Consider the following 126,279-nt stretch of genomic DNA (forward strand, 5'->3'; position numbering starts at 1 on the left):
TTCTTAGTTTTTTTATATATGTTCGTAATTTTTTAAATTCATTCGTTAGTTAAAACAATTTTAAGAAATATGAAAATTTACAGTTCAATAAAAAAAAGTGCACGGCTTGTAATTCTAAATGCAGTGATTTGGATTTTTTTTTCACATTTTTTTTAAATGTTTTAAAAGATTAAGATCATTGCACATAATTTTAAAAGAAATTTAGATTTCGAAAAGCTAAATACACATTTTAAAAAAATCTCTTACATATGATAAATTAGAATATAAATTCATCGAAATATTGCAAAGTAATATATATGTTGAATTATTTATTCATGAATAAGAGTAAGAACTGTCTCGAGGTCTAGTATGCTCAAATGAAATTAGGCCTTCGAGGTCTATTATCAATTTTGATAACGATAGTAATAAAAATAGTTTAATTCTACTATTTTTAAACTTATGAGTGTTCTTAGAGGCAAAATCCAACTTTCTTAAACTGCAGGACACATATCTGGCAACAAACATAGTTGATGATTTTATTCTCCATAGCTATTGATTTGTTCAATAATTATTATTTTAGTTGCAACTTTTTTCAAAACAGATAAACATTTTTAATTGCTGAGCGAAGATTCTTACAACTTGATGACTAAATTTTAATAATAAATAAATAGAAAATTTTAAATCAAATTATCCATATATATTAGCTATGTATTTCAGTCAGATAATTCTTTAAAGAAAAAATAATCCACAAAGTCGTTAAATATCTTACACGCTTAATTTTTAGATTGATCATCGAAGTATAATCAATGAAAGAATATTTATACGCATAAAAATTTATATCAAACCTACACCTTATAATAAAAACTAATTATTAATTAACGTGTAATACTTAATAATAAAATTTAGATATAGCTAGTTAAATATTAAAATTATCGATTAAAATTGGGTGTAGCTTTGAGTTATTGTTGGAGATTCTTTTGAGGGTTAGTCAAATATGTACTTTCCGAATCTGTTTATTTAACTCACCAAGGAAAATCATGCCACCGAAGAATCGAATCCGTGTGATTTGTATTTTCGTTTTTTTACTAATCCGTGTTAACTTGTTAATAATTTTCCGTGTCAACTAGTAATTAGATTCATGATTCCCTGTACCTAAAAAAATGTTAATGATTCCAATTTCCACACGCGATTTAATGCCCCAAGCGAAGAGCTCCTGGTCAATTAAATATTTTTTTATCTTTAAAATCCCAAATTTCATAAAAGTCTAAAATATATTATCGATAATGTTGAGAATCATAAAAGATAAAAAGTTAAACTTGAGAAGATCATTTATATTAAAATAAATTAAATTTAAGACACATTAATCTCTCAAGAGAAGAAAGCATTATTTTTAAAACAAGAGGAAGAATACTGTAATTTAAATATCTCTGGAAAGTGAATATGATCATGTATTGTTTTTTAACACTTAAGTGTAATAAACAGTGAGAAATATACATCTATGGCGTAAAATGATCATGCTACTGTCAAATTAAAAAGTTCGTAGATAGCTCCCTCAAAAAAGATAAAAAAAAAAGAAGAAGATGTGGACAGCAAAATATTAATAAAATTTATGAATGTGACCTTATCCTCTTAACTCTTAAGCTACATGGTAGCACCTTTTAACTTGGGGAATATATGTTTTGTTAGTTATAATCTTCAAACTTTTCACAAAGTAGATGCTATGCATAACTAGCATTTACCAATAGATATTACTTGTTCACACTACTGTTCTTAAACGAAAAGGTTAATATTATTAGAAAATATGGGAGTTGATTATAATAAACGCTTTAAACTAGGTATCAATGATCAATCTCACGAACCTGCATGTAAAAATGGAAGAATATTAGAAATAGAAAACGTTATCATCGCTTTATTGTAAGGAAAAGAATATCGACAGCTTATATAGTGTATTAATTAACACGTTATTCCAAATAATTTATATTTCATTTGACTAATTAACTAATATTAGTAATTTATAACATTTTTTAGATACTGTCAAAATTGCGTTGAGTTCATAGTTTTTTTTTTTCTTAAAATTTTAATTAAATGTTGCTTATAATATTATACTTTTAAATTTGGAATCTAACATTTGTATTATTTTTTTATTTTTAATAAAACATTTTTTAAGTGCCGATAATTTAAATTTAATAAAACGACGTAACACTATAATTGCTTGAGAATATATTAATAAATTTGTTTGCACAACCAATCTTATCTTCTATTTTGTATGCAAGAATTTTAGGAAGAGAACACGATGCATTCATTTTAAGAGATAAAAAGTTACTCAAATTATTTATAATTAATACTTACGTTTATTTGACTTCAAAAATACTTAAATATTTAAATATCTAATGCGTCAAATTTAATATTTTATTTTATTTCTCTCAACTAATTCTTTAAGATCAACTTATCATTTATTTTTTAAATAAATAAAAATAGGAAAAATTTATATTTTAAAATTTTATATTTTTATTTTATTATCTTTAATATGTAATTTTGAGTTCAAGTTTTTTTAAACAAAATTCACAATAATATTGTTGTATTCAGAGATGTTTGTAAATTAAATTAAAAAAATATCTTTTAATATTTTTTTCTCTGACCGAACACATTCACAATAAAACGAACCTCAATTGCTGTGCTGCCATATAAAAGTTCAGCATATCATAATCTTACGTTTTTTTAATATTTGATTAAATGCACGTAATAAAAAATTACATATAAATTTTTTTTATTAAATACATAATCTATTATAAATTTTAATATATTAATAATATTAAATATTATTATTTTTAAGATATATTAAAAAGATATTAGTTCTCAATATAAGAAATATTTTATAAGTAACGTTTTTTTAGGTGTTTTTAATATCATTTTTATTATAATAATCCATTAAATATAAACATTTTAATATAATAAAATTTTAATTAAAATATTTAAAAAAAATTAAACTTAAATTTTATTTTTATTGTAATTAAATTTTATTAATTAACTCATGTGAGCTATGCTTAAGAATAGAAATAAGTTAAGTATTCTGATAATGACTTATGACTTATTTTTTTAAAAGTTTAAACTGACTCAATTTATTAAGTAAAAATTTTAATAAGACTTTTAAAAATTTTAATTAATTAAATGATAAACCTTTATTTTAGTTTCTAAGATAGGTAACATAATAAAAGTTGATCTTAAATTTTGAATTTTAAAAATTTAATACTTAAAATTAACAATTATCAATCACATTAGTTTTTATCATTAAGAGACGTTAAAATTAAATAACAAAGTTGATGATTTATCATGTTAAATGATACACATCAGTTCGTTCTATACATTTTAAAAAAATTTTAAAAATTATTATTTTGATTCCTGACTTTTAACATTTTAAAGTAATAAAGTCTCTTTTCATCTCCTGTTTTACTTTTTTTAGTATATCTTTTTCCTTTCTTTGGCCACTGTTGCAATAGACAATGAAACTAGCATGACCATAATGATAACTCTACTATTAGTTTTAATAAAAAAGGGATTAATATGACCATAATAAATAAATAGTTTTTTCATTTGCAACTCTAAAGAAAACCTGGTTAATAGTTTAACTAATAACTACAAAACCTCAAAAATCTACAACATCAATGTATTCATTGTCATTATAGTGATGGTTGAAAGAAAAAAGAAGACATTATGGATGAAGGCGACAAAGAAAAACCTTATTACTTAAAAATGATAGAAGTTGGGGATAAAAATATATTATCTTTTAAAAAATTCTAAAACAACATTATTTTGTGTTAAAAATAAGCTGTCACATGTTATTTAATGTGATAAATTATCATTTTGTTACTCAATTTTAACCTTTTTTAATAATAATGACTAATATAATTGACGATTATAAATTTTAAGGACTAAAATTTTAAATATAAAAGACTAATATGAATGATATTGCATATTTTATAGACTAAAGTAAAAGTTTATGCATAATTAAATAAATTAAACTTGAATTTAAGAAAAAACTTAACAAATTTGATAAAATAACTTATTTAAAATTTATAAAATTATAATAATATATTAAATAATTATATAAATTATAATATAATATAATATTATATTAAATAAATTAAATTTAAAATTTAAAATTTTAATCATTTTTCTTTCAAAATAGAAAATGTGGTTTGAGAGAATCTTTCGTATTTATGTTATTTGATCTGTTTTGTGTGTGTAATACTAATCAACATTTATGTTTATTATATATATAATGATTTATCTATTTAAATTAAATATATAATTTAAAAATAATAAACTTACTAAAAATTAATAACAAATAATAAATTAAATTCAGATTTAAAAATTATTAAATAGTTTAGATGTACTTAAAATACCTGTGCAGTTTACCAAAGTTAAGAGTTAAGAGTAACGTCAAAGTTTAATTATTTTATGGATCATAGGCCACGAGTTGAATGGAGCTGCTCGTAACCATCCCAGATCACATATTGAAATTCCATTTTCGGTTTTTTCTTCTAAAAAATCTCACTATTTTTAAATACACATATATATATATATAAAAGAAATTGGGTGAATGTTTAATTCAATTTATTATAAAAAAATCACTTTCTGAAAATTGTTTCTAATATTTTTTTAAAAATCAAACAACCATTAAAAAGGAGTAATTCTAAACATGCACTGAGACATAAAAAAAAAGGGAACAATGGTTCGGGTCTATTTTTAACATCCTCTTAGAGAATGTGGCAGTTGTATAAATGAAGACTTGGGTGGAGGGTCCATGCCACGTTTCTTACGAGCTTACTTCTTATTGATATTAGAAACATTTTTTTTAATATTATTTTTTAGTATATTTTGACTTATCAGTTAAATTTATTAAAATTTATATAAGGTTTACTATTTTATTTTAAATTTAATATATTTTTATGTTTTTAATAAATTTTAAACAATGATTAAGAGAATGTTAAAGAAAAGTTTCTCACTCTCTTCCATTCTTTGTATGCTAACTTAAAATATGATTAGTTTTCTAAAGCTAACAAGGACCGTTACTTTATTACCATCCAATGAATCTGCTCCAAATTAAATAAATATAAAGTTCCATTGTAATTATTCAAAGTGCGACACACCATTTACATGCATAGCATTTGGGTTCATGCAATAAATCAACTGCGTCACGATCATAATCTTTAGCCAATGTTTGCAATCCTTAAATTTAAATATTTTTTTTTTATATCTGTAATAAAAATTAATAAACAATATCATATCTGTTTTATTTGAATAATTTTAAATATTTTATTTTTACAAGTTTTTAATAATTGAAAAAAATATTAAATATAATATATATTTTTAAGATAATAAATATTTTTATTTAATATTTTTTATAAAATATATACAAATATTAAAAAGATAAGTAAGAAAAACATAACAAAATTTGTGAATTTATTTACCTAAACTCGTAAAATTAGATTTAAGCAGATCGTATAATTCATTAGATCCCTGAAATTAATTTTATACTACTAAAATATGCATATATAAATATCTACCGAGTAAGAGTTTGTATATTCAAATTATTACTCACTTAATAAAAAAAATAAAAGTATATTTTTAATAGTTTCGGACACTCACATTGCATTATATCCTACCAGAGGTGGGAAAAGAGTTATCCTCCCTTTGGATTAACTCGTTGGCACATTTTGAACTAAAATTGTTCAAATTTAATTTAAACCAATAAAAGTAGTACTCAAAATAATCAAAGTTTGATTTTTGTACTTAATTTGTATCGAATTAAATTAAAGTTAAAATTTAACGATTTCAGATTACCCAATTGAGAGGTTTATTTTGTCAGCCGTATTTTAATTCTTATACATCTTTTTACATTAATCATTGTTAAGCATAAAAATGGGAGGAAAAGCGTCGTTGATTTGATATATATTTTTTTCTCTTCAAATAATAATAAACGTAAAGGGATTTCGTTGTATGAATTTAAGTTTGGGAATAATGATAATAATAAAAAGTTGAATGAGACAACTTGTATTATCTTGTCCACTTTTATTTGAGTCACCAATGGGACCATATGGGAATGTTTGTGAACCTATGTAAATCACATTTGTCTGCGAGATCAAATTAAGCATTTGCTTTTTTTGAAAAAGGTATTTCCTTGTTTATTTTAAAAACAATGGATTGAAGTGGTGTTTCTTTTTTATACGAGGAGAAGTTGACGGTCATAAATTAGTCACATTTTTTAAAATTTTCGTAAAATGGTACTAAAAATGCAAGTGATTATTATAATAGTTTGACTTTGAAAAATGGTGGAACAAGTAATTTAACCTAAACTTGGTGGGATGCCTCAAAGAACAATCTTGAATGCATAGTGAGAGTCTTATGGGCATAATGCATTTTGACATTTTGATCAATAAGCACTCAAGAAACTCCTTCTCTCTATGATTAATGTAAATTGGCAATAATTAAATTATGGGGTAGAGGACAGACCAATAGCACTGGGGTACTTCAACTGTGAGGGAAATTTTAGTGGCATTGGTTGGGGAAGGCCAAAACTTCCACCCCTTCACTAATGCCTTGGGCACAATTACATGCTAAGTGGAGTTTAATCAAGTAAACTCTTCCCATTAATTATTAGTACACCACTATTAGTTATACTATAATTGCCAATTGCTGCAATTATTTTCTATTAAGATATGAAATGACTTTTGCCCCATCTTAAGGGCTATGCCTTTTTATTTATTTAATACATAATTACATATGATTTTATTTTGACTTTATTTAATTTAAATGAATAAATAGCTTGGCAAGGCAATAAACAGGAAAAGTAGCATCAACCTTATCATATAATTCTCTTAAGCTGATCTGTAGATTCCATTGAGATTAGGGATCAGATCCCTCCATTAATCAAAGATTAGCGATTGGATCATTTGGTAACAATTGCTAAGAATATAGCTAATTTTGTCCTCATGACTTGACCTGACCTAAGTGATTCTATTCCCTATAATTAAATTTGAAATTTTCGCATAAAGCTAGTATCTTGAGGGAATCTTCTCTATTCTTCACCATTAATTTGGATTGGGTTTTGAAATAGACCCTTTCTCGCTGTGTATGTGTGTGTGTGAGAGAGAGAGGGTTGACCTGATTTTGCTGTTTCCACAATGCTTGCCTTTAGTTAGGGACATAAATACAGTTTTGGTGGGGCAAGTGATTTGAATGCACACCCCATGTGTAGACCAATTCGGTTTGTGTTTCTTTGCTTCCTCAAACCGTACACATGACACATGATGAAGCACCATTCTTAGGAGGTCTGGTCACTTTTTTAGTTAATCGCTTTCTTCTTGACATTGGTTTATTTTATTATTATATACTTTTTTTTGGTAATTGAGGTTTGGTTTATCTGGCTTTTAGTGCATTTAATGTCGGAATTCATGTTAAAACATGTGAAGACAATCATGGGCAATTGGGTTAATATGAGCATTGTTCCCATACTCCATGGGTGGGTGGGTTAGCACCATCGCTTCCTAATTTAAATTATTAATTTATGGGACCCATTTCTTTCTTTTCACTTCCTCTTCACATTTTATTATATTTTTCAGCTGAAAGGCAAGGATTTTCAACTTTGAATATTGTCGTCTTTTGAGCAAGAATGTAGAGATTTTCCTTTGAATAAGACTTGAAACGTTTTTGACTTTACCACAGAATTTGATGCTTAAGCGTGCCTTTGCTTTTCAAATCCACATTTTCTATTTTTTTAACGTCAAAGTTAGGGAACAAAACTACTTGTCTCTTGCGAATAACATATTTCTACATTTAAACTTAAATCATTAATTTCCTGTAATTCAAAATTTACTTCGTAAATACAAGTAACTACAAATAATTAATATTTTATGATAATTTAATTTCTTCAGCCGTGTTAAATATAAACACGATCATGGATAGGAAACTTCGTCCATTCATGAAAAAACCGTAAATTCTTCCCAGCCACAGATCTTTAAATTCCACGTATTTCTAATATTTTCTAACACAAATTATTAATACTACTATAAAAACCGTGTGATTTTTAAAATTGTCTTTTTTAAAAAGAAATCCATTTAATTTGCATAGGTAAAATACAGAAAAAAGAAAAAAGTTGGACGATTTTATTTATGAATAATCGAAACCATCGATCAGTTAATTTTTTTCTTACATATTAAATGAAATTAAATTTAAAGAGGACGCTTGATCGGTTATTTTTTAAATTCTCACTAAAAAATTCATGATAAATAGCACAGACGAATAAAAAATTGAATTGAAACTGAGTTTTATGTATTAAAAGTGGAAACAATAATATTGATGTACAACATTTAGTCATAAGTTTTTCATGAACGTGCAATAAATTACAAAATTTAATGTTTGTGTCTATTAAAAATGAAGACGGTGTCTATTTAAACATACAATTTTTTATATATTATAATTTTTTATTAAAAATTACCAGAATCAACATATTAATAATATTAAATATTATAAATTTTGATAAATATTTATTATTTATCAATTTTTTTTATTGTATACCTTGCATACATATTAAAAAAAATTGTTAAATATATTATTATCTATTTGTACAAGAAGACGAAAGAGTTCAAATTATAATGAATAAGCATGTTAATTTGATATATGTTGCTTTTATTCATGATAGTTTTATCTTATTTTAGATAGCTATGTAGTTTGATAACTATATATTATCTATTTTAGCTCTTTATAATGTTGTTTGGGTTCATGTAAAGTATATATGAGCAAATATTTTTTATGAAACATCCGGGCCACCGAACCCTAGTCCAAAGGACCTCGGCCCAAAAGCCCAATTATCTTATACGTGCCCCTATCATATCTCAATATATTAGGGACTCAGAGTGTTCAGAACAACGAAAAATAAACCAAACAGAGTTAGGATTTATTTGTTTATGTTTTGATTTTTATTTTTAAAAAAATATATTTTAAAATAAATTTAAAAAGATATTTTTAAGAAGAAAACGAAAATAAAACTTATGTTGATAAATAAATTTTATTTTATTTACTTAAAAAAACTATTTTTAAAAACAGAAAACATACAAGTTCTTAGTACCTATTGGTGGGGCAGAATTGAATTTGCAATAATTTTTCTATTAAAAGAAAATCGAATTAGACATTTCTAATAGAAACAGGCTATGTTTCTATACTGCTCCTTTTATGTAAATAAATGAACATATCAAGTACCGTTGGTTTTAAAAGTGCACATTAACTGAGATGAAATACAAGAATTGGCATCTCAATGGCTGGTAATAGAAACCAGAATCCTTAATCTGATTTTACTTGGACATTTTTTAATTCCAAACACGCTTCAGAATCTTCAACAGAATGAGATATAGACAAGCCCAAAGATGCATTGATTTTCTTCATATTCATTGATTTATCTTTATTTTCTCATAAGAGTCATCAACCACAAGAAGCATCCTTCATAGGAGATTGGCTCCATATCATCCAACTTGTTTCAATTTATAAGGTTATCAATCAAAATATGCTACATCAATACTTTGTCCTCGTAAACAAATAGTCCCAAGAATTTAGGTAATCAGCATTTCAGTAGCAAGCAACAAGAAAAACAATAAAACATAGGTTTGTTAAACATTTTAATTCCATACTGTCACAATAGAAAATACTACAAGAATGGTCAGCTAGTAAAAACAGAATAATAAAAGAAATCTGTTTTGTGTCAACCCCAAAAGTCTTTTTTTGTTCAACAAAGTCCTATTATTAAGTGGGCTACTCATAAATTGGGCCATATATAGGGCTGTGTAGGACTAGTTCATGGACTTTGACAACTGTACTACTTATGGTATAACTATTCATTATCTTGTTTTGACTAAATTCAATGACACAGAATAATTTATTTCATCCAATGAGATAAATGTAAAAAAAGAGAAGATAAGATTATAGTTGTATCGATTTTTTAACTTGTGCAACTACATAGCATATAAGGATATTTATAGTACATTTTTATTAAAAATTATAATGTTTAGTAGTATAAGTGTAGTTAATTACATTGAATTTTACTATTTTTATTATAAAATTACTACATATATCAATAAATTTAATTACATTAAATGGGATGTATATATATCTTCGAGCACATATTTTTTTAAATCGTTGTTGTATTTATCGTGATATCATGTATCTTTTGTGGTATCACTGGCCAGGGGGTCATGAACTACCAGGCCACAAGGAAAACCAGTGTTTCCTTATACATCCCATTGTGCTCATAACAAACAATTTCAATCCCCAACATCATAATCTTTGTCGAATCTCTGCGTCATAAACGAGACCCAACAAGACAATATCACCTTTTCAGCTTCCTTTAATAACCTATTCACCCATCTCAACATGCACAGCCAAAACGGTGTTCCAAGAAACATAAGACTTTGAGATGTTCGCACAAAACATGATATCAATAAGCCATCTTCAGAGCAGGATTGTGTATGTTGGTTAAATTGTGCAAATAACATCGTGAAAAAAAATTAACACTCTTTTTATTTATAATACATGTTTTCTTAATTATTTAACCAGTAATAATATTATATAATATTTTTATGAACTCTACAACTTGTATAGTTTTACAACGTATAAAAAACTTTATATTAATAATAAATCAAAATCTGAAACTCCTCTCATAGCATCTGAATCTTTTATAATTTCAGCAATAACTGCAACCTATAATTCACTTTTACTTAAACAAATTTTGATTTGCTTAAGCGAAATACAAAAAATAGTAATTTTTCACTTAAACTAATAAATTCGTTTAAACAAAAATAAAAAAAATTGTTTAAGCAAAAAAGAAGTACAAGGACAAGGAGGAACGGTGGAGAAAAGGAAGGAGGAGAGCATGAAAGGGTTAAAAGAGGAAGGGGAGGAAGGCTAAATGAGGGTAAAAGGGAGATGTGTGGGGGAGAGGAAGAGGAGGGGCTGCATGGGGGGAGAGGGGGAGGAGGGCTTCATGGAATGGATTCAATGGAAGTGAGGAAAAGGAGATAGGGAAGTGGTGGGAGGAAAAAGGAAAGGGGAAGAGGAAGGAGAACAAAGATGGGCCGAAAGAGAAGAGAGAAAGATGGGCTGAGAGAGAGGAGCAGGACAATTTCGTTTTTGCTTGCAGCCCAAATTGCAGAGAATCTATTTCCACCTCTCACAAGACTTTCACATCTGTCACTAGGACTTCTTTTTCTATCTTCCTTCACATGACTCCTCTTTGATTTGAGGTTGCTTTTCTTTAGAAGGTCCTCCATTTATAATGGTGGTGAATCGTTTCTAAACTTGACCAAGGAAATGGGTTTGCAAGGTAATATAGTACACGGGGAAAGTTTTTAAGTTTGTCCAGAAAAACTTCTAATATTTATTTGAGATTGTAACATTTTATGGAAACGTTTGTGACCATAGATAAGAGGTGCCAAATTACATAAATCATGTGACTTCAGTTGTTTTCTCTTTGCAGTGTGTTCCCATTATCACTCCATGTTTTCCCGACAAAAATAATAGTTTGATATAAAATTTGCTTTAACATGCAAGTTTACTCAAAATTGATCGCAAATATCCATTACAATTTGCTCACTGGCATGCTGAACAAGTGAAACTGCAGTAAAAATGGGAATCCGGGAGCATGAAAAAATTTACATTAAAATCCCAACAGATCAAATGGCACTTCAATCACATTGTTAAAATATTGGAGATGGGACTAAAAGAAAATCCAGTTCATCGTAGCATATGATCGATGCACCGGTAAAAATGGATGATGATAATAGTCGTTGAAACCTATTTGTTGTAATGCAAGAAGCACTCTCAGCTAGCTCATAAATGTTGCAGAACACGGGACCCGGCCAATAACACCCTTTCGTATTCCAGCACAAGATCCTGAGAAGTAGGATGAAATACCTTGTTAGACAGATAACTTGTCTGACTCATTAATCTTGATCAACCAAGAAGCATAATGAAATATAACTCAGGTGCACACAGCACCAGAAACAAATTTCCTGTTATTCTAATATCAACATAATATTCCTGACACTAAAAGCAATCTCGTACGCATTATAGAGAACAAAGAACGACTTAAATACTAAACACATTCGGCGTGTTTGCATGTTAAGTAGCAAAATACAGCTACCTCAGCGATTAAGCAGTCAGCCAAACATAATAATTCCATACTTAATTGGCATTACAGAGAGTGCAGGACTGCTTAAGCCTCTAATAATAAGTTCCAGATTCCAATATTTCTTTCTGGCATCTATCAAAATCTTTCTGCTGAGTATTTTGTTAAATCTCCACTCAAGTAGCAAAATTTTAGAACTGCTAGATGAATGCCCACATAAACTGCAACATGGCAATGAGCGTTCCCCCCAGCCAAGAGAAAGAAGAGGAGGATAAAAGTCTAAGAACAATGATTTTTCCTCCCTTGGAACATAGCTTTCAGAGTTACATACATAGCTCCCATTCTATAAAATGGTGCAAGTAAAGATGTCTCACAACACAGCATAACAAATATGATGACGATAAAATGAAATGTTGTATGACCGGCCCTCCCATGCTTGTTGCTACCAATGAAAAATTATATAAATTACAACAGTAGCAAAGAAGAACAACTCCACCCTGCTAAAAAGGGTCAACAGTATATAAAGCTAGACTCGCATCTAGCCCAAAAGAGCTCAGATAAAAACAGAATAAAAACAAATATAACGGCTGCAACAAGTAGTTTGGCAATATTATTTGTCTCAAAATATATGTGTGTGTGAATGAAGGAAAAGTCAATGACACAAACACAGTAAAAGCACAAACAAAAAAGGAGAGTAACTAGAGCACCAACTTACTCAAACTATTGAGAGATTATAAGTGCTGCAAAGCTGAAGCAATGCTGCTTGATTCGCAGGATCAACGTTTTCACTGATAACCTTAGGGTACCTCCCAGGAGATAGTGCAGAAAGTCGGGACAATGAAGCAACAAAAAACTCCTTGGGATCTCTTATATCTTTAAGTGGATCTTCCTCCTTCTTTCCAGCATTATAGAGACGAACAAAGGTGGTAGTGTAACCCACATTCTCTGTTATATCTGGCATGTCAGGTTCCTCCTCAACCCTATCTTGTTCTGGCCGGGAAAGAAGTGTTACAATACTGTCCACCATCTTACCCCAGGATACAGAAGCTGCAGGATCCAGAAGAACTGGCGACTCACAGATGAGTCTGGTTGAAGCAACTGCAGCCAATTTCAGCTCTATATCTCCAACAATCAGCTTAAGATTAGGAATCCAGAACTGATTCAGAATCACAATAAATATATCAGGCTGGACATTGTTCATAGTATCAACAACATTTGAAGAACCGTGTTTAATGAGAAAGAGTGACATAAATATCAAAAGAGACTTGATGAGCTTTACTGTTCGCCTTTTCTGGAGTTCTCTAAAAAGAGCAGCCCAAATATGAGAGATATAAGGTTTAATGGCATCATAGTTAAGACTTTCAATGACAGTGTTCAGCACATAAAATCCTTGTTCGGATGAACTTGAAGATTGAATTAGTGTGTCAAATATGCCAAGCACTTTGGTCAGTCTATCCCCTTGGCTAATCTCATTTGGTGCCTTTTGAAGGAAGGCCTGGAGTAGACGCACAAGGGCAGGAACATTTGGGGCTCTTTTCCATGATTCGGGTGACAGTAGAATCTCAAATATCTGCATGTAGATTGGTGGGATAGGTGGTCTGTTTAACTCAACGAGCTGAGCAAGCAACTGAAATGTGTATGGGAAAAACTCAGTTACATCATTGGACAATATTATTTCAAGCCTAGGAAAGAGGCTTGCTTCAAAAACAGATACAAGTGATGAGTCCCTCTCACAAGCCCGCTTCACAAGAATGGCTACTGACTCAAAGAGATAGTGATTGAAGATGGGATTTTTTGGATTTTTGCAAACTTCAGCAAGAAGAGAGGCCAACCCCTCAATGCAAACACGAGCAACATCAACAGATATTTCTGCAACACCAAGAACCCTCATAATACATTTCATTACATATTGATTCTCTTCAGACTCTGGGAGCTTCAAGGCACTGAAAAGATTGTTCATCAACACTGGGAAAATTGGATTGATATCAGCCGAAGTATAACGTGCTATACCCCCCGCATCCCTTACCAACAACAGTTTTTCAATGCAGCTTGCCGCATAGGAATGAACAACGTTAGACTCTGCAGCAAGGAAACGAACCAAATCTTGGAAAAACTTCAAAGCTAAATGCTTCGATATTTGAGTCCGGAACATAGTAAAAAATTTGAGTGCACCTGCCTTAAGCATAGGATACCCGTTCACATCTGAACTTTGCAGCTCAGGGACAATCACAGACTCAAAAAAACTTTGAACATCAACGAGTTCCGTGGAGACATAACTAGCTCCAGCCTTCTTGGTTGCAAGAGAGACTACCAAATATATAGCACAATCCTTGTCCTTCCAATTTGCCGCTGGGTTTGCAGCAAACGAACTCAACAAACTTTGTATCTGTGCAGAAACAATGTTTTTGACAGCTTCTCCATAATGCGTCGCAATACCCTTGAGTAGCTCACAAGCAATCCTCCTCCTAGTATCAAGATCACTCCCTTCAATATCCCTCCTTATAAACTCAATATAATTCATCTCAAACAATTCCTCATCGTCTTCCCTCAACCTCACATTAGGGATCACAATGCACTGGCAAATCTGCGGTATAACCCCATCACTAGCAAACAATGTATGGTGAACACTAGTGCTAACCGTGGTCAAAAACTTGATCGCCGTGATAGCAAGCCGATCACGGCTAGATGACTGGGACACATTTCCTAGCAAAGTCCAAACAGCAAGTGCAAAATCATTCAAGAAGCCCTGAAACTCCTCCTCATTCTTCTCCATGTAAAGATTAATATTCTCACAAACCGCAGCCCTAAGCTCATCCACGAGAGCAATACCATCGGCACCACTACTCTCGAGAGCAGGGTAACTAGTAGTGAGATATTTTCGAAACTCAGTCATCCACTCTTTCATGTGATCCTCAAAAAACTCAGGAAGCTCCTGAAAGTTCAACGAGAAAAATATCCTACAGCATAGCCTCTGCGACTCGAAGAGTGGCCGCAGGTTCGCGGTGCCAGCATCGATCAACGACGCGGTTTTGAGGAAAATCTCAAGCAAAGGAGCGGCAAAATTGTCGAGACAGTACTTCAAATCAAGCAATAAATCATTGGTTTTGTACTGAAACCTAAACTTCTTGAAAATTGAGTTAGCGGTGCCAAGAATACCGTTAATGGAAGCGTAATCGGAGGCCTGAGAGGCCTTCTGGAGGCTGGCGACGAGCTCGGGGAGCAAAGAGGGCCACGATTTGGGGAAATCGTGATTGCCAATTAGGGCTAGGGCTTCGCTGAGCTGTGCTTGGATTTTGGGAGTGGCGGAGAGCATGAGAGGGACGATTAGGGTTTTGATCTGCTCCTTCTCGGGCTCCGTGATGGGGGCGTCGTCGGAGGCCCACCGCAGACGGAGGTGGTTCTTGAAGTTGACGGCGGCAGCTTGGCGGATCTGGTCGTCGATGGAGGGCTCGGCGACGAGGCGGAGGACGGCGAGGGCGAAGTTGGGGCGGTCGGCGGCTTCGGCTAAGGAGGATTCGGCGCGGCGGCGTGGCTCCGGCGCCGGTGAGAGGGTGTGTAGGAAGCATTCGGAGAGGAATTGGAGGGTCTGAGGGTTCCACTCCATTGTTGCTAGGGTTTATGAGTTGAGATTTTGGGCTTTGAAAGATGAATGAGATGAATCAATAAATAACAAAAATTTAAAAAGAGTGAGAGTGAATTTGACTGTGCGCGGCTTCGATATAAAGAAAATGGAGGGATTTGCAAGTTTAACTGTTTGTCTTGAATTGCTTCAAAAAAATTTTTATATTAATCATTTAAAAAGTGTTAAACCCTCAAACAATATATTGTAAGTATTTTTTAAAAGAATATGAACCTAACAAGATTTTTGTCCTCATCATTTGAATCTCAAGTCTGGATTGGTAAATCTTCAACTCATCTAACTTCAATTTGACCCACTCTCTTTCTGTTAATCTTCTTTTTTGTTTTCAAAAGAGTAATATTCTTTTATTTCTTTTATATTTTAATTTGTTTTTTCCAATAATTTGTTCATTCCAATAATTATAATTTGATCATATAACACAAATATTGCCAATAAATTAATCCACCAACCTCATCTGATTCAAGGGTTTTGTTCCTGTTATTATCATTTGAAATACTGATCGTTATAAATTTGTTTTTTTTATTTTTTGCTATTAAATTTGTCTTTCAAAAATTACCGACTGACTGAGAATATTTGCAAGGACAAACTTCAGTAACTCATGTAAATAATGAAGTATGTAAAAAGGGAGAAAAATAATTTAACTTGTCTTATTTTACCTTTTTTCAACTTAACCTCTATATGATAACTTTTTTAATAGATTAATACATGACAAGTCATTGTCATAAGTTTATTTTATCATATTAACTCATCAAATAATGTATTCAAATAGGATAAAATATTTTATTTTATTTTGTTTTGTTCTACAAAAAAATCAGTCTTTAAGATACTAATTATGAAAATAAAAATATTTCTTAAATTTGTTCTCACATATTCCTTACAAGAGATGGTTTTACTTAATACGTAGTCACTATATGAACATATTTGCATTATATTACTACCATTTTTATCATTTCTTAAGACATTTATGTTAGTTTTTTTTTGTTTTTCCTTAACCAAGTGATTCATGTTAGTTTTTTTTTTGGCAGTCATTATGTTGGCTTTTTGTCAACCATTATGATAGGCTGAAGCTGGGTATGGCAATCTCAGATTAGGGCCTGAAAATAATAAGAGGTTTGGATTTGATCAGGCCCAAGTAAGACAACGAATAGGAAGAGAGGGCCCATTGGGCCTTGTTTTAAAGCGACTAGAATCCTGGGAAAGTTTTGGATTTGACAACACTGGTTGATAATGATGTAGCTTCTTCATTCCATAACATGTCTACATTGTATCCATATCGAGCTTCCATTGTGGCAATTAACGAAGTTTTAAGAGCAATAGTAAAGAAAGAACATGATATAATTCCATTTCTCGTTGAGAGGCATACTATATGGTGACAGAGTAAGAAAAAGCCTTCAACATAAACACAAGTATCTTATGCTTTGTTTTTGAGTTATTTTTTAAGAAAAAATGGAAGAAAGAATAATACTTATGTGATAATAATTCTTGTTTAGGCGTCTTTAAATGAGAGAGAAGTTTTATAAACTTTCATAAGCATATACTTTTAAGTTTTCTAAGTTTAGAAGATTTTTTTGTTAACCATTATTTTCCTCCGTTTTCTTTTCTTTTTTTTACTTTTCAAACTTTTTTCTTCTTTCTTTTCTTAAAATCCCAGATAAAGTCCTAATTCTTACTATTCCCATAATATAGATTCAAAAGATTGATTTGGAAATTCCTTGAAAACACAACAATTGAGCATGTCAATAATCGATATTCTCGTCCATTGATTTAATTGACTTAATTTTTTATTATGAGAAAAAACTAAACTATATATATTTTTTAAATAAACAATCTTGTAGACAATGATGGATCTTGAACAAAAATTTTGGAGAAGCCAAATAATTTGTAGATAGGTTTTTTTTAATGTAAGATGGGTTAATGGTAAAACAGCAACAATAGTATATTTGAACAAGAAAAGAAAAAGAGAAAGAAGAAAATATAAATAATGATGTAATTTTTTTAAAATAATGCAAAAGAAAATTTAGAAATTTAGAAATAAAAATTTGTTTATTTACTTTCTTATTCTTAATTAAATTATTATTTTTTTCTCCTTGTTTTCTAGCCTATGAAACAAACAGATGATACAAATATTTGAAAGGTTTTGAAGTGGGCAATCAATCTTTAAAAATGGAAATATTTTATTTTTAAAATTTACAAATGTAGGCTATATCAGCCTTTTAAAGAATTAATGTATCTCGATAAAAATGTATTTCAGACTAAATTTATCAGAGACCAATTTAAGTCTGTGTGTGTAAGCTAACAAAAGTTTGAGAGTATTGTGACTCCCCCTATCTCTATATTGTGGCCATAGAAACTCTATCATCAGAGGTTTTTTTGTCACTTTCCTTAAACATATGATAGTTATCATGAATAGAGTGTTGGAAGAAAAAAGAAGACAATAAATTAAGAAACAAGACAAGACTGGCGTTGGCAAGGGGTCGAGTTCATAAAGTGTTTATTGTGTGCTTGAAAATTATTACTATTATTGTTGTTACAATATCAATGATTTCTCACAAATATCTTATTCAAACTATGATTGGGTACTTAATTGGTTGAGGACTAATCTTATTCCAAGTTACACAATATAAGATTAAATTTATATGAATAGTTTGTGTAAAATTGTAACGTAAAAAAGAGAAGGGATTGGCATGGATGCAAAGCTAATGGAGAAGGAAGTGTGATTAAAAAATGCATATAACCCACAAGGTCCACAGGCCAGCAAAACAACATGAATAAGATAGAAGTGGAATCACATGCCATGTTTAACCCTCAATATGACATCGACCCCCCCTAATTGCTCTCCACAAGAATGTACTCAAATCTAAAGAAGATTCTCACGTGTGGAATTTAGGTGGCCCCATTTTGCGGTGGCAAATTAAGGATTCAAAAGGGTGTACAATAATACCAATCAAAATCACTTAAGCTGTGTTCGTCTTATACACCACCCACTTGTCCTCTCTTGTGTCTCGTTCCAACACTTCCAAAACTACTCTTCACATCTCTGACAATCAAGCCTAGCACACTTCACGTACAAAACCAACATGTTTTTTCAATTTTCCCCCCTTCCCTTGACAAAAATTTTATTCACTTCCATAAACAGTTGAAAATTATCATTTTTTACTACTCTGCTTCATTTGTGTATGTTTCTGTCTCAACTCTACCAAACCACTGTGTTCAGCTTTTTTTCTTTTCTGTTTCTGTCTAAACACATTTCCGGTTTCCGTTTGCTTATGCTTTTACCCTTCTGCTCTGACTTTGCTCTTCAAAGTGGAACTTTTCAAGGAGCTGCACAGCAAGCTACCTTTCCCTTCATTTTCTTTTATCATTAATTTGGATGCATAATTCATGTATATAGAATGTCTGAAAATTATATCATCATATGATATTTCTGCTGTAGAGTTTGTGTAATATATTAGAATATCCAGCGACGGATAGCGAAATTTGAAGTTACTAGGACAACAAACATTGAGGTCAGACAGCAAAAATTAAAATAATTAAGTGACGTGAAATGTCATAATACCAAACATTGGGATAATTTATAAAAGAATTTTATTTTAGTACACCTTCAGTTTAAAATAAAAAATTTCAAACTGTCAGTGAATTAGAATATATAGCATGTATGATTTTTTTATCTTAATTAATACAAAAACTAATGACTCTTGTGTATACATCAATTCGTAATTGGATGACTGTATAAAAATTAATACATTTAAATTAAATTATTTATTTGAAAAAAATAAATAAATTCTTTATATAAATAATACATATATTATTAAAGAAAAATCAAAGACCTTGTAGGATAACTACACACATAAGGCAAAAGATACATTATGAGGATTAATGTTCATATTTTATAAAATAAAATTAAGAGTCTAGAATTATCATAAATAAGGATGAATAGAAGTACCACTGGCATGCCAAGTACATGGAAGTGAGGAGTGAGGACCCCTACTTGGTCAATAATTTGCAATGTGACAGCATTCTATTATTCTTTGAAGGGAAGGAAGAAAACATGCACGAAATTAACAGAGATAAGGCACAGTATATCGATTTTGGACCTTATGCTCAGATATTGGAGTTATCAGTTTAGCACTATTTGAGAAGGCCCGGCCGAAAGGGCGAGAAGACAAATATAAAAGGACTTTGTGATTCTTTTTGTAGACGGAAAACTTGTCGTTGGTGTGTACAAATTAAGGGTTAGAATAGTAATTCTGAAAAATAGCATAAAGTCACCACAACACATGCAATTCCTTTTTGCCACCAGAGCACAAGATTATGCTCTTATCTTTTATACAGAATCAACCACCCCACTTCCTTTTTCTGCCCCTTTCTGAACGATGTTTCTTAATCCAATAGGTTTTAGTATTTGATACCTAAGAGCCTCCTAAGGGTGCTATTCCTTTTTGCAAATTTATGTTATAATGGGTAAAGTGTTTGATATATTAATATTACTGGCAGTGGCAGTGGCAGTGGCAGTGGGGTTTCTTAATAGTTAAAACATCAAGTTAATCTTCATGATGATAGAAGTGTTATCTAATTGGCACCTCTTAAGAACATTAGTGGGGATTTGGTGTTTAATGCAAAGGACGGACTATTTGAAACAATAGTTGAAAATTTAAACGAGTGTATGCTTAGTTTTAAATTTGGAATCATCTATTAAAATCTTTTACATTCATTAAAAATATGATCAAAATATTATTTTTGTGTGTGTATCTTAATGGTTATAGAAGTGTTGACAGAAGTTGGCGTAAGTTTTGCTTCTTTGGAGGTAGCTGTGAATTATTATTTATTGGAGCAGAACACATTAGTGGCAGCTTTGACCTTGAAAGGTACGTAAGTGGGAAAGGGGGTTAAAATGCATTGATTGAGCATAAATATTGACAGGTGCATATTAGAACCTTCACAAATCACAATATTGTGGATGCAGGCTGAATCAAACTTAAAGGACAAGTTACACTGTGGTCCTCCATCCTTATGACCATTTGTTTGCTTCTCCCCAAAGATGTGGATTAATTGGCATTGGCTGCAATGATTTTTTCAGAGAATCTTGGAAGGCCTCCACTGTTTAAGCTTTGTCCCTTTTCTGGCCCGGATTACTCAAGAAAACAACAATTATATTTGTAATCAGAAGCTATAATCAACTATGGTTTGAGTCATTAATAAGATTTTGCTTCTGAGATGCGTATTTAAAAATATAAATTTAACATAAAAATTATAACTAAAAATGTTAGAGTATATTTAGAAGAGAGATAAGGGCAATAGAGCTGATGATGTATTTTTTTAATTTAAAATTAATAGAATTAAATATTATTTATGATGATAGATATATAATTAATATACTAAATTTATATCCATATATTAATTTTGTATTTTATTTTTAAATATATTTATTTATAATAAAAAAAATTGCCTTCCCTTCAATAATCTTTCTTTTTTAAACAATTCCTTAAAAAAATGTAAATCAATAAAAATTTGAGTATAAATTTAAACATGTTACTATCTAGAATAGAATGCTTAAGGATGATTCAAAATACTTCTTAATTATTATAAAATTAGAAATATATTATAATTTTAAAATTATCTGTCTTTAAAAAATAAATTACATTTTTTTTCTTTTAAAGATAATTAATTACATTGTCATTTCTTCTAATTTTCAAAATTACAATAATATCTTAAAATCTAAAAAAAAAAATTATTGTTTAGTTTATTTTAAAGTAAAGAACCTCTTAATAACAGTGAATAACTAGCTATAAATGATTTTTTAGGCTTTTTTCTTCTTTTTTAAATAACTTTAAGTGTTAGAGAATAACAGAGCAAGAGAAAATTATGAACAAAATGCAACATTTAACTTAAAACTTTAAGAGATTAAGTTATAAGTATTTTTTTATTTATATTTTACTTAATTTGCTCAATTTTATTTAATGTAATATTTTTTATATTTATTCTTGATATTTAGTGCATCCTTGGATTGTCGAAATAGAGTACTTCGACATAGGACATTTCAAATAATGGTTAAAGGTGGCTCTTACTAGTGTGCAAGCTTAAAAAATAGGTGTTATTGTAAGAAATACTTTGATACTCAAATTTAAAAAAAAAAAAAAAAACAAAATCTTAAGATTAGAGTAAGATATGGTAAAATGCATATATAATAATTCATCTGTTATATATTGAGTATTAAGAATTTTATTGTTTTTACACTTCTTAATGTATTAGTTGAATGTGGGTGTGCGTTTTATCGTTGTACGACTATGCTACGTTAATAAAGTTACTAATTGTCAAAATTATCATTGTAATTATACAATTATATTTAATGACAATTGAATAATTTCAAATATGGTATCTACAGATAATAATTTAGACCTAAATAATTGCAATAGTTAACATGTTTAAGAGTATTTTGTTTGTAGGGCTGATGATGACTGTCGTAGTTATTTGACCGTGACTCTATATTTAACCTTGTATCAATACTTAAACAATTTATTACACGTAGTATTCTTCCTCAAACAAAAATCTTTTAGCCACAAATATTTGCAGAGGAAAAAATAAAACCAATGATAACTCAATTGATGTAATAGACGGAAATATCATTTAATATCATCAAAAGTTAATTTTAGATATCCAAATATTAAATTTAAACACTTATTACTACTTTAAAATATTTAAAATCTTTATTTATCTTCGCAAAGTTATCAATTTGATGATAGAGGTTTTAAATTTGTTCTCCATCGTGGTAAGAGTTATAATAAGAGAAATTATTTTTAAGAAGTTTGATTGCATTAAGATAACTAAAATAGAATAACATATATTTTTATTTTAACAGGGAAGAGTATAATTTTCAAAAGAGAGTTAAGATTCTTTTCATTTTTTTCTCTTCAATTTTATTTTGTTATTTTCTTCGTCTAACAAATAGAATTATTACAATACAATTTTATTTTAAAATTATTAACATTTTAAAAAATTTTAATGGCTTCAATATTTTTAGAAAAAGGCCCTAATCCTTCATTATAGATGACTTCAAACAGCTCTAAAAATGGCTTTTATTGCTGTATTTTTCTACTGTTTTGGCTTTTATTGTCATGTTTTAAATGCCTGCAGGGTCATTTTTGCCATTGCATCGTGATTCTACTGCCCTGTCATTGTCTTTGTTTTTTCCTTTGGGTCTTTACTATCTCCAATTAAATAAATTTTGACCTAAATAATTCTTCTTGAAGTTCTTAAATGACTCCGTTAGAAAAACTTAAAAATTAATTTTGTTTTTCATAAAAAAAGAAAGGAGTACCAAACATAGACAAATCTAAGCTACCTTTATTGTTAATAAGCAAGTGACACATTTAATTTTATTTAAAGTAATATTTTAAATTCGTATTTTATATTTAGTTTTTTCATTAAAGAGCTAAATTCATCATATCATAACTATTTTTAATTATAATAAATTTACTCCTTAAAAAATACTTGTAATTTAACTAAAACAAAACTTACACCTTCATAGACCAAAGAAAAATTTACAGTAATTATTTCTCTTTTATTTTTTTTTCTTTTTCTTCGTAACTTCTTTGTCACTCTTCCCTCAAACTTGAACAATACTACATATACATTTTTCACAAAAGTTACTTCACATTAATACAGATGTTGTCATCATGTTATTAAAATAGAATCCGTCTTATTTGTTTAATACGCGCGTATCTTTTATTCAATCACCTATAAAGGTGAGAGTGAACGTGATGTGTAATTAATATCTTTTGCTAGAATTTATATTTTTAACAATTATTATAAGCTTAGGTTCTTAATTGACATAAAAAATAAAAAATAAAAAAATAAAGTAAATTTTTTTTTTTAACAATTAGATAATATGTATAAGTTATACATATTTAATTTATCTTAAATAATGTCTTAAATTCGAATATTATACATAAAAAATTATTTAAAAAAAAACAACTATCACTATGTGTGAATATTGATAACTCAAATATAATTACCTTATGTGTGAAAGATATGTATGATCCAAAACAAAAGCATGTCAAAGATGTTGCGCAATGATATTTAACGCTAAATGACATAAAAAGTTTAAATTATTGGTAAACATCACAAAATTTATTTCAAAGAAAATTAATTAATATTTGAAAAAATTACTAAAATTATTTTAATAAAAATTAATAACTTATTAAACAGAAATAACTATTTTTTAGTCTAGACGAAAGAAATAACTATTTATTAAGTAATAGTCATTCGTGATTTTTTTTCTAACTCTACATATTTTTAATAATTAAATAGGTCTTTAATTGTTATTGTAAATGACCTTTCAATAATAAACAATAATCATTTATAACTTTTTTTTTTTCAACTTACATATCTAATACATAATTTTGTTTACAGCCATTAATCGTTTCTGCGTTATTTGAAAATGGAGAAAAAGTTGAGAAAATAAAATTAATAGTAGAAAAAAAATATAAGACGAAGGAATGCTATTTTAATATTTAGAAGAAGCAAAAAAAAAAAAAAAAATTTGGAATTTCTTCCTTTTGTCTGATTCGGAAGAAGAGTGATATAAAATTTTTAAAATATAAAAAATATTAAATAACATGTATCACAAAAAGAATAATAGTTTATAATAAGAGACACACCCAGACATTCAAAATTTGAATGAAAGTTAATTTCTTTTTAGTCCAAAGTGAAGTAGATCGATCCTGAAGTATCTCTAAATGTAAAAGGTATAAGAGTAGTTTTTATTCACAGTTCAAAATGAAAGTTAATGTGATACTCCTTTGTAAATGAATTTTGTTGATCTTTCTTTATAATGTGAACTTTGTATACGTTCTCGTGATTGAATATTCCTCTTTCCAGGATCGAGACGTTAATATCCCCCCAAAGAAAAAAAATCTTGTCCCATTAATCTTGTGAAGATTGGAGAAAGTCAGAAACCACGTTCACAATATTGTTCTAAAATTCGAAACATGATGGTTGAGTGTTACATTAATCAAGTATCCTTATATTGAATTAAAGACAAACAAAGATATGAAAATAGCGAGTAAAAGGTCAATTTCTTGTCACTTTTTCCCTGAAAATTACAAATAGAAAGTGACGAAAATCCCATCGTTGTTAATTTTCCATGAAAGTTTTAGTTGAGCCATGTTTGTTATGTGAATATTACAGGCCCGACGAAAAAGGGAAAGAGCCTTCAGGTCGTGTGGTTGATTCTTGAACAACGTTATGCCACCAAAGTAGCATAATATCCTTCTTAATAGGTTTAAGTCAGATAATCAACGATAATTGTCAGTAACAATGTTTTATATGTAAGATTCTTCAATAGATCAAACGTAACATCATTGCATTGCAGCACGAAATGACTATAACAAAATAGTTAATGACGTGCAAAATTTGACTTTAGTGGAAGTCATCATTCAGCATTAGATTAGCTATTTCATGGACAGAATATATATGCAACTAGAATTCGATTTTTCTTCTGCTTTTACAAACGGCCTTTGCTTAATTGGGTCTCGACCAACACGAAATTAATAGCACATTGGTTTGTGTTAATATTTTAAGAATTTTTTAATTAAAATATTTTCATAAAAAAGTATTTATATTTTTTTCAAATGTTATAAATATTTTTTAAAAATAAAATTATTTATTTTTTGGAAACTATCTGTATTAAAAAATTACATCTTAATTAAATGTTTGATCATTAATTTTTATATATATAAAGGCTTATTATACAAATTTAACCACAAAATAAGCTATACTTTTGAAATAAGTTTTATAAAATTTTTGAAATTTTTAAATTATTTTCATAAAAATGCTCCCTTTATTCTATATCCTAAGTTTTAATTTTAATTTTTAAAATTTATAAATATTAATTATCTTAAATCCCTAATTTTACAAAAGTTTTATTTTAATCTATGACTTTATAGAAAAAGGTCATTTGCTCAGTTATTATTTTACTTTATTTATATATGTATTGTTATTATTTTTATAAAAATATTAAAATAAATAGTTTAATAAAATTCAGAACTAAAATAAAAAAAATATAAATTTAGATAAAATATCTGAAATTAATAATCTTAAAGATTATGATGAGAATGTACTTTTTTATATATATGTATATATAAATGCACCTAATATTGGGAAAAATCTTATTGGGCCATAGGTTTAAGTATTTTTTATACGTACACTAAGAGTTTTGTCTCCCGATAAATATGAAATGATGATTAATATGATGAAGAATTCAGAGATATGTTGGACATTGTTTGGAGGATTTAGATGTAAGTATAATTAACAAATAAATTTGAGGTGATTAGGTTGAAATAAAAAGTCATAAATTTAAATTTTTATAAATCAGCCAATGACATTAAGAAGCTGATTAATATAGGCACTAATAGAGTCAAAGTAGGCCATGCAATGGGAAAGGAAGAAGAGTTGGCACAACCCTCAAAAGTTTCCTTAAGAATTGTTTTAACGCCTTAAAGTAACCTTTGACTTCTGAAATTGAAATTCCTAAACTTGGTTAATTGAAAACAAATATGTATCAGTGTAATAAAACATGTCTATGAAAAGAAATAAGCAATGGGGTGATTCAACTTTAAAAAACTCTGCCATGTACGAAAAGAATATGGAACTCCCCATTACTGCAAATGAAATGAATTTATACAATTTGCTTGCACGTACGTGAGAGCTGAGAAGAGATTTTCATAGAAATCTGTAAGTGATCAAAAAATTAGATGGATAAACACTATATTATATACTCTTGAACAAGGATTGGTCTGAAAGAGACTTCTTATCTTATCGTACATGGTTACTTCAACAAAATGAGACAAAAGCAATACTTATTATCTCAAGTTCGAAGATAAATAGACTTGTAATCATTTACCCTCTCCGTTATTCTTCTTCACAAAGCTAAATGCACTTTTCCACGAGAATAAAGGAAAGTGAAAGATAAGGAATCCTGGAGTCACCTCCAACTTCTATAAGATAAAAAGAACATGTGGAAATAATTCAAGAGTGGAAGCACCTTATAGTATTTGAGAACACTGAATGAATAAACAACTAAACAAGTTCATTCCAATCCCTCCTTATCTATAATTGTGATTCAACCTAAACCATGTCATCTCTCTTCATTTTTTTAATCAAGAACCCATTTCCTAGTATGTAAAAGAAGGAAAAGGTGGGGAAATTGGTTCTAATATCATTATCATTTATGAATTAATTACAAAAACCCTTTTGTCAAATTAAACGTAGAATCAGCTTCAAAATCCTGAGTGAAAGAGATGGATAACTTAACCCAATATATTCGGTTTAGCTTCCAGAAATCAAAAACCAAAGTTCCAACACTTACTATATGCTGTGGCTTGTTGAATTATACATAAATTATTAACCACAAAGGGATGGAATAAATTAATTATTAATAAGTATATATTAAAACCACACGCACGTCTATACATTCAAATATTAATAGGTTGCGGAGTTAATTAGTAGGAAAAATAATTGGTGAAAATAATATTATTATTACTACAACTACTAATCATAATAGTTATAATTATTATTGTGATGAGAACACAAAAGCAAAGGAGAGCACAAGAGCATTATAAGTTATTATTACACACTATAAACACGCCGTCGTGAAAGGTTGCTGCGGTGGAAGCTCAACCTCCGGCAACACCGTGATGTCGCCGTAGGAAGTCCACCACTTGCTGTTCATGAGCTCCGGCAGCTCTATCTCGCCCCAAAAATCGTCGCCGTCGCCGTCGGAAGCAATGCTGCTCTTCTCCGGCGAGGAAGAGGCGGCGACCTTGACCATCATCATGTGCGCCGCCTTGGCCGCGGCGGCTTGAATATCTCTGGCCGTGCAGGCTGACGGCGGCGGGAGCGGTGGCAAGTGGTGCACCTCGTCGGGAAAGTTGAGCTGCGCCTTGCGGCCTTTGAGGCAGTAGGCGGCGACGTCGTAGGCTTTCGCCGCCATCTCCGGCGCAGGAAAGGAGCCGAGCCATATGCGCGACTTCTTACGCGGCTCCCGAATTTCGGAGACCCATTTACCCCAGCGGCGCTTACGCACGCCGCGGAAGAGGGGGTGGCGCGTGCCGCCGCGTGTAGCTGCGGGCTTATCGGCGGAGCTTGTGGTAGCGGTTGAGTCGTCTTCGGCGGCGCTCTGTGGCTGTTGCTCCATTCAGAATTTTTACATCAGCAACGGCTTTTGTCTCTGCGATTATCTTCTGCTTTTATAAATAAGCATTTACAGGCGAGCGCAGGTGTAATTACTAAAATACCCCTGTAGAGATAGAGAGAGAGAGAAACTAAAGTTACTCATTCTATTTTTCTACGTAAAGGACCAGCATGCAATTAAAGAAGATGATGGCATTGGTCCTTCACATTTACACCATCACAACGCGCAGCACTACCACAAGTTTTTATGCCATATATCAGTGCTTGGGTTATGTTTAAATAATTAATCACAATACTTTTTTATTTTAAATCTTAATATTAATTCTATTTTTAAATCTTTAATATAATAAATGTTTTATGTTGATCTTTGGGAACACTAAAATTCACCGTGGTTAAAAAAATTCCCAGCATGAAATTTTGATTCTCAAATGGACACACTTAAAGATATGATTGTTGCAACCAAATTTGACTGTTGTGTCATTTAATTTTGCTAATGCATCATATATTTTATTGTATAAGAGGCAAGTGAGAATATGAAAGGAGTTAACAATAATTAAACATGAATAATAGTGAGACAAATATATTTAATTTTGACTTTTTATATATGTTTGTATTATAAAAAATAGATTGTTACACCCTTACTTGGTACTGCGTGTGTTAACTTGTCCAATGCCAATTATTATCCAATGATTTGTCTAAAAGTAATTGTAGAATTGTAGAATTGTAAAAATGGTTCGTAATCTTGGCTCAAAATGAAAGCATCAATTTTATCCATAATCATGGCTTAAATATATCCACATTAAGTAACTACTTTTCTCTTTCTTCCTTTTATAGTGAACATAGACTATCAAACCAGCCTTGAAAAACACAACATCAAACTCACGGGTGATAGTTTTGGAGAAGACACCTGAAAAGTTTGAAATAAACACCCAATAACCCATTTAACTTAAACTTGAAGCGACATAACACTTTCCAAAATAAAGTAAGGGTCGATTATTTTAACTTAAACCAAGACACTAGACCAGCAAATTAAATAAATTGAAAACTCACAGCACAATCATGAGTGATGAAATGTGATTTGGAATTGTCACTTTCCTCCGGTCAAACATTGAAATGAAAATTAATTGAAGAAATATAGATGAATAAGGGTGAAAATTGGAAAGGCAAAAACCAAAAGAGAAAGGAACAATCTCCTCCAATGATTTAGACATTTTAACAAGTAGGTTGCGAGTTGTAATGACAAAGAAACGTGAATTTCGAAACTAGGGGAAACAAAATTGGACCCCGGAGTGATAATGAACCAGGGCGTGAGACCCACACCAACAAGCGGCGCGTGGTGAACCCCACAAAATTTATCACCACTGTCTCAAAGGGTGAAGGCCTCAAAGGAAAGAGGTAGTAGACAAATCATGGACAATGGTGGCACGAGAATGACCAAAGTGCCATTTGAGGGAAGCCACTTTTCTTACTTGGTTGCACGAGATTAGGGTGAGTGAGTGTTGTTCCCTTTTTCTGCTTCAATTTATTTTGGGCATTTGGTGGGTGGGGTGGACTTTTTGTTGCCCATGGAGATTGATGGGTTTGATATAGACAAACAAAAACAAAAAAGCCCATGTGTCGTTGTTGTTGCCTAATGTCATCTAGTTGGCCAATTAGCTTTTGAGCATGGGGATACAGAATTTGAAAACGATCGCTATTTTATGGATCCCATTAGCCATCTTATCTCTTTCTATTTATATTTTTCATCCAATGATTATTTTTTATTTTCACACCCACACATTATGCTACCAACACTTCTCCACTGTGCTTTAATTTGGTTATACGTAGCAACAAATAAAGCTTTATTGATTGTATATTCGTTAATTGAAAAGTTTTAAAAGACTAAGCTTATATATTAAGGTTTTTGTTATCATCAGTTTTTAGAGTTTAGTTTAAACATTTATAATATTAAAATGATTATTAGTTGGGCTAAATATAGCAAAAGTCATATTTTAAACACCCAAATTATTTTTCGACACGTACATGTGTTTGATCTTAACAATGTTGGGGTAGATCATAGATAACCAAGAAAATCTGGATCCATGCGTGCAGTACGAACGTTTATTGGGAAAAAGACTTCCGAATTTGTCATATCTAATTTTGGAATTGTGGGCACGCTTTCAACTGTATCTCAGTAATTATAGTGAATCCAAACCAAATTCACCCGAAAAAAATAAAACATATAAATACGATTTTCCTATCTGCTTTTTTAATGATTTAAAAACTGGTGTTTATTAGGGTGCTTATAACTTTTTAAGATTTAAATAACAATTATTTCACATGAAAAGGTATAAAATATTCTTTTAATTTACAAAAACTGCATAAATTACCTTAAAAATTTCCCTACAAAAACTGAAGCCACTGGCTCAGATCGGATATCTTATGTACTTTAATAAAGTAGTGAAAGATAGGATAACGTGCTCAAGAACTGTGTGTGCAGTGTAGTTTGACAAATAACAAGAGTTGTGCGTGTACTTGCCACTGTGTTTTCTATTTATTAAAATTATTCTTTTCATAATTCTGACAGATGCCCAGTACGTAGGAGAGACGTTGTAACCAATTGTTCATTCTTACTTTGCGACAACCTCTTCAATATCAAATAATGATATTCAACTGCACATTTCATTTTCCATCTCAATCTATTACGATTACGTTTTCTTCTAACGTATACAGTCTTTCTTAGCATTGCAAATAAGCTTAACATAAGAAATGGTCTTATTCGTATTTTTAATTAATGTAAAATATTTTAAAGCTTTCTTCTTACATTTAGAATTAGACATCCGTACATAAAGTTTATTAATTTAAATGTTTGCAGATGACCCAATTTTTAAGATTAAGTAAGCTCTTATATCGTATTAAAAATAATAATGTTTAAATGATAAGAGAATAGTTATTATCTAATTTAAATGTTGAGCAACTGGTAAATGATTAATTTTATAAATTTCACGTATCAAGTGTAAATGAGAGAAAGTGTGTTAAGAGGCCATTCATCTATTAGGAAGCTAGCCAGAATATTCTTCATACGGTATAAACAATTTTCTTCTAAATTAAGTTAATATTAAGATAAGCTCGGTGCACAGTTTTGAAAATGGATTAAGCTTAATTTGTTAATATTAAGATAACCCGTATTATTTACAAATACAATCAAAATATTTTTTTCAAAGTTACGACACTTTTTTCTCTTTTAAACTAAGTTTTAAATTCTGAGCTAGATTTTGGAACGAATCGGGTCCTCAGTTGGCATCATTTGAAATATCCACAAGTTGCCTGCAGTTGCCATTTATGTCAGATACTGTGAAAGAAAGGATAAAACTTAAAGAATAAAAATACTCAACGCATGGTCTTAATCATCTATGTTTTGAAGTGAATGGATTCTAGATTGTACGATAAAGAAGATGAAAGAAAATAAGTAACTGCGTGTTTATTATGCATTACACAGTTATAATTTTTTAAAAAATAACGTTAATGGGCAATACACAATTTTAGAGCTTGAGGAACAAAATTTATAAATAAATAAAAATATATTGAAAAGTGTTTTTGCTTTATCTGCTAAGATCAATGTGTGTAATGAATATCAACTTTAATCCTAGTTATGAGATATTTTTATTGAGTTTGAAATCCTACCCGACATGTAAAACCCACTCACATGAAAGTGAGTTTGTCATATTTGAATGACTGGTTTATATAATAAAAAACATGCCTCCACTAAAATGAATCTTTACAAAAGCAAAGTGACAACACAGACTATTATTTGTTGATGAGGGGCGAAACATCTTAGGCTTTATATAGGTGATATTATCTTATCTTTATTCATCACATACAACTATATACACAAAGAAGATGATATAATAGAGTACTAGTGGAAGAGCATAGGGTTCGACTAGGGACAATTTGCTGCTGACTGAAAACAAACCCTCCAAAGAAGTTTTTCTTTTAATGTTAATTAAATAATTCTACATATTTTTCATTTATTTTCTTTAAGTGTTGAGAGATGAATTTAACGAATTCTAGTTCCACATAAGTCCATTCGTCTCAACTTAAACTATTATTTAAATCTAAAAAAATACGTGTTTCTAATTTAGTTGTAATTTAGGGAGATTGTTTCACAATTTTAATGTGAGAATAATAAAAATAAAATGAGTAAGTTTAGATGGACCTAGCTTTATTGATTGATGTGTATATGTTTCATTGTATTCTTTAATATTATCGTTTTCGGGCAATTACTGTCATATTTCTTATGAACCTTGATTTGTATCATTGATTCAATGAAATGAAAATCACATTGGATCCTCCCCCTCCCCAACAAAAAATTCAATTATATTTAAAAGATAGAACGTATGATTATACCCTGGAAATATATATATTATCTACAAATATATGTTTTTAATATTAAATTTCGAATTAGATGCACACAGTGCCAACCCAAAAAAAAAAAGAAGAGAAATAGCCAAGTTTGTGTTAGTTGCCTGTGCCCAAATGATTAACGAAAAGGAGTGGCCCACACCACACCAAGGTCGACGTGAAACATTGTTATTTTGTGATTTGAAAATTTGACAATTCCACACTGCACAGTACTTGTTTGCTTGGGTATTTAAAGAAGAGTTGGTACCAATGTTATTAATACAAGGACTTGTCACTGGTTTCTCATTTCACATTTTATTCAAATGAAGAAAAACAAGGAAGACTCATAACAAACTTTATATAAAAGAGAATGACCATTAAAGAAATTACGTAATTGAAAAAGGGATCTCAACTTATTTTTATATAAAGATAATTTATCTTCAAGTTAGATAGAATTACGGTAAAGTAAAACTCTACTTTCAATTTTTTTATTATCATGTAAAATCAATAAATAATTTATTTTTTTTATAACCTCATTCTTAATAATAAATGTATGTTTAGTAAATAATAAATGAGTGAGATATTAATTCGGCATGATAAATAAAAAAAATATAGTATAATAATAATAAATAATAGTTTTAATAAAAATTAAAATATAAATATTTTTAAAAATATTATGCACAAATCTTAAACGTTAAGAGAAAGGAAAAAACAGAACAAGTAATAAACATGAACCTTACCCCTCAAATAATTGACTATTTTGACTTAGTAAAAAAAATTATTCATAAATGACCCAACAAACACCTACGGCTAGACACAGTGTGGTCCTGTGCCTATATATGGACCTAAAGCTAGCCATAGCATTTGGCAAGTCTCAATAAGCATGGCATAATCATAAGGGTTTTGCTAATTGTACGCTGAAAGTATGGAAAATGGCCTTCAATTCGATGTTTGAAGATCATGTTTTTATCCTCTACTTCTGAAGCGTGTTTCTTCTTTTCAAAAGTACATTTATCATATATATTTTCTTTAAATTTATACATTTTTCATGTAAAAAAATAAGCAATTCATTTGAGCGAGAAGTAATAGCTTAAGTTAATATTTTTTACTCAAATAAATAAATAATAAATTGTGCATTTAAGCAAAATTTGTTTAAGCTAATAGATTCGTTTTGAGAATTGAGAATATTTAATCATTAAAGTGATTTTAGTTTACTTAAATAACTTTAGTCATTTTTTATATTCTAACTTGCTTAAATAATATTATTTGCTTTAAAATTTAAAGCTACTTAAGTGAATCACACTCGCTCAGGCAATTTTATATTGCAGTGCATTAGAGGAGTTTAAAAAATTGAATTGCTTCATTCACATTCCGTATATTAAAAAAAATTCTTCTTTTCTTTCTCCAAGTTTTTGTCATACTTGTTACTTCAATCTAAAAAGTCGACTCCTAAGCCCATCTTCTTAACAATCCTTGCTCTAAATACATTCTCCTTCTTCTCAAATGCATTGGTGCTTTCTTTTACTTTATGAGTTAAAGGTTTATTAAACTACTAAGGCATTGTGATTTAATGGTTAGAGTTGTATGTTTCTTGTGAAACTAGCTAAGCTTTGGGTATTTGATGGTTAGGATTTAGGATTTTAATATATTTGTCTGGACTTAAGTGCATCCTAGTTGTGAATGTAGTGGATTTTTCATTTCTACAATAATTCGTTTAAGTGCACCAAATTCATTTAAGCCAAATACAATGAAGACGTTGATACAAATCTTGACCTTATTTTTATTTGCTAACATTGATTCAACCATTCACATGTTAAATATGTGCATGCCTTGAGCGTACCTCATCTACAATATTATCGAGAGGATAACAGTTGACATTGTAATAATAATTTTGATATTTACCAGTTATAATGTCAAATCTCTCCCTTTCTGCACATAATTTTTTAGATTCCTAAAATTTATCGCTGCTCTTTGTGCTACCCAAAGTGTTTAAGTTAAAAAGGTCCATCAATGTCCAATTCATCAACAATTGTTGCATCAACCAATCGGAGTAGGAACATAAAGCTTCTAAGCCTTCTTCATCAATACTACCGACAACATTGTTGTTTATCCCTAACACAATACCTATGTAGTGTCGCCTAATCCAATATCTGACTCAAATACACCAGCAGATTAATGTTATCACGCTTATACATACATCCACCACCAGCTAACAGCGAACTATTGACTATACACACAACTCAATTAGTCATTCTACCACTTTATCTTACACTAAGAAGATACTTCAACATTTCCTTGACCCACGCTTAAAAAATTTGCAGCATGTCTTGTGACTTAGACACACCACTCTAATCCCAAATGACCCCCACCAATATAAAAAGGAGGCTAAACATGAAGAAGGACAAAGGCAACAACATGCTACTAATGATGCTGATAATGATGATGATGGCCATACTAATCAAAGGGTAATAGAATAAGTTGAAAAGGATTAGGGTAATAAAGAAGACCATGGTATGAAAAGAGATCACATGGAAGAGGATCAAGTTATGTTTTTGGACAATAACCATAATTTTAGTTTTTCCTTGTTTTATTTCTAATTTTTGTTTATAATTAATTTAGTTTCACAATGTATTTTGTTTTAAGAATATCTCATGTAAACAATTTCATTATCGATTTTCTATATAATATATAATATAAATATTTCATTTTTTTAAATTTTATTGTATTTACTCATGTTTTGTATTATTTTCAACTATGTAATTCCCTTCAAAGTTTTACTTTATGTTTGATGATGTAACTTTGTTATATATTTTTTCAAATATATGTTATTTACTTAAGCAGGACAATATTAAAGCACACATAATTCACTTAAGTTATTATTGTCTCACTTAAACTAAATTACTCTCACTTAAGATATTTGTAATATGTTTAAGCGATTCAATGTTTGCTTAAACAAAAAATTCTTCGCTTAAACAAGTTAATATATTTAATTGATGAATTTTTTTTTCAATTTTTACTTAGAATTATTAAGGTTTGTTTAAGTGAGAGATAAAAAATTTACTTAAATAAACCAATTTTTATTTAAAAAAATTAAATGTAGAATTCTCACGTAAATTAAAGAAAATATATATTTAAATCTGAATGATGAACCTTTAAATCAGTAAACTTTTTAGTTATGATTGAATGTTGGAATTGTGATTGAATTGATAATAATAAAATATATTTTTTAATATTATAAAATTAAAATACAAATTAATAAGTATATATGTAAATTCAAATTTTGAATTAAATAATAGACATTGTGGGCTTATAATATAATTCATTATATTAAAAAAAATAATTTAATTGACATAAGAATATATTGATATTATTAAAACATCGTATTATTAATATAATGCATCACACTATTAATATAGATCTAATACAATTATTTTAACTGTTTAGTTTCCATTAGATAAATATTATATCAAAATAAATAATCTTATTGTCTAACCTTTTTTTTTTCCGTTAGTACATGGATTGTTTTTATAGTGCAATCATATATTTTAGAAAACAACTCATCTTATTTTAGTACAATTCAAATTGTTATACAAATAAAGAAATAGTTTAAAATATCATCTTATTATACAAATTAAAAAATTCATATTTTGACCCGTATAATTATAGCCTATATAAGATTAAAAAAAAAAAAAAACCATCAATTTGTCTATTAATTGTTTTTCCACATACTAAGTATATACTTAATACGTTGTGTTTGAATTATTTACGCCCATTCCAAAGGAGTGTTGAATAATGACCGTTCCAAAAATGGACCATTCCCAACTAAGCATTGGTCCTAAAAGATTTTTCGTACGAAATGTTGATGTAAAAACCTAGAGGGCCATTTAATTTATAAATAATTTAATGTTTTTAATTTTAATTATCAAATTGTTATCTTATTTTGATTCTATTTTATGTTTTTAAAGTTTTATACATAAAATAATAATAAAAAGTTGTTTCTAATAGTTTTCATATATATTTAAAAACAGAAAATATAATAAAAATAAAAATCAAATTTAAGTTTCCCTCATTCAAACTAAACCAACCTCCATTACTCCATCTTTATTCAATGGGTAACATTTATTTTAATACAACGTTGTTGGGCTACGCACACACAACATGCATTCAACAGCACATTCTGTGATTCAAATGCTCACAAGTGTATAACTAAAGTCCTTTCATTGGACAGCATCACAATGATACCCTACTAAGTTTACTCTTTTTAACTGTTCATTTTGTACCAAGAATCTAGGGCACAGAATCCAAGAAGGGTCCTTATCTTAAATATTATGTGTTTTTTTTCCCCCCTCTAACATTTGTTTTATCAAATGGAATATTTTCATTTAGTACAAGTTTGTCACACGATGTTAAAAATACACTGTCAACGTTTAAATTCTTAGCTGTCCACGTGAAGATGATTTAGTAATGTGTCAACGCTAAATAAAACCTCTACTATTTTTAACGTGACAACACTATTTTATTATCTATTCTAAAACTTATAGTGAAAATAGAAAGTTTATTTATAAATACATTTTATTATTATCAAATACAATTTGTGATTAATGTTGCAACACAATCTTATCACGTACTCTGTATTCTGTTTAATTAAAGTTTATTCTTATATAAAATTTATATATAAAGATATGATAGGCATAAGAATAACTTTAAACTAATCTAAAAAATATACTTATAAATAAACTAAAATAAAAAATAATAGCAAGAAGAACCTTAAAAGCAAAAACATGAAAAAAATAGTATTACAAGTTTATAAATATGTAATTGTATAAATATGAGTGAACGTTAATTTTATAAACATTTAAATTGAAATTTCAAAATGAGATCCGTAACGAATTGAATAAAAGATTGCATTAATTACTAAATAAGCGCGTGTTCAGTGGATGCTATAAAATTAAACATTTGCGTTAACGTGCTGAATCAACGTGAAATCAAACACATAGTTCGTTTAAAATGGTTTTTTTTTATCAGCGTTTGAAAAGGAATTTAGTCACTGGGAAATAAGACGTGATTGTGCATTGAAAGTTTATTGTTTTTTTTTTCAATGTGCATTGAAAGCTGTGTAAAAATCATTGGATTTGTTAAACAAGCAAGCCCGTAGTCTTTTCGTTTTTGGGCTTGCAAGTCCATAGACGAATGAATCGGAAAGTGTTGTGGAGGTTATGCTATAGCCAATTTTATGGTATGTGAATATGCTCCACCCATTACAATACCACTGAAGCCCATATTGTGGGTATCCTTTTTTGGGTCTAAATGGACAAAACCTTTTAGGAGACCAGCAAAACTACAGGGCTGCCTAATAAGAGCCCAATATCTTTTGGCAAGCCCAAGTCCTAACTCAGAAAATATTGCATAAAAAATACATTGCTAAACACATTCTAGCTCTACACTTAGTTTTTAATAAATTTAGCCAATAATTAAGAATAGAAGAATGCTAACAACATATTTTTTTTATTATTAACTAAAATTTATTAAAATTTAAAAGAGTACAAGAAAAAAACATTAATTTAGAAGTAAAATACAGTACTTATATAATGTTTGTAGTTTTTAAAAAAATTTAACAAAAATGTGTTACAAAGAGTATGTTAGAGAGTGTATTACCAATATTACTCTTAAGAATAAAAATCCATAATCACATTGTGAGTTTAATTCAAAAGACATAAACAAGACCAAACTGAGGGGCGAGTCTGAACACAAGTTGGTGAAAGATTATTGTAATCACACTGACAATAATGGATGTTTCATGCAGCAACGATGCTAATAGCTGAAAAGACGTTGCTTAGAGAACTAAACAAGGATTTTTGCAAGAGATGATAATAAAAAGAATAGTGTTACCCGTGAAGTGTGAACAAGAGTGCAGAATGTTTTAGATTGTATAATCAACTCTCTCTTCTTATCGTAAATTATTAATTAATTGATATTTTTATTCAATTACGTGTTCTCATGCAATGACAGCGACGAACGGAATAATATTCATACATTAGTGTCAATTAGAAATTCAAAATCACAATTATGAAACCGCGTTGATGTTGACTTGTTCACAAAACTACTTCTAAAGTTTCACATTCTAAAGCACAAATTTTTTTGCAGCTTTCACATTATAATTGAAATAAACAGATAAAACAAATGCATCTCTCGATGTTTCCTGTTCTGTAGCATCCCTACACGTCAAAAGCTAGTTTGATGAATTCCGATCAACTCGTTTACTTTAGCATCCATAACTATAACAATTATTTTTAATGCATATCTAATAATATATATATATATATATATATATATATATAATAAAAATATAAGATATCATAAATTTAATATATTGATAACATTAAGTATTATAATTTTTAATAAAAAATATTTATTTGTTTATTATAGTTATCAAAACCTAAATTCTATTGCTTTCTTCATATTTATCTTTTTATTTTTGCTAAATATGTTTTTACTTATTAGTCTAGTTAAAAGTTTAAAATCGTATTAATTACTGTCTTTTCAACAATGTTCTTATTTTTATTTAATTTTTAATTATATACACTTGCCACAAATGAAAGATAAATTAACAATAAGGTCGAATTGAGATATTAACAACAATTGTAATATAAATAACAATACTAATTATATTTATTAATTTAAGTGTTAATTTTTCATGAACAATTATAAAGAAGCAAATAAAGCATCAATTAAAAAAACATTTTATAATAAGAAAACTTTATTTTAAAGCAAGTTGGTTTAAGGAAATTGGATGTCCTTATTCTCCCTCTCTGAAAAGAAATGTATAAGCATCAATAAACAAGTGAGGCCAAAATGGTGTGAAACGAGTAATAAGAGAGAAAAACCACATTAACGTGTGGTGACATGACACTCTCAACAACAAGAGAGGGAATAGTGTCCATGAATACCATAACCCTAATCTTGCATTTCCACACCCCATAGTTGTTGATTAGGCACAGAGCTCCAATCATTTGAAGCCACCATTGTAGCTTCAATCCAGTATCTGAACCTTGGCTTCATTAAACCAATGTTAAAGTGTTTTCAGTATTACTCGTAATATAAAGAGATTTTGTTCTTTTAAAATATTTTTTGTTTGTAGGTTTAATTATAAGACAGGTAATCTTTTTGTTTGATATTAATTGTCATTTAATATTGACATACATATTTTAAAAATTATTAGTTTACTAATTATTATGATAAAAAATTAATTTGAATTAGCCTTATTCATGTTATGATAAAAATTTACTTCTTATTATTTTCTTTAGAATTATTAAAAAAAATTACTTTAGTTTTCGAAGGAATTTGAATTCAATAGTTTAGTCTTTAAGATTTTTAAAATGTCACATTAGTTTATAACTTCTTTTTTTATTATTCATTTTATTTATTAAGCTAAAATTTTATTAAAAAATAATAACAAAAAATTGAATAATCACGTCAAAAGCTCAATTAGTAAAAATGATAATTTTTTGAAAGCGAATGTGACATATTTAATTATCAAATGACATTTAAATTAAAGTTATTTTTATTCAAAATTAATTATATATTTTTTATTTGTCTGAAAGAAGAATTTTAAGTATATATGTAAAATCTTATCTAAATTTATATTTGTAGTTATGTTTGTCAATAAAATATTTAAATATTAAAATTTGATATAATAAATGAAATAAAATCAGATGAAAAATTGTTACAGTTCTAGAAATTTTAATAATAACTAAACGAATCATTCGTTTCTAGATAATGAAATCTTGATATCTTATGGGTATATATACCAAAACAAAGAAGAAAGAAAATCAAAATTATTGGAAATTTTTTTTTTGATGTGACGTGTCATGTAATGAAGAATGATAATAAAAAAAGATGAATAAATAATTCTTTTCCTGTGTCAAAACTATAGACCAACCGGGTCGCAATTTTACTGACTTCATAAGAAACAAATTTAGCATAGTCAATAAAATAATTGTGTTTTAAATACATTGGTATGTATATGATTTTTTATATTAAGAGTGATAAAATTTATTTAATCAATTTTATGCTGTAAAAAAGAGCGAGTTATTCACATTTAATTAAAAAATTATTGATATAGTAATGTTTTATTTTTTATTTTATAAATAAAAATATATTTAGTATCTTTTAATTTTCAAATATTTAATACTTTATATTTAATGATTAAAATAATGGTTATAAATATTCTGTAAAGATTCAAAAATATTTTCTTTTAAAAAAGTGTATTGATAATTTTTTTTACTAAACTACATGTATTTATTTTAAAAAATAATACGATTTAAATTTAAAAAATTACAACATAATTTAAACCTAAATTTGGCAATGCAAAGTATAAATGGGCAAAAAGTATGATTGGGGAGGCATATGACGTTGAAATGCACTTCACGTGCTCTTTCCGCCAAAGTCCAACCTGGTTCACGTGATGATCACGTGCATCTCTCTTCCTTCAGGTGTGTTTTTTTTGGCAGGATCGAGGATGCACCAGAATCCGACACGTGGACTTCTAACGGAAACGTTGAAGGCGTGTGATGTGCGAAAACGTGTTTGTTTCGAACCCCGAAAACGCGTGTCCACGACCCCCCATGTCTTCCCCAGCGTTGCATATACGTTGATTGATGTTTTAGACATTAAAAAAGTTCAAATCTTTATTAAAATTTTTATGATAATTTTTAATATAATTTTAATTCTTTTTATAATTTTTTAAAATATTAATTAGAAAAGGTTTATTTATTAAAAACTTTACTTTGTTCAATTCAAATCTTATTCGCTAGAGCGGCAATAAAACATGCGTTGTATTGCCATTCCCCGTGGAACATTCTACTTTCTTATTGATGGTAACAAATTTAAAAATAAGAATTTTTTTATTAAAATTATAATGTATAACAATATGAATGTATTCAATTTTCTGTTTTTTAACAAAGAAATTATATATAAATTTTTATTATATAATTTTAGACATACTTAAAAAAATATATGCTTAATTTACCTTATTTTAAAGAATTCTTCAAATCGTCGATGCCTTTTACTTTTTTCATTATTTTTTGGTTTTTAGAAATTAGATTTTCTATAGTGAAAAAAATATAAACTACACCCCATACAGTTACAAATCCAACAAAGGGTCAATTTTGAAAACAAAGTTTCATGCTTTATTTAAAATACTTTTTTAAGGGTTTAGATTTATTAAATTAAAAACATAGTGTAGTTTACTTTTTCCTTTCTCCCTATTATAATCCATCGTGAAACAATCCAGATAAATCAGAGTTGGATAATTAACTTTAATTAAGAGTTCTAAAACAACTTTTTTTGGCTTCCACTAACTCTTGACACTGTTGTTGATTGTATAGTAACGCAACTTTTTAAGATACAAATCTGGTGCCATGTTATGAGCAATCTATGTATCACTGTGTGTTAGAATCACTTTTTATATTGTTTGCTTCCACTCCAATTTGTTCCACCATAATGTTGCACTAAGGCTCTGAGGGAGAGAAGTACTTTATCTTTAGCAAATTAATTAAGGCTGAAACCTCAAACAAATCAAAATATGTTTGGTTCCTAGGAATCTTTTTTGTTAACTTTGAACGCCATGATTCCACAAATTAATGATTAAGCGAATTTGATTGTGCTTTCTTCCCCTTTAACTTTCTTGCTGATTAGATAACCTTTGTCGTTGCACCGTACGATAGTAACAAAGCATGTGAAATAAACAGAGGGATGCTCAAAGGATAATGATCCCTTCCACTCAAATTAATTCCAAATACGTTCACGAGTTCTATGGAGAATGTGAATTGGATTCAGTTCATGCGACCAAATGTCAGAAGATATTTACAAAATAAATAAAAATATTGTTGGTTTTAAGTTAAGTATTTTGCAATTTTAAATTAATTGTTTATGCATTTTAATTTTACATGTTTGTGTTAATGAATAGAAAACATTAATTAAAAATCATGATAACATTCCATTGGAAATTACAAGAAAGTGAGTTGGTAACACTTTGTTTAATGGGAAAAATTGTGTTTTTAAAATCAATAATTAAAGATAATTAATGTTGATGTTTAGCAAAAACAAAAAGTATTAATAATTTACCAATACATTAATGAAGTACTGCTCCTATTTTTTTATATTTCTGTTTTTATTAAATAATTTATGTTTATCCACTCATTTTTAACAAATATATTGTCTTTAAAGAACGTGTTGATAAACGGAAATGAATGAAATGATTAATTATTAATATTTGAATCTATTAATTATGAGCAACGTGGTATCTTTTCCACGATACTAGTTAACAATTACTTTAATATTTTATTCGTTTAAAAAATACTTTCACTATATATTCGTTTGAAAATTTAAGATAATACTATATTTTTACCGCTATTATCTTTTAATATATTTTTACCTTTATTCAAATATTTTACATACTTTTCAGAACTAAATAATAATAATATCATATTAGAAAGTTAAAATCAACGTCAATATAAACGATGATATTAATTATATTTTTAATTCCTGTATTATTCTTTTAATAGATAAATAAAAAATAAAAAATATATTAACTATGTTTAATACCTTTGAAATATAAAATTCAATGTATTTTTATTACCAAGTAAGAGGATTAGAAAAAGAAACATGTATGATGATTTATACTTATTTTTTAAAAATTAACTTTGCATGTCAAACTATTGGTGAAGACAAATCTACTTGCAGATCTTGTAGGGGCGTCAAGTCATTTTCCCTGAACAGCAGACAATTTCATAAATTCATTTTTTAAAAAATGGAAATAAAATATAAAAAAGACAAGGAAAATTACGGAAATCGTGTATACAGTTTATTGAAAATTATAAAAATATAAAAGAAAATCTTAATTGAAGATTAAAAAAATTGAGAATCATATTTTTTTTTATAATTTTATTAGTTAATAATTAAGAATGCTTTGATAGGTTGTTGTCTAAAAATTGCAGTCATAGATAGATATGTTTTGATTTAGCAAAACGAAATGTTATTGCTTTAACATGCAGACACGAATTTGGGTGATTTAGAGGTTAAAAACTGTTGAGTCACATGTGAGTTATTGCGTGTCACTATTTAGCACGAGTATCATTAATTTTATATAATTATCCCTTAAACTTGAAGGTTAGCTTGTCTTTATCGTTTATCCATCTACTTATACACTAAGAAATATAAACACCACTTCTTTCCTTCTGCTTCTTTATTTGCACATGCCCATTTAAATATCTTTCCAAATTAAATCTTTGACTTTAAAACTATTTTCTCTTTGCTTTTTTTTTTTTTTATAAAATTACTCAAAAGCATTTCATTAATCATAATCATAAAAATAAGTTTATTAATCTTAACTTTTAATGTTACTTTTAAATGATTAATAATAGTAGTGATAAATTTTTATTGTATCGGATTTCTAAATTATTTTTTTTAAGAGTTTATTATAGTTCTTTTCATAAGATTTCTTATATGTTGTTTTTGGTGTTAATTTTTTTTTTTATAATTATTTGATCAGAGATAGAGTAATTAATTATATAAATAACTGGTATTACTAATTTTAAGAGTAATTTAAAAATATACATCATTATTGATAAATTTAATATCGTTAATGAAGTTAATCATATTTTTAAATTGCTGTAAAATAGTTAACATAATTTTATATTTGAGACAAAATATTATATTATTAAAAAAATATCATGTTCAAAATACAATAAATGTTTTATTTTAATAGATTCTCACTATTGTTAAATTGAATAAAATAATTACACAAAACATAAATGTATTTTTAAATACGTCGATTGTTAAAATTTTTATATCTTTAGTTTACTATAAATTTTACGATAAAGAAACAGTTATTATTATAAACATTTTTAGAATAAATATAAAATTATACTATTTAGATATTTTTTTTTGCTATTACTATTTAGTTATTTTCGTAATTTAAGAAAGACTGAATTTAATAAAACAATTATAAAAACATAAATATATTAAGATATGATTGGTTTTTAATTTTCTAAGATCTTTATTTTATTATAAATTTTATGTTCACAAAACAATTATTCATTTCTCCACTCATTTAATATTATACATAATTTTAAAATAAAATATAATTTATATTATGTAAGTATTATCGTTAATATGATGAATGAATGAATTATTTTTTATAAAAAATAAAAGTAGTAATTAGTAGTTTTTTTAAATTATTATTTTAATGTTTTGGAGGGCTGCAGCAGGAGACTAGTAGATGGGTCATGGATAGGAGCAAACAACCAAAAGCACTACCTCTCAACTTCCAACCAAGTAACCCTGGTTAACTTTTAACCACAGTTAGTTAAAACCATAGTTGGTTCTTTTGCACTTTGCAGTTACAACTTAGAAACAAAGAAAGAAGTTCGGAGTTAGAGAACGTAAGCGGCATTGTTCATTGTTCACACACTTGTCTTTCTTTCTCAAGTTTTTAAGTCCCAACCCTTTTTCGTTCATTCGCTGTTTCCTATATTGGCGCGAGGAAGAAGGAAAACCTTTTTTTTCTTCCTTCGTTTATTATTTTGTGAAATACAAACATGTTTCTCCTCGGAGACACCCTTTTCATTACTTGAACACTCAGTTAGCTCATAATGTTCGTTTCGCCATTGTTGTAGCTTCAGTCACGGTCTGTTGTATACCCTTTTGGTCCCTTTTAGATTTTGTTGATTTTCCGGTTGCAATTCGTGAGATCTGCGGTTGGCGGTGTTGTGTGGGGGCTTCATTTGAGGTTTCTGGATTTGGGTTTTGAAAAAGTTGAGATTTTTTTTACTTCTGGGTTTTGGAGATGAAGGTTGAGGTGGGGTTGGGAGGGTTGTGGAATGAAGATGAGAAAGCGATGGTGGTGGAGGTTCTCGGAAGTAGTGCTTTTGATTACTTGGTTGTGAATTCGGTTTCGAATGAGAATTTGTTAATGGCGTTTGGGAGTGGCGAGAATCTGCAAAACAAGCTTTCGGATCTTGTGGAACGCCCCAACGTGTCTAACTTCAGTTGGAACTATGCGATCTTTTGGCAAATTTCGCAGTCCAAGTATGGTGAATGGGTTTTGGGTTGGGGAGATGGGTGTTGTAGGGAGCCAAGGGAGGGAGAAGAAGGTGGAGGAGTGAGAGGGGTGTTGAACCTTTGTGTTGAGGATGAGAATCAGCAGAGGATGAGGAAGAGGGTGTTGCAGAAGCTGCACACAACGTTTGGGGGTTCTGATGAGGACAATTATGCTTTTGGGTTGGACCGTGTTACGGATACTGAGATGTTCTTTCTTGCTTCCATGTACTTCTCTTTTCCTAGTGGACATGGTGGTCCAGGTAAGTGTTTTGCTTCTGGGAAGCATTTGTGGCTCTCTGATGTCTTGAAATCTACTTCTGATTACTGTGTGCGGTCATTTTTGGCCAAATCTGCTGGAATTCAGACAATTGTTTTGGTCCCTACTGACTTGGGTGTGGTGGAGATGGGTTCTGTGAGAATGGTGGGAGAGAGCTTTGAGTTGTTGCAGGTTGTGAAATCTGTGTTTTCTGCACAGTCATCATTCTCCGCAGTTAAGCCCATTGCACCATTGGATGTGGTGAATGAAAAGAGAGATGAGAATGGTCTTCTTTCTGGTTTGGCAATTGGTGACAATAATAGTAATAGTGAGAGTCATAACGGTAATAGAGTAGAGGGAATTGGAGTTCATAAGATTTTTGGGCAGGATTTGAATTGTATGAATCAATTCAGGGAGAAACTTGCTGTTAGGAAAATGGAGGATAGGTCATGGGGAGGTCATACCAATGGGAATAGTATTAGCTTTCCAAATGGTATACATGGTTCTAGTTTGGGAGGAGGTCGAGTTGCGAGGCAGCCTGGTCCTATTGAAATTTTTACTCCTAGGTCCTCTACAAGCAATGTGCCGGAGCTAGCTAATGGCGGGAGGGTGGGTTTCATGCATGACAAGTATCAGCAGCAACGGCAGGTGCAAATGCAAATTGATTTCTCGGGAGCCATGTCAAGGCCTTCCGTGGGATCGGTCATTGCTGAATCTGAGCTTTCTGATGTTGAGGCCTCGTGCAAGGAGGAGAAACCAAGTGTCGCCGATGACCGGAGGCCAAGGAAGCGGGGAAGAAAGCCGGCTAATGGAAGGGAAGAACCTCTTAATCATGTTGAGGCAGAGAGGCAAAGGCGTGAGAAGCTGAACCAGCGTTTCTATGCTTTACGAGCTGTTGTGCCAAATATCTCTAAGATGGACAAGGCATCACTGTTGGGAGATGCAATTGCTTACATCAATGAGCTTCAAGCAAAGCTCAAGACCATGGAGTCCGAGAGAGAGCAATTTGGAAGCACCTCTAGGGATGGATCAGTATTGGAGGCCAATTCAAGAGCAGAAAATCATCATAATAGAGCTCCTGATGTGGATATTCAAGCTGCACAAGATGGAGTCATTGTAAATGTGAGCTGCCCCATCGATGTTCACCCGGTTTCAAAAGTCATTCAGACATTGAAAGAGGCAGAAATTGGTGTTGTTGAGTCAAAACTCACTGCTGCAAACGATACTGTCTTGCACAACTTCGTCATTAAAACGCAAGGACATGAGTATCTGACAAAGGAGAAGTTGGTCGCTTTAATTTCCAGAGAATCGAACTCCTTACAGCCATTATGATCTGGTGCATAGCATAGCCATGGAAATCACAATTAACAGTTCATAGCCACGATACATAGGGAACAACCTAATATCTACATCATCCTCAAAAGTTTTGTTATACAAAAGAGGATCTAAAAGAAAAGCAGCTGGAATTAGAGAAGTAGAATAATAGCTCCTATTAACCGTGTAGGGCAGCCAATTTATGTTTGTTTATAGTATACACAGTTTATCATAAGTATTATTCCTGCAAAGTCAATTGTTTTGTTTAGCTTAACCAATCTACATAGCTTCATAATCTTTTTTGTTTCTTCCTTTATTCTACTTAGTTATGTGCATAACAGCAAAATGTTAGTTTGTCTACTGCTTTTGTCAATGTCTTGTTTCTAGGGATAAAGATGTCCTCTCCTTTTTTTTAGAATATTATATATTATAGTGTAATTTCAGATTTGTAATCCTTTCTTATATAGGATACTTCGTGTCTTCATTCCTAGCTCAATAATATCTTTTATTTCCTACTAGGAATGCATGTTTCTTGTAAAAGTGTATCAGCTTGTCTAATGAGGAGTTTCCTCTAACAGAAAGGTGACATTCTTATTTTAAATATGTATTTACACACACATACATTGGCAATTTATAGATCTCGGGCACTATTTTTTTCTTTCAGCTTGCGTAAGGGAACGGTTTTTGTTGCATTTCTTGGTTTTGCTTTTCCAGAAGTTAGAAAATGGATAGAAAAAAAGGGCCAGCAAACTTTTGCGTAGTAGATATGGTTTTGTATATGGATTCTGAGGTACTACTTGCACATGAAAAGGGTGAAAAGTGGGTACTGCCCTCAAATTGTAGTCAGTTCCTTTGTTATTTCCTCCTTTCCATAACGAGTTTGAGTTTGAGGTATCTCATGCAAAAAAGAACCTGGGATTGAAAAGTAAACAAAACTGAAAAAGGAGGCTAAACAATACACACGGTCGTAGGCAACAAACATAATAAAATGAAAACTAAAGTCTCATTGCGCAACATTAAATAAATACAAGTACCATTGTGCAAAGTTTACATAAATCATTAAATCAATATATGTATATAATTTTCCGTGGTCCTGCATTGTGTAAGCATCGTGTGACTCGTGTCCCATTTTGATATTTTTTATTATTGTTGAATTGTAAAACGTTCACGTGCTGGGTTATTTTGATCCAATGAGGTTTGCGATGACAAGGATCATGTGGTGCATGTGTTTGCTTATGGAAGAGAATGAAAGTTAGGACTTTGAAAAAAAGAAAAGAAAAGAAAGTGTGTGTATGACTAAAGTTATATGTGACATAAGCTGTCGTTGATGTTAAGAGAAACCCCAACAAGGTCGTGTCAATTTAACATGAAATTCTTGCCACTGATTCCTTGCCTATAGCTACAGTTGAATGATATAGATCGCCCACCAATATTTGTATTTCTTTCTTTTACTGTTTTTTCATTTTTTAGGTCAATATCCATTATTACTAGGTAGAACTTGAACTTGGTGTAATAGTAGCGTCATAGTCTCAAACTGAATACGACTTCTGAAATTCTAAAGCAATAATCATTGTGAAATTATTAGTGCGCGCGCAACATTAAAATTCTAATAATAATAATTTTTCATTAATGTTGTCACAAATGAACTTGAATCCGGAAAGTTTTTTTTTGGATAATTATCTCCAACTTCGGGATGAGGAATTTCTAAAGATAGATGTTCGGAATTAGGAGAGAAAGAAAGAAAAAAATAAACAAAAACTAAAGAAATAAACAAAATGGAAACGACTGTCATGAGAAATTAGTCTGCATTTGGTTTACTGTTAAAAGACATAAGTTATATGAGATAAGTTTTTATTTAAATTATGATTTAAGATTTTTTCCTACGAAAATTTAAACATGCAAATTTTCCTATGATTTGTCGTTGCAAATTTTAGAGGGTGTAATTGTTTCAGCTTTATCTTCGGAAAAACCAAAAAGTAATTATAATATTTTTTGGGGGCATTATAGGGTACAAGCCCTAAAAGGGAAATTGAATTCCATTATAATTGGTCCCAGGAACAAGGGCACGCCCCAAACGTGCTTATCATGTGTGCAAGAACATTGTAAAAACAGACAAAATGGAGTCCATATTAGGTGACGAAAAGCACAACATAGAATGTCATGTTTTGGGTTTTCAGCTTTGGATGCCCAAAACCTTTATCCCCGATCTTTAAACTAGTCCTCAAAAAATTATACAAGATATATTTTAATTCTTAAGATTATAATAATTCGTTCATCTTAATTTCAATTTTTTTTATCATCATTAGCATAAAAAAATCAAAGTAAATATTAATTAATGAAAATTTAAAATCTCAGAAGACTAAAATACTTCTTAATTCATACAATATTAAAGATTAAGGGCTTACATTTTTGTTTCTTTTGCTGAAAATCTTCTATTGAAATCGTAACATCAAGAAGAGATGAAGGTACTTGCCCTTAGGAGGTAGTGAAGTCCATTACAAAGGTGAGATGTGGAGATTGGTTCCTCTTATCCAACACAAGGGTCAAGAATGATTGCTGCCATGTGGTGTGGTGGTCAAGCCACACATGGATATGTGTCTTTTTTTACTATTTTTCTTTTGTTGTTGATTGCAAAAGAAATGGCAAATTGTGGGATCCATGAACAATATCAATCGCCAATTTTCCAAATTTGTATGATTGAAGGAATGAACACTATTTACCCATTGATAGTGATAATTAAGCTTATTCATACATATCACCATTTACTCGTGTCTAGTTAATTAGTTTACACATTTTTCATCCGAAATTTTGACTTGTCTACAGTCCTAATAGCCACCAATTCATTTCTCTTATCCTTTCATTTTTTTTTGTACATATGAAAAAGTTATTTGTAGAAAAAAATCTCATTCACATAAGAGCATTTAATAACGTCCCACTAGACTAGCAACCGACAATTGACAAACTGCATTTTAATTTGGAGTTTTTAAGTTTAAAAATTTAAAAGTAAATATGATGTACAAGGAAAAAGACGATATTTGATTTAACACACATATATCACACACTCAACTCTATGGTTGAAATATATTGTAAGGATTCAAGTCAAACATCTGACAATTGCCTTTTATATATATATATATATATATATATATATTAGTTTATTTTATGGTATATGTTATTTCTGATATGTGCATTTTCTGTTGCTGTTTATAAATAATTTTAAATAATTCTATGTAAAAATTATATGTAAAGCCATTTTTCTGTGATTGTGTTAAAACTAAACTGAAGGCTTTTGTTGGTTCTGAGTCAATGCTAAGATCAAGGTTTTATTTGTTGCCATTCCTTATTTTGTTATATTTTTTTAATTTCAGTTAGAATATTAACAGAATGGATGAAGTGATATTTTCTTTAGGAAAATATTAAATTCAATTCTTAACACCGAATTTAAACAATTAATAATAATAATATTTTATTAAAAAATTAATTGTTTCTGTATCTTTAATATAGTAATTATTTTTTAAAATATAAGTCAATACTTTTAAATGCTTAAAATCAACTCAGATTAATAAAACTGTCGTTTTTTTTATTGTTGTCCCTACACATCACTGTTTCAAATCTAGTGGTGACCCTAGAAATTTTTGTTTTTTGTCCTTTTTCAGATGAACCTAAATGATAATATTAAGAGCTTCAAGAATAAGATGAAGCGGCTTAAAGATAACATTTCCTTAATTCTAAGTCACACATTCCTTAGATACTTAGCAAATCACCTCAGTGAAGCATTTACTATGAGTTACTCTCCCACGTTTTCTTTTTGCAGCTTATCTCATGTACTTTATAGTGAGTCTTGGACTGAAAGTATGAACATGAACACAATACAAGATTATAATTTAACATAAATTTAAAATCACAAGAGAACATGATATTTTTAAAATGGGCATAAGTTATTCTAAATATAATAAACTGCTAAATTCATTGAAACGTCTGCTACTCGTATATATTCTTTTGGTTGAAGGGCAATTCTTTGACTCAGACATTGAATTTGTCATTTGCAGCATTAGCAAAAGGGTGTCAAAGATTAGCAAATCAACATCGTTGTTCTTTCAAATCTTTGACACCCTTTTGCTAATCTGGCTTCAATCTTGCAGCATGCAATATCTCTTGTGTTACTGCATAATCTTTAAATTTTGCAAGTACAATAGTAGTAGTGAGAATCTTTAAACTTGATTATCAAATAGCATACTCTAATTTCTCTAATCTATTTACGAGCTTAGTAAGGAGGAGAGAAACTACACTTTGTAACTAGTGATTAAATAGTGTTTTCCTAGGATTCATTTTTGGCATTGTTTTCTAAATCCATTACCTTTCCTCAGTATTTGGGCTTGGTGGTTACGCTTGCAATTATCTGCAATGCAATACTTATGAAGATGTTAATGCACCCGAGTATGATGCAGAAGGTAAGATAATTGCAATGATGAGTTGCATGGGCTTGGTTGGATCTTCAATTAGAAGGACAATAATGGGTAATTTATTTTTATAGGCCTTGAAGATTTAAGGCAACTAGGCAAGTTATTTAGTTTGGAAGATTGTTGAAGCTCTTTGCTTATATTTATTAAAGCACTCATACTTGATATTTGTCTTGGTTTCAGGCTATGATCCACAAAGAAGGTGGTTTTTCCAAAGGTAAGATTATTCAATAGGGAGTTCCAGTAGAGTTTCTTGATTATGCAATGTACATGATCCATTTGGATTCCCAAAAATTTATGTTTCTCGCAAACAGATATATAAAACATGGAATGAGATAAAGCTACGTGCCCTCCCATGCATAAGTGATTGGGCCTTGTCAAAAGATGATGGGATGATCAAGAAAGGAGGCTTGCTCTATTTAGTTGGTCAGTGCCAAATTAAACTAGACCTTTTCAATGTACTCATTTACATGATTGTTTTTCCTTTCTTAGCCTGCTTTTGATGGCTACTTTTTCAAATTTTGTTTTATTAACTTTGAGGATTAGTTATTATACTGTTTATTTCAATAATCTCATAACATGATGGTTCATTGATCCAATTCATTCGTATATCCAATTACAATCAGTGTAATAATGATAAGCCATTATACTTAACACAAATGTATTTAGAAGTTCTGCAATATTGAAAAATGAAAATGCTTCATGCATTTCCCTAGCATGCTTGTCAATGGATAAGTAATCCAAATGTATTTGGCTCATCTAAAGTTGGAATTAAGTTTATTCTGTCTTCCCCAACATTCCCTTTTTTGATAACTTGAATTATACCATTTACTGTTTTTACTTGCCACAACAATCTCTGTCTATGGAACAGATTTAGAGGTGAAGTTTCCCCTCTATCTGGAGAATTCGATGTACCTCCCTTTTATATTCAAGCAAAGTATAAGGCAAAAAAGCTTTGTTGCAGATATACACAGAGTTGAGGTTATTGGATTGTATAAATGGAAATCTCACAAACCAAGCCTGAAAATTTCGTTGAAACAATAGGTTAGCAACTATCAACACTAAATTTGTGCATTGGTGATTAATCTTTTAAGCATAGATCAAGAGGGACATCTCCAAAGAAGGGTACATAAATAGACATGATAGCCTTAATGATGCTACCAAAAATGTGTAACTTGCTTGCCATGCACCAACATTTGTTGGTATATTAGATTGCTAGTTATGGTGAAAAGAAAAAACTTGGATAATTTGTTTTCGTTTCTCTGCTTAACTCTCGCTGGTTATGTTTCATGGTTTCTTCCTTGCAAATTAAAATTCGAACTCTTCCTATCCCTGCCTATTTGTGAACCATTCATAACTTCAATCCTCAACTCTTTCTCTGAACCGAGAAGAACAAGGAATGGCTTCAATTACAATCACAGATGGAGGATCGATAATATCTTTTAAAATTTGATTCTACTGAGGAAGAATCAATGAGAAAGGTCTTGCACAACAGAACAAATCGCATAAAACGATCCAAAATAATTTAGCAAGATGAGTTATGTAATGTTATTTATTGATTACATAATAATAAACAATATATACCATGGTGTAAATCATGATCTTTTAAAAACATTCATGTAGATTCTATATCACCATAAATTATTTCATGTATATGAAAACAATGTTAGTGGAAAAGAAACCTGGAACAAGTAACGTTGCAGCGCCATTTAGATCAGTTGCATGGCAGATATGTATCATTGTTGAACTTTTGCAACACCTAATCAACAGTTATTTAATTTTTTGAAACTTAATGAAACCAATTAATCTATCAATAGATTATCAACAAATTTAATTCATCTGGTGTATGTACATTTAATTGAGACTTAAAATGATTATATTATTATAACAACTTAGAAAAACTTCTAGGCCTACATACAGAGGGTGACACTCTTCAAATGGGGAAAAAGGATTAGAGGTTACACCAATTGAAAAAAAAGCTACCAATCTAATAACATACATTTTCGTCCTACATTCTGTCCCATCAGAATAAGGCGACATGTGAAGATCACAAAAAACTTGATATGAAAGTCATAATTACGGTTATGTGATGAAATTTCAAATGGTTAACAACACATTTGAATATCCTAACTTATCATTGCTAGCTATTCATAGCCAATGATGAAATTAACCTTGGTTGATGTGTCATTTGGTATTCAAAGGATCAGACTGAGGGCCACAAAAAACTAACGATTATATGAACGTTGTAAGATGAACTCAGTCAGCACAGAAATTTCATGTAACATGAAAGGTTCAAAGCTACTTTAATTCTGATTTTCAGTAAAAGAAAGTGTTGTTTGGCTATTCTTGAAGCCTATGATTATTAGCTAGGAAAGTTGGAAATATCTATTTTCATTCTTTTTTATCTGCATGTGTCATTGTCTTGTTGAGTCTTGTTTTTCCACACCACTTTATAATGTTCTCTCCACTTGATTATTATTCCTCTTATGACTTATCTTTTCCCTTTAGGGTTCTTATACTGCCCCACCGGTTTGGAAAATGTGCTTCAGTGGTGTGCTTTTATTCTGAAATTTGGTGCTTCTACAATGTGAAGTGTGTTTACAAAAGATAAACTGGTTTGTTTAAATCAAAATAGCTCAATCAACTAGGGCAAAACAAAGAACCGTTTGGACACTAAAAGTAAAGTTTGTAAAAACGATTGTTTAATCATTAATTGACTAATAGTGAACTCATCACTCTTACTCAACTATTTAATTTTTTCTGTCGAAGAAACATGCATTTTCTTTTACATGGACATTGACTTTTTGGGATCATAAAAGTAAAAAAGAAAAAAATGTAATCAATATAAAAATTGATTTGCACAAAAGAAACAAGTTATACTCAAATCAAGCTTTATTTTAAAAAGAGAAAACTAAAAACCTCTGCTCTAAACTCCAATCAAGCTTTATTTTATTTAAGTTGTTATGCTATTTTTATAACAAGTTCTATAAAATGTTTTTATAATTTTTTTTCATATAATCATATTATTTATCTTATGTTACATTTATTTTTCTTTCGTTCCCATCTCACTCTTAATAATTAAAAATGTTATAAGAACGTATCGTAAAAATATCATTATTCTTTTGCTTTCTATTCTTTTAAATACTTTATGATGTATTATAGTGCTCAGAACTTGGTCTCCCGTGCTGCAAAGTTGTGAAGTACAATTTATGTCCCTTAAACAGTGAATCATTGTGCCCTGCCAAACAAAAATGTTTTTTTTTTTTTTTTGTGGTATTATTAAAGTGGGATATACATAATATCAATTTTTAAATATTTAAACAATAGATCTGATTCAAGACAAAATGACGATCATGATGATATCTAATAAAAAAAATTATGATGGTTGATCGTTTATGATATTTTTTTCTTATTTTAATGCATCTTTCTACTGAGTACATAGCCAAAATCCGTATAGCTAGTGAGAAACTTTTGACAGCTTGTGCATGTTTTTCAATAAAGATTATGTTTTTCTTTTTAAATTGAATCAAATTAATTTCATATAATTGAAATGCATTTATAAATTAATTTGAATCATATATATTTTATTAAAAAATGTAAAAATTAAAATTTTAACTGTTAAACAAATAAATTTAATATATTTTTAATTAATTTTTTAAATTACATGTAGCTTTTATAAAAGAAAATCTTTGAAGCCGAATAAAATTATTATAGGTTCATTTTTTAAGTATTTAATATATTTATATTTATTTAAACTCAAATTTGACTATAACATGCCCGCGATTTACATATTAATAAAGAAAAATATTCTTTTGTAATAGTTCTGTATTTAAGGTTTAACTCATTGTCCGTTTGTTTCTTCATTTGTAATAAAGATAGATTAGATTTTTTCTTCTTATTTGAAACAAACTACAAATGCATGATGGTTAATGGAATTTGTAAATTAAAAAATATATAAGTTTTGATTTTTTTAAACAAACATGTTTAATATAATATAAGCTCAACATATTTGTCTCTCAAATTGTAATTATTTGTATTTAATTTCTTTAATTTTTTAAATACTCAAATAAAGTCTCCATCCAAAAATTAAGATTTTTATTATATTTATAATCTTATTTTATATTTTTATTTATTTGTATAAATTAATAAAATATATGATTCGTCAAATATTTTTTTATTTATTATTGAAAAAAACTTTAAGGTGGAGAACTTTATTTGAACATTTAAGAAATGAAAGATTAAATGTAAGTTATAAAACTTAAAAGTACACATACATTAAAAATAAAGACAAAAATATATAATTAAATATGTAATATAATTATTAACACATTCATGCTATCAGAATCACTTAAACAAACAAGTGGTAATGTTTGGAAACTTAATTGTTTTTCAATTTGAATCTGATCTAAAGTCAAATACTTGATCTTTACCACCATCACTATGCTTGAATCTGCATCTACCACAAATAAATTACCACCCAAACTCGTTTGAGATTCAGTTGCAACTCTAAACATCAATTGTTGCACAAACATTCTTTCACTACTTGATAATTTTGACATTCTTAACATATTATCAACTTTATTAAATGTCATACATATTATATAATACTAGATAAAACTCTTTAATCCATGTATGTTATCTTATTATCCTTTACTCTTATTATAGTCAAATTTTCACCAACTTACATGTTATAGTATTTCATGCAAAAACAATACTTTATGAAGAGTACTTGAGTACCTTGAGAAACCACACGCAACCCCTTTCAATCTACTCTACTTGGAGCTTAGACCATAACCTAAACAAAAAGCTACAGTTAATAATATTAAAGTAAATGCAAACTCTGCATAAAAGAAATCAAACCTATGCTAATACTGTTGATTTTCTCTTAAGAAATCGATTTCATCCAAATAACACAGACAAAAAAGCCACTTCTCATCCAAAAGATTATTCTCTGACTTCCCAATAAATTTGTGAATATTGCGAACCACCAACTCACGAGTCACATACTTCGAATCATAACATCATTGAAAGAAATCAGCAGCACACGGACAATAAAGCTAGAGAAAATCATCATCGCTGATTTTTCTTTCATTGTTCATATAAATTCAATAATCAAACAACAAAATGAAGCATTCGTCAATTTTGCTCTCTAGTCAAACACCTCATTTTTCGAAACCAAGAATCCAAGTTCATCAACGAGAAGAGGAAACAATGATCACGAGAATCTTCGGCCATGCATTAACTTTTAAGAGTGAAAACGCCCACTTATATGTTTATTATTGTTTAATAATTTTTTGTCTAAATTATTTTTATATTATAATTATATTAATAGTAAAAATATATATAATTAGATTGACAATAGACACTCCTTGAAAACAGATATCTTTTTTTTTTATTGTTATTTGTTTCTAAGATAAGTTTGATGACTAACAATTATAAAGTGAATATATATTTTTCTTTATACATAATAAAAAATGATATATTTATTGATTGATATGTTTATGGAATTACCTTATTTACCAATTATGCAAGAGTGCAAGACTTGTTGATAAACATATATCTTGCTTTAAAGTTGTTGGGTGAGATTCAACTCATTGAAGTATTGTCCCCCTTTAGCAAAATTGTTGCGTGAATGGCATCTTTTCTTTCTCAAGTATATCATTGCTATTTTATTTATTTATTTATATTGTAGTTAGATGGTGCTTGGATTAACTTTATGTGCATCGATCTTTATTAATTTACCACTTTAAGTTAATAAGTCAATCATATTAAAATTTGGAAATTTGCAAACATTTTATCTTGTAACATTTTAAACAATTAGCATAAATAAGATTTAAATTTATAATCGTATATCTTATATATGTATTTTATATTTGTCCATAGCGTTAAACTAATTTCTTGGCATTATCGTGTTAAAATTTGACTCCTCTAAATCAAGAGAGTAAATAACCCAGGCCTGAGGTTGGATAATTTATGAAAAAATAAAGAGTAAAATAATTAATTTATGTACTATATTTAAAAATAATAAAATTTTAAAAACAATAGAACATAAATTAAATTTATTTTATAAAAAAAGTTTGATTTATTTTACTTTCTTATTTTTATTTTTTTTTATAAATACTAGTTATTAAGAAGTTAATTTAAGTTGAACACATACATTGATTCAAAATCACATGTTACGAACTAAGTTCAACATATAGTTACTTGATTTTCAAAAAGTTTTTTGTGCGTGTCTGAAAACATATTTAAAAACTTGTAAATATAAATTTAACACGTAAATTATAATTAATAATATTAAAATAAACATAAATTTACTTGTATCTTAATGTGAAACAAAACACAATATAAATCTAAATCTGATTGTTTCGTTTTAGTGGCAAAATCGTAACCCAAGCTGAGATTTGAAGTGTTTATCTTCCTTTCCTGCACTGCATTACCAGCCTTACATTAATAGGTAAATGTTAAAAAGCATTCACATCGGAGCATGTTTTGAGGATAAAAAGATTATCCAATTGGAAGTAAACTCTGGTCCACTGCATTTACTGAAGCCAGATTGAGTGCGGAAACGAATAAGCAGTTTAACTGAAGATCTAAATAGCATGTATGTATTAAAACCAATTTTCCAAAGTTGTACTAAATAATCATTTCAAATATACTAATCTAAAGACACTGAAAAGTTCTCCACGCCCGTTAAAGCCCATGTATCAAAAGTGCAAGCCAAAGCTTTCACCAACAAAGCATTAAAGCAAAGTAGGTAGGCCAAAGGACACTCTAGTAATCCCAACTCCCAAGTTTCACTTTTTCTTGGTATCAATTTTTGTTCCTTATACTAATAAATTCATAATTTCCTTATAAAATGGAAGCGGAAATTACCAAATGAGAACACTTTTCAGCAACCTCTCCATCTCATTATAAAATTCCCTGCTACACTCCTACAACACTTGTCCCATTTCTCTCTCTCTCTCTGAAATGGAAGGGAAAGTAAAAAATGCATTTTTCTCTTCCTTATTGGCGGTGTTTCTCTGTGTCAACACCGCTTCCGGTGACCCATTTCAGTTCCAAACCCATACTCTAGTCCTCCGTTCCCTCCCCCACACACCACCCACACTCGCTTGGCCCGAATCCGAGACCAAAGGGTCGGAACCGGATTCCTCCACTAACCTTTCCTTTCAACTCCACCACATAGACTCTCTCTCCTTCAACAAAACCCCAGAACAACTCTTCCACCTTAGGCTCCAAAGAGACTCTGCCAGGGTCAAAACCTTCACTTCCATTGTTTCAGCAGCTCTCAACAAAACCCAAGTTCCCGGATCCGGGTCGGGTTTCAGCAGCTCCGTAATTTCGGGTCTCGCACAGGGAAGTGGCGAGTACTTCACGCGCCTGGGCGTGGGCACGCCCCCGAGGTACGTGTACATGGTGCTCGACACAGGAAGCGACGTCATTTGGCTTCAGTGCGCGCCTTGCAAAAAATGCTATTCCCAAACCGACCCGGTTTTCGACCCGTCAAAATCCAAGTCCTTCGCTGGAATCCCCTGCGGGTCCCCCCTCTGCCGCCGGCTGGACTCGCCGGGATGCAACCAGAAGAATGCTTGCCAGTACGAGGTCTCCTACGGCGACGGTTCCTTCACCTCCGGCGACTTCTCCACCGAGACGTTAACGTTCCGACGCACCGCCGTGTCGCGCGTGGCCCTCGGCTGCGGCCACGACAACGAGGGCCTCTTTGTCGGCGCCGCCGGTTTGTTAGGTCTGGGCCGTGGCGGATTTTCTTTTCCTAGCCAAACCGGAAACCGGTTCAACCAGAAATTTTCTTACTGTTTAGTGGACCGAACCGCTTCCGCTAAACCGTCTTCGGTTGTTTTTGGTGACTTGGCCATCTCGCGAACCGCCCGGTTCACCCCTTTACTCAAGAACCCTAAGCTTGACACCTTTTATTACGTTGAGCTACTAGGAATCAGCGTGGGCGGTGCGCCGGTTCGCGGCATTTCGGCTTCGCTTTTTCGGCTCGACCCGACCGGGAATGGCGGCATTATTATCGACTCGGGTACGTCCGTGACTCGGCTAACTCGCCCTGCTTACGTGGCGCTTAGAAATGCTTTTCGGGTTGGGGCGGCACATTTGAAGCGGGCACCCGAATTCTCGCTTTTTGACACGTGCTTTGATCTTTCGGGTCTGACGGAGGTTAAGGTTCCCACGGTGGTGCTGCACTTCCGGGGTGCTGACGTGTCATTGCCCGCGGCCAATTATCTGATTCCGGTGGATACCAGTGGGAGTTTTTGCTTTGCGTTCGCCGGAACGATGAGTGGGTTGTCCATTATTGGGAATATTCAGCAGCAAGGGTTCCGGGTCGTGTATGACTTGGCCGGTTCTCGGGTCGGGTTTGCCCCGCGGGGGTGCGCATGAGTGAGTGAATGTCAGTTAGGGACAAACTCTTTCTCATGTTTTTTACTTAAAAAAAGATTATTGGCTTATTTTAATTTATGTGGAATTAATAGAGATTAGAAAAGGTAGATGAATATGTTAATCTTGATATGCATTATGATTTTACCTAATGAAATGCTTGTATTAGTAGTTCAATACAGGGTGATTTGCTGGTTTAATGTCTCAATATTCTATTACCAGGTTTCTTGTCTCTTGTTTCTTTTAACGTTGTTCTTTTGTGTTGTGTTTTTGTGATAATATCAATCGCTGAATGTTGTTAGACAAAATAGGTTTTCTTATTTTGGTTTTGTTTTGTTGGCTTCGGCAATGCGTCCAAAGATATTTTAATTTCACTTGTACGTGCTTTCTCCGCACATTTGTGTTGTGTTAATCAAGACTCTGATGAGTAAAGTTTCAATAGTTTGATTAGTTACTCAATTGCATGTTTTCTATGCGGTCAAAAGCCAAAGAAAATACTTATTTATGAATTTTAAAAAATAATATGATAAGTTATAATGCTTTTTCAATTCACTTTTCATTAAAATTAGAGGGGAAAAGGTGTGAGATAATTGACAGAATATCTAAGAAAAGAATAAACTAGTGGTGGACGCGTGGATCGCCAATCACGGAGGCCATATTCTCATTACTTTTCATTCCTCAGATTCTAAGATGCACTAGAAGACGATAAAGTGTAAGATAATGACAATCCATTAGGAAACTAATTATTAGAATTATCATAAAATGTGTAATAAATTATAAATTGCTAATATTTTAACTTATTTTTTAGTTAATTGATTACTTTTCTGCATCACCCTTTATTTTCATAGTGCAGTACATCGATGCCATATCTTCAACTCTTTCCTTTAATAAGCTTGCATTGCGCGTTTCATATTTCCTGCATTTTGAATTCTATCAATTTCACGATCCACAACTATGTTCAATAATAAAGTAAAAAAGAAGCGTAATCTCGATTTCCTCTGATAAGGTAAAACATAGGGAAAATATCCTTAATTTTTATCCACCAATTGTGTAAGATTTCTTATAATAGGTGGAATTACGATAATGAATCCTTAATATTAACCAAATGTTCATAATACAAATTTTGATTTAAAAAACATCGATAGCTACCAACTTCTAATTTATAAGTAATACTTTTTAAGCTTTAAATTCAAGTTCAGGACTATTATATGATGTGATGATTTGCATGTAAAATAATATTTTTCTTTTAAGAAATAAGCATTATACGGAGAAATTTAAAATATTAAGATAGCTTGATATTAGTTTAATCCTAAGATTGAGGAGAAAGCTCGTAACTGTGATATGATGTAATGATTTGCATGTAAAGTAACCTTTTTTTTTATTAGAAATAAGCATTATACTGAGAAATTTAAAATATTAAGATGATTCACTCAATTGTTATTTCAAGATAGTTTTACCGAAATAAATATTAAGAATTTTGAAACATGAATCTAATTTTAGAATAAAAAAGAGTGAAAGAATTACAAATTAGAGTGATTTGATTATTTAAAATAAAACTCTCTTAATTATAATTTTTAAATTTGTTGCTAGCTGAAATTTGATATCTCAGTAACACATGCAAAAATAGTTGAAAGTTGGGTGCTAACATTACTACTATTCACAATAAGTCAAAAAAGGAAGCTCCAACGAGGACATGCACAGAAGGCACAGACAAATTGAGAAAATTGTCAACTGGTTAGTAGCAGATAGCTTAGGAAAGAGCAAAGCAATTGTCTCTTTTCCATTTATTGGATTATACTTTTATTTTATTGATTATCAGTGCAGGGAACACTGACTCTGCACCAGTGATACACTTTTCTAAAATCCCAATAACAAACCAAGAACCTGCAATCTAACACCCATCAGTGCAATGAGCTTTTTATTTCTTCTAAAAGTTTCTTAAAGCTACTTCAAATGGTATGGGAATGATTGGTTTATTTTAATTATAAAATTATCACTTTATTTTTATTTTCAGTATTTTTTACAAATATTTAAAAACAAAATATAATTTTTTTAAAAAAAGATAACAATTTTGTATTTAAAAGTTAAAAATAAACAATATTTTTTGAAATCAAACAATCTTAAAGTATCCTTGTTTTTAGGTGCAAGGTCACAGATTTTCAATTTTCATTATTAATGCGTTTACTATTATTGTCATAAAAATAATAATTTCATTTAAGTCTTGGGGAGATATTGCAGCTATTATTATTTTAAAAAATATATAATAATAATAATAATGATTTAAGGTTATAATTGTAAACATCCTGTGATAAAATACCATTACTTGTGTTGCTTATCTATCTGCATGTATAATTATGTACCTAAAGAAGAACCACCCTAGGGATATTGAAATGAAAAATACAAATAGAAATTGTTCATGTTATATGAAAAACACAGAAGCAAGGGTTTAGTTTCGGTATCTTGTTTGATTTTAGAGAATATTTTTGAGATGTGTATATTTAAAAAATGCATCAAAGTAAATGAATTGTGTAAGATGACAATAAGACCATAATTGGTCTTAATACTGTACCCTATGATTATAAAAAAAAAAAAAAAAACCAAACAATTGTCTATGGAAGTTTATATTTAAGTACTTAGGAATAGAAAAATAAAGCTCGAGTTAAAAATATACCAATACACAATTTTCTTCATGATTGGACGTATAGAAAGGACGAAACATTGGTCCAAATATCTTAATTTTGCATCTGATGTTTAAAGAATGAGTGTGCGTGTCCCCGCAAGTTAATCATGCATGTGAAATGAAAGGCTTAACACTTTAATTATGGAGCAAGTTAGACAAAAGTCTCAAATTTGCATTAAAATATGCATTGTATAGAAAAAAAATCAAGTCCAAAAGACCTGTATCTACTCTTTTGTAAAAAATCGCTGTTCTTTCTAATTCAATTCTCATGACACTATGCAAGAGAACAAACAATTAAGCAATATTGCAATGTAATTAAAAACAAATCTCTGGATTTGTGCATGATTGGTACTAAAAAAACTCCAAATTTACTTCAACAAGAAACTCTTTTTCGTACCATATGACCTTGCAATAAATCAAGATATGTAAAATCCTACAGAACACTTCCAATTTTAGTAGAGCAGATTATAATGCAATTTACAGGAACTGTTCTCATCCATAAAGAACTAGTTTAGTGTTATTAAAATATGGGTAAGATATGGTAATTGGGTAGAAAGAATAATTTTTTGTTTGTTTGTAAAATATGGAGAACTGAGATCTGCAATATGCTGAGAATTGAAAATGAATAATCAATCGAAATCAAATTGTTCAAGATAAAAGACAGAACCTGCAAGATGGATTGGTCAGGATAGCTAGGGTAAGAAGCTACTGTCAACAAAATATATTGAGTTTAAAGACAAAAGGAAAATTCAACACAGAATCTATCGGAGTTGAAGTATTCATGAATGTAGATACAGTGTGTTAAAAAAAAACACTTTTAAAAATGTTTAAAACGAACAACTAATAATATTAAAATAAATGTGGAATCGTATGATTATGATTTTAAACATTGATTATGTTGTAGGTTAGTCGATCTTTGATTATCATTTGGTAATGCAATTTTCTTTTATTTTATAATTACTTGTTAAAATAATTTTTGGGGGTCTATTTTGCTAAACATTTACTTGGTTAAGCGGTCAGAAAATTAAAAATAAAATGTTTTATGGCCCAAATTACAAAGTATTCTTACTTTTATTCACATATCATCTAAAATTAGCCGAAATAATCAACATCTCTAGTTTTGAACAGATTTCCCACAGGAGATTTAGTGGAAGAAAAACAAAAAAGGAAATATAGAAACATACAGCTTATTTAAATACTTATTTAATATTTTTAAAATGATGACTTATGTTAAAAAGTTAATGGTAAAATTTATACTAAGAAGCTTATTGAAATAACTTAAAAATAGTTTATGAAAGTTATAATTTTTTTCGTAAAATATTTATAAGCTCTTTTAAAGAGGCTCAATTAGGCTAACTCAATTGAGTATATTAAAATATGAGTTTTGACTCTCTTTTTTGTCAAAAAGTTTTGAACTTTAAATTTTATATTTATTTTTTATTTTACCCATTTGCATTTTTCTTTACATGTTTGGGCTGAATTTGGGTTCCACTTTTATGGGCCTTAAAGAGTAGATGTTTTTTTTTATGTAATACGATGGAATTAAGTTCATATTGGCTGACCCAAATTGGGTCCGGGAACCCATTTTACTGCATCTAATCTCGGTTCTTTGCAAATGACGACATATAGTTGTGTTCTTTTACTAAATTTCTACAAATATAATCCTTAAGACTGATTTTAAATAGGTATAAATAAAAGTTTTTCTAATATTTTTTATCTTAAAAATATATAACTGTGTAGATAATTCATTTTTTATTTTTAGTTTTGGTTGTTTAAAAATCGGTTTTATCACTAGAGGAACTTTTGTTTCTCTACTGGATCTTGGAGCAAGCGAACTTGATGCCATTTTCTATAATTCGAGTGTTGCTGAATTTTTGTTGGGCTTGTTCCTCACTGTTTATTTAACCATGGGTTCTATTAATGCATTTCACTTTGGACACATTTGACCAAAAGAGCGAAAAAAAGGGAAATTAAGCATAAATGAATATTTTTTTTTAACAGCAATCGTAATAGATTACACCAATCCTTTAATGGATTTTTACATTTATCTTTTTTCTGTAAAGTAATTTTTCTTATTTTTATTTTAAAACAAAAAATTAAGAAAAATAAGCATACATGTCATGTTCTTATTTTAACAGAGAATGAGTGCAAACTAAATATTATTATTGTTTTTTTTATTTAATCATATCACATTAATAACAATTTTCAAATAACATGTAATGTAACCATGACATGAATCGTTAACTAATAATAAATGCCACATTTAAATAAAAATTTATAAAAACTAAACCAATAAAAAACCTTCAAAAGACTAAATCACATTAAATAATATTTACATAAACTAAAATTATATCTTATTAAAAAATGCTAATTAATGTTTTAAGAATATTAATTAGAAAATACTAATATACCCTAATTTTTAATAATTTTTTGTTCATTAATTCATTGAAAAATATTTATTTTTCATCGGCTATAGGCGAATCCCACTATGGGTGAAGATGTTATCGTCTTGGGGTTTTAAGCCTCAGCCAATTTACTCCAATCTCATCTAAAAAGGTTTTAGCAAAAAAAAGAAAAAGTTTTAAATTTCTCACGAAACCTTCATTCAATTCAAACATGCCCTCATCACTTTTTTCCATGTAGCTTCTGTACCTTGTTCATCCATGGACACTCTCAACATTTCAACCTCCACCAACTTTCCAATCCCAACCTTCTGCCACCCCAAACTTCTCAACCGAAAATTCCCATCAACACATAACAAACCCAAAACCCCATTTCACAGAAACCCTTTTTCACTCTATCTATCAAGTTCCACCGCCAGAAAGTTTCAAACTTGGGCGCATTTTGGTCGACCCACTAACCGCCGCAACTTCCTGAGGAAGAAGCTCCTCCATGATCACCAGGTACGCCCTAAGGATGACCCTTCTTCTGTTTCCGGTTGTGGGGTGGAAGAGAGTGGTGATGGTGTTAAAGGGGTATCTGTTGTGGACAATTTAGTTGAACTGGAAAAACCAAAATCCAAACATTTGGGTGAGTCTGTTTTGTGGAATAAATTGGAGAATTGGGTCGATCAGTATAAGAAAGATATTGAGTATTGGGGTGTTGGGTCTGGTCCTATATTCACTGTCTATCATGATTCCCTTGGAGGTGTCAAAAGGGTCTCAGTTGATGAAGAAGAGATATTGAGAAGAAGCAGGGTTGGGAGAGATGTAATTGAGGACTTCCCTCACGTGAGAAGTAAAATTCTGGATGCTAAGAACATGGCTAGGGAGATGGAGAATGGGAATAATGTGATTGCAAGGAATAGTTCTGTGGCTAGGTTTGTGGTTCGAGGTGAGTTGGAGGGTGGTTTTGTTAAGGCTGTCCAAGGTTTTGTTTCTCAGCCCAGATTGCTACCAAAGCTTTCGGGGGTTGGCAGAAAAGTGTTGTATTGCTTGGTTGTTCTGTGGGCTGTGAAGAAATTGTTTGCTTTTGGAGATAAGGAGGTCCAGTATTCAGAAATGGAGAAGGAAATGATGAGGAGAAAGGTAAAGGCGAGAAAGGAGAAAGAGATTTTGGTGAAGGGTGCTGTTGAAGTCATTCCTGAACCTTCGGAGACACCAGTGGTAGATGTAAAAAAGCCTAAGTTAGATAAGGAACAACTTAGGAATAATATTCTGAAAGTTAAGGCTTCTGCTGATAAACTTGTTATCAAGGATTCATCCGCTAAAGTGACAACAAGATCCATGGATATGGACTATAAAGTTCAAGAAATAAGAGAAATGGCTAGGCGGGCACGGAAAATTGAGGGGAGAGATCATTCCCCAATTAATAGGGATATGGAAATGGAGGACCGTGTGATTGAGAATTCATCCAATGAGGATGAAGTGGTAAAAAAGGGTAGCGAACAAGATAACAGTTTAAGTAATCATCCAAACGAAGTTGCAAGGAAAAGTATAGATAGTAATCCAATTCTGCAACCAACTTCTGTTGATGTTGCAGAGAACATTGATAATTCAGTACTGTATGAGGTGCTTCCTGCAGATGCACACAATTCGTATGCTTCAGATGTCATAGTTCCTGGTGATATGGAAATAAATAAAGAGGAAACCGAATTTACTGAAAACAAAGTGCATCTGAAGAACAGAGAAAACTACAAACCCTCAGATATTCCCATTAGTGGCTCATCTATGATAAATGAAAGTTCTGTGAAGAAGAAACCAAGGATCATACGATCTGTTAAGGAAGCTAGGGATTATCTTTTGAAAAAACAAGACAAACAGGATCTCGACACAGAATCCAAAACTGAACTCATGAAAGAAAATATTGCTGATTTGAAGTCTTCAAGTGTTATTGATTTGAATAACCAGAAGTACCAGAATTTGGAGGTGGACAAAATAGTGTCTAGAAGTGACACATTAAATGGAATATCAGATTCTAAGCCTGTCATAAATGCTAGTGAAGATTCTAATGAGAAGGACGAGGAACTTAGCCCAACAAAGAATGACTATGTCAAAGATTCTGGTATTGAACCTGGATTGGAAGACCTTCAAAAGTCCCTCTCAACGAAATTAGACTGTGAAGTTAATGCCAATGGTACAGAGACAAGGCTATCTGTAAAGCCAGAAAATTTGCTGGAGAAAAACCTCCACGAAGTTGAGCCCATAGTTGAGCAAATTAGAAGTGATACTCTAAATGAGTCATCAGATTCTAAGCCTGCCACAAATCCTAGTGAAGATTCTAATCAGAAGGATATGGAGTTTGGCCTAACAAAGGATGATGTCTTCGAAGACACTGGTGTTGAATCTAGCATAGGAAATCTTCAAAAGTATGACGCCACTTTAGACCATGAAGTTAATGGCATTGGTAAAGAGACAAGGCTATCTCGAAATCCCGAAAGTTGGCTGGACAAAACCTTCCATGAAGTTGAGCCCATAATTGAGCAAACTAGAAGTGATACATTAAATGAATCATCAGATTCTAAGCCTGCCACAAATCCTAGTGAAGATTCTAATAAGAAGGATATGGAGTTTGGCCTAACAAAGGATGATGTCTTCAAAGACACTGGTGTTGAATCTAGCATAGGAAATCTTCAAAAGTCTGACACCACTTTAGACCATGAAGTTAATGGCATTGGTAAAGAGACAATGCTATCTGGAAAGACAGAAAATTGGTTGGACAAAAACTTCCATGAAGTTGAGCCTCTAATTAAGCAAATTAGAGCAGGATTTAGAAATAACTACATGGCTGCAAAAGAGAGAGTTGATCAACCTTTAGATATACCCACTGAGATGGAATCCTTCGGAGGTATTGAAGATGGTGGAGAACTTGACTGGATGCACGATGATCATCTCAGAGACATTGTCTTTCGAGTCCGCGAGAATGAATTGTCTGGACGGGACCCATTTTATTTGATGAATGCTGGAGATAAAGAAACATTCTTCAGAGGTCTTGAGAAAAAGGTGGAAAAAGAAAATACAAAACTTTCTCACATACACGAATGGCTCCATTCAAATATTGAAAATATTGATTACGGAGCAGGTAGTTATCAATTTCTAAAATTATATGACATAAGAGAATGTGACCAACTTTTAATTTCTTGAAATGATTTTACAACTTCTTTGACTTGTTCCTAGTAGCAAACATTTCTTTTGAATAATTTTAAGTATAATCCTAATAGTTTGTCTTTGATTCTTCTAGATGGCATTAGTATATATGATCCACCAGAGAAAATCATACCACGCTGGAAAGGGCCTCCTGTGGAGAAAATTCCTGAGTCTCTAAATGAATTCCTTGATCAAAGAAAGACAAGTTCCACCAGAAATATGAACCTGGTGAAGAAGGATGAGAGTGGCTTTGCTAAAAAATCAGCTGATTCCTCTTTACAAGGAAAGGTCGATAGTTCTATAGAACGTACTAAGAAGGTGAAAAATCCAAAGACTGTTATTGAAGGAAGTGATGGTTCTGTTAAAGTTGGCAAGAAATCAGGGAAGGAATATTGGCAGCACACAAAGAAATGGTCTCAAGGTTTTTTGGAGTCTTACAATGCAGAGACAGATCCAGAAATTAAGTCCATAATGAAGGATATGGGGAAGGGTTTGGATCGGTGGATCACTGACAAAGAAATAGAGGAAGCAGCTGATCTAATGAACAAACTACCAGATAGGAATAGGAATTTCATGGAAAAGAAACTTAACAAGATTAAAAGAGAGATGGAGTTGTTTGGACAGCAAGCAGTGGTTAGCAAATATCGTGAATATGCAGACGATGAAGAGGAAGATTACTTGTGGTGGTTGGATCTTACACACGTACTGGTATGTGTATATGTATATTTTTCTTAGTATCAACTAATTCACTAAGAAGCATGAAATTAAGGATGAAATATCAGTGTTATGTTCTTGAATGTAACTCTGCTGGATCAAATCTACTTATCCTCTATGATTGGTTTTGATTTGCTTTCTTTTTTCTACCTATTGATACTGAGTTAATTTGTTCATTCTCTGTTAGTGCATTGAATTGTACACAGTTGAAAATGGAGAAGATAAAGTAGGATTATATTCTTTGGAGATGGCCGAAGATCTTGAATTGGAACCTAAGCCATATCATGTGATCGCTTTCCAAGATGCTGGTGACTGCAAAAATCTTTGTTACATCATTCAGGCTCATCTAGAAATGCTTGGAAGTGGTCATGCCTTTGTTGTTGCACGGCCTCCTAAGGTATCTAATCATGTGCTTTGATTGGTTTTTCTGTGTCACTGCAAAACTATTGTGCAATTAATATGCAACCATGCCCTTTGAAAATGAAAACTTCCGCATTCCTCTTCGGGGGTAATTAAATGAATGTTTTCTGAGCTTTTATTGCACGTTATAGGATGCTTTTCGAGAAGCTAAAGCAAATGGATTTGGTGTTACGGTCATCAAGAAAGGTGAACTTCAGCTCAATATAGACCAACCACTAGAAGAAGTGGAGGAACAAATTGCAGAGATTGGCAGCAAAATGTACCACGATATGATGATGAAGGAGCGATCCGTGGATGTAAACTCATTAATGAAGGGTGTATTTGGTTTTAGTGACCGCTCCATCAAGAAGAGGTATTCATTTGCTTTTTAGCTTCATAATTCAGCAGTGGAAATTAGTATGGACTATGCAACGCATAACATACACGTTTAGATTTGTCAGGTTTTCATCATTGTGTATACCATATTGAGTGATTTCATTTGTCTCTTAAGGTTAAAGCGGAAGTTGAAGAAACCCAAAAAGGGATGATGGTTCTCAAACTTTCAACAATATGACACAGTTGAAGACAGTGAAACTTCTCTACCCCAAACATTGAATACGAAGGCTTACATATTTTGTATGAAGCAAGCGACTTGTTTCTAGAACATATATTTCTTACCAGATTTTACTGTACTCACGAGGAGATGGAGACAGCATGTCATCATAAGTCTGCGCAGTTGAAGAAAATGATGTCATGCATGCATGGTGAGCACGTGGTGTCATCCTTTAAACTTTTGTACTTTGTTTTTTCCTACAAATCACAATTTCTTTGTATATAACTGAGAAAGAAGTAGTTATGAACTTATTATATTAGAGCTCCACCTGTAGAAAAAGTAAGAAGTGGGGCTTTTAATTTTTTTATTATTAATCTGTAGGATTTTGCTCCTTTGCTCCATTTCACTAAAATGCTGTTTCTATTGATATGTAAAGAGAAACCTTTTAACAAATTCATTCAAGTTTGACTGCATATCCTTTTTGAAAACCATATGATATACAGTCATGCATTATCTCAAATTAAATTGACTCTCATTTACTAAAATACTTTCATATTCTAACTAATCCCTAGTAAATGAAAAAAAAAATGTTTGTTTTTACTTTTTATGGTATTAATGTATTTATCTTTTAATTAAATGCTTAAGTTGTAAAAAAGGAGTATTAGGAGCATATTTACTGACCTAAAATTAACAAATATCCAAGTCATCGTTGTAACTTTGGCCATAATCTATTGTGAGGGCCAAAATATAACATTCTCCAGAACTGTATATTCGCATTGCATGCATAGAAATTTCGTTGTGTATAGAATGTGGAATTTTATCAGCTAAACGGCCAACCACATGGCGTGAGTAAATTTATTAAGTGCATAGTTATGAAGATTTCGTTTCTCCAAAATCTCATCCTTTCTGGAAGGCAAAGTCAAATTGCCCGGCGCTAGCAATTCCCTCACATCTTATCGGTTGCAGTGTCCCTGCCACGATGCCACCACCAACCTTAGTAGAGCATAATATAAGAAAACCGAAAGTATAAGAATTATTCCTTGGCTCACGTATTACAAAATTTTTGTAAGCAGCTGCATCATAATAAGCACCTCCACAGAAGATAAATGTTTTGGACAGCAATTTTGCACAAAATGGATATTAATTAGTTTTCAGAGCTATTAATGATTTACATATATTTTTTAAAATGCTTAATTTGTAAAATGCTCGTGAAAGTTAAATATTGCTTTGGCGCCACTATGGACTCAATTACTCACAGCATGCAATGCCTGAGCAAACTTCTAGGATTAACAAGAGTGAAAAGCTAAAAGAAAAAGAACAAAAAAACGACTGTTCTCTCTAAATTTGTTTTATCCATACACATGCTTTTCAATTTCTCACGTGCCTCATTTCACTTCAACAAAGTGCAACACGCCTTAGAAATTAAAACATAAAATAGTAAACTACAAGTCAAAAGGTAAAGGATTTGTCTTCCTTTCCTGGATTGAAATGTTAAGAGGTAAAGGGAAAACGTAAGGCATGAATTTGTGAAATGTTGGAAAATACTAAAAGTCAAAGACCTAGGGAGTGTCAATTACCATGAAATAATGAAAAAAACAATCATTTGAGCTATAGATAGATATGTACTAGAACACATGTATACAGATTTATATAACAACTTCAATTAAGAAATGGAACTGGTGATCTCATCAAGGTGCTGGTCCATGATGTCAGAAACAGCATCCAGAAATGTCGCTTCACTTGTGCCAGGAAGAACAGAATCCAGAGCTGCTTTTACAATGCCCTCAATCACAGATTCCTTGTTCAAGGATTCCCTGCACATAAGGCTTCCAATGGCAAAAGGGGTCATGCCTCTCACAACTCCCTTCTTTAGAAGCATGGTTGAGATCTGAAGAGTGCGTGCGCATTCAACTGGCAGATCCCATCCATGAAACTTCAGAAGGGAAATATCTTCATCAGCATCCAGTGACTTTATATAGTGAATGATCTCTGGAGAGTATGGCTGGCGAGCTTGAGGCCAATAAAGCCATTCAAAGGTACAATCTTCAAACTGTTGGAACATCAAAAACCCATCAAATGACCAAAGTTTAAACAAGATCAACGGAAAATATCAGGAGTCTATAAAAAATAGAAACTTCTGAAAAAGCATGTTGTCATTGTCATTAAGGTAGTGATATGCTATGATTGAGATTCCATTATTTCACCCCACCCCAAAAAAACATTCTAAAAAGAGCTCCTGCCAATAAACCTTTTGTAAGTTATAAATGAAATTCAATTAAAAATCACATCAAGAGCTGCAGACTTCTGCAATCTGTACATAAAATAGGGTTTCATTAACTTCAATCTTTAGGATTGAGTTTAAGCATCAATAAATAGAAAGTTTTTATGGAAAAAGAAGACATTTATTATATTAAGTTATAAAAGTATAACAAACACTTCTCTTGTCAATAAAATTTTACTATTATTAATTGTTTATCTTTAATACTAAGTGCTGAGGTTAACATTTTTCATAAAACATCTACCTCCCAAAGCAAGCAGGAGAAAACCAAAGTTTTTACACTTCACATCAATAGAAAAGTAAAGTACCATCACATGCATTAAAAGAAAACACATCATCAACAAAATTATAGAGAACAACTGAACAACAAAAATAAAAAATAAGGTGCTTACACTGGTAGGCAAGCAGTATCCATGATCAATTGGAATCAAAACAGCCTGGCCATTTTCCTCCTCTTTCCCAATCAAAATATTTCCGGCATGCCTATCTGCATTTGCTAGTCTAATGTCCAGCACAGTAATTTTATGCACTTCCTTCACTGGGAAAGCCCCAGGACCCATATCCTCACAACTTCCATTATTCTCCATGAACATTTGCAAGGAGCCAATCTTAGCATTTAAGTCCCCTGGATGATTAAATCCTTTATGCAAGCACTTAACCATAACAGTTGGGGGAACCCCAGCAAAGCCCTTCTCATCACCAAATAATGATCGGCGTCCACTCATTGGATGGTCCAAAATATAAGCTGCAACTTCCCTGAATGCTCCTTGACCAACTCTTGTACCCTTCTTTAAACCTTCACCATCTAATGACAAAGGCAAACCTCTAGGGTTATTCACAGCCATTGGCTCTTCATCAATGGGCTTAAAAACAGATATATACTTTTGCCCTGTTGAATCAAGCATAAAGTAAGCTCCTCCTGTACCCTCTGCAGATCTGATTGGATAATTTCCATTATCTAGCCCTTCATATGTAGAGTTTATCATATCCCAAATCTCTGAAGCTAATTCAATTTTCGGGTTAACAATAACTGGCTCCAAAAGAAGATCTCTATCCAAAGCCTTCCTACGCACAATTGGCTCAAAGGTCCCATACTCCCTTTTCGTATCTTGTTTACCAACATCATATATTCTCCTGTTATTATTTTCACTAACATCATAACTTTTTGTATCATTCAACTCTTTTACCACAACGGACAACTCATCTTGTCCTGTCCTAACTTCAGCATATCTCATTCTAACAAAAAGATGAATCACTGCATCATTATATTTGCTGCAGATATCATCAATAAGCCTCTGATCCTCAAGCTGCTCCCCATTACACACAACTTCCTGCTGTTCAGGATCAGCAAACCGCTTCTCCTTTTTCGCAATCTGTTGCTTAACATATCCAACATCTCTGCATCTTTCCACCTGAAAAGTAAACTCCTTCCCACAAGAAGTCCTCACACTGATAGTCTGAAGATCTGACAGTCTGATTACCAAATGCAAAACATTTCCTTCCGTAACCCCATAGTCCTTCAGTAGAGAATTGCTCCGTGCTAACTCCCGGCCATCACAAACCAACTTTTGTTTGTTTGTCAATGAAGGAAGCCCCTCAGCCCTTTGGATTTTGAGTTTTACCGACTCAATGGTATCGCAGGGAAGAACACGCATCGGAGTCAAAGATCCCGAATAGGATAGATATATGAAAATGAACTCATCATCCAAAGACAAGTGCAGTGGGGTATAGAATCCATTTGGAGACAACAATAGCTCCTTTGGAACAGGACTAAGGGTGGTGACACCAGCAGATGACATTTTCAATGTTGATCAGGAAATGAAAAGGCAACAAAGCTTGAGGCTTTGACTTAAGCCTGAACCCTAACTCCTACTAGCAATTTTCACAACAACACAGCCATAGATTTGTACAATTACAGCTACCTGGGAGTGATGAAACACCAACCCAGATGACTAAACAAGCTCAAAAACGAAACTTGGAACAAAACACGCACAACAAGGAACAATTTTTCGATAGAAATGATGAAAAATTCCAGACCCAAGCCCTAATTTCCCATCATTTCCTCAGTAAGCCCAGAATCAAACCAACCCAGCACCCAAAATATTTCTAATTCGGATCAAATCACAAAAGGGTCAGAATGAATTGCGAAAAAACCCAAAGTAGAAAGCAAATTCTTACCCCGGAAGCAGAAAGTCTGAAGCTTTGGCACCAGTAATAGGAAATAACGAAATGGGGATTTTGTTATTCGAGTCGAAGGAAGAAGAGTTCTGAATTCAACATTCGAAAAACAAGGAAGGTAAAGGTTGTTATTATTGACTCTGACCCAAAAAGAGAAACACAAACGGGAGAGAGAAAATAATGGATTGTGTAGTAAGATAGACGCGCGTAGCCGCCTGTTATAGTATACGTAGCACTACTAGTATACATCTTTGACGAAACAAACGTGGAAACGAGTGTTCATAATGTATACCGTACACCTATACGTAGAGAGAGAGAGAGTGTGCTAATTTTTTTTCGTCTTTTTGTCCTTTTCTTTCGGAAATAAACTGTGATTATTCCCATTAACGTGGAAGAAGCCGTTACGTTACAGAATCGAGTGCGCTCCGTCTCACTACAACCATTGAACAATGTAATGGCTTTTTTAATGTTAGCAATGACAGTGACATCATTTTCACCGTTTGAACTTTTAACATCTTCCGTATATCATGTCGCTTACGCTTTAAAAGGGAAATAAATTTTGTGTCCTTTACATCTCACTGCTCACTTTTATATTTGAAATATTTTTTAAAATGAATGTAACATTATTATATAATAGTGTATAACTAAATAATAATATATACATTTTTTACATTATTATTATATTTAAATTAAATTTTATAAAAAATAAAAAAATTATATATATTAACTTTAAGTTGTTTAAATAATAAAATTATATTTAAACTGGTCGTGACACTAAACATGATGTTTAATGAACAAATGTTTACTAAATATTAAATGAATTTAGTTCATTTTAATCTTTAAATTTAGGTTTAAATATCATAAGGTGGTAAACATTTATTGAAAATAATATATTTATTCTATTAAATTATAGAAGTATAATAAATATTTGTTTTTTAATAAATTATTGTTAGTAAATGTTTAAATTTAACTGTTAAGACTGCAACTAATAATTTTTATATTAAATAATTATGATGCAAAAACTGTGCTTAAGTATACGTAGTTAAGAAATAAATCACATTTAATGATTAATTAATAATGCTAAAGCTTTGATATATTTTCTTATGCATCTTTTTAATAATTTTATTATTATTCTATAAATTAAATATTAAATATAAAATGCATATATTTATTATCTTAAAAACATTAAATATTTCTATTTAATAATTAAAATATTTATAAATATAAAGTAAGAAAATTTAAAATCATTTATAATTTTTTTTTGTTTTTATGGGTAAAAATAATTAAATTAAAAAGTATTATTTTTTATTATATGCTTTTTATACATGATAAAAAAAATTAATATAATTAAGGAAATGAATTCTCTTTCATGTTATAAAGAACATGCACTCTCATTCCAATATCGTGATTCTGTCGTAAAAGGAAATTGTCTTAACTTAATATATTAGTAGAAGAGTGTTAGAATATGTATTTTTCTAACATACTATTTTTAATTATCAAAATTTATTAAAAAATATAAAAGTACTAGAGAATTATTAAACTAAATATAAAAAAACTGAAACTTACCTATTTTATGATTTTAAATAATTTTTATTCAATAATTAAAAATATTAGAAATAAACTTTAAATTTAAAGATTTGAGACAATATATGGTTTTAAAATTTAGTCAAACTGGGAGGGAACTTAATTAATGTATAATGTATTAAGTATCATTGAAAAATATTTTTCTTACCGTAATCTCTTCTTTATTTAAACATTTAACTTCTTCATCATCATTTAACATAACTTCTTTCTATTGTAATTTTTCGTTTTAAGTTTCAGTTGCTATTATTTTCAATTTTACTACTATTGTATTTCTTCTATTTAATTTTATAAATTTATCTTTACACATTAAAATTTGTTCGTCCTTCGAAATATCTACCCCACTCCTATGTATTAAATTATAAATACATTAAACTAGTCTATTATTCTATAAAAATAACATATATTTTATTTTATTTTTAAATATTTTAAATTATTTGTGGACATATGCTTTAAATCTAAATACAAATTTTTAAATTTCACTTATTTATTTGTGATTTAAAATTTTATTTATATTTTAAATCTAAAATACCCGTTTAATATCTAATACTCACCAATACCCTTTAACTTACAGAAAAAAAAATCACGCAACTTGATCGATTTTATAATGCCCGACAAAATAACAAAAAAGGTTTTTTACACTTCATATATAATCGTTAGACATAAAATACAAACATGACAATTTTTTACTCGTTAAATATATAAATTAATAATAAAATAAATTAAACGAATAGCAAGCATGAAAAGAAATTATTTAAAAATACACAGTAATCAATTGAATTTCGTTTGAATTAACAAGCTGTGTTAAAAATTTTATAAACATAAATTTTAAAAAAATTAATAGCAGTAAAATAATCATAAATGCACATATTAAAAGACTGCGGAAGGAAGAAGGGGCAAAACGGTGAATAGGCATATAACAGAAAGTAGCATAGGAATCTTTCAAAACGAACATTTGGAAAGTTTGTTCAACAGTTTCTTCTTCATTTGGCGGTTCAATCATCTTTCTCTCTTACAAGCTCCGAGTTAACTCACTCTTCTCCTACAATGGAGAATCTGATTCAGTTGGTCAACAAATTACAGAGAGCGTGCACTGCTCTCGGCGATCACGGCGAGGAGAGCGCCTTGCCTACTCTCTGGGACGCCCTTCCTTCCATCGCCGTCGTCGGAGGACAGGTCTCTCTCTCTCTCGCTCGATTCGAATAGCTTAAGGATATATATCTCATTCATCATCATCATTATTATTAATCGTAATTATTATTTTTATTTTAATTTACGCGATCGTTCTTCTACTGTGATGTTTTTTATTTAGCATTTTCCGTTTTAGAAATTGAAATTCAGCCTTTCTTAGTTCCTTCCTGTTCAATTAAATTCTGCATTTGTTCGGGCAAATCAATGTTCATTCGTCGTGAAGTGTTTTTATCAATCGTGTCATCTTTTCATGAGTCATCTTTACGTGTTTTTATCAATATGATAATCTCATTGGCAATTTCTAATTTATTATGGAAAATTTTCTAGAACGCAAAAAAAAAAAAAAAAAAAGGGTAAGTAGATAGCTAAGTAGTGATACTGGTGCGATGCCTCTGTTCAAGTGAAACCTCTACCAAGGACTATTTGTATTTGGATTTTGTTAGCAACCGGTTTTTCTATCATTGATTATTTAAGGTACTATAATTTAACTGCATGAATAAGCAGTAGAATGGATTAGTGTCTTAATTAATTGCTAGAGATGAAGGGTTTATAAAGCTTATTTTTCATTCTGTTATTATTTTTTGTGAACGTTTCAATTTTGAAATTGATTCATAAGTTGTAGATTAATTCTTCAATTATTATCATTTAATTCAAACTGATCCAATCGCTTAGGAATTTTCTTCTTTATTGATCAGTTGCTTATTGTATCTTGTGATCCATTAAATGTAACATTGTTAGATTAAAGCCCCTGTACTCTTCTTCGTATATGGCATAGACGGTGCAAAGAAAGAAGATTAAAATCTATGTTTCTTCAAAGATAATAGCTGATTAGTTTTTCTTATTAACTTTGATGTTTCCATTTTTTTTTTCTAGTTCTCAGAAATATACACAGTTTAAATTTATCCGTTATTTTAAAACTTTGCAGAGCTCTGGAAAATCTTCAGTATTAGAGAGTGTTGTGGGAAAGGACTTTTTACCTCGTGGATCTGGTAATTTAGTCTGTTAATAGTGTATATTTAGTCATGTGCACCTTATGATTGTTTTTCTCGCTCTCTCTCCTTGATGATTTTCTGTATAATTGAACCATTATTTTATGCAGGGATTGTCACGCGGCGTCCTCTTGTTTTGCAACTTCATAGGATTGATGAAGGGAGAGAATATGCTGAATTCATGCACCTTCCAAGGAAGAAATTTACTGATTTTGGTATTCTGTTAAATAAAACATTTCACGCACATATAGTAGAAGTTAGCAAGTAGCTTTATCTCGATTTCTTTTAGTTGGTTATGATGATTTGTAGAAGCGTGTTAACTTTATTTTTTTGGGGGGAGGGGGGGGGGGTGGTTTATCAAATTTTGTTTATGAAGACCTCAATAAGTTTGTGTTAACTAGTTATTTTGTTGTTGTTATGACCTTTATGCTGTTGTTTCTCATGTGGGTACATATTTTGTCTGTTCTGTAGCTGCTGTTAGGCAGGAGATCTCTGATGAGACTGATAGAGAAACAGGTCGCTCCAAGGGTATTTCATCCGTTCCCATCCATCTGAGTATCTACTCCCCTCATGGTGAGATATAAATATTAGCAATTAAATATTATTTTATTTATCATCAATATTGTGAGAACGAAGAACATGCATAATGCAATTATTTTAGGTTTGAAATAATCAGTTGATTGTCTGTTTCCTATTGCCATCGCATTGACTATTGCTATATTTATCAATGTTTGTTTGCTTGTAGAATACAAAACACAATAATCATTTTGTTCTACTTTAGCACTTCATGAATGCGCATCAATTTTCTCTTTGTTATTTTTGGACTCAAAAACATGGAGCAATTTGGTTTTTCTCATCAAAGAATTTACATATCGATGACTGTCAGTACCACTCTCTTTTAAAACTGGAGTTGGATATCAATTACTATTGTTTGCTTCCACAATTAGCTATGAGTTACTTTTAAATTGTCAATATTTTGAGAGTATAAAATTATTTTACCTGGTTACATGGAGCTTCTTTTGCGTGATAGGATTCAATTAAGGTATGAGATTTGAATCTCACATTAAGAGTATGAGACACTAAAAAAATAAAGTTTATAAGGCCTAAGACTAACTACAATGACTAACTCCTGTGGTGTGATTATCTCAAGGTTCTTATTAATGAAATTGATAGAAATTGGTTTAGATATATATTGAAGAGAGATTATCTTTATTGATAAAAATTATAGTACAATCTAGGTATTCGAGGGACGACGTCCTCTCCCAATGTCCAAAGACCCCAACCCTCTCACAAATGACAAGATCCCCTCTCTCAACCTCTCTTCTTATTTATAAGCAATCTGCCATAATTCTTCTGTCAGCCAACCGACTAAGAAATATAAAAAACTAACTCTCTACACACTAATTATACCTCTAACTAACTATGTGTTACCTATCAATCTATCATAGTGCTTGTTACTCTTTTTTCTTTATTCAGATTTTATTATTCAGGCACCCATTTCATGCATTGAATTTGTTGACTTGGCAGTTGTCAATCTGACACTGGTTGATCTTCCGGGACTTACTAAAGTCGCTGTTGGTGAGTTTCTAAGATTGACTTTTTGCTAGCCAGTCAAAGTTAAAATTAAATTTCCCAGCACAATTACATTATAAATACTAAGAGTAATGACATAATGTTGCCCGGGATATTGCAGAGGGTCAACCGGATAGCATTGTGCAAGACATTGAGAATATGGTTCGGGCCTTTATTGAAAAGGTAAGTATTCTTATATACAATGAAATTCAATCTATTAACGTGCATGGGTACAGGAAAGATTTTAATGCATATGGGAACATTTATTTGTTATAAGGAAAGAGAATTTAATTGCAATCTTTGAAGGACTGTATTTAAACATCAATTTAATACTCAGAACTCTATATTTAATTTAAGCCATCCATCCAGATGCCGAGCTCCTCTCACTCTAATAATAGATAAATGCTTCTCCATTATTTATTTATTTAGATACGCTTGAGCTCCAGTGGTGCAAGCTAAACTTCCTGAGCATGCTATTGAAAGTAATACTAAAATTTATTACCTATCGCAGCCGAATTGCATCATTTTGGCAATATCTCCTGCCAATCAAGACCTTGCTACCTCAGATGCAATTAAGATTTCCCGCGAAGTTGATCCTAAAGGTAAGATACTCAACAATTTTTTTGTGATAAAGCATTGTTATTGGTAGCAATGTGTTATTTGAAGTTAGCTGTATTAAGTAATTTTAATAAAATAGCTGAAGCTGAATGAGAGTGTGAAAGATGTTGAAAATAAAAACCTAGAAGGTTCATAACATCTACTGTAAATCACAGTATTTAGCTGATTGATTATGTCTCGTGTTCGGCATCTTAGTTCAATAAATTCTAATCTTTGTACAGAACGTCAATTACAAATTTCCTTGACAAAGAATGGTTAGGATTAGAATAGGTAATCAACTTTGTTGAATACCAAATTATCTGAATGAGATTCTATGTAGTTATAGGTTCAGATACATAGCAAGTATTAAAGTTCATGGGTGTATCTTTTTTGTCATGGTTTGGAGCAATAACTTATGATCAGATGCTTAGACTGGTTGATGTCTTTTGAGAGATACAGTAGCTTAGTTTCTTCTTGAAGTTTCTACGGTTGCCTTCTTACTGAGCATCAGATTTTTTAACGTTTTATTCTCACTTTCGTGCCACTTGATTGTCAGTGTCTCAATGTTATTTGACCTTTATATAAGTAGACAGCTCAAAGAACTTATACGAGAAACTGGCAAGATGATTAGATCACCATGTGGCTGAAGATCACTTGTTTATGAAAATTGTTTTAATTTTCAGGGGAAAGGACATTCGGAGTTTTGACAAAGATTGATCTTATGGACAAGGGTACTGATGCAGCTGATGTAAGCATTCTCTTGCCCTTCTCAATACAGAAATGACAGGCTATAGTGCAAGGTTTGCCTCGGGAAAAACTCTTTCCTTCCTGGTGTCCTTTGACCAAGAATTCAGCATGGGAGGAGTAATTTTGTTGTTTCAGAAAACTAAGATTACAGTATAAAATTAGGATTACGATTATGCGGTAGAGAAGTGTCACTTGAGTAATCATCATTTGGTAAAGGCATTGTTTCCTTTATGTTGGATACTTGGATATCTACCCAGTGGAATGGAGGATGGGGATATATCTCGCGCAAATTTAGTGTAACTATTATGTTTTGGTTTATATTTACTTTTACATGTCTCAACACTGGAGATGAAACTTAAGAACCGCCCAAGCAACCGTTTTCTCGAAGTTGAGATTTCCATTTTTCTATTTTACTTTCTTTTTTCTTTCTTAAGCTTTAAATTACTGGAATCAAATTTGTGAAGTTCATAACGTGGCTTCCTTTGTCTCCTGTTCCCTTCTCTAGATCCTTGAAGGGAAAGCATATAAGCTAAATTTCCCGTGGATTGGTGTAGTTAATCGCTCCCAAGCTGATATCAACAAAAATGTTGATATGATCGCTGCTCGGCGTAGAGAGAACGAATATTTTGCTAATACCCCGGAATATAAACATCTTGCTAGCAGAATGGGCTCTGTGCATCTCGGAAAGGTGCTATCTAAGGTATGCTGAATTGTGATCCTATTAGGAGGTAATACTTGAAATTTCTATTGACGCATTGACTCTGAAGGCTCCGGTGTTTGTTTCAAAATTGCTGGGTTATTTTCCTTTTTTTTAATGTGATATACGTTTAAATTTTCAGCATTTGGAAACTGTCATCAAGTCTCGGATCCCAGGCCTACAATCACTCATTAACAAGACTATCATTGAATTGGAGACAGAATTAAACCGTATTGGGAAACCTATTGCTGCTGATACCGGAGTAAGCCACTTCCATCCCACCCCTATCAACATTAGATATTATGGATTTCTAATTTATAATCCCTCAACCCCCGCCCAACACACACACACACACACACCACGCATTCGGATTTACAAGCGCACGAATAATGAATGTTCTTCATCCATTTGCAGGGGAAGTTGTACATGGTAATGGAAATATGTCGAACTTTTGATCAGATATTTAAAGATCATCTTGATGGCATGTATGCCCTTATTTCCATGTTATTTAGTCTATACAGCGCATTACATTACATGTAAATCTATCATATCTGACAATCCAATTTAATCTTGCAAATGATTGAATGTCTACAGACGGCCTGGTGGTGAGAAAATTTACCAAGTATTTGACAATCAATTCCCAGCAGCTCTGAAACGGCTGCACTTTGACAAACATTTATCAATGGACAACGTGCGGAAACTAATAACTGAAGCAGATGGGTATCAACCTCATCTTATCGCTCCTGAGCAAGGATACCGCCGTCTTATTGAATCTTGCTTGGTATCAGTTAGGGGTCCTGCTGAAGCAGCAGTTGATGCGGTATATATTTATATACAAAAATAAAAAATACTTTGCCATCAGTTGCGATTCATAACATGTTCTTTTAAATAAATTAAGAGTATTAATAATGAGAAAATTGTAGCTGACTTCTTTCTTCGTGTGTTTTCGACATGAGTAACCGAAACACCAGATTGACATCGGCATTACTTACCCAAGGAAAATTTGTATTTTATTTCTTTCCTTGCCCTGGAAACGTCCCTGAAATTTTTTAGCCTGGACTACTTTTTTAAGGAGAAGATGAAATCAAATTTGGAAAATTGAGTAGAATTTATTTGTCTTAAGAGTTATGCACCTAATACCTTACTTTTATAATGTTTTCAGGTTCATGGGATTTTGAAGGATTTGATTCAGAAGTCTATGAGTGAGACAATGGCAAGTAGCAGATTGATTATTTTATCTTTTATGTATATAGTTTTCAACAATCAACATGTTAAGCTTAAAGTTGGTATATTTTTTTCTAGTGTCTTAACGGTTGCAGTTTTCTGTCGATTGTAGGAATTAAAGCAGTATCCCACCTTGAAAGTAGAACTCGGAAGTGCAGCAGTCGATTCGTTGGAGAGGATGAGAGAAGAAAGTAAGAAAGCAACTCTGCTGCTGGTAGACATGGAGTGTGGCTATTTGACTGTTGAATTTTTTCGCAAACTTCCCCAGGACGCAGAGAAGGGTGGAAATCCAACGCACTCACTTTTTGACAGATATAATGATGCTTATCTTCGTCGAATTGGTAAGCAACTCAAATGCCTGAGATTTGTTAATTGAACCTTGAATTTTTATTTTTTTTACAAAAACTTTTATTCCCAGGGTCCTAATAATCCATATAACGAAGGGCCTAAAGGAGCCCATTAGCCACATATAGTTGTCTTCAACATATATTACATTAACCCAACACTTGTTCATGAAGTTGGAGGTATTGTTTTCATTTTTCCTTTACTGAGATTCCTAAAATATAAACAGCTACCACTGTCTTGTCCTATGTGAACATGGTATGTGGGAGTCTCAGGCATACCATTCCCAAGTCCGTAGTTTATTGTCAAGTGCGTGAGGCTAAGCGCAGCTTACTTGATCATTTCTTCACAGAATTGGGGAAAAAGGAGGTGAATTTTCCATATTGTTTTCCTCAATGAATGCAATAGGCATCTCTGATGAAAATGAATTAATCTTACTTTTGCATGATCTGCATATGGTTTTTCCAGGGAAAACAACTTGCTTCACTACTGAATGAAGACCCAGCAATCATGCAGCGCCGAACCTCACTTGCAAAGAGGCTAGAGCTATACAGAAGTGCACAAACAGAAATTGAAGCAGTTGCATGGGACAAGTAGAAAGCACCAGTGCTAGTTCTCAGTGTTTGAACTTTTTATGAGGGCCATTTTTTTTCTTCATTATCCGATTCTGTAAACATTGAGAAAGAGTATAATTTTTGACACGGATCGGTGAAGTCATTTTCATCTTTCCATTGATAGACTCATGCTCGTGGGCTTTGTTGTTCTTGCTGATGTAATTCAATTGTATTCATTTGTTTCTATCACTTTAATAAATTTATCATAATTCATATGTACTTAGCAATTGCTAACGCGATACGCGATAAGAATACTGCACCATATGAATATACCACCATTTAACATTTTTTAAAAATAAGGCAACAAAATTAGGGTATATTATGTAAAAAGAATAATATACATTAGAAACTAAAATAGATTGTTCATAGTATAAAATAAAAAAGAATAATGAATATTGAAAAATAATAAGAAGAAGAATTTTGTGGATAATTAAGTAATATGAAAAAAAAAATTAAGAAATGGAGGTGCGGAGAATCGAACTCCGTTCGCATGCGAAGTGAGCGCTCTACAATATGAGCTACACCCCCAATTGATGTTAGTTACCCTTATCCGATGAAACATTTCGACCACCCACCCCTCTTAACTGTAAGAATAATTATTGCCTGGCATTTATATTTTGAGTGTAGGGTGAGTGGAAGAAAGAGAGAGATATAGAAAGAAAAAAAAAAATTATAATTGGTTATGTAATAGAAAGAGAGAGAGAAATAAAATAAAAAAGTAAATATATAAATATATACAAATGTCAATACTAGTCTTTAAGATTGAATCTGTTTTTTTCTCATGATTTTTATTTGTTTTTTAAACTTAAAGCCTAAAAATTAAGATTAACAAAACTCATGAATAAAATAGAAATAATTAAAAAAAAGTTTGTTGAACACCTAAAAGGAGATACCTTTAGATATTCTTTTGTATTTTAAAGGTAATTTTAAAATGCTTGTATATATATATATATATATATATATATATATATATATATATATATATATAAATTATAAAAAGTAATAAAAAGATAAAAAATAATTATATATAATGATATATACAAATTATTCAAACAATGGAACTAAACTATAAATCATATTATTAAGTTAATAGATCAATGTGTATCAAGTATCCTACACCTTAGCGGAAAGTATCTACTAATTGGTTAAGGATTTATCTTTTCCATAGATATTGTGTTTCTTAATTTTCACTTTCTTACGAAGATTGTACTTTGGTGAAAGTAAAATTAGTAGAATTATTAATTCAGGTTACTAAATTGAGATTGAGTCAGTTCGAATCCAGTAGTGAGTTAAGGTAAGTTGGGTTAAAAAAAACTCAAAATAATTCAATAATGATAGTCTAAATTCAACTTTTTACAAGTAACAAGCTTATGCATATATGTATATCATCTAATCATTTTTAACTTTAAGATAAAAGACTTTCAATTTAATGGTAATAAAGTGAAATATAGAACTATAAAAAAAAGGACAAAATTTAGATATTTTTAGTATTGCTTTTAATTTAAAATCAAATTTCTATTTTAATAAAAAATAAATGTATAATGCTATATTGTAAATTATTAAAATAAAATTTCATTTAAAATATTTTAAAAATTGTACCCAAATTTTATCTGGTTGTGTCATGAGTTATAACTGAGAAAGCGAGTCAAAATAAATTAAACGCAATGGAAATTTTTGTTTTTGTCAAAAGCAACGGATAGTTTTTGTTTTTGGTGTTGGAACTAGGAAACCTACGACGGGCCTTGGAAAGTCCAGTCCAGACCCAACTCAGCATAGCCCTTAAATAGATACAAAGGTGACCCTGAATAGAGATTTAAGCAATGGATTGTTTGAAGTCCAACAACAGAAGTTTTTAGGAAATGGATTGGACCCCTCAGGTCACGATAATGAATCAGGCCATGAGACCCCCCCCCCCCCCCCACCATCAACAACTTTTAAGGTTTCTTATTTTCTTACTCTCTTTTTGACAACTGTATAATTTTTAAAATAAAATATCACTCGTTTATGGAATACCATTAACCTTGATGGAGCAATTGTAGTGACAAAGACAGAAAGTAATTATATGATTTAATTTTCTAAAATAAAAAAATAATCAAAATGATAACTATTTTATTATACAGGTAATTTTATAAAAAATTTAACCATTATTTTTTAATTAATAATTATAAATATATTTTATTTTTTGAGAATTCAAATCCTTTACAAACATTTAAAGATGGAGTGCAGTACCCACGGGAGAATTTTGAGGTTGTCTGGTTTCTCGCGAGAATGAAAAGACAGGAACAGTGAAAAAAAGGAGCGAAGGCACATGTTGTGTGTCGTGGTCCAATGTCCATTTTCTCTCTAGAAAGAAGAGCGAGCTTTCCGTACTCCTTTTCATTATTATAATTTAGTGATACGATAGTCAACTTATACTTATAAAAGTAGTAGCACTTATATACGTAGAGGAAGTGTGCTTATAACGAACGTCATAATAATTTAAGCATAACTGTCAATTATTCAGGCGCCGTCCCGCGACTGATGGCTTATTAAGATAAAGAGGGCCCACGTTTTTTTTATTTGACTTGTCAGACATTCTCAGCCTCTCTCACTCCACTCACACTCTCACTCACTTTTCTTTCTTTGTACTAGTTAATAAATAAGAAAGTGTAAAAAAAGTGAGATAGAAAATAAAATAAAATAAAATAAAAAATATTTATAAAAATATTAATAATCTAATAATAATAAAAGAAACATATGTTGACATACAAGAGTATTAAATGGAGGGAGAACAAAATAAAATAAAATAAAATAAAAATATAAAGAATGATGTAATAAAAAAGCAAATAATATAAATATAAGTTATCATCATAATAATATAAAACTAGTAAGTGCGGCATCTAATCACGGTAATAATGTTAGATCTGTAGCATGGGTCGCATTTGTAAAAGATATTATTGATGTTTCAAAATTTTTTTTAAAATTTTTGACTTTGTAATAACACCTATGGGTCATAGTGTTATTTCTTTCCTTTAAGTTCAACTCTATCTCAAGATTCTACATTAATTATTTTAATTATCATTTCCTTCATTGTTGTTACTCAATAATGTTTATCTATTTATTTAGTGATTGATTGATAAATTAGACCAATTTTTATTCACCAATCACTATATATACTAAGTGAAATTAATTATTTAATTTCAGCGTCAAATTCAACTGGCGGGTACATTGGTGATAACGAGAGCAGTGATGACATGCCAATGCCAGAAGGTAAAGGTAGTTTCAGCTGCAACGAGGTTAAATATTTTAATGTGAAAAAAGGTCTAACTCAGCATAGTACTCAAATAGACACAAAAGTGAAATTAAAATTAGGCACACAAAATCGACCCTAAATAGAGATTTAAGCAATGGATTGGTTAAAAGTCCAATATGAGACCCCCCAACAATAACTTTTAAGGATTCTTATTTTCTTATTCTCTTTTTACAACTGTATAAATTTAAAAATTAAAATAAAATATTACTCGTTTATGGAATACCATTAACATTGATGGAGCAATTGTAGTGACAAAGAAATGATTTAATTTTCTAAATAAAATATTATTTTAGAAAATAAAATATTTTTAATATTTTTAAAAAAATTAATTATTAAAATGATAACTATTTTATTATTCATGTAATTTTACAAAAATTTTAACTGTATTATATTCGGTGATACGGTAGTGCACTTATACAATAGCTTATCACCAATGCAATAATAACTTAAGCATAACTGTCCATTATTGAGCTGCTGTCCCCCACATTGATGGCTGGTCCACCATTTTTTTTATTTGATTTGACAGACATTCTCAGCCTCCCTTACTCCACTCACACTCTCTCTCGATCTTGTAACCAACTTTTATGTCGGCAACTGTAATGTTGAGATGATTTCCATTTTTTCAACACACGAGTCATTAGTTTCTTAGATGTTATTCCTTTCCTTTAAGTTCAACTACATATTTTAATTATCTTTCCCTTCATCAGTTGTTACTATCTAGTGATTGATTTATTTTAAAACTAAAAATTACAAATAATATTTTCTAAATTGTTTTTAATAATTTTTTAAACTATTTAAAAAATTCAACATTGGCTTAATTAATAAAACAATTTTTTTAACTTATGCAACATTGCACAAGAAATTATACATAATAAGTTTTATTAAAAGCTACATAAGTTAATATAATTGAAGTTGTTAGGTACCTCTTTTCTCAATGATTCCTAGACAAAGGGAAAGTGACTTTTGATGTGGATGATTTCCACACTCGTCATTTTTAAGCTCGTGTACTTATTATATAACTTGTCGTACTTGTAAAAGGAAAGGGAAAGAATGTTTGATGAATAGCATGTGGTGCCTTCCCCTGTTCTTGCTAGGTTACGTAGTCCAACGCTTTTTAGATTTGATTCGCCACACACTTGGACAAGTCAAGGTCTTTTCTTCCTTTTTGTCTTACATACGAATTCTCTGTATATATACCCCCAAATGAATCGATGCTCTGCACAAAAATCTATCCTCTTTAATTTGCTCTGTTTCAAAGGTGCAATCGAGGATACTCCTAGCACTAGCACTCATGGCTGGAAGTCACCACCCCGGATTGCCTGGTCTAAATGAGCGCAGTCTTCCATTTCGGCTCATTTTGCCTGATCTAAATGAGCCCAGGGTTCCATTCGAGCGCGCTTGGCCTGATCTAAATGACCCCGTTCTTTCTTTTCCATATAAACCCACTTCGCCTGTTCGTAAGGAACCTGCTTTGTCTTTGCCTTATGTGAGTTTACTCCCTCCTCTCGAGGGTATTAATGACGAGAATGAACAAGAATCTGAAGAGAATGAGGTAGGTGAATGACGTGTTGTGTATAATTTAATATGCTTTATATTCCTCTCTTCGATTGCCTCTGTCTCTCTGTCTGTGTATTTAACTAATAGTGTGATTGATTGATTAATTGTTAATGTATGTGTTCGGCATCCATTCACCGCTTACTTACTCAATGAAATTAATTAGTTTCAGCGCCCAATTCCACTGCTGTTTGATGATGAAGAAAGCAGTACTGCTACCACTGCTGCCTCTAGGAAACGTACAAGAGAAAGAGAAGGAGAAGGAGAAGGTGAAGGGGAAGGTAGCTCCAAACACTCAACATGGAAGAAGATGTGTTATTCAGCAAAGAAGGCTGTTAAAAAGTTCGTCAAAGACACATGGAACTAATGTGTGATGATGTATGATTGGATGCACACGGAATAATTAAGCGCACGTTTATGTTTCTGTTTGTTTTTGTTTGCTCTTTAATTAGATGCTTTGGAGGGTCTACTGTGGAGTCTCATGTCGTTCTGTTTTATTACTTAATTTGATGTATTTGACATGATATTGAATATTTGTACCAAATTTGTCATATTATCATTATGTAAAAGACTAGTTTGGATATATCTTTTTTTTATTTTTTTAAAATTCTTCTCTTCTTAAATGGAAGTGAAAAGAGAGCTAGGAAATAAAGTAAAATAATACCCACATAGCAGATGCACCCTGCAAGATACTTTCAAATGAAAAAGCTTACTCCACCTACTTGGCTTTGGTGATGCATAATTAAGTAAAATGATGCTTCCTCTCCTCTATCACTTATCAACTGCTTCAAACCGACACCAATAAAAGTTGTGTTCGCTTTTGCTTCAGCATGAGATGCCCCATTCGTGATTTGTGGGACTCTAATTTTTCCATGGATTTAGAATACCTTTTAAATTTATCAGTAAATACTTTTTTTTATCACAAATTAAAAACTGCATCTTGAGAGAAGCGTGAGAGGATGTGGGATGGTGGGAAAGCATAGGGGATTTTTTTTAATTTCATTTTTTATTTTTAAAAATAGTGATAAAATATAATACATTATAAAATTATTTTTTATCAAGAAAAGTGTTATAATAACAAATATGTTTTAATTATTTCTTTCACTTTCTCTTTTGTTTATTCAAATAAACAAAAAATATATATTTTTGTGAAGTGTCCTAAAAAAAAAATCCTCTCTATCTCTGGATACCATATCTACCAATTATAGAACCTCTACTTACCAACTGCCGACAAAAATAATTATTAAAGTGTCATATCTTCGTTTTCTATTTGCAAAGTTTTGTGAAGGATGTATTCTTTCTTGTTTTTATGATTCCCTTCACAAGACATTTAAAATATGAAATATAAATAAAATGTTACCAACAATTTTACAATTACTAACAGTAGTTGGTTGTTTTGACGTAGACAGATAAAGTAAATTACAGAATTTAATTTTCCAAACAAAAAACTAATTTTGAAAGAATAATACAAATCATGTTTCTTGAATAGAAAATCAATAAATAAAATTATAACTACGTTTAGAATATACTGTACATATACTTATTTTTTTAACAATTTTTAATCGCTATTGTTTTAATTAATAATTATAAATATATTTTCTTTTTTCCTTTGGAGGACATTGAAAGGTGGGGAGTGCAACCCCATGCGGAGAAATTTGAGGTTGTCTGTTTTCTGATAAATATGAAAGACAGATAACAGTAAAAAGGAGATCTAGTTCGTAGGTTTTGTGTCGTTTGCATTATTGCCTTGTGAATCTGTTTGCATAGCTGTCAAGTGAGAAAGGTTATCAGTATTATAAATTTATTGTACTTTTTTATAAATTAGAGAAAATATTAAATTTTTTTGCATTGCTTCTTCCTTTTCTTGTCTTTTTTAAATTACTTCCTCCATGAAATTTTAAAAATAGAACATGAAAATGTGAGGTTTTAATAATTATTGATGTTGGCCGGTAGAGCTTATTTACTGATATGTATCTAGACAAAAGGGACAGCGTTTTAATAATAATTTAATGATAATTGAGGTTGCTTATATACGTTTACGGACTTATAAAAGTAGATGAGGTGCGCATTTAAATAATACTATAATAATTTAACTATGATCATTACTTACTCAGCTGAACGTGGTGCTTCTCGTGACTGATGGCTAGATTAGGTTCGGTGTTCCCACACTTTTTTATTTGATTTGTCAAACACTCTTCCTTTTGCTTCACTCACTTCTTCTCCCTTTTAGTTCATTCATTCCCGCTAAAATGGGTGAAATTTTGGTCAAAAGGTGAAAAAGGAGAGAAAATGAAAGATACAATAAATGATGCTATAGAAAAAAGTGAATATAAAAATATAATTATTTCAATAATAACAAAAACTTATATATTGACATGCACAAGTGTGTTATTGCAACTAAATTTGTTGAATCCCACATGTTTTAAACAGTACCCTTTGACAAGACAATTAGCCAGGCCGAATTAAAGTCGCACATTTATATGCAAATTAATAGTAGCATATAAATGTACTTACATAATCTGAATAATAATAAATAAATATTATAATAATATTCTATAAATATATATATATAAAAAAGTTTTCCGTTTTTTGTAAGAGAATAATATATAATTGAATAGTATATGCCATAATGAGGAAGGCAATTTAAGTATTAAGAATGTTTTCATTTAAGATAATTTTAAAAACAATTTCATTTAAAAAATAAGACTCACAGATGTAAATAATGTAATCATGTTTAACTTTAAGATAAAAATGTTTCATTATGTATATTTTTGGTCGTGAACCTGGTTTTTTCAAGTAGGTTAGTGCAAATTTTCAGAAATGAAATGGACTCTTTACGATAATGAATCAGGCCCACAACTGATCCATTATGAACTTTTAGTCACCGTTGCTTGGGCTTCGTACTTGCTCGTTCTTTGCACAGATGGCACTAGTATTTTTAAGCCTTTTCCTTTGTTACTACTCTTTCAAATGTTAAATTGTTAAAGAGACTTTTAAATTTTATTTTTTAAAAAGGAATAATATTTTCCACAAATTAATATTTAGAAAAATAATAATATTCTAGTGCCTTGTGTTTTTAGTGTTACTTGAATGTTTTTTGTGCTCGGGCCTTATGCTTCAGTGTTTTGTACCATCGACCTAAACAAAGATTATAATATACAGAGATACAATAATGCAGAAAAATAATACAATGACATTATTTGAAATGTTTAAAATAAAAATTAAAATGAACGTGTTTAATAATTTTATTTTTCTTTCATGTAATTCGGAATGCAAGATAGAATTAGTTTATTATTGATTTTTTTTTTTATTACTCCGTTATCTTCTTAAACAGTGAAATGAAATGTTCAATTGATCCATCTCATTACGAAATACCATTCTATTTTGTATCATTTTATTATATTCTATTCAAGTCACACAATATTTGAAAAAGGTTTGTTGAACTTGAATGTCATTACCAACATTATGCAAATATTATATATCACCCAAATCCTAACAGGAAACGTAATTCTAATAAAGTGAAAAAAAAGTTAAAAAATAGAAGAAAAAAAAGAAATATCCTTTATTTAATACAAGTAACTGAAATTAACAGGAAACGTCATCCCGTGCCTCCTAGAAATGGAGGTGCGGGGAATCGAACCCCGTGCCTCTCGCATGCGAAGCGAGCGCTCTACCATATGAGCTACACCCCCAATTGATATTGATTTAGACATACAATATATATAATTATTCGTTTTACTAATTCTCTTATACTGGACCATAATATATACCAATATATTAAAAATTATAAATCCTATGGAAATTTTGTTAAAAAAATATTTTGATTTAATCTAGTTATTTTATTTCGAATAAAAAAAAAAACCATGTTTCCTTGTTAATCTGCATGCATTGAGTTTCGACAAGGCAATGTCGTGACAAAATTTGGTTCCACAAGTACTATAATGTTAAAAAATCACAAAATTTTAGCTGGAATTTTTAGACATTATTTGAAAAAAATCCTTTAAATTTTGAAAAATTGATTATTTCTCCCAAATAAAATAAACCAAACACACATTAACGTGTTGTGATGGATCACAATCAAACGTAATCCTGCTCTGATAAATGTGTTGCATAACGAGAACATGAGGAATGTTCGCAAATTTAGCGCACATAACGCATGTAACAGAAACCCCTTAACGGATTCAACCTCCACGGTTTGACCACGGTTTATGCGTAACCCAATATTACAGCACACACACACCTGAGACCTGACATTTGTTTTCTCATTGCATATAAATATGTTCTGCAACTATAATTAATTTATTAAAAAAAAAAACCAGAATCATATTAAGCAGACGACTACATATCTTTGTTCTCGTTTGCATTCGGTTTAATTATTAGACCCTTGACTTGATTAATTATTTCAGAACTTGGAGTTGTGGAATAAATTTCTGTATTATTTTCTGGGATATTGTTGTGTTGATCATCTTGGTTGGTTTTCATGATGGAATGGTCTTCAAAATATGCTGCAAGGGCTTACCTAGATACCCTTCAACTGGTATTCACTTACGTCATTTTCATTTTATCTATCTGATTTTTTTCTTTTTCATTTCTCTTGATGAAAAATATGAATGCTTTGATGATGAATCAACTGAAGGGTGATTTTACATTCTCTGTATATGTGCTTCACATTTTTTTTCCTTGACAGAATTAAACGCGTTAAACAACCCCTTAATTTTTATGGTATTCCACATTTTTTACATGTTTACTAGCATGTTTGTTCTCTAGTTTTTTTTTTATTATTATTATTCGTTCTTCTCATTGGATAAGGCCTCAGTCTATAATCAATCAGGGTTCATCGATTATTTGTTTCTCTTTGTTATTGTTTACATAAAGTATATTGGAATCAAATTGACGTAGACCAATCCCTGCTTTGTGTTAGAAGTTCCATAAAGCATAAATCAAGTAACACGCGAATAATAAATGTTTGTATTAAAGGTCAACACACCTGCATTAAAGGTTAACACATATTAACAAGGTAAAGTTCCAACTTTGATTGGAGAATAACACTAATAGTATCAATGGTATAGTATCTAAATTTTATCTTTAATACACATTATTCATTTTTTTCTTATCATATATAAAAGGAAAATAATGCAAGGAATAATCCTTGATTTTGAGGAATAGATTGAAAGCAGGATTTGATATTCTCAAATCCTTGCAATCAAGGTGCAATGAACTTCATTGACACCTTCAAATAAGAGCCGTGTGATATTTTACACAATGTCTATATTATAACATTCCCTAATTTGTGGCATGTATTCCAAGTTTTTTTTACAAGTATTATGTTTCATTGTTCTTGACAGTGTAACAATCATAAAAGACAATATGGCACTTGGAGAATTCAAGAGCCAGGAAGAAATGAATTTGTATCAGCATTAGCAGCAGGAATGAAAGCAAAACTCATATTGGAAGTGACATCACGTGTATCCCTATCCACAATTGCCCTAGCAGCTGCTGCTAGATACACTGGAGGCAAGCTTGTGTGTATTCTTCCTGAGACAGTCCTTGATGAATCAAAAGAAGTTATTAACAACTCAGGGCTTGAAGACCAAGTAGAATTTAGAACTGAAGACCCCTCCAAGCTACTTCCCTACTATGAAAACATTGATTTCTTCCTTGTTGATTGCAAAGATGAAAACTATACAAGGTTGCTCAACTTGGTGGATGTAAACCCAACAAGATCTATAGTCGTGGCAAAAAACCTGGGTGGTGATGGTGATAAAAAAGGGCTAGGAGGGTATCTTAGAGTAAAGGACAAGAAATTAGCAGTAAGATCTCTAAAGCTTCCCTTAGGGAAAGGCATGCAAGTTACTAGGATTAGCAATAATGATGACTCTAATGAGAGACATGGGATTAGAGGAGAATACAGCAGGAAATGGAGAAAGAGTTCATGGGTTGTCAAATATGATGAGGAGAGTGGTGAGGAACATATATACAGGGTACCTCAGGTTGATTGGTTCTGGGGTTAACATAGCAGCTTCCAAATATTGCCAGAAGGAAGAAAAAAAAAAAAACTTGTATTTTTGGTGTTATAAGTGCATAACACCTTGTTGATAAATAATATGCTGAGCCTAAGAAGTGCATTAGACTTAGTCAGGAACCATGTAGCTTGTGTCCTGTGTAGTTGAAAAATATGGGATGGCATATTATTTTGTATCTAAACTCAAAATTAATAATCTTTGACATAAAAACCAATGCTTAAATAATGTTAATCTGGGGGAGTGCTTGTGTTGCATTCTAAGATTTAGACATTTACCTTCCAATTGTTTCCTTATATATTTATTCACATGCATTCAAATCCACCAGCAAAATTTTATCTCAGCACTGCACATGTTACTTCCATGCATTAGATTCCCAACCATCTGTGCAATTCTTTTTCCATCAAGTCACCAGCAAAGGCATTTTAAACAATGTCTTGGATATATGCATGCAAATCCCTTGACCCTTTTTGCCATTATTTTCTTTTATAGTTTTTATTGCGTTCTACTTATTCAAAGAAAAAAAAAATCTTAGAAAGCAAGAGGACATTTGTTCACCGTTTGCCTTGAACCCCTCCTTTAAAAAAGGGAATATAATCAGTATCTTGTAGTCTTGTAGCGTTTATGTCTTCTGCAAACAGTTTGCCAACGGTGCATACATTCATAATTCATATTTTAAAAAGCTAAAACGAGAAGGAATAATTGAAGAATTTTGACGGATAACATTATAAATCATTTTATGGACCACGGATCTTGTCCAAATGCAAATAAATCAACACCCGCTTCATAATTTATTTAGTACATGCCAACCCCAATTTAAAATCCAAGCATAAAGTTAATAACAATTTTTTTTTTGGGTTGGTAAGACAAGTTTTATTTATGGCGTGTTAGTCCAGTTCAAGTTGCTACAAATTGTCAAGCAGATCTTGTTCCGTTGGAAGGAAAGTTACTTCAGCCGTATGATCCATTACATCCATTCTTATGATTGAAAGTATGAACACTGGAATGTATAATATTTGAGAATGAATGAATATGGAGATAACAGGAAAAGGTTTCAAAGTAGAGAAATGATGCTTGATGTTGAGTTCTTAAGAATATAAAGGAGTGATGATTACCACTTTGTACCAACCACTATCCCCCACTACAACCACCAAACATAAACCTTCAAACGCAAGAGACTTCTCAGCTGCCTTGGTAGGCACATTTCCTCTCTTATTGGCGAAGTTTGTATCCACCATTGCTCACAGGCTTGGATCTCACTTGATCAAGTCTATGAATGGCAAATATTAGATCTTGGACTCAGTTATGGCCATTTTTTGTCAGGCTGTGTATTCTGAAACTTGTCGTGGATTTCAAAATCTTAACATTGGCGTATGACAGTGGAAGTAGTGGTTTTGCAGCAGGAAATGCTTGCAAGAACACAAATTATCAAAATTTCCTCCCTCCACCGTACCAGAATATATCCCATATGATATGCACGCCTGTATGGCATACATATGAGTTGAGGGTAAGTTCATTTGGTTGTGGTCTTGTGGTTTTTACTTCTACCCATTCAACTATTCTTGTCAATTCTTGATTCTTGAAACTTTTTGACTTTGATCTGGTTTACGTTGACCTCATGATTATTCAAGTTCAGAATTTTTAAAAATCAAAAGCTGTTTCTCAGACAACCAAACCAAATCTAAAATCTAGCTAGAAATTTATCGCTATGTTAAATTTATGAATGCCTGGGATGTCCCTTTAAAATCTAATAGTTTAGTATTGATCTTTTATTGCAGTACATCCAGAATGATGGTACCACAACCATCTTATTATCTGCTCCCTACACTATAGGGTGGGTAGGAATTGGATTTTCTAAAGATGGTATGATGGTTGGTTCCAGTGCAATGGTGGGATGGATTAGTAAACATGGTCATGCAAAAATCAAGCAATTTTACTTAAGGGGTAGGAAGTCATCAGAAGTCATTGTAGACAAAGGTGAACTACCTCTCAATAATGTGCCCGCGGCTGTGGCAACTAATGGGGCTGAAATTCATTTGGCATTTCAGTTACAGATGACAACTCCGCTTGAGAGACAACCAATTCTATTGGCTTTTGGCAGTAAATATCCACAGAACCACCACCTCTCCAAGCATGAAGACAAAACAGCTATTATATTTGATTTTTCTTCAGGTCTAAAATCATTTCTTTATGACTCCAACAGCAGTACAGCAGATATGTCATTTTATAATTATTCTATTATGTTGCACATTTTGACAGCTGTTTGCGATTCCAAAAAGAAGACTTCTCTTCACCTCCTTTTTAGCAAAAATTCGTTTCAGTGAACCACATTTACATTTAGTAGGGTAATATTAATTTAAACAATCACATTTCAACTCAAAATTACCACTTTCTGCAATTTTGAAAATTAGTTTTGTTTGGAGGATCTAAATTTGAATCAGTCCATCTTTTAATCAAACAAAATTTAACATTATTTTGGCTATATTACTCCATGACAAAACATGTGTAGCATCTTGTGACATATAACTTCTCGAGAGTAGAAACATGATCAGCAATACTTCTCACAGGCTCTTCGGGTCCTGTATCCCATGAGTTGATTCAGATAAGGAAGAACCATGGAATAGTGGGTATAATAGGGTGGGGTCTAATCCTCCCCGTGGGGGCAATTGTTGCTAGATACTTCAAGCATAAGGATCCCCTATGGTTCTATCTCCATGCAGCAATTCAATTTGTGGGATTCACATTCGGGATTTGTACAGTCCTTCTTGGATTACAACTCTATTCCAAAATGCATGCCCATATACCAGCTCATAGAGGCATAGGCATCTTTGTCATGGCACTAAGTATTCTTCAGGTTTGTCATGTTCAATCTTCGACCTATCACTTTGTTAAGTACAATTTGAACTGACTTTAAAGCTATGTTCAGATATCGGCATTCTTCTTGAGACCAAACAAGGATTCCAAGATGCGAAAAATTTGGAATTGGTACCACAGTTGGTTTGGAAGGTTGGCACTTTTATTTGCAGCCATTAATATAGTGTTGGGAATGCAAGCTGCGGGGGCAGGAAGTGATTGGAAGATAGGTTATGGATTTCTTGTTGGTACAGTAGTTGTAACAGCTATCGTTCTTGAAGTATTGGCTTATTTGAAAAGATCAGAATCTCTACCTCCTAACTTCCAAGTGGACCCCGTTGGAGAAGCTTCATTTCCAAGTAATCGAGCACTTTCTTTCCTTTATTTTCATTCCCTTGTTTCATTTCATTCATTTAATAAAAAAGCTGCTGAAAAACAAAACATTTTAGTTCTGTCTAAATTATCTCACTACTTCCATGAAGCAGGGGGAATGTGATTGCTGCTAGTTTTGAACTTCCACAAGCATTGTCAAGTGTTCAATTAAACCAGCACATACGAAATCACGTTGCTGGTTCAAGTTCGGGTATGTGCGGTTCATTTGGATTATTTTCGACATGCCGTGATACTATTTCTGGGTGTGCTTTCCTCGGGTACATATAGATGGAAACTTTTATAACCAGCTAGAAGTTTGCCAAGTTGGACAATACTAATGTTTGGCTTTCTCACTCGAACTTAACGAGATTGAACTCTGTTTTCTTTTTTTCTTTATTGGGTTTCTGTTGGTCAAGAATGTAAATGATGATTCCTAGAGTTATTTACAGCTACATTTTGTATTTCGTAGCTTTTGTGGAGAAATATGCATTGAAATTTACGAATCACACTTTGTTACTTTGTTGAGTGACAAAACAGTACATTCACGACCTTCTTCAAGACAAAGAAGTTCCCGTATTGACCGGAACAGAAGTTGCATTACCAGATATATTACAATTTGCTAAAGATTTTCAGTGTAGTTCAGTGAAACCTTCACAACCAATCAATAATTTGATATAAACTTGCGCTCAGTTAGTAAGAACAACTAAAGTCTAGACTCTTGAACCACTTAAAACGATCAACTCTAAAAGAAGTTTAGGTTTAGAGATTGAGAGCAAATATAATCAAAGCAAGCTTATACTAATATTTATTCTATTATTAAAAAAAAATTAGTATACTAAATTTTCTTTTCATTCTTGAAACAATTTAATATTTCAAACGTCTAAATTTTATCGCGAATATAGCAATATGACATGTACATAATGCATATCCATACACACATATATATGTATATATAAATGCTAGCAAAATACACTGTGATTGGTCTATTTTTTAAAAAGTTAAACCATTTGTCTTGTAAATTGATTGTTTAAAAATAACTTTCATTTTTTTAAAAAAAAACCAATTACAAGTTGAAGAGTGTGTTCAAAAGAGTATAAGAGTATGTTGTTAGCATTTCCAATACTTACAATGAAACATCTATACAAACTCAAAAAAGATAAATCACTACATTAGGAAGTTAGTAGTTACCTTGAGATACTGACAAGCACACTAAATTCAATAACAAGGTTTACTTTGGCTTTATCTATTTAAAAAATAATAATGATTTTTATTAATATGTTCCTTCACATGATTTCAGTAGTAACAATTCAATAACCAGTCAACAAACAAAGAACCACTAACTAAACAAAATATTAAGAAAGTATATACAGCTAAACAAAATTAGTTATCAAAGCCATTGACAATGGTGTAACAAAAAAATAATATTAATTAGAAATGATTCTTTAGTCTGAAACTGATTATATCAAAATTGTCTAACTACGTAAAGGACCAAAACTTTCACCTTGAAGGTGCCTCTGAAACCCCAAAACCGACTGCAATGAAGACTGAGCAAGATGATTAGCATGAATGCTGTTCCACAAGCAACTAACATATTAAAGCAAAAGTAGTTGGTTTCAGTGCATTCCAGGCACTTAAAACTCTGCTTTCAGGGAAAGGAACCAATAAAGTAGGCGGGATAATACCTGATGTTAAAGAAAAGCCTCCAATCCATAGAGACAGTCATCTGCAATATTTCAAGAAATTGAAAGTTTTAGCCAGTCTAATCTGATTTGCATGGTCTAAAGGGTTCATCGATTCAAATATATCAAATTCTGTGGATATAAAGATATAGAAGTGGAAGACCTACCAGAAACCTTTCAAAAGACAGTGCAGCTATAAAACTGAAGCTGATACAGCAGAGCAATTAGTAAATGAATTCCAGAAATGTTGAAATTGTCTCTCTTATGTGAAATTATGAGGTCCTTTACTTCTTTATCCTCAATAATTCTTCTATGCTTCATCAGTGACAACAAAGAACTGTGGATTAAGCAGTTGCAGTACAATCTTTATTAGAAGATAAATTGATAGACTTGGTAGCATGACTTCCTCTAACTACACGGTTATAAATAACCTTAAATGACTGAGAGCCATGAGGTCGAGTAAGCAAACTTATTGGCATTCTCAGAGTCTGCTTTCGATTTCTTCTTCCCCGAATCAAAATGCTGAAGGTTTTCTCACCATCCATGTTTGTTTCACTACTGCTAGTGTTGCCAGTTGAACCAATGTTATGATCTGGGTTGCTCCCAGTATTTTCAGTCCCGTGAAAATTTGGAGTGCCATTTTGTTTTACAGTTTCTGAACTAACTCTCACTGCTTCATTTTCACTTCTCTCTGATTCTAAACTTTCTACCTCTTTATTGTAATCCCCAACATTATCAATGTCCTCAGGAAGAACTGAAGCTGAACCTGGACTTTCAGAACCATGAAACAGAACTTGTGACTCTGAAATGGGATCAGGGATTGGTTCAACCATCGGTATTGGAAGAGGAAATTCCACAGGATGACAACCAGGCCAAACAGCACTAGGACCAAACTTAGATATGGTGGGGTTTAAATTACATTGCCATGTGAAATGATTGCCATGAAAGGCACTGCTAGTGACTGGAAAGTTGCTATTTGATACTGATTGAGGTTGAGTATAAGGAGGATAGATAAAAGGCAGTGGCTGTATCATGTTTGGTGTTGGTGGTGGTGATGGATATGCATGGTGAGCAGAGGAGCACATTGGGGTAACAGTGGGTAGCACATTAGCAGGTCCAGGGTGAACATTCATGTTTACTGGCCAGGGGCCAATTGCCGGAACAGCAGCAGGACCAGAAGGAAGAGGCATATTCATGGCAATTGGTGCAGCACGTGCAATGGCAGGTGATGGATTGAATGGGGCTGCAGATGCAGACAATTTCTTATATGGGATGCTCCCAATATTGCTCTGACTTGATGGTGATAAATTGACCCTTAAATCCTCACCACTCTGTGAAATGGTATTTGTACTATCACTAGGTTCTGAACTTCCTGATGAATTACTCACGTCAAATTCTTGTTTGTAAGAATCCTCTGGATTGTCAACTGCATGAATCAATAAGCTTTTATCAACTGCTCCTTGACCCTCGATGTCTCCTGATTGCCCCTCATCAGTCCTAGAATTACCTTGCACAGCATCAATGAAATGAGTTTCCTCATTCCCCTCAATAGCAACTTCAGCACCATCTTGTGAATCATCCACAGAATCTGATAAGGAATCATCATACTTTTCTTTAACCGTATCATTTACCTCTTTCAGGGTTAGATTAACATTTCTATCAGCTTCAATATCTTCCTCTTCATTTTTGCCATCGTTATGTTCACAGCTAACAGGAATCTCACCTTGAGGATTATAGACCTGCAACTTGGAGATTGTCCCTGGAGGAGCCAAGGCCACTTCCTTGTATGAAGGAGATTTTCCAATGCTAACTATAGAATTCTTAGCTGGATTAACATCATTAGGATCAGATTCTGAGAGAGAATTGAATAGCTTGTCACCATTTTCTATTGTCTCATTTGCACAAGTCTTGGAAGTCAAGGGCATGGACTTGACCCTGTATGTAACAGCTTTGACTACTTTCCTTCCAAACTTTGTGCCTTGGGTGATGTTTACATTATGATTATCTGTATAACCCACATGAGATATTGTCCGCTTCTTCAAGAAAAAATACCTACTATTCTGATTAGCACTCCTTGCTAAAGGATATTCTGTACTAACATCCACATTCTTCTGATAACTATAAACTTTGCCAAGTGTTGCCCGTCTCTGCTTCAGTCGCCGGATGTATGAGCCAATTGATCTTGGTCTTTGAACTGGTTGCCATCCATCCTCTCCATCAGCATGTGCTTCAGACAAGATTTCACCATAAATTTGTGGCTTTTCGTCTGAAATCTTTGTCAAAATAGTCTGTTCAGAATCAGGTGCAGAGTTGCTCTCCTGCTCGGAATCTGCATTACCTACTGATTCAGGTATTGGTAGCTCTTCTTCATCTGAAGCATCTTTTCGAATTTCTTTTGATGACTCGTCAGAACTTGTCGTGCCAATGGTTTTATAGGATGTTGCTCTCACCTGCCAATTAATTAACAAATATATATACAATTGTACTACAGAAAATGTGGATGTATGCAAAAGGCAGAACAAGAAGCCAGTTCACACAATTATATAAAGATGTAACAGTTCCAAGGTAAGAAAAATTGCCTCCACTGGGTATATCCATTTATGAAACCTTAGTTACTTCCTTCTCAAAATAAATTGGATTAATTGCCAATGGTAATTATAAATCAGGCAATTTTGTTTTCCCTAAATGTCAAAAGACTGAAACTATGAGTTGAACTTATCAGGATCAGTGAATCAGTAGCATACCTTTGTTATCTGGCTTCTTCTCTTTGATGCTGCATCTCTTCCTTTAGCATCGTGATTAGGATTAATGTAGTCAAGCAGATCTGACACGCTGACAAATTCAACAGAAATATAAGGTTATGATTACAAAAGGTATCCGTAAATGCCACGAATATCACAATCTGTAGATATCAATATTTTTTTAACAGAAAACACACACTCCAATGTTGACAAATCAATATATGAAGCGCACACACATAAAATAAGATTTGTATCTGTTTCAGGCACGACTCTGAGTCACATGCAGATTAGACTATGCTGTTTGCAGTGTCTATATATGTGCAGTGTCCATGTCTAATGTTCTTAGAATTGTCACTTTGAAATTCTAGATGTCCGTGATTGCAGGATAAGTACAGAAAAAGTTCTTTACAAGTAACAAAATTGAGCTGTTTCCACCAGCCATCAGAACACCCAGACCACTGAATCAAAGACAGTCAACAAGAAACTTCAAAGAATGTAACAACCACAACCTTTCATACCAAAATTACATACTACAATTTCTAATATGAAAACTTAACAGAGTTCTTCCATTAAAAGACACCAAACAAAATGTGCATGATGGTAGTAGAACATCCTGATGAAGCAATCAGTCGATAAAATATCATCAGATCCACATTGCTGAGATTAATTTTACAATACCTTAGATGGCCTTTGCTAGCTATTGATGCATCAGGTTTTCGAGTACCATTTCGAGCAGCCTCTTGCTGCTCAAAAGCCTTGGATTCAAAATACTCAAGCCAAGCTGCAGCATCCTGTCGAATTTATCAAAAAAACTGTAGATTATGCAAACAGTTACAATTCTCCATGCATTTTTTAAGAGAAAGAGAAACCAAGACTATTAAGAACACAGAACACCATCACACATAATCATAATGTAAGGTACAAACAATTTAAACACTATTCTACAACATCAAGACTTCAATCTATCAACTATATTACTTTTAATTACAAAGCTGTATTCTGTTATGTTTGTTGTAGCATTATATTCTAAACCAACTAACAACCGTTTTAGGCGCTAGTAATAAACTTCAATATGACAGTATACCTGTGTACGCAGGTCATCAGGGCCAAGTTTTGCTCGCAGAATTTGCAAAGTTGTTTGCTCATGCTGCACACTCAATGGATATGCTTCCATCAATGAGAGCGCTATTGCTATTGCATGATAACTGGCAGCTGTCTGCAGAGAATAAACATCCAAGAACATGCAAGTGTTATAACAGATGAGAAGTTTCATTAAATAAATAATACAAGTTTTAGAAATTTCTTTAAGATCTGAGATATTTTACAAATTCAAATCATTATAATAATTGAAACAAGTACTGAAAATATCAGCCTTTAATATGAAAGGAAAATCAACATTTTCAATCCATCAAACTAACAAATTTTCAAAATTATCTACCATCGAACTTAAATGCTATTTATTAGTTATGCCAAAGGTGTAGCTCACTAATTCATACACTGCTGAGAATTCCAAGTTATGAAACATTTAAAAGAGCATTTAAGTACACCATTTGATATAAAATTCATTCAAAATAAACAAATTGTCATAATTTGTAAAATCAGGAAATAAAATGAATAAGACCTGAATATGATCTGCCCCAAGTAATCTTTGGTTGCACTTTAAAGCTTTGTGAAGATATCTGAGAGCAACATGTACATTTCCCAGACCTTCTTCCATCATAGCCACATTAATGTAAGTAGCAGCAGTGTTTGGATGAGATGAGCCACATGTCAGGTGCAGAAGATATAAAGCACGCTTCACATACCTGATTGCATATTGAATTAATAAAAAGCAAAATCAGAAGAAAAATTGAAATTAACAAATTAATATGCCAAAAATTTAAAACCCATCTATACAACATTTGAGGTGATTGACAAATAAATTTTTCTGTTAAAGAAGAAAAAGTAAACCTACATTATCCTATCAAATACAGCCGAAAGTAAGAATACTAGAATATCCAATCCTCCTCTTTCTTACACTTCATTTTCTCTCTAGATAAATTCTTCATTTTCAAATTAAAAGTTTAAGCAAGTATTATATAAATTCAAAAACCAAACTAAACTTTAAAAACCCACTCAAAAATTTATGCATCATTATATTGTACTAAAGCAAACATACTTAAGAGCCAGCTCTGTGTGTTGAAGCCTGTAATAGAAAACTGCAAGATCCCCATAGCTCTTCATGGTATCAGGATGATCCAGACCTAACTCTCTCTCATTGATATCCAAAGCTTTTTGTTGATAAATTGTAGCCTGTAATTAAAGTAAACGACTTAATGAATTAAAATCCAATCCTGGAACTTTAATAAGACAAAAGTAGTAGACTATATATTTTTGGCAAAGGTGCATATAAACGATGGCTGAAATATATAATTAAAATGTCAATTGACCATAGGGCTGACTAAAAATCTAATATTTAATGAATCCATCACATCTTGGGCGAAGTCCATATAAAAAAATTCTCCAAATGTTTGCTTTGGACTTCACTCTTCCTCAACTTTTAATTGGATTATCTTCCATTTGATAAAATGTAAACACTTGAGAATATGGAAATTTTTTATTGATGAACATAATGGATAGATTGAAGTGCTTATTGGTTACGGAAGAAACAATGGTCACCAATACCAAAACATTGAGACAAATAGGACCTGATTGAAGTCTCCAGTATGATATAAAACTACAGCAAGGAGGCTGTATGCTCCTGCCGTCATCCGATGGTAGGGACCACATACTGCTACCAGCTTAGCAAGAGCCTGTCACCATTGAATTATACCAAATATCAGTACAATTCCAAAATGAAAGGTATTGACAGTTGGAAAACCTTTTCAACACAGTTTGAAGATTTCCAAACAAAGATGTGGGATACAGATACCTTTGTGCCATAGGTAACTGCATCCTCAAGCTTTCCCTTGTCTAAAGCAGTTTTGGATGACTCTAGGAGCTGCCTTCCATCTGCAGAGGAGCATGCTGCTTGCTGCAAAGTATAAGCATGAGCATTACATACAAAGTTTGGATCTATTTAACCTACTTCAAAGAAATATGCAAGAGAACCTATAATTAACTTGACATGTCTTTTGTGTTACCTTGTGAACTGGGACCAAGCTGACAATATCAGATTTGTGGAAGGGAATCGCAGAATCCATATCAAAATCCCTTGGAACAAGCTCAATTCCCACCTAAAATAAAAAGTTATGATATGAAACAAAACTGTCAATGATCAACTACTCAGTGTCAAATGATAGTCATAAATATGAATAGTGACAATATTCAAGCAGAAAATGGAAACTAGAAAAAATATAAATGCATGACTATATAAAACCACAATCTATAATGCAAGAGCAATAAACAACAGGAACTTTGAATTCTACTGAATAGTTCTAGATTCCAGTACCTTGTGACACAAGCCACGTAAAATTGCAAATTTCCTCACATCTTTGTAATTCAACCTGTTCAGATCCCAATCAAATCGTTTCTTCAAAAACAACTCTAGCCATTTCCACACTGAGGGATAAACTTCATCTGATTCTCTATTTTCAGGAACACCTAGCAGCAAATTCAGTGCACCAGCAATTGATGAAGCCATTTTCTCCTTGTCGACAGCAGAAATCACTGCCCGCAAGATGTGCTTAAAAGCTCGAACTATCATCTCATGAATACAAAGTGATTGCACGTGTGAAAGCTTTTCTGAAAGCTTGACCTGTCAAGAAAAGCAAAAGGCAAATATCAGAAAACATAAAGAAGGATTACATAAATGATTCTAAACCAAGACACAAAATCCCCCTTAAAACCTTTAAAAAAGATGTGTCACAGACTTAAAGAATAAAAACACATACTTTAATGCAAATAGAAAGAGAAAGTGAACTAATCTGTTGAAAAATCTGACTGGCCAAAATATATTGTCTCTAAGTCATATTTTCAGAGCTAGTGATACTATGATAGAGATATCAATGAAATTGGACAACTGCATTTCATGAATTTGGACTGTAGAAGAAGTTTGGAAAAAGGAACAAAATACTCAACCACAAAGGACAGTTAGGGCAGAAAAAATGGCTTCCTATTATAGATGTATTATTATAGCTGTATAAAGTGAATAATTTTAGAGCACTCACAACATGTCCAAGAGAACGCATTCGTAAACCCCTAGTATGCATAAAATCTGTTAGAGTACGGCCGTCAACTGGTGAGAGTTCCAATGAGCCAAAATCTGCTACCTGTATTGCACAATTAAGACTACAATAAAACTGACCAGTCTTATTAACCAAAATGCCTTGCAAACAATCAACAAAATAAAATTATATCCTTACCAGTTTCGGGAGAGCAACATCTGTGTAATATTTTCGAGATAAGTCAATCAAATCTTGCATGGACTGTTAATGACAAGAGATAACTGGGTTCAGACACTTGATTAAAATGGTTTGGCTCGGTTGTTACAAATCTTGAAAATGCTTTGTTAAACCTAGAAGACTGACCTTGCAGTGAAGTCCAGTTCCTGATTCTTTTAATCTGCCAAAAGCTTCCTCAGATAATATCCTTTTTAGAACAAGCTCATTCTCAGCTGCTGAAGTTTCATGCTGAGATTCAGCCGAGGGAAATGAAGTACTTTCAGCCTCCTGATTAAATTTTGAATATTCAGATGCAGAATTAGGATTGCTTGAGTTGGATTTCTTTTTATAAGTCTTTAGTGCTTTAAGGGGTTTCCCAAGACCCTCGACCCTCATTTCATTCTTAGCCTCCTCCAAAGATGGTTTCTTATCTTTTTCAGTACTATTTTGGTCTTGCAAATGTTGTATCCAGCAAGCTCCAAGTTCCCATCTTACAAAATAGTCAATTCCTGGTTCTTCCTCCTCAAGCTTAGCAAGACTTTCTTTAATCAGTCTCTCCACACAGGCATGGGAACCACCAAGCTCTTCACTCTCAAACGTCTGTATCTGGGTCATTGGTTTATTGTTTTCTGGTGTGGTTGTGTTGTGAAGAAGTAATCTCAGACTGCAAGGAACAATTAAATAATTGCAGAACGTATTGTCATGTGATAAGAATTTGATCATCCAAATGAAATTGAAACAGCAGCTATGAAGAAAAAATGACATCTAGAAATATATTCAAAATTAAAAAATAACTTTGAAAGAAAAAACCCCTAGACCTAGAACCAAACCATAAGTGATCCAAACCTTCAAGGAGTACAGCTCAATACATATATCAAAAAGTAATGCAAGCTCAAAACTTCGTGCAACATAACACGTACATCGAACATTCAAAGAAGGCAAAAAAAGAATGAAGGGTTATTTAAGTTTTTACATTGCTAAAGTTAAGAAACAAAACCAAAATATTGGCTAGATTTCATTCCAAAGGATTATTCTCACTCATGTTGTAGATCAAGCTAATAAAAATCACAAATAACAGTATAAATGGGAGAGTGAGAGAAGGAGGGACGGTGCACAACAATCTGACATTAATATTATGTAAGGGTGTAAACTAGTGAGTGGGTAACGTGGAAAGGTTCAGGAACCTGTTAATATTGAGGGCGTTGGCACCACCCTCTGGCTGATCATACAACTCGGTATTTTGATGAGATGGAGAGTTAACAGTTTCATTAATTCCACCCTCAACTTTCACAACGACTACATAACCACAATATCTTACATTGATAACGCCTAAAGTGGTTACATCCTGCGTAGAAAATAAGAAGCATTTATCAACTATATGAAAGAAAAAGAAGCAGCCCTAAATCACCAACTTTTATATATAAAAAAAGCATCATACATGGGCAGCAGTATTTTCATCAGCAGTGATTCCTTTCAGTAGATTTCGTTCTACTATATCCTTTTGATTTACTCCAGTAGCTTCAACTCCATCAATTTTAGTATCAATCTTACAGCTCGCAACAGAACCATCTTTCCAGACTTTGATACTCAAGTCACCTACTCTCTCGGTGTAACTGATATCGTTTTCTGCAACTGAGCAGTTAAAATTGGGCTCTTCCATAACATGTCTAACAGCCCTTATTGCTCTGAAAATTGCAACATCAACAAACAGGCTGTGCAGAAGAAACGCTTTCCTATCTCGAACTTGCCTTTCTTCTGCTGTCTTGCAAGGCATAGATGCAATAGATGAAAACTCATTGGCCCAAGGAACCAAATCATACTTTCCATCTCTTCCAAGACCACCACCATTCCCTCCCCATGTTTCGTCTTCCACAGGAAGAGGAGGAAAGGATGAGGGTGATTGTGTTGCAACAGGAGGAACAAGCCATGTGTTGGCTCTGAAGCCATAGGGGAGATTCCCAAACTGAAAAGAAAATGGAGCATAGAGCAGAAATAAATACAATGTTGATGGTAGTCACTTAGCAAGATTTACATGGACCAATACATGTCAAACATGTTCTGTGGTTCTTTTCATTATTTATAGCAAATTTCGCACTACAAACAAAAAATGAAAACAAACCCAACGTTGTTCAATACCTTGTTTCGTTCTGAAAATGCCTTCAAGAGATCATCGAAAGCCTGAAAATTAACAGTTAAAATTTGTAATTTTACTAAGTCATAACTAACGTAAATCGCATTATACATATAATACCGTCAGTAGGAATGTTGAAACCGTGTCAACTTGAAATCTATATCTTTTTTTGATCTCCCATACTATATTGCACATCAATATCTAAACATACATTAAACTTGTACCGAGTTATCCATTGTAACCCAAAGTTGCCTCTAAATCAGCCAAAGCAACAATTAAAATTACTGTATACCTCACACGTAATGAGTTTATTAAATTAAGCTAGGAAATCATACTGAGCTAATAACTTATTTAATAAAACCATATGAAATGATTAATAATTGCATATTAAATTATACAGGTAATATGAGTTTATTAAATAAATACTTAATTAAACTGATTACCTAAATGCGTCCTCAATAAACATTGAATTTAATTGAATAGTAAAAAAAAATTACACCACTATCCAATCAAGATTTGTCATGTAATTAAAGATGGTTAACTTTTCTAACAGTTACTTAAAAATTCTATCTAATGTAATTTTTAATTAATTAATGATGAAAAAATAGTTATCGACAATGTATCAAAATTATATAATGAAAAAAAATCCTCAACTCTAAAAGTTTTGAACAAAGCAACCCAGATAACATTCTCCCCTACCAAATTATATATTTATTATAATGATGGTTGGCTAATTATTTTAATCGTGGGTTTTAAATATAATACATACTAAAATATGATATTTAAAAAAAATTATAAAAATATAAGATTCAAAAATCGTCAATAGACATAAAAGAATAAAAGGTTATGAAGTATAAAAATTGTCATTAGTGATTTCTTAAAAATTAATTAAAAAATTAAAGTAAAAAAAATTCATTAACAATTTTTAAAATTTTTTCATATATTTTGTAATTCCGTCTAATTTTGATATCTTTTCTTTTTTCATATAAAAAAATCATGATTATTTTAAAACATGCTTCTTTATACCGAAAGAAAATAAAACACACTTCTATATTATTTTCCAATTACAAACTATCATAAGTTAAAAATTAAAATTTTATAATAATTATTTTAAATATAATATTTTAATTTCAAATTAATTAATAATGTTAATTATACTCTAATTATTGTAAGCACAAGACAGGTAAAAAGAAAATTGGATAGAAAAACAAAACCGAAGGTGACTAACATCATCGAAAGCTCTGCTATGCTGTCTCAACAAATCAACAAGATTATGACACAGAATCCGATGCTTCCCAACGCTGTAAAATCCCTTTCTGCAAGCCTCAACATGCACCACTTTCCCGTTACACAGCTTCACCTGCGTCACATCACAACAAACAAACGCGCGTTTCAATTCATCATTTTCCGTTCCCCTAATACCTTAACGCGCAACCACAAATTCAATGGCGAAATCCTCACATCGAGCGAGAACAGATGATCCGCCTCCGATATCTCCTCCACGCGCCGCCTCGAAGCCTTCTTCACATCTGCTTCGATTCACACACTCCGTTATCGACACAGAGTAATACAGTTACACTGAATAGAGTGCGAAAGAGGATGAAAGAGTGTAGTACATTGGAGAGGAGCAGTGAGGTGAGAGAGTGAGAAAAACTCGTAGAAATTCTCCAGCTTAGGGCACGAGTGGCTTATCTCTCCATCTACGTCCGCTGCCGCCACCGCATCTTTCGGAGGTTGCTTCGCCGGCGGCGATTGAGGCGTGCCGGACTTCGGCACGGTGGCGGCTGCATTTTTCGGAGGCGGCAGAGACGACGGACCGAAGCTGGTGGTGCAGGCGACGATGTCGAGGAGTCTTCGCACGTGCGCCACTGCTCGATCTTCATCGTAATCCTCTGCATGTATGAAATTTGAATGAGGAACAAGATGAGTACAACGACGTCGTAAATGGTAGTTCTTTTTCTTTTTCGTTGAAATAAAAAAGTACTTTTTCTTTTTAAAAAAGGAACGATAATAATAATTTAATATTAATAATAATATACTATATAATGTAATATACCTTCAACTAAAGTGAGGACGCAGGGCTTCAGTGCGGACACGTCCCCCGTGTCCTTCAAACGGGCCCCTCGTACCTGTATTGTTATAAAAAGGGTTTGGTGATAGAAATATATAAATTAAAGAAAAAGTTAATCATGATTTAATGTTAAATTTAAACTAACGGTTAAATTACTTGAATTAGTCAATTCTGGATTAAATTATATAATTATTGTTGAATATTTTATATTTCATCAAAACTTTATATTTGCCTAATTTTTATATAAATTAGCTATTTTTTTAACCCATACAATATTACACATTAAAAGTTATGTATAATAAATTTTATTAAAATTATAACATTTAATATTATCAGTGTATTAAATTATATTGAATTATATTATTTTAATAAAAATTATATATAATCTTTTACCATGTGCTATTACAAGTGCTAAAAAAATTAAAATTACTGTATGATGTCATATAATTCAGCAATATTATTTCATAATCAAATCGATTAAAAGTAAATAAAAAGTTAGATAATTCAATTTGAACAATATTTCAAAGAAGCAGGAAGTATGGATTGCATTTTAATTCATCTATTATGAAATTCTAAATTTTTTAATATTTTACATCAAAATTCAAACTTGGTTATGAAAAAAATCCTACCTCTCTTTTATATGAACATAATTCAGGATTTATTTTTGTACCTTTGAAAAAGATTTATCATTCATAATTTTATGAGGCTGATATTTATTGGTTGATTTGGGGATTGGTTGTGTCACCCAATATACCAAACGTACCAATTTCCTTTTTGTTTGTATTTTCTCTGAGATGACGATGTTTGCTTTCTATTGGTTATCTATGTCTAGCCTTGTCAAAGAGATATCAAACATGTTGACATTAAATACGGCAACGTGTATGATCTCCCAAGCTAGTGGGTTAGAATTAGAAATGTGTAAATGGTTCCATTATATAGCAATGATTAAATAACTGAAAATTTGAAATTATAATAATTTGAATTATTAATTATGCTATAAAATTAATTTACCTCATGCGACAAGGAAAAATTTGTGATAAAGCATGTCTCTGTATTCACCGATAAAAGCCGACGAACATCTATTATTCTGTCCGTTGATATTCCCTGCTTCAAAATAAAAGAAGCCAAAATTTTAATCATTTAAATTTGTATTTTGCATCAATTTATGTGACTAAAAAAACAATAATAAAGTGGTTCTCAAGTTATGCGTAAGACGATTAGCTTTCAAGCTGGGTTTGTTGTTTTCTTCACAATCAAGTGATTCATATTTTGTCAATAAGTTTATACAGTCATAATGACATTCCAGAGCCACGCACTTGTATTTATGGACATTATGCAACAAGTGCACGCCTCTATATACGATGCAAAAAAACAAACCAAAGCTTAACGTGAATCACATGTTTAGAAATTAGGACTTTTGTTGCTTGTTAAGCCTCACAATAGAGATGGCCAGTAGAAATAATATGTAAAGAAAACAAATAAGAATTTTTAAATGGAAAAGTGAACTAATGGCTGGCACTTATGTTTAATCTTATAATTATAATAATAAACTAAGAAGCTTAAAGTTCAGCACTAATAGGAACAATCTAGCAAAAGATACCTATGAAAATCACAACAAAACACACATGAAGTTGTTGCCATTAACTAATGCACCCAAAAAAAAGCCACCACAAGGCTGGAAAATTAACCCTTTTTTTTCAACAACAAACCTTGAGAACAACACGAGTTTCATCGGGAAGGTTCACAGTGATATCCAAGACAACAGGAAGAACTGCAAATAATCAAAACGAAAAAAATAAATAAATTAAGTGAAACACAAGCTTTAAAAACTGTTTAACTCATAATTAATGGCACAAGAAGAATCATTCAGATTTAGAATTTCATTACCCTTTTCTTCCTTCTTCTTCTTCTCTCCCTTGGCCTTTCCACGACTGTTTCTTGGTGCCATTTCCACTCCTTTGAGATTGACAAAATATCGAACTTGAACCTTTCTGGCACATAGTATACACAGAAGCACAAGTTAACGATTCATGGAGCACACATATTTTTATAATTACAAATATATACATCAATTATTCATTATATGCAAAGAAATTTTGTACTCCATATGTATACATATAGGTGTAAATTGAACTACAAAAGAATTTACCAGAGAATAAAAAGCAGGTATTGCTTTTATAGGAGTTGGGTAGTTGAATTGGATTATAAGAGAGAAAGAGAAAGGCCTTTAATGCATAGTTGTTGAGTTTATAACCAAAGTACTAAGTAACTAGATAGGAATAAAGTAAAAAGTGAAAATGAGTGTTTATGCAAAGAAATGGGGTACTTGAGACTTCAAAGGGGTTTTCGTGTTGGAGCTCTCATCCACTAGAAGGAAGAAAATTGATAGAGGAAGAAAAATGGCAGAGGGAAACAGAGATATAGATGGGAGGGTAGTATGATAAGGAAGGAAGGGATGAGATTCAACGGTCAGAATGATAAATTGGCATTTTATGGCAGCTTGCTTATACAGGTTAATTATTATTTTGTTTTATATGCATAATATTTTTATAAGCATTTTTTAAAAATTTAATTTCGTGAATAATCTAGTTCTAGCATTTTTATTTATTTTTATTTATTTTTACTTTTGAATACTGTAGCATCAATTTGGTGGACGTGAAAAGGGGACCACAGCATATATAGTAGGGTCCACAGCCCACACATGGAAGCCTAATTTGAGTTATAAATTCTAATTAAGAACTTAAACAATGAAAGAGTTTTCAGTTACATAAGGTTGAATTTGCATTAGAAAAAATGGGTTTTTATTCATTTTCACAATAAATTCAGAGATAATTGTAATGAAACGACAAACATTTTATTCTAGGAGCATGGGCCTGGATTTGAAATAAGCAAATTTTTTTTTCTTTTAAAAAAATGATTGTTTCCTATTGTTTTTGAAAAAGAAAGAATCTCTTGCCATCTATGAAAAAGTTTCTGGGAAATGTGAGTTGTTTGAATTTGAAATATCTAGTAATTTGGCAATCTGAGCAAAATTGGAGGAATTCGTAAAATTTTAAGACAAGGACTTGTTTAAGTGCAAGTGGAGTGTTAAATTGGAAAAAAAATTGAAATTATTTGATCGTTTAATATGATTTGGTCTAATTTATTAAAATATTATGTTTCCAATTTAGAGTGTGAAAACTGTTTAAAAAAATTTACTATAATAATAAATTTTAATCAGATGATTATATATAAATAATCAAAATTAATATTTTTGTTAAATTTAAATATTTTTTAAAAAATTATTTTTATAATAATTCTATTCGACTCAAAAAGAAAATTATTTTTTCTATGTAATATATGTGATATAAACAAAAATATTAATACATTCTTTTTTATTATTATTTACTTAAATTAATAATTTACATGAATTATGGCATTTAAATTGTATATATATATCAATTAAATGGTTAGTTTGAAAAATTAAACTAACGTTGCGTTTGTGTTAAGTAAAATGAGAAGAGATAAAATAGAGTTGTATGAGGTAGTTTGATTGAATTGAAATGGATGAGTGAAATAAAAAATTTAGTGGACTTCACTCTTTCATATTTCATATTTACAAATGTGAAAATTTCATTCTCTCTCTTACAATTATTTTTATATTTTTTATTCATTAAATAATATTTATATGATTACAAAACTATTAAAATATTAAAATCTAAAAAAATTAAGAATGTGATAATAAAAATTATAAAATTTTAGATTAATTTTATTTTTTATATTATTTTTAATACAGTTTAATTATTAATGTATAACTTTTTTTTTTGTCATCCCTCTCTAAACATCCCATAAGAAAACACACTGTGAAATTCAATAACAATATCCACAAGAGTATTAAAAATATCTTTGAGATTATTAATAATGTAAAGTGTGATATTCAAAGTTTAAATACATTTAATTAATTAATTATTAACAATGAATTACATGATAAACTTTTATATATATAAAAATTTAAGCCTGAAAATATATTCTGTCAAATTAATAATTTATTTTCCACAAAGTGTATGTTCAAATATTTTGTATTAGAACAGTTATTGAAATTTATAACACTTTTCATAGGAGTGTAAGCAAAACGTTTTCTCATATGTTTTTAGTTATGGATTAAAATTTATTTAAATTATAAAAAAAATAATACGAATTTTTTATTTTTAATTTATTAATGTTAGCTTATACTTTTATAGTTTTAAATAAAAATGTTAAAAATAAGTATATTGTAAAGGATATTTCTAGCACTTCTTTATAGGTAATTGTTCCTTTCAATTTCAAATATAAGAAAAACAACTAAATTATATTTATTAAAAATTAGTTAATATCATTTAATGTTTTTAACTTAATCTAAAAGCTAAAATCCATCTCTAACATACCCTTCATATTTATTACACAGAATAATAAATCACTTACGAATAATTTAACTTTTTGTTAGTATTAAATAATATAATTGATAATTTAAGTTCTTATGTCAAAAGTAAAAACTTATTTATAAAAAGAAAAAGTTAAATTTTAGAAATTTGTTTTGAGTAAAATTTTATCTTATCATTTTGAAAGTTATATAAAATTATCGATGTCATATATCATAAATAAAAAATATTGTAATAAAGTTAATTAAAATTTACTTATATTTTAAACCACTAACTTCAATTTAAATTTATTTATATTTTAAAAAGCAGAAGTATGTAGCTAAACGTTGTATGTATAAGGCTGAGTAACCGTAAAATATGTATCTTACTAATAGAACTTGACAGTGGTAATTAATGTTTAAACAGGGAATTCAATAAAAATTAGAAGGATAAAAACTTGTAATCACAAGTAATCGAAAAGTCCGCAGTATAAATTACAAACATTGCAAGAAAATTCAGGTGTATGTCGTTTTTAGCCTTTTAATTAGGAAATGTTCTTTCTACTTTTAATTCAATTTTTTCTCAATATTTGTGATTATTTGATTACATGCTTAATTAGTTTGGTTGTGCGTGGTTGAATAAACACTTAATTCTCAATAAAATTAAAAATCTCAAAATAATATTTTTTTTCTTAAACTTTTGTATAGAAATTGATTATTTAGAGATATTTGGTAGATGACTTCGTTTTCAAAATGTTAAATTTTCATATTCAATACAAAATACTTTAAAAGTATTCCCCCAAAAACTAACATTCTAAAGAAAATTAATTCAGTTTTCTAAGAAAACATAATTATGGTAGAATTTGCAGTTATTATAATATAATATAATATAAACTAATTTTTTTATATAATTTTATTTTACAAATGTTCTCATATTATAATTTTATTTTATTATTTAATTTAATATATTTTTAATATTTAAATAAACATAAATTTAATTAATAGTATAAATAAAATTTATTAATTATTATATAAAGTAAAGAAATATTTTTAAAAGAATCATTCATATTCCTAAAAAATAATATTTAAATAAAAAATGTCATCTAAACATTCTCAACAATTATTATATAATCTTTTAAAAAATATTTAAGACATATTAAATATATTTTTAACATTTTTAAAAAATAAACCTCTCAGAAAATATAACTTGTAGAAAATTTCACACGGTAAACATTCATTTGCTTAAATAAATTTCTGCTAAAAAAAGACAAAGTGCATGTGAGAAACAATGAAGAACTTATCTTTATTAAAGAGTTTTTACAATTTAATGTGAAAATGTCTCGTAACAACTAAAAATTTGATCAGTCTTAAAAAGTTTAAACAATTTATTTATTAATAATTAGCTTCTGAAAATAAGTTAGGCTGACCAATATTTTTAATACCATTCAACGTGATTTCTTTTGTTCACTTTTAAAAAGTTAAAACGTTACCATTATATCAAGCTTAAATTTGATTATTCTTCTATAAAAAAATAAAAATTTGATGGATTAACTATTCAAATTGCTATGATAACTTTTATTTCTAAAAAGAAAAAAATCCAATTAAAAGTCAATGAACATTCGAGGTTCCAAACTTGCACGTTTGATCTGACTAGGAAGTCGTGTTGCATGTAAGTGGATAACCTACGATTCTCTTGAGAATGATATGTGGACAATTTGTTGCAGATTATTACATATTTAATATTTTTACTCATTAAATTGTTAAAAAGTAAAATTATTTTCATGGTGTTCTGTGTTAACATGCAATTTATAATTTGTATGTTTAAAATAATAGCGTTTTTGTTTTACAAATAGGCAGGCTATTGCATATTGGTGGTTTTTTTTATTATTATTATGATAAGACAATTTAAAAATTTATCAAAATAATATATTTAAAATTTAAGTTATTAAAACAAATAAATTTAATATTATTAAATAATACTAAAAAGAACAAGTCACTTAGTCACACTCTAATATACAACTCATAGTAAGAGTGTTACATATGGGAGGAAGATATTACATGTTTCATTATGAAGTGTGACGAGTTTTGAATGTAAGTCTCACACTAGAATGCAATATGTATAACTGTCTTAGTATATTACCCATTTTAATTTATTTTACATGTTTGAAATTCACAGTTAACACATTTTATACTATTATTTATTGTTAAATTTTATTTTTTAATTTTTTCTTATTTTGACCAAATTTTAAAAAAATTAAACATTTTACATTAATTTTTTAAAAGTCCATTTTTAATATTTCTTTCATATAATTAAAATTATAATTTTATTTTTTATCTCATTTTAATTAAAAAATTTTGAATTCAAAATTTAATTTTAAACTTTAGTTAATGTGAGAGTTGAATTTAAATTTTCAATTCAAACTCTATCAAAAATAAAAAGAAAATTTAAATTAAATATATTTAATTTAAATAAATTTCTAGAAAAAAGTGAACTTGGTTGAATTTAAATTTGACAAATTTTAAAGAATGAATAAATTATTTGGCCTATCAAAAATGTTAATTATATTATTTTAGTTTTTTTTTAAAAAAGTTGTGTAGCTTGATTCTTAAATTTGTCAGCTTGCTAATAAAATTTATGGGCTGAAATTTTTAACTTGTTTATAAATTCATCTTTTTTTTGTTGGAAAACTAATTTGTACATAAAAAAAATAAAATTAAAGCAATACAAATATTTTTAACTTGATTATGTACTTTACACATCGAATCTGCAAATACCATTTGCATAATAAAATAATAAGTTAATTATTTTTTGTCTAGATTTCATTCAGAAGGTTAAAATTATGACAATACTTAAAAATTTATGAGTTTAAACATGTAATAGAAAGTTTTTAGGAAGAAGTACATATTTATTACATCAAAATTATAAAAATATTAACAAATAAAATTTTCAATTAAATTTAATTATTATTAATTGTTTATCCTTGATGTTACAAATTTTTTAAAATTTATTTCAAAAGATGTTTATCTCTTTAAAAGAAGAACGCAGGATAATTTACATGTCACCCATCTGACACTTATAGGAGATTTGATTTCACACCTAAAATTATTAAAACCTTTATTGTAAGACAAAAAAAAAATGCAAGTCATACTTATGTTTTACTTATTTTGATTTATCATATTTAAGTTATATAAAAAAGAAAAAAATTACGAAATTAAGGATTACATACTTATAAATCAACCCCCTCTGAAGAAAATAAAAAAAATGAATGTACATAACATCTTTGGATGTAATCGAGTTGGAGAAATAAATCAATTAACATTTTAAATTTAAAAAATTTCATGGATGAACAAATGTAATGACAAGCTTTTGTTGTCTTTATATATATATATATTGGAGATAATTTTTTGATAATTTACTTGGTGCATAGTTTTCCAGCAATAATCCTAAAAAAAAAACAAATGAGGGTCTACTTTTTCAGTCTGATCCTTTTGTTTGTATTTGAAGACTTGTAAAACACAGCTGATAAGTCCCATGGTGTTTTCTGGATACGTCATATAGCATTTGTTCATGCAATTATTACATATTTTCAATTTCTTAATTAACATTTAACACCACCAAATAAATATGCAATTTTTTGCAATTTATATGCCATTCGTGTATTTATACTGCGCCTCTGCCTTCTTCCACAACATTGTTGCTTGGATATGTGTCTTTCTGTCCCTTTCACTGTTTTTCCATCACCACCTTTGAGAGTTCCTTATTTTCCCATTTCTCTGCATTTTTTCTGTTTTCTTTATTTCTCTCATACTTGGACTTAGTTTGCCCTATTCTCTTGCAATTGTAACGTGCAATTTACGATTCTTTTATAAAAGACAAAAGCTTGGAATTAGTTCCTAAAAATTAGAAAAATCTTTAATTTCCCCCTTAAACGAAGAAAATATTAAAATGAATCGTCAAATACTGTGTTGTAATATGTTAATTAACTCATAAAAATAGTGATGTTATAAGTTAAATATACTATGACGTGTTAATATAATTTTAATTGATAAGTTTAAACTTAAAATTAATGTGGAATAGAATCAAAAGCGAAGTAAATGACATGTCTAATATAATCTCATAATCTGCCAATTAACAATGTGAATAGCAACAAAGTTATTGAATACGTCGTCAACTTATTTAATATGCATATCATAAACCCATGATCCGTCAATTGAAAATATTGTGCTTAATTAAACAAAGATCAAAATACTCCAACTTCTTAGGACAATTTTCATTTTCTATATCTGAAGCCTATGAAAAGAAAAATGCTACCCACCTAGGACCCAAGCTTGCACCTTCTACAGAGTTATTTTAATGTCTTTTTGGCAAGAGATAGCTACGTACAAAAATAGCCAACTATAGGACAGTGGCCACTACGGTGTAGACATTCCATGTCCTATAAATTCCACTAGCATGGATATATGGGGCGGCATTAGATTAAAGGAACAAAACTTTATTTTTTGCATTAAAAAAAATCCAAGATTATATAATATGGTTCTTTTTGAATCCATTTCACACCATCTAATTATCATTTGACATTTTTTTCAAGTGTCTTCCACGTGCCCTTGGTTAGATTAATTGTTTGTGTTATTGGTATTTGGCAATGCAAAGTAGTGATTGGCCAAACCAAGCCAATAAAATCATGTTTTTGCCGAGAATCTATGAGTTAGAAGAGTCCTAAACGATTGGGTAACCCATGTTGATTATTCCTTCAAGGTGGGAGGCCCATTAACCACGACAATTTGAATACAAGGACATTAGGCCTAGTACCATGAAAAGGCGTATTCAATAATTCTTATCATTAAGGTGTTACAAAAGGAAGTCATGTAGCAAAAATTGTGAGTTCTCATCAAAATAATCTTTAATATAGTCTTACTATACACAAATGTCTTCCAATTTTTTTATTTTGTAAAACATCAATGAATTTGATTGTTCCAATTCATGTCGGGCACTAAAAGACCTAAATTAATACAAAACACATAGCTCAAGACAATCATAATATAGTTGCAGAATGCAATGAACCAACAAGGTGGAGCACATCAATCATATCATGACTTTCTTTCACTACAAGTCACCTTCAATGTGCACAGACTCCATTCTGACTCGCATATGTTTTGACCATTGACAACTGTTGTAGTGGAAGACTGATATGCAAATGCATCGTTTGAGACATACAAACTCCAAACCTTCATAGCTACTTGTACGATCCTCATTTTTTATGGATCAAAGAGCAATGCAGCACTGTCTCAATTAAGAACTGAATATCAGTACACATCCTTACAAAAGAATTTCTAAAACTTGAGTTTTAAGAATTAAAAGAACTCTAGCAATAATATATACTGGTGGATATACTCTTAATTATCATAAAAAAATGAACAGCCATTTGCATTTCTCCAACTCATTGAGGATCTATATACTTAACATTATCACTATGGTCAGGTGTTTACAATTATTTATAAAACAAAAAATTGTTCGTACAGGAAAACTAATGGAAAATTAACCATCAAGAAGATTATTGGTTGAGTACAGGCACCTAGTGATGACAAAAGCATGATTTCAGTAAAGTTAAGACAGTAGAGCAATGCATGATAAAAAATTATATCTTTTCTGCTGACAAATCAAATAATAGAATAAAGTAATTTATTTCACTAATGCCCACCAATGTCAGCAATGACTAAACATCAAATATCAAACATCAGTACTAAAGTACTACCAAAGAATACAATATTAACCAACTAATATAACATGAGTACCCTATGTGTGTTTCACGCTCATACAGATCAAATATATATAATTTACTACCATGGTCAGATTCTCATAAGCCACAACTAGTTATAAATAAAAAGGTTATATGTTGCCCAAATAAACCAATGAAAGATGCAGAATTGTGAAGAGAGTAAATCTTCTAGCACACAAACCTACCGTTTCATCCAGAGACAAAAGCAATTATATAACATATTTAAAACAAAATAGAAAATTAATAACCAAAGGCATGTTTTTTAAAAGTATTATAATATTATGATTGGTAGTTAATAAAGATAAAGTGTTAGGACTGTGCTCATATAAGAATTACTCTTGTAAAGATTATAGGTTAGTGAATAATGACTAACAATTAAGGTGAACAAAAAGGGTAACCTTGTACTACAAAGCTTCAGCCATGGCAGGTTCAGCAATGATAGCAAGGGTTCATGACAAACAAGATATTGCAATGCTTAATCTAAACAGTTTTTCAGCAGTCAGCACACAAACCAATTAAAATGATGTTGATTCTCCATTGGCGTTTAACACTGCCAGAATAAATTTATCCTCAAATATTACTTGAACACAATGGTGCCACAGAATCCAAATAATCAACCCCTCCTAGTGCAACAAGGCTTCAGTAGCTGTTGAAAAGAAGAAAAATATTAACAACGTTAGGTAGAAAAGAAGCACAGAGGAAGGCAGTGCTTTTTATAAATTTTTCATGTTTGGTTCAAAATTTTGGAGGAAAGGGGAGGGAGCTAAAATCCCTCCTCACTCAATTTTAGCTCCCCTCCAACACTTAGGAATTTGGAGGAAAAAAATTTAAATTAATCAGACAACTATCCTTAATTTAATAATAGCTTTATAAAAGCATCCAAAATACATAATAATAAAATTGTTTATTTCTCATCCGATACCCTCCCCTGGTCTTGTGAAACAATGTATCCCTCTCTTCCATTGAAATCCTCCCCCCCCCCCCTCTCCCCTCTCCTCCATTAACATCCCTTCCCTCCCCTCTCCTCCTCTTAACCAAACAATGTGTGAAACAAGGAATACCTAACAATCCTATACATGAATATTATCAACAAGCAAAAATAGTCAATATGGTGTTAACATCAGAAAATAATATATTGCAATATTCCAATATTCCAATTTTTAATTAGGATGGAACAAAGAAGCACATGTCTTTTGTCATTGATCAAATAAAGGGGAAATGTTTCTGTAATTAATAGTTTAGCTCATTTTCACAATACTCAGCACAGAGTCATAAACTGATGCTAGAAAAAGAATAGGGAAGTAACTTCAATTAATCATTCCTCATTTAGAACATCTTGTTAGAACATCAAAACAACTAAATTTTGTAAGTGTTTCCATGCATCATCTTACACACAAAACAGAAAATTACTGAGACAAGAAGTTTGAGTGGTTTTGAACACAGAAAAAGCATTAAACCAAATAACCAGGCTTAGCAGTAGATTTTAAGTCAGTCTATGAGGAATCACACTTAAAACCTTCCCACCAAATCACATCATCCACTCCTGAACATTCCAATCTAAACTCTAGTCTACACAAGGAGCATATAACACAAATATCAAGTATGTCCCCTAAAAAAATACAACCAAAATGACCCCGTGCAGGCTAATAGCCAACATGTGAATGCGATGATATGAAGAACTATCTCATTTTGATTCACTTAAGCACATGCACTTTATTTGTAACTGCATTCCCTTGGCCCGTTGGCTCAACATGACATGACGCACAATATCATCTTAAAGAATGAACTAATCACCATAATCATAAACATAACAAAACAACAAAGTAAATGCATGCTCCACTTTTATTAAAAGTTCAACAAGGAGCTTCACATAACCCTCAATAAAAATACAAAAACAAACTAACATAGTGGAATCGTGGCAAGGATCAGAATGAAGGTCATAATCATTGCAGGAAGCACATTGGTGGCATAGCAGTGATTGAAGTAAGGGCACGCAAAAAAATGTGGGGAGAAGTCTAGGTTGTTATTCCATACTAGAATGCAACCCACGCCTTTTCTACAACCCCTTTAAACAAGTTAATTTTGTTGTAGAAGAAGTTGCGAGTGTCACAATGCAATTACTCAGCAAGGGACAGGGGCCTTCTTCACTTCTCCTTAAACCTCAAACACTGCCACCACAAAACCAATGTGTATTCTCTCTGCTCAAACCTTTTACTATACCCATCATTTCCATGCCATTTCGAAACTCATTTCACGCTCGGAGAGAGAGACCCAGAAGAGATAACATGCAAACTTTATTTTCAAACGTATTAAAAATGGCACCTTTGCCCTTTATCCTGCCCAGAAAAAAAAAAGGATTTTTTGAAACTTTGGATAGTGAATGAAGAACAAAGTTGTAGCATTGTTGAGAAAGAGGAAAAGGGTTGTCGGAACAAGAGGAAAAGAGGGGCAGCGCCGCCAGATAAAAGAGGGTGGAAGGATGAAGTAGAAGAAGAAGAAGAACACGCGGGTTATGGATTCAGAGAAGCCCAAAACACAAATGGATCATGGTTGGACTGGTCCAATTTCTGTTCTTTCACCATTAGCCCATTGCATGTCCAATGAAATAAAAGAAGCGCAACAACACACTTTTTATTTTTAATGCTGGAAAAAAATTAATATATTTTTAATTATTAATTATAATTTATTAAAAAAATGAAAAAAATATTAAATTAAATGTAAATTTACATATTTTTTTATAATTTTAATGAATTAATAAAAGATTATTAAAAAAAATTAGGTTAGCATCGTCTTTTTAATAATTTTGTTATTATATGCAAATCCACACCTGCCACATGGCATATGCATTAGTAACAAAAAAGTTGTGTAAGCTTTTTTAAGATGAAAATTAAATATTTTAATAAAAACAAGTGTTATAATTTTCATAAATACATATTTATATAAATATTAGTATCATTAAAATTTATTTAAAATTATAAAATTACACATGAAGAACATTGAGTTATGAGTAAGATTTACATATTTTTTTATTGTTAAATAAATTTTAATTAATTACAAAAACCTCAATCTGCTCCTTGTTATCGTGTAGAGGGTTGAAGTATTAAATCAAGATAAGCCTTTCTAACTATGCTATTTTCCAAGATTAGTTCTAACACTTACTAGAATTTGTTTTACGGCCACCTTTTGGTGAATCTTTAAATTGCAATAACATTCAACAATAAATTGTTGCTGCATAAACTATACCCTCTTATTCCTGTTAACTTAAGAATTGAAATTGATGTTTTTTAGCAAATAAATGTATAAATCATTTTGCAATGCTCTGTCATTTAGAAAAAAAAATGCATTACTCTTTTACTGTAGGAATGCTTACTCAGTGCTTAGATAACAATAGATAGATTAGCATTATTAATAAGATAATCAAATTTTCTTTTTCCTAAGCACCTCTAGTATGATAAAAAAAAATTAATATTTTTATAAGACACTGATTTCTTTATATATAAAATTATGAATGTAGCACTACATGTAATGTTTCTTTTTTATTTTCATATATTTATATACATTGTCATGCATAATTCCTTTTTATATACATAATATCATGTGAATGTTGTTTGTGTATTTTAAATTGTTCAAATTTTATATGCTGCTATTAAATGATATGAAATTTTTGGATAAACAATTGAGATAATTAATTATAATACTTAAAATTATCTATACAACATAAAAACTTATTATTTTAGATGACTATATGGTTTACTCACTTAAATATAAATATAACTTTTAAAAAAGAAAACCTGATGTGTATGTTAAAGATGTAAATATATAAATTGAGACAATAATCACTTTTATATTTAAATTAAAAATAAATTATTTATCATTAATAATAAATATATTATGTTTAATAAGATTAAATTAAAAATATATAAAAATATAAATATCAAATAAATTTAAACTATGATTAAATAAAAAATAAAAAAACTAATACTTAAATATGCTTTTATTTAACATGGTTCTTATGTTTTCATTTAAAAATTAATACTCATAAATTATATATATATATATATATATATACATTTTTTACATTACACAATTATTGTTCAAATAAAATACTTTTAAATGTAATTTTTAGAATTTAACATAAACAAATAATTTATTATATTAATAACTAGATCAAAGAGATAATTTTTTCAAAACTTAAAAAATTACGACAAAATAATTTTTTTAATTAATGTTAAATTTAGAAAATAGAAAAAATAATGCTCAACTCTCTTTCGTTTAAAAAAATTCTTAAAAATAAGTTTATTTAAGAATTAAAATTTTAAAATTATATATAGAGATAGATTACTATTAACTGTTTTTTGTACATCACAACTATTTTATTAAATTTAATTCAATTTTGAAATTTTTTTATGTTAAAGACATAATATTTTAATTATTATATTAAATAAAATTAAATTAAAAACACTTATCATAAGTAAATTATAACTAATATTTGATATAAATCATAGATTTTATTAGTGTTTTAACGGTAAAAACTGTATTCTGCGCCATTCTTATACGTGAAAGCATCACAGATTCTTTAACAGCACACCATAAAATTTCGGCGTCTTCATTGCCGTTCACATTCCTTAATCCTTGGAACTATTAAAAAAACCAATAATGATAATATTAAAAAAAAAATCATTACTAATGACCTAACTGACTGCATTAATTTTTTTTTCTTCATGATAAAAATATATTTAAATTCTTTTTTTTTCATATTCAATTTTGTCACTATTTTTATTTAAAATTATTATCTATTTGAGTCAGTATTTCTTTTAACAGTTTTATTGATATTAATTTTTAAAATTAATTTCAAGTATGTAATTTATTATTCTAAATATTTATAATATTCCAAATATAAAAATATGATAAATTTTTTTTATATAATTTTTTTAAAAATAATTGAAATTAGCCTTAACAATTGATGTGGATATGTTATTTGTTTATAAATTTTAAATTGAATAAAAATTAAATTCTTTATTACTTAAAGTAATTACTTTGTCTGTTTCATTATTTTGCAAACAAAATATAAGTTACACAATGAAGTTAATAACTTAAATTAGACGCGATATGAAATATGAAATAAGTTGCATAATAGCAAAATTTTTCTAAGTTAGCCAAAAAAAAAAAAAAAGAATACAAATAATTTAAACCTTAGTGTGTCTTTAATTATAAACAAGTA

The 126,279-nt window shown here is 30.7% G+C and overlaps 10 protein-coding genes and 1 non-coding gene across 17 annotated transcripts; 6 read left to right on the top strand and 5 right to left on the bottom strand.

Annotated features, from left to right (window-relative positions):
- Positions 1-11,428: 11,428 nt before the first annotated feature.
- On the bottom strand, positions 11,429-16,073 carry LOC113850061 (exportin-2). Of its 2 annotated transcripts, XM_027480390.1 has the most exons (3): positions 13,434-15,805; positions 12,870-13,310; positions 11,569-11,919 (listed from the first exon to the last, which is right to left on the bottom strand). In XM_027480390.1, the coding sequence occupies exons 1-2, from the start codon at positions 15,756-15,758 to the stop codon at positions 12,870-12,872; spliced, it is 2,766 nt and encodes a 921-aa protein (XP_027336191.1). In that variant the 5' UTR covers positions 15,759-15,805; the 3' UTR covers positions 11,569-11,919. The 2 variants fall into 2 exon arrangements, with proteins under 2 accessions (XP_027336190.1, XP_027336191.1); XM_027480389.1 differs by having other exon boundaries at positions 11,429-11,919; positions 12,870-16,073.
- An 11,247-nt stretch (positions 16,074-27,320) lies between these two features.
- Positions 27,321-28,138, bottom strand: LOC113850272 (ethylene-responsive transcription factor ERF023-like). Its single transcript, XM_027480737.1, has one exon. The coding sequence runs from the start codon at positions 27,985-27,987 to the stop codon at positions 27,427-27,429; it is 561 nt and encodes a 186-aa protein (XP_027336538.1). The 5' UTR covers positions 27,988-28,138; the 3' UTR covers positions 27,321-27,426.
- Positions 28,139-44,805: 16,667 nt separating this feature from the next.
- Positions 44,806-47,642, top strand: LOC113849758 (transcription factor bHLH13). Its single transcript, XM_027479898.1, has one exon. It carries the CDS (start codon positions 45,211-45,213, stop codon positions 47,050-47,052), a length of 1,842 nt encoding a protein of 613 aa, XP_027335699.1. The 5' UTR covers positions 44,806-45,210; the 3' UTR covers positions 47,053-47,642.
- Positions 47,643-58,423: 10,781 nt separating this feature from the next.
- Positions 58,424-60,015, top strand: LOC113850113 (aspartyl protease family protein 2-like). The gene has a single exon (XM_027480484.1). It carries the CDS (start codon positions 58,464-58,466, stop codon positions 59,892-59,894), a length of 1,431 nt encoding a protein of 476 aa, XP_027336285.1. The 5' UTR covers positions 58,424-58,463; the 3' UTR covers positions 59,895-60,015.
- A 5,161-nt stretch (positions 60,016-65,176) lies between these two features.
- On the top strand, positions 65,177-70,269 carry LOC113849903. Its single transcript, XM_027480145.1, has 5 exons — positions 65,177-68,091; positions 68,251-68,864; positions 69,058-69,267; positions 69,422-69,642; positions 69,781-70,269. The coding sequence occupies exons 1-5, from the start codon at positions 65,235-65,237 to the stop codon at positions 69,815-69,817; spliced, it is 3,939 nt and encodes a 1,312-aa protein (XP_027335946.1). The 5' UTR covers positions 65,177-65,234; the 3' UTR covers positions 69,818-70,269.
- Positions 70,270-71,133: 864 nt separating this feature from the next.
- On the bottom strand, positions 71,134-74,496 carry LOC113849907 (phosphatidylinositol 4-kinase gamma 4-like). Of its 3 annotated transcripts, none has more exons than XM_027480148.1 (3): positions 74,279-74,496; positions 72,493-74,022; positions 71,134-71,872 (listed from the first exon to the last, which is right to left on the bottom strand). In XM_027480148.1, the coding sequence occupies exons 2-3, from the start codon at positions 73,897-73,899 to the stop codon at positions 71,486-71,488; spliced, it is 1,794 nt and encodes a 597-aa protein (XP_027335949.1). In that variant the 5' UTR covers positions 73,900-74,022; positions 74,279-74,496; the 3' UTR covers positions 71,134-71,485. The 3 variants fall into 3 exon arrangements, with proteins under 3 accessions (XP_027335949.1, XP_027335951.1, XP_027335950.1); XM_027480150.1 differs by having other exon boundaries at positions 72,493-73,134; positions 73,294-74,496; XM_027480149.1 differs by having other exon boundaries at positions 72,493-73,161; positions 73,255-74,496.
- A 2,410-nt stretch (positions 74,497-76,906) lies between these two features.
- LOC113849908 (dynamin-related protein 5A-like) lies at positions 76,907-83,815 on the top strand. Of its 3 annotated transcripts, none has more exons than XM_027480151.1 (16): positions 76,907-77,035; positions 77,976-78,039; positions 78,150-78,254; positions 78,511-78,612; positions 79,567-79,617; positions 79,733-79,794; positions 80,123-80,213; positions 80,892-80,956; positions 81,461-81,655; positions 81,795-81,914; positions 82,067-82,137; positions 82,247-82,472; positions 82,815-82,865; positions 82,989-83,217; positions 83,448-83,587; positions 83,687-83,815. In XM_027480151.1, exons 1-16 carry the CDS (start codon positions 76,907-76,909, stop codon positions 83,813-83,815), a joined length of 1,830 nt encoding a protein of 609 aa, XP_027335952.1. The 3 variants fall into 3 exon arrangements, with proteins under 3 accessions (XP_027335952.1, XP_027335953.1, XP_027335954.1); XM_027480152.1 differs by having other exon boundaries at positions 82,833-82,865; XM_027480153.1 differs by lacking the exon at positions 79,567-79,617.
- An 8,482-nt stretch (positions 83,816-92,297) lies between these two features.
- On the bottom strand, positions 92,298-92,370 carry TRNAA-CGC. The gene has a single exon. It is a non-coding gene; the product is annotated as a tRNA-Ala (tRNA).
- A 788-nt stretch (positions 92,371-93,158) lies between these two features.
- On the top strand, positions 93,159-94,689 carry LOC113851078. Its single transcript, XM_027481565.1, has 2 exons — positions 93,159-93,215; positions 94,024-94,689. Exons 1-2 carry the CDS (start codon positions 93,159-93,161, stop codon positions 94,687-94,689), a joined length of 723 nt encoding a protein of 240 aa, XP_027337366.1.
- A 1,268-nt stretch (positions 94,690-95,957) lies between these two features.
- On the top strand, positions 95,958-98,333 carry LOC113849909 (cytochrome b561 and DOMON domain-containing protein At3g61750-like). Its single transcript, XM_027480154.1, has 5 exons — positions 95,958-96,205; positions 96,477-96,870; positions 97,266-97,552; positions 97,625-97,910; positions 98,037-98,333. The coding sequence occupies exons 1-5, from the start codon at positions 95,975-95,977 to the stop codon at positions 98,045-98,047; spliced, it is 1,209 nt and encodes a 402-aa protein (XP_027335955.1). The 5' UTR covers positions 95,958-95,974; the 3' UTR covers positions 98,048-98,333.
- A 446-nt stretch (positions 98,334-98,779) lies between these two features.
- Positions 98,780-113,306, bottom strand: LOC113849901 (protein TSS-like). Of its 2 annotated transcripts, XM_027480139.1 has the most exons (26): positions 113,056-113,306; positions 112,794-112,897; positions 112,616-112,677; positions 111,918-112,010; positions 110,892-110,964; positions 110,452-110,727; positions 110,297-110,364; positions 110,064-110,195; positions 108,841-108,882; positions 108,143-108,667; positions 107,889-108,049; positions 106,852-107,368; positions 106,687-106,749; positions 106,492-106,593; positions 105,774-106,079; positions 105,466-105,558; positions 105,255-105,356; positions 105,031-105,135; positions 104,502-104,635; positions 103,965-104,148; positions 103,428-103,559; positions 103,022-103,134; positions 102,347-102,434; positions 99,770-102,052; positions 99,606-99,646; positions 98,780-99,507 (listed from the first exon to the last, which is right to left on the bottom strand). In XM_027480139.1, exons 2-24 carry the CDS (start codon positions 112,852-112,854, stop codon positions 99,947-99,949), a joined length of 5,538 nt encoding a protein of 1,845 aa, XP_027335940.1. In that variant the 5' UTR covers positions 112,855-112,897; positions 113,056-113,306; the 3' UTR covers positions 98,780-99,507; positions 99,606-99,646; positions 99,770-99,946. The 2 variants fall into 2 exon arrangements, with proteins under 2 accessions (XP_027335940.1, XP_027335938.1); XM_027480137.1 differs by having other exon boundaries at positions 99,170-99,646.
- Between the last annotated feature and the right edge of the window lie 12,973 nt (positions 113,307-126,279).

Source organism: Abrus precatorius, unplaced genomic scaffold (assembly GCF_003935025.1).
Source record: "Abrus precatorius isolate BTA unplaced genomic scaffold, Abrus_2018 Scaffold9, whole genome shotgun sequence".
In the NCBI taxonomy this organism is placed as follows: Eukaryota; Viridiplantae; Streptophyta; class Magnoliopsida; order Fabales; family Fabaceae; genus Abrus; species Abrus precatorius.

Bases quoted from the DNA above. Each gene is read 5' to 3' on its own strand.
- LOC113849907 (XM_027480148.1), bottom strand. From the start codon at position 73,899: ATGTCATCTGCTGGTGTCACCACCCTTAGTCCTGTTCCAAAGGAGCTA. The intron at 71,873-72,492 runs GTAAGCACCTTA...ATGTTCCAACAG, and splicing joins GATACTGCTTGCCTACCAGT to TTTGAAGATTGTACCTTTGA.
- LOC113849758 (XM_027479898.1), top strand. From the start codon at position 45,211: ATGAAGGTTGAGGTGGGGTTGGGAGGGTTGTGGAATGAAGATGAGAAA.
- LOC113850113 (XM_027480484.1), top strand. From the start codon at position 58,464: ATGGAAGGGAAAGTAAAAAATGCATTTTTCTCTTCCTTATTGGCGGTG.
- LOC113849903 (XM_027480145.1), top strand. From the start codon at position 65,235: ATGGACACTCTCAACATTTCAACCTCCACCAACTTTCCAATCCCAACC. The intron at 68,092-68,250 runs GTAGTTATCAAT...TGATTCTTCTAG, and splicing joins AAATATTGATTACGGAGCAG to ATGGCATTAGTATATATGAT. The intron at 68,865-69,057 runs GTATGTGTATAT...ATTCTCTGTTAG, and splicing joins TGGATCTTACACACGTACTG to TGCATTGAATTGTACACAGT.
- LOC113849901 (XM_027480139.1), bottom strand. From the start codon at position 112,854: ATGGCACCAAGAAACAGTCGTGGAAAGGCCAAGGGAGAGAAGAAGAAG. The intron at 112,678-112,793 runs GTAATGAAATTC...GATTATTTGCAG, and splicing joins GAAGAAGAAGGAAGAAAAGG to TTCTTCCTGTTGTCTTGGAT. The intron at 106,750-106,851 runs GTCAGTCTTCTA...TGTCATTAACAG, and splicing joins GAACTGGACTTCACTGCAAG to TCCATGCAAGATTTGATTGA.
- LOC113850061 (XM_027480389.1), bottom strand. From the start codon at position 15,758: ATGGAGTGGAACCCTCAGACCCTCCAATTCCTCTCCGAATGCTTCCTA.
- LOC113850272 (XM_027480737.1), bottom strand. From the start codon at position 27,987: ATGGAGCAACAGCCACAGAGCGCCGCCGAAGACGACTCAACCGCTACC.
- LOC113849908 (XM_027480151.1), top strand. From the start codon at position 76,907: ATGGAGAATCTGATTCAGTTGGTCAACAAATTACAGAGAGCGTGCACT. The intron at 81,915-82,066 runs GTAAGCCACTTC...ATCCATTTGCAG, and splicing joins CTATTGCTGCTGATACCGGA to GGGAAGTTGTACATGGTAAT. The intron at 82,473-82,814 runs GTATATATTTAT...TAATGTTTTCAG, and splicing joins CTGAAGCAGCAGTTGATGCG to GTTCATGGGATTTTGAAGGA.
- LOC113849909 (XM_027480154.1), top strand. From the start codon at position 95,975: ATGGCAAATATTAGATCTTGGACTCAGTTATGGCCATTTTTTGTCAGG. The intron at 96,206-96,476 runs GTAAGTTCATTT...CTTTTATTGCAG, and splicing joins GGCATACATATGAGTTGAGG to TACATCCAGAATGATGGTAC. The intron at 96,871-97,265 runs GTCTAAAATCAT...TACTTCTCACAG, and splicing joins TATATTTGATTTTTCTTCAG to GCTCTTCGGGTCCTGTATCC.
- LOC113851078 (XM_027481565.1), top strand. From the start codon at position 93,159: ATGATGGAATGGTCTTCAAAATATGCTGCAAGGGCTTACCTAGATACC. The intron at 93,216-94,023 runs GTATTCACTTAC...TGTTCTTGACAG, and splicing joins ACCTAGATACCCTTCAACTG to TGTAACAATCATAAAAGACA.